Genomic DNA, 144,179 nt, shown 5'->3' with positions numbered 1-144,179 from the left:
CATCTAGCTCATTTCTTAACTTCTCTGCTGTAATTCAGTGTTTAAAAGGCAATGAATGTTCTCCCACCATGGGTACTTTTTTAATCTCTGACATTTCCTTGGAGAGATACTCTGAGTCCTTTTAAAAATAAAAACAAACGTACAAATCCAGCTTTTTCTTTGAAATGGTGTAAAGGTTTAACTGGAGAGAAATGGTTAAGTAGGATGAAAGTGGAGTAGCGTCAGACCAGTGACATGACAGCGACTGTTTGCTTGTGTTTTACCCCACTGATTCCCACCCACTCCAACCCAAATAATTGAGTTAAGGAATGTTATAAATTAACACATGCTAAGTTTTTAGTTGTTCAGCAACGAATGATTTATGCTGTTCTTCCACTGATATCATCTTATGTCACTGGAGCACTGTTTGACAAGAGGTATGTGGTTCTGGTAATCCCCAGGAAATCTGTGCGTTGTTTACCAAAACCCACTGTTTTTTAAAGCAGAAATGTGCTTTGCTAAGGGACCTGTAGCACATCAGACTAGAAAAATGCTTCTTTCGGTGGCTGAGAGGAGGAAGTGTGTGTGTGGTTATACAAGCACATGCCTTCATGGTAAGCACGTAGAGGTAATTGGCCAAGCCGTGGTGTTTCGCTTCCAGAAACGGGAGGGCAGTCAGGCCAGCTGCTTTCATGAATTTTACTAGCAGGTCTGAAGACAGAGGTTTCAGAGAAGCACCTCACTTCTTACAGCTGATGACAGGTCTTGCTGCTTACCTGTAGCAAACAAGCCTAAGAGGCAGCTCTGCTTTTCTATTCTTTCCTCTGTTGTTTCATCCAGATGGACAAAATTGTGGGCTTTAGTTTTTTCTGAACCCAATGTTGCAGGGGGTTTTTTTGCCCTGCAAACTTTCCGCTTAAACAGTTTAGTGATTAAAAATGTGTAATGATCTCTGTTAGCTCTGTGATCCACTCGTATTAATGACTTTTCTTTTGTGGTACTTGGCCCACGAGGTGAAACAAATGAAGAGCTGTATTAATTATTCATAAGCTGATGAATTTCTTTTGCTGTAACTCTGTTTCGGGTTTGTAGATCTCTTTGCATAAACTAATTGATTTTAATCATAATATTCCAAGTGGTTTGAATTAATAATTTAAATATAATTGTTTTGGGAAGTTCTTTAGCACTATTCTGGGCAGCTGACGCTTGAAAACAGAACTTGGCAATGATTTAACTTCAAAACTATGGAGTTAGTTTTCTGCAGCTGCTATCAAATGAAATTAGTGGCTCGGAGGTGCGGGATTTTCTTTGGTTGAAAGGTTAATCAAGTCCAAATCCAATTGTGCTCTAATCTAAAATTAAACACGAAAATGAATGCAGAGTAGGGACAGGGAGTTTCCTAAGCCTTTCACACCTCGGCGTGGCTGAGGAGGGGAGGGAAGGAGGAAGGAGAAGTTAGTGCCAAAGCAATCACATCTTTTATCTCAAGAACTATTTTCAGCAAGGTATGCTGATCTTATTTTCCATCCTCCCACACTTTGGATAGGAGTTTCAGGAAAACTATTCTTCGTTTGCTGGGTATGGATTTAACAGAGGTTTCAATACCAGGGGACTACCGACCTTTCAGGCAGACTAGTGGTTTGACTCACCGCAGAAAAAATTAAGGTATGTCAGTTCACATAGGAAACTCATTTACCGTGAATTGTCAGAAAAATCTCTCTGCGTTGCAGACTTTAACCACTGCGTGCAGAGGGAAATATTGTTTGTCAAATAGTGTTTTCCCGTGGATGAGGAAGGTTTTAAACGCTGCAGCGTTACAAACAAGTGGGCTTGCAGTGGCGGAGCAGTAGCGCCCTGACCTGCTTTATAACCCAGGGAGCAGGGCGTGGGATGGAAGCAGGGCAAGAGCAAATACTCCTCCAGACCGGAGCAGCATCCTCTCCACAGAGGTCCCGCACTGGCTTGCACAGGTCAGTGGCAGCACGGGCAGCTGCCGGCGCTGGCTGCAAGGGGCCGGTGATTCTCTGTCCATCTCCATCCTTTAAAACCCCTGCCGCCCTCGCAGGGAGCGGGGCCCGTCCTGTCAGCAGCGACATGGCGTGCCACGGCGAGGATGAGGCCGAGGCCGAGGCCTCCCGGTGCCACCACCACCCTGCCCGGCCTGCGCCGCGGCGGGCACCCCCAGATGGGGCACAGGGCGCTTCCCAGCCTTCCGTGGAGCCAGTTTCAGCGGCTTTAATTACATCTGCGGTTTGGATCGCTTTGCTTGGCCATTAAAATCCATTTCACAAAGAGTAGTATTGAAGCGAGCAAGGAATATTTGTGGCGGCTGTGGATTTCCTCCAGGCCTACAGGAAGAGTAAATTAGTTACTGAAAACTTGATAGTTTGTCCGGAGTGCTTAACTCTTTCCTGTCTGGAAGCTGCATTTTCACAGGCAAGTGACTTTAAAAGGAAATAATATGCTTGATGCTTTTTTTTTCCCCCCTTCTCTTTACGGTAGGGCTGTAATTGCAAAACCAGCCAGGAGTGATTTGTTTGAAGAGGAAGTGTGGGAACTTCCTTTATAAATATTGCCTTTCCCTTCGTGTGGATCCAAACACAGTTTCTTCCGCTGGTGGAAAAAAAAGTGCTTGAACTGAACAACAAGCACTTTTTCCCGTAGCTCGTGCCCTGTGTAAACATGTAAGAAAGATGTTTCATGAAAAAAACCCAAAAGAGCAGGTTGTTAGCTGGGGAAGGACTGAAGTTGGTGGGACCATCGGATCATCTGGGTGTTTGCCCAGCCATTCCCTGTCGATGCCAGCGGCTGCAAAGGCGGGCGTCCTCTCCTCGGGAGCGCCGGGCGAGTTAATGTCCCGTGGAGGGGGGGTAAAATCAGTGTTTGCAGAGCCCGCGATTACAGAACCCGCTGTGACTTGCTCTGCAAGATAGGGCAGTATCAGCCTGAGCCCAGCTCCTATCGCTGTTCGGCATGGTTTCTTTTTTTTAAAAAAACCCAACGTATGTATCTTTTCTAGTGAAGTAGAAACAATAAGCCTGCACCCTTCCCCCAGCCTAGAAATACCTTTGAATTATTTGCGAAGAGGGGTTCACCCACCAGAAGAGCAGCTACCCCCAGGGAAGCATCTGTGCTCAGCAGCAGCAGGTAGGTTAAGCTCACAGGGCAGGGAGCAAGTTTTAACCTGGCAGGCAAAGCTCTGCTGGACTGTTGCGCTTTTGGGGGGGTTAGTTTTGTTTTGTTTTAAAAAGGGCACGGTATCAGAGTGTATAGGCTCCTTGGGTGTGCAGGAGGCCAGCTGGCCTGGCTTGCTAACATAAATCGGTGCAGATGATGGGAATCAACGCAGGGGGTCTGGTTCCCAGCTCTGAAGGATTCCAGATTAGACAGCTCATGGAGAAAGCAAGGAGGGGGTGGGGGGCGATCAGGCTGATTCCCTGAGAGGCACTGAAGACGAGAAGAGCCCTTCTGCCTGATTTGAAGGAGGGCAGTGTTCTTATATTGCTGACAATTAAGCGGAGTTGCCTTGTTCCTTGGTTTTGATGGACAAATGAGACATCCCTGGTGTTTAAACTTGCATTGCTGTGATGCTTTCTGATCTGGCCAGCAAGAGGCACAGCCAGGCCACTGTTGTATTAATGAGAAGGTTCTGGGTTTTGCACATTTCTCAGAGGAGAAGACGACATTTCACTCAAGCTTCAGGCCGGGCTTTGCAGTTATTCCTTTTTGTACTTTTAGAAACAAACAAAAGAAATAAAATTTGCAGTGCAATGGGCTATCCTGGGAAATATCAGTCGCAATCAAAGGAGACATCTGAAACTTCACCAATCCTTCTGCTGGGCTGTGGGAAAGCTTGCCTGGCTCACCATGCCAGGAGTCCTCACAGCATCTCATACTCTGCTCCAGAGGAATTGGTGTCCCAGTGGGGGACAAAAAAGGAGTGGAAAGTGAACCTTGGGTGAATTTTACTTTTTAAATAAACATTTAAAACAAAGCTCTCAGCTCTCCACTCCAATTTGCTATCTCTAACTGTTCCTCCTGCACTTCCTTCCCTGTTCAGTGTCTTGCAAATGCATTTAAAGCCCTACAGTGTTCAGGATAAGCTCTCCATCCTTTTATGCTTTTTCTCTTGTTTTCCACACCATACTTTGCTGATACCTCCTTATGTCACTTACTCTCTCTCATCCGTGCCACATTCCCCATTTAACAATCTTTTCTCCTTTTTACCTTTCTACACTTAGCATTTTTTCCTCTCTTTTTTCACACTCCCACTGTCATGCCTGCTCCTTTTTCCAATAAGGCAGTCTGCATTTTGTAATTTAGGGAGTAAACTTTCAAATTCTTGCGCGAGTACTCCCACTGACTACGTGATGAAGAGACTGCAGGACTGGGCTGTAGCTTGGCAGATGTATGGGGAAAGGCAGTGAAGCCAATTTTAAAGCAGTCTTAATTACCTTAGTGGTTTGGATCGCTTTGGTTGACTATTAAAATGCATATTTCTAAGGCGAGGTGTGCAGCATTGGCATTGTATAAATAATAAAGAACTTCAAGAGCTTGATATAAAAGACTTTATAGAGGTAATATATCACTTCCAGTTGAGAGAAATGGAGGGCACTTTAAAATCAGTTTTACTAGCACCCTGTGTTTAAAAAAACCTTCTTTTTGTTTAACCTCCTGTGCAAGCCTGGGCATGTTTGAGGCTCCCAGGATCCAATTTCATGTAGTGTCCTATTTCAAAACCAGGCCAGAGCAGATTGATCGAAAATCAGTGCTCTCAGAAATAAAACTGCCTGTGGAATGCCTTCAACAACATGAAGGTGAAAGGGGGAATGTAGTATAGCAGATACTGATTTTCTTTTTTGAGGTGGGAGGCTCTGAAGCAGTGTCCTTGGATGTCGCACAATTTACCTTGATTGAACAGAAATGGTTGTAGAACAATTTTGGTGAATTTTTCTGTTCTTCAGTTAGTAGTTAACAGCCGTGTTTTGTGAAGGGGGGGTGGTTGGTGTTGCTGGGGTTGTTTTAAGCCAAAGCAGCAGCTGTAGAGTATTTTATGACGAGCACAGAGCTACCTGTAAGTCTGCACATCGCCAGAATAACACGAGATTCCTAATAATTCTTGTCAGTGAAATACTTATTGGTATTTTGAAATGACTGAGCTACCTCAGTACTTTGAAAACTGCCAGTGAATGCAAACTAGTCTAACTGATCTGTGTTTATACTGGTTTTTACAGTCAGCACAAACAGATGGCAGTCTGCTTCATTTTCTAATGTACCTCTCTCTATGCCTCTTCTCTTCCCTGGCCCTCAGAAGCCAAAGGAGAAAGAAAAAAAAAAAAGGATTATCTGAGAACTGGGAACAGAGGGAAACAGCACTGTAATTCTAGGACTTTGAAGGAATAGGAAAGTGAAGGGAAAAACGGAACTTGTGAGCTTTGGGTAATTTTGAATTTTGGGTAATTGAAAAATTTGGCTGTGCCAGTATTTTGTTGAATTCCTGGAAAACTAAGAGTAAACTTTGTTCTGCTGTGTAGTGGTGGTCTCTCTCCTGCCACCTGCGCTAGGTGATGCTTGTGACGTGGGCAATATCTTGCATTGCTGGGAGACCACCAGGTTGCACAAGTAGGCCCCTTGCATGGAGGCAGTGTGTCACGGCGGCTGGCCTTGGCCCCATTTGCTGTCAGAGCAAGGGGGGAGGCTTCAGAGAAAGATTTGGTGTCCTCACATGCTGAAAAAATGCTGTCTAAAGCCAGCCAAGACAGTAACAGTAAGCACAAAGAGTGTTTGAATTTATTGTACACTCTGCCCCTTGGACCAGAAAGGCTTACCTGTTTGGGACCTTGAGCATGGTGTGCCCTTCAAAGGTGGATGCATATAAATGTATTTTAACTAAGCATGGCTAGTTAAATACACAGGCTCATCAAAGTGGAAGTGTGAGTGGTTTCTGGCTTTGCATAAGAGCCTGTTGGTTGCTCCGGTAGCCTTTTCCTATGTGAACGCATTAACATGGCGCATGCGTGTTCAGGACAGCAATTCTGGCCTTGTGGAAACTCTCACTTCAGTGACCATAGGATTTCACCTTTGGTCTCCAAAGTAGCACATGTTTTGTAAACTACTTGATGATTAACCTTCAGCTAGAATATGAGTGGCAAGTGTTTACTTAATAGTCAGAGATTGGGTTCCTGCTTGCAGGCAGCCTTTATTACTCAGGAAGCTGTGTGAGTCAGAAATGAAAGATCTGCCTCGGCAACTTTCCGAGAAGTCCACTCTGGTCTCCTGACAGACATGGAGAAAGCAAAGTGCTTGATGAAAAGGCTAATAAGACAGCTGTTGAAAGTCTGCATGTGGTCATCTTAAGGACTGAAAAGACCCTGCTAAGCTACTAAAGAGAGGTTCTTTACTGTCTCTCCATGTTTAGGCAGAGTATATTAGAGTAAAGACATTGATGAATTTTTCACTAACTTCTGAATCTTTTTTAGCACAAAATTAAGAAGATGTTATTCCATTAGTAATGAGGATATTCACTTTAACAAATCAGACTCCTAACATGAGCAGCTGGGATGCCTCTCTAGCCAACAGTAAGAGAAAGAAACCCAGTTCCCATTGCCTTCTGGAAGAGCCTACCTTCTTCCTTTGGCTGAACGGCCTACAGAGAAACTACCAGGTTTGATGAGACACCTACACTGGCGTGTGTAAACCTCCTGTACTGTGATATAAGTTACTTCTCACAGGATTTGTTTTGAAACAATTTGCCAAATGGCATTTGAAAAGTCATGGGCATAGAATGTACTGTTTATGATTTTGAATTTATCACCTTAACTCCCTGGAACTCAAGTTGGAGATAAAAAATAAATATATGGAGATCTCTCTAATGTGTATTGGTACACCTAACATGCAGAAAAATTCTGATCTTCTCTGACTTGCATATGGTGTTGAGCTTGTCGCATAGACTAGCCAGGGTTACTGCAGGTCTGCTTAAACTAAAGACAACCTGGAGTTCATTTTTACATCTGATTTGTAAAGTTTCATTTTCACGACGAAAAAATTGTACAACCATTACTGTGCTAAAAGTCTGCCTCTCCCAATTTGCTATTTTAGCATTCACAGGTAACTAATATAGTTAAAATTACTGTGTAGCATGGCTTTAATGGTGTGAGTTTAAGACAGTGGTGTTAATTTGCAACCAAAAAACCATGAGTTACACTGGCCATCCCAAGTGTGTGCCACTAAAATTCTTTGTATTACAGCTCACTATCAGGCATCACGTTTATGCCTCATAGTTGAGGATCTTTCTAAAACAGCTTTTCCTGCAAAGGCTTAAAACTTAGGGATATGTTTTCTTGGTATCCTTACTCTTGTAAAGTTACCAAGCTAAATATGGTGTTGGAAGACGAGGAAGATAAGGTTTAAGAGTTTCTCAAATAGCTTTTGAGAAATTGGGGTTGCTTCTCTGTTGCTTTGCATTGGAATAAATCCTTATGCCAAGTGGGCAGGCAGTTGATGAGTATGGATCAGCGTTTGGTGCTGTTTCACCACCTTGCTGGTCAGAGAGGAGCCCTGTTGGCTTCTGTGAGTGAGAAGACAGGGAACAATTTTGTCCAATATCGGTTGTAAGGTTTGATAAATGACGATCTGAAGATGCTGGAAAAAGTGCTACTCACCACTCCTCCACTGATGCTTGCTTCGATTCTTGCCCTAATATGCGAGATGCTGGACCTCAACCTGTTAGCAGTTTACGGGGTAGCGTTCTTGCTGTTTGATCTTTGGGGTGAAATACTGTTCAAAGAGCATGTAGAATTTCTAGACTGGTCAGAAGGGACAGCAGAGAAAGAAGTACTTTGTGGTTAGCGTATTTTATTCTGTAGTTAAGAAATCTCTCTGGAAAAGTGTATGAAGGGATAAGGTATTTAGTCTCCTTAGACTAAAATGAAGGATATTCAGAAAGGGTAATGGAGCACAAATTGGGTTTCAGTTTTGGGTTATGCTGATCTTTTTTTATAGTGTATCTGTAAAACTCAGATTTTGGTCTGAGACTTTTAAATTTTAAGAACAGAAAACTCCAGCCATGTGTGGTTTTTTCTTTTTTCTTTTTTTTTTCTTTTCCTTAATTCCCTTTCTTTTTGCCCCGCAAACTACAGCAAGAGCAAAATGAAAGGGCTGAGTGAAAGTTGTTGTTCTTTTGAGGTATATCCGGCAATATTAAACACTTCCATTATTATTTTAATATTCTGTTAATTTTTGCATAGGGTTGGTCAAGATCTTTTCATAGTGCATAAAATTGAGGTCAAAAGGATCTAGAATTGACTGGAAACCAAAGCAAAAAAAAAAAGAGTTGAAGCAGTATCAGATTTAAGCATATTAAAGGTAGAGCTATGTTGAGCAGCTTCAAGACAATGAGGATACTAAGCCTGAGGTAGCCAAACAGAGGAGACAGAAAGGAAGTCAGTAATAAAACTCTGGAGCTCGTGTGCTAGAAGTGGAGTGGGTGTCTCTGAGGTCAAGGAGGTGGAGAGGGCAGAATGGAGATGACCAAGAGCGATGTAAGCTGGAGAGCTGCAGGTGAGGGAAGATACAGCATTGGCCAGATATCGGATTGTAGTAGTGTGATACAGAGTTAATTAGAGATGTAAATACACTGCAGTGTTTAGAGTCTTAAGCTGACATTTGATATCATCCTAAAGTTTTTAACTGTAAATTCTATATCCTGTTTCCATATGGACATCATCTCAGTGTTGTAACATAGCCTTCCCAGCACTGAAATGTGAAGATCCGTTTTCAAAATTAAGCTCAAAAAAGCAGTATGTAGTGTTATCCTACGTGCTCCATCCTATCAAGTGCACTGTGCTTGTTAGCTCAACAGCTGAATAAAAGTTCCATGGGCGTATACAAGCCTATATGAAAAGTATCTGCTCCATATGTTACATATAGCTGAAGTCTCGGGGGAATAAGATCGGTGTCTGGGAACCGGATAGTACAACTTTCTAGCCCTGACCCAGTGCCTGCCCTTTCTAACAAACAAACAAAAGCAGCCCTCAAAGAAATGTGGTTGATGATCTGTTTTTAGCTCTAGAAGCAAACAACAAAAAAAGCACTCAATATGTTCTTACTCGGACTTATGGCAGCATCAGCTTTAGGTGCCACAGGACGAGTGCCGCACTTTGTGCCTTGCAGCTTTTGGAAGCCACGATCCCCCCGGCAGCTGCAGCGCGGGGGCAGTGTGTTATCCACTTAAAAAATTCTGCACTTGGACACAGCTAATCAGCCCGAGTTTATCATCTTTTTGAAATGATGGTATCTGAGACATTCACCCTAAATACAGAGGCACAGCTGCCTGATGAGGGAGAGGGTGCTCGCAGGATGGGGAGGTTGTTTACGGTTGTCCTGCCTTTGCTGGGTTATTGACCTGTCCTGATGGTCATAACCTCATGACACGTCCGTGGTGGTCTTAATCCTTTTGTCCTAAAGGAGTATTTTGATTTGAAAGGCAGAAATTGTGTCATGTGAAAGGTGGGAAGAGTTAAGTGTGTTCAGATTAGGGTGGGACAGGATAAGAGCTACATGTAGTCTAATGACAGTAATCTCCCTGCTGTCCTCTGCGGGTTATGGAGGGGAGAGGGAGTCTCCTCCGCAAAGCAGCTCAGGGAAGGTTGATTCCTCCTCTAAAGGTGATCCATGGCAGGACCTTCTCTGTCAAGCCAGTGGAGAGAGAAGAAACAGGAAGATCAGCCTTGTTAGACTGAAGTTAGCTTGTGTGAGCATTCCCCCTACCAACTTGCCTGTTTGTGCTTATGGTTTCTGTCAGCTTTAAAGAAAAACTCCCCTATGTCATCTAATACTTTTAACTTCAGGTCAGTCTGCAAGAGCCTCCAGCTGTCAGAGGACCTGTGATAGCGATGTGTATTTTAGTTCCTTTAGTTCATGCAGTCCATTTTGACTGGCCATCTGGCCAAACCCATACCATGAAAGACCAGTTCCTCATGGTGTTCCAGCGTAAGATACTGAAAAAGAGCTGTTGTGCTATGAGCAGGAGGTAAAAGGAAAAAACAAAACCAAACAAAACCAGGAAGCCTTGTGGCAGATGGTACCACCTGTGTCCATCTAAACCTAGCCAAAGCAGCATGCCATTTAAGTGGAGAAACCTGGAAAATCTGATGACTCAGTCTGAATAAATAGGGAGACAGTGAGTGAGATTTCTGGCTCGTGTCCCAAGCCTCTTATGAAAAAGGCTTCCTATTTTATAACACAGAAATTTCAATACAGTTTGGTAGCATCATTCTCTGGCACAGCTGAATACCATCTACAGACTAAAAAGCCTGGTGTACCCACGTGAGCACTGACACATAATTAATCCGATGACTCTCTGCCAGTTCCTGGGTTATGGTTGAACCTGTTTTCCCAATAAATAAATTTGTGATGTTATTAGCAGGGGACATACCTTTATTACTGGGGGTATAACTGACTGGACACAACAGTCAGGGCTGACAGCATTCGATTCCTTTTCCAGGCTCAGCAAATACTAATTTCCACGCACTTCAGTTGTTGCATCTGCAAAGTTGAGATGTGAACCAAGTGTGCAAGACGTGCCTAAATCACCATTCAACAATGCTTGCAAAAGTGCTCTAAGGGGGAGATTCAACATGGACATGGTATAAAGGGAACTCCTCAGTGGAATGAGTCTTGTTCCTTGCTGACTACCTCCACCTCCTTCCTTCTTGGCTCTTGTATCATGATCTTTCATATCCCTTTGCACTTCCTTTCACTTCTGTATTTCCTTTTCCTTTATATGCTTAAGTTGCATCAGATCTGTTTTTCCCTTTGTCAGTAAGACATAGAAAGAAATCTGCCCTTTCCCTTGGTCCTGAAGTCTAAAATCTTTGTCTCAGTCCCAATCCAAGCCTACACTCTCCAGTTAGGCTGTGTCATGCAGCTGTGGTCGAAGTATCTCACCCAGCTATTCTCCCATGTCTCTCATCTCACGATTTTGCTGAGTATCCATGTTCATCCTCCACCCGGTGAGGGTGCAGATTCCCTCAAACAGCTTTTCCCTGGGAAGAGATGAATGTACATAGTCTTAAAGAACATGTTACCACAGCAACTAGGTATGGGGAGTGCAAACAAGAAATTAAATCCCATCGAACATTAACAAAATAAACTTGGTTTAGTACTGGGCAGCCTCAAGGAACATGAAGGGAAAATAAAAGCCCTGATGATGTTTGTGTCTTATCTCCCCGGGGAGCCAGTGTTACACAAGTCTCAAAGTCAGGTTCAGCTGAGATGAGATGGCTTTGGAAAAAAGGTGGTGAATTTTGCCAGGCGTTTGGGTCTCTCTCCCCTGGGAACTGCCATGTGGTGGTCTTTTAGTGCATGCGTCAGCATTCACTGCAAACTGAGCGGGCATCACATGCTTTGCTGAAAAGTAACTGCGAAATAACTGTGTGTAAGAAGCAGGTTGGGGCATTCAGCACTCACTACGTCTATTAGCTGAGATTTTTTTTCGAGGACAGTTGTCATCTTCACATTCGTATTGAACAATCTACATGAACATTGAACACTCTTACCACTTTTTCACATGTACAGTCATGTTAAAGAATATCAGATGGTATTTTATCGTTCCCTAGAGGGACAGACACTGTTTCTCTTCCATTCTTAAATGTTTGATTGTGGGAGGTGCCAAGTACTGCCATTGATAAGAGCGTGTTCAAGCTCTAGCTAGAGGAGCGCCAAATCATACAATACTCCATCTGTAATGCCAGGCATTCTTTCTGCTAATATATCAGTTGAGCTCTCAGTTCTTCAGTAATTAGTTGTACATCTGTGAGCAACTGTCCATCTGATTTATTATCCGAGCAGCTATTGAAATACAGAACATTGCCCCATTTAGCCTCAGGATTGAAAGTTATGGTGTGCTAAAGTTGTGTTTAAAATGTAATAAAATTGACAATATATAAACAAATTACAAGTTTATGGGACACTGTAGATGATCTTAAATCAGTATTTTAAAGTTCATAAATTTAAGGTGATTGAGCATAGCTTAATGCATATGAATATATTTTTAATTGCTGCCTTCTTTTATTTAGAAAGAAGATTAAACACTGTCCTGGAAAATAACTTGACTGTAGTGAAGAAGACTTAGTGGAAAAGTGAATGTAAGTATTTCACAGTATATGTCAATTATTTATGTTTGCAAATCATTGACAGTGGTGGTATTATAAAATATGCTAAATTGGCAGCCTAATTTACCAAAAAGACCACTTTTAGTATAATGAGAATGCTGGATCTGATCATGGTGCATGTGTGTGTGAGATATAAAATGTCTATTACGTGGTTTTCAGTATGGGTCTGTAGGCTATACATACCTAAATGCTTTTTAACAGGGCCACGTGCTACTAGTTAGTTGCATGCTTATGAACTGTTCACAGGAAAAATGTCAACATGAAGCTGTCACTAAGTGCCCTTAAAAGGAAAAAAAAAAAACACACTACCCCTGTATAAATACCCGTGGGGATCCTTAAATTCTGTAATGCAGACATATTCTCCATTTTCAGAGGAATTTAGTCTAACCTGGAATAATGCAGCTAGTATATAGTATTTTGCTGTATACTTGCCCCAAAGATGTGAGTTTATAGTAGAAGAAGATTGCACTGTGGATTGGCAATTTAATTTAGAGTGAAATACAGTGGCTGCAAGTTCCAGACTAAGTGCATCATTGCTCACTTGAGGTCACTTTTTCAAACCTGGAGTCAATAGTTCTCTAACAATAAGAGCTTTGGTTCATTTTCTAGACGCTTTTGAAACTGTTATGTTGCTGGTGAATACCCCATTATTTTTCTTAAGGTAATTGCTTTCCTTAGCTGTATTTTGTAATAATGTGAACTCCCTAACTGTGTGCATGCACATGTGTATGTGTACATATATATTTGTGTGTGAAGCAAAGCCCTAACTCTGCAAGTCATACCCCAGGAGGCATTGAGTGGTTCTGGTGTGCAGGGTAGTGATATGAACTTCTAGCTGCCACGGATTCATTCCAGTATTTTTTCATGCTACATTTTTCCCATGATCTCACCTTCCATTTCCCAGAGCCTGCCTGGTAAGTTTGGAAGCAGTCAGCTAAGCCTTTGCAAATGCTGAATAAAGTACAGAATTTGTGACTTAGATGTCAAATGCGACGGTGATCCTGTCTTAAATGTCTAATAGGATGGGACAGTTTTAATTTTAGCCTTTGGGCTTTTATAAACTTGTCTTCTAAAATTACTAACTGACCAATGGTACTGAAACAGTGAGATACTGCGGGAACGTTGCGAAATGCTGTCTGGTTTATATAGAGTTGTCTACTGATACGGGGTTGCTTGAAATGAAGATCCTCACATTTGACAACATTGTACCTGAGATTTACAGACTCACCTGTGCGTTGACTCTCTGCATTACTGGTCTCTGGCCCAGTCTGAAACCTATATAGGCTTATAAGATATAAAATCAAATCCTTAAAACCTTCCGGTGTGTATTGGACAAAACAAAACAAAGTTTGAAGGCATTTACTGGGACCAGTCACTTTAGTTGCTTCAGGGTCCTAGAAGTAGTACATCTTGAGTGACCTTGTTCAGGCCAGTGGCACTTCTTGAACAATTCCACGTGTGTGTGACGAGTTTGTACATGTAAAATTTTTTCTTCAGTTTCTTTCACATTATTCTCAGCAACTCAGTCTTCAACTGTTTCTCCTGGGAAACTGGGGAAGAGGTACTGTTATCTTCAGTTTGCATTTTTTGTGAAATAGGCGGACTATTTGGGGTTTGTAGTTTTTTAAGTGCCTGTTTGGCAGGAGAGGACCATTTGAGTATGGATTGAATTATAAAAGATATCTGCCCAGTTAAAATGTCATTTCATATGTGTATGTATGTAAAAACAAATAAAAGACATGAAGTAGACCTGTATTTCAGGAGGTTGAGTAGTAGACTATTGACAATGTGATAATTAGCTGGTCATGAAACTGGCAGAGGAATAGACACATCCTTGTGGAGAGATGGATACTAGCACTTTGTCCTTGATGTAAACATAAATGTGATCTCCAATAGATTTTTTTTTCCTGATATTTTAATTTTGTGCATGTGGAGACTGAGCTCCTAAATGGAAGCCGCCTTCTTGATCTGGCTGTTGCAGCTATCTGACATAAAAATTATAGATTTATCCTTCTAAACTTGAATAATTTTCAAAAATTAATTGGCCTCACGTTGGCTTGGATTTTTGCAGTAAAACCAAATTAACAAGTTTATGTGGAGAGGAGAAAATACCTTTCCATATCTACTTTTGGTTTTGTATCACAGAAGTGACTATGGAGACATTCTCATATAAAAAGTCAGCAGAGCACAAGAGAGGGAGCAAAGCACTTAATCGGAACCCAGAGGAGCAGTGGCTTTACCTGCAGTCACTCACGAACTGGAGGTAGAGCCCTGAAACTAAGAAATCCATCACCTCCTCTTACAATCATCCGTTTTGATGTGTAGCGCATCCAGAGCTACACATTTTTATTAAAAAAATTATTCGAAATTGAAAATTAAATCTGAAACTTGAGTTTGAATACATTATAATGGTTTGTTAGGATAGCTGGTAGGATTTTGGCTTTGGTTACCCATAAAGCCAGAAAGTGGAATAAACTTGCAGAAACTTCCTCTTCCTCATTCTCTTCCAACGAACTTCTGGACTGACATTTCATAGAGCTGAAAGCCGAAGTTGGGATGCTGGAGGAATCCAGTAAAATGTTGGTTTGCTGTGTTTCTTCAGCTGGTGAAGAGGAGAGAGGAGATGGGGAGAGCAAGGGGGTTTTTTCACCTTAAAAAAATAGGGAAAGACTTGGAAAAATGTAAAATGGACTGGAGGGGATGGTAAGCTGCTAATTGTATTGCATTATACTGATGATACATCAAAATAATCTTGAGGCAGTGACTACAAGGAGAAGGAAGGGGAGTGTGCGCTTTAGGGAATCAGGAGCAGGCACTGTCAATAAGAGCACAGGCAGGAAAGTGCGCCGGGTGGGGGGAAGAACACCCAGCCCTAATTAGATACCAAAATTAGGTTCTCGCTGCACATCTTGTAATCTGAGATCCCTGGAACAAGTTCTTAATGTAGCATTGAGTGTTTTGTTCACTGTTCTCAACAGTATTTCTTATGTAAAATGTGTGCGCTGGCACCGTGAATAGCCTGGTTCAAACACCCTTGTGAAGGGTGAGGACCACGTCATGTCATGTGCTATCACTAAGCTCTGCTTGCTGATAGGCAGGTGCTTTCTGGAGAGTCTACGGAGATGCTTTCTAGCCTTCTAGGATTATAAAGTAGTTGCTCAAAAACAGTGTCCACCCCAAAAATGTCCACCTTAGTTTCAGGATCCAGCTAGGTATTGTAAAATTAATTGTTGTTTATAAGAACTTGGCTCCTATATCGTGAATGCTATAAATAATTCTCAGCAGCATTTAGATCGCATGGTAAATAAGGCACAGAGCCACACTGGATAATGAGGAGAAAAATAAATATTGTAGAGTTGCTAGTTCATTAAGTAATGTCTATGCTGTGCATGAAATGAGGCAGGGGAACAGAGGAAAAAGTCTCCCATCATAGAGACTATTGTGAAGGATTCACATAAGGAACTTCAATTCTAGTATTTTCTAGATATGATAATCAATCAGACTTGAGTTCCCATAATCATCTCTAAGACTTATCTTTAGATCCATAGGACTTAAGTCACCAAAACATCAGGTAACATTTGTTCAGTATTTTCTGCACGTCTTGGGCAGCGGGCAAGAACGAGACGTGGGCTTTGCGAAATGTTCTCACAGAATTTCTGCTGTCATCACCCTGAGACCCTAAAGGGCGTTCAGGGGGACTACACAGGGTTTGCATCTATCTTCATGTATGTGCTTTCTGGCATCTCTTCCAGTACCTATCCCCCATCTTTTTTTCTTTCCCTTCGGCTCTGTCTTCCCTGTGTTGTGTGGCTGACAGTGAGGAAAATACTGTGGCTCCAGGAGAGATGATGTCTCTGCACTGCCAGCATGAGTAGCCTGTGACACCAGGGCAGGCTGTAACCACCAGTGGTAGCAACCACAGGAAAGCCCAGCATAATGATCTCTCTGGGGTGTGCAGAGCAGCTTATTTGGAGACTTATGCTGCTGTTTTCCCATATGCTATCAAGTACAATCTTTTATTTCCCTCTAATCTGGGTTTATATTCACTGGACCATGTAAAGGCCAAATGTCATGCCTTTGCTGCTAGATCTTTGCGACAAGAGTGCCCATGGTGAAAGTCCTGCCCTTAATATTAAGCGCGAAGTGGCTGGGAGAAAGCTGGCTCCGCAGCAAGCCTTGGCTCTCCATCTTTCTCTGGCAGCAGCCTACATGGGTGACCCATCTAACAAAAGCATCGCGCAGCTTTGGACGTATTTCATATCACTGGCTACAGATGAAACCATAATAGGGTTTTGCCCATATGTTGGCGCCTTTCCCTCTATGGAGAAATGAGGCCACGCTTTACCAGCAGATGCAGTTCTTGAATATCTGCAACACGTTATGAACTTCTCATACTTCACTTTGAGACCTGCCTTGTAAAAAATACTAGTAGGTTAGTTATAAAAAGGTGGTTTATTGGGAGGTGGAGGGGTCCTTTCTCCCTACATTCAGTAACATTTGACCTAAGCCTAGAGGTCTGGCTGCAAGACCCACGGGAACGAAACACAGCTTTTTATTTAGAGGTATCCATTCATCTTCCTTGAAACACAGATCTGCATGTCAGTCTGTCTTTCTCATATTTCTCCAAAATAATCTCCTGGGGAATACATAGGAAAACAAACAGTAGATTCTTTACCATTTTAGGAGAGGGATGGAGACAAATTCAGCTTCAAAATACTAGCTATTTTAAATACAAAACGATCCTTCCTTAATTAATACTTGGCAAAGCATTTTAAAGATCAAAGTGTCAATATTAGCTAATTCTCATGACACACCTGTCAGGTAAGTAAAAATTATATCCATTTATAGCCCAGGAAGCTGAAATACTGTCTAACATCAGCATTTTCACAGTTGCTACCTAGTTAATTTACTGAAATAACTAGTCTAATTCTCAGAGGTTCTGCATATTCTTAGTTGTCCTAAATTATACTTGGAGCTTGAGAGTATTCACACTTTTGAAACCGAGTGCAAGTATTTTGGTACAGAAATGTGGGTATGGCAGCTGAACCTGAGGCATCCACACTTAAGGCTTTTTCCAGACTTAAGCACCCCTAAAAAGTCTTGGAACTTGCATGCTGTCGATTCCCAGTGGGAAGAAAAACGGTATGTGATGGCAGTTAATTTTTCTACCTCCTGCTGTTGCTTCCATTAGAGATGCAGGTTACCTTGTTAATTCTGTCATGGCTCTTTCTGCTTTAGTTACAGCATCAGCAGAGTGGTATAATTGGGCTGGAGGACAAATTTTTTGCTGCCCTGTTGATCAACGACCAAAAAGGAGAGGGGATTTTGAACAAGGACTGTCTCCCCTTCAGTATGCAGCGCAGCTTGTTTCCAAGTGGTGTTTTAGTTGGAGCGGTGGTGGTGTTCAAGTGCCTTGCTTTGTCTGTGCAAACAGTTTTTGTAACCTGTTTGCTCCGTTCAGTGTGGCAATGCCCAGCCCTGAATACAGCACAAAACTTAAGGATGGCGTCACTCCGTCCCAGTCTGTTCTCCCTCTTGCAGAAGCAGGTGGGAACGGACAAAACCCCAGCCAAAGGCCGTCGATGGGTTGGCATTTAAAGGAGGGAAAAGCCTAGGCTACAAAAAGGGGTCTCAAGGGATTGAACAGCCTGGAACAGGCATGCACGGCTGAATTAGGAGTTGGAATTGTTTGGCTTTCAAGTTCAGAGGACTTGTTTGCTGTCTTGGCCCTGCTCAAAGTGAATAAGCGCTACTGCTAATAACAAAGCCCAAAACAGAGGAGGAGTGAAGGATTAAAACCAGAAAATGATGGCTCACCCTCCCCCCTCCCCAGTTTTAGTCCCCACTTTACCTCACCAAAGCCCTGGTGGCTTTTCACTTATAAATAATCATGTGTTTGAAATGTTAAAATGTGTAGGCAGGGAATAAAAGGATATGTGATGCTACAGCATTAAAACAGTGCAGACCTCTGCAAGGGAATTGTGAAGGAAAATTAAAACATAGTTATTTTTGGCAAGGGCTGCTGCATCCTGGGGAGCTCAAGAGAAAGCGAAGTTTACCCAAGCCTAGCAAAACCAAGTAGAAAAGCTGGGTGCAGTAAAATAGGGCTTTGCATCAGTTCTTTGTCCTACTAAAGCTGAATTGGAAGTTTTGGGGTTATCGCAATTTTGGGGGGATGCATGGAGAAGACTCACTGAGAAACATCTGTCGAAGGTTCCAGCCTAAGCTGTACTTTTCCTTCTGTAAAGGTTGGTGAATACAGCTGCTTGGTTATCACCCACATTATAACAGGTTTCTTCCTTCTCCTAATCCATGGTGGGACTGAGAGGTGAATGGACACCTGTAACACTCTCAACTCAGTGTCTCAGCCCACAGGATTTTGCAGAATAAGCAGGTTGTGGTGCCCGCTTGGGGTATTACTCTGTATTCTCACAGAAGTGAGAATATTCGCACCAGGTTTCTTCTTGTGTCTGGCAATGAAAATTGAGAATTGTCCCCGCTTAGAAAAAGAAATTAATTATGGACTTAGAGGGAACTGTTGCAAATCAGTTGTCAGCATTGATTCTGGAGTTTGAATATCACTTTTAGTGTCATTCTGGGATGCTACATTAGATTTGTCTCCATAAATCTTTCATTCCTGGCCAAAGTGAGCCCTTTCATGGGACTGCCGATGTTGGAGTCGGTGAAATCTGCCTCCTCACCCCCCTTCTTTTTAATTTTAGGCAAGTGAATGATGCCAGTGTGAACAATACCAGTGTGAACAGGCACAGATAAGGGCACTGTTCTGCTGCTTTTCTTGCTTATGATCTTGCTGCTGTCTGCTTGTTGCTACAGGGGAAGCCTCTGAATGCTATGCCTGTAGCAACTGTGCAATTATTAACAAACGAGCAATTTTAGGAGGCCCTATTCATTTCAGGTCTACTTAATTTTTGACACACACTCCAAGCCTACAGAACCCAGGGAGTTGGGCTTTGGGGGGGATCTCCTTGGGGGAGGCAGGGCAGTGCCACCCCCCTCACCTCAGCTGCCCCACAGCTCCTTTCTGCCCCGCAGGCTGGAGTCGTGGCCGCTGCTGCTCCCAGCTCACTGCACGGGGCTTTCACTCCGTGTTTTTCAGACCACAGCTTCTGCAAAAGCCCATTTGAAGCCTTCATGCTGCTGATCCCCCTGGGTTTGGTGCTGGAACAGCCTGGCTGCAGGGGCGTTACGGGTCTCTTCATAGCTAGCAGTTTGAGAACTTCTGCTCCGTTCCTGCCCTGCATCCTCTTGCTTTATGATAGCAATGATGTTGTTTAAGCAATTGTCTTAGGTGAACTGGTGTGTCACTTTGCAAAATGGAAATGCTTTGCATTAACGTGCTGATTTGTATGGAATACGCCACCTCCACTGCTCTTAACCTTTGCTGTTTTGTGCTAGCAAACATGAAAAAATGCCCTGTGCTTTCAGGGTGTTACTTCAGGGTGTTACTTTTTTAATGCTGTTTATATGAATCTGTTTATAAGCCCGGCTTGTGTTCTTGTTTTGTTTTTCTCCCTGCTTTAATGCATTTAAACGTATTAGTTGAGAAAAATCTCTATAATAATCTTTAGTTCAATTAATGTTCTATTTAATTAAAGGATTTAACAAGGATAAAAGTAAGAATTAAGTACTTGTCTCTTAATAATTTTTATAGGGCTAAATCCAAGGCAAGCCTCAACCTTATTTGATTCAGTTAATGCAATACATGAAAAAGACATTATATTTAAAAATAGCTGTTTCTTTGGACAGCTAGACAATATTCAAATGTCCTGTTACTGAAGCACTCAATTTGATCAAGCACAATGTCGTAAAGAAATGTCAAGATGTAAAAATATGTAGGTTTAGGTAGGAAATTTCTTATTGTCAGTGAGTAACCCAACGACTTTGTAAACAGAAGTCGTCCAGGGATACACAAAATACAGTCTTGTTTATCCTTGCTGGTTTTCCTTAAAATTGCATCAGTTTAATTTGTGACTAGTTAAATTAATTGTATTAAATTACATTTCCTGGGAACTTCTGAGTTTGCGAAACATTGCAACTGTTGTGTTTATACACAGCTAGTATTTTCTTTAAAATGTGTCCGGAAATTTCCAGACAACTGAAGGGACCTGCCACAGTTTTCTTCAAAGCTAGACCTATGTTTTCAAAAAGCATGGTTTTTAGAGCTTGTGGGTTTTTTTGTTTGTTTGTTTGTTTGTTTTTTAACCTGGAGGAAGAATGATGGTGCTGGTTGCACTGAGGAGGCAGAAGGTGTGCATTGCTTTGAGAGCTCTGTCTGGTTATTTTTCATATGTAAACACAGAGCTGTGTTTAACTTTATTTCTAAAAAAATTATTTTTTTCCCTTCCTGTGGAAATGATGACTTCACAAATCATGGTACCTGTTATGGGCAATGTTATGGGGATTTATACTCTGACACCCTCTTCTTACCTACCTTTCTTGAGGTGTTTTCTGCCAAGATCCTTTTACTGCATGTCAGAGAAGTCCTGAGGACACTGCAGGGGATGCTGGGGGACCCTCATGAAAAGCAGAAAGCTGGGTCACAGTTTTGACTTTGGCATCCTCTGCATCAGTTCCACATCCAAAAGTCTCCACCATAGGTTACTGGCCATTTGGCTCTTCAGGGTACTCATAGAAGGGACAAAAAGGGTCACAATGCCATTTTCATTCTAACAAGCAGAAATGTACAGTACAGCTGACAGCAGGGGTGGTGGGACAAATTCCTGAAGTCCTTTAGCACTTTTTACAGCCAGCATCTTTAGAAGACATGAGCTCTATCATTCTGTACAGGATAAACTGGACTACTTTGGTCTCTGCTCTGCAATGGCATTGATTGCCAGTGCTTCGTCAGCAGTATCCAGAAATGGAGTGACTGTAGCGAGGTCTGCTTGGTTGCAAAGCCAAGGAGATGCTGTTCAAAGGCCAGGATGGTGCTAGGAAGGGAAGGTGTGTGTGGTCAGTAACCCAGGGATGAGCTAATTCGTTGCATTCCCAGGTTTTTCATACCCTTGGGTGAATTCAAATCAGGCTGTCCATCCATATGTGAATTCCTTGGTTGATTGACTTGAAAGATACATCGGATAGCATTTGTTTATAGCAGTCCAAGCTGCAGGATATGGATTTTATCTGGCATATAAATATTTGTGGTGCTACCCTGGGTTTGCTTTGCAGGATGTGTATGCTTCCTGCTTGAGCTGTGCCACATGGGAATGTTCTACCTGTTTGCGTGATTACAGATGTTGCCTAAAGGAGCTCTATGCAAAGAAGTTATCTCTCCTAAGGGAGGTATATGTGAGCAAAGCTTTTACAGCTGGGGGCAAGCTATGCTGAGAGAAATTGTTCTTTGAAAATATGTCTTTGAAGTATATATAGGACCAGGAGGAAAAGAACAAGTAAATGACATAGATGGGGAATGGAAACAAAAAACTAAAGAAAGGAAAATGTTCCCAATACATCTATTTTGCACAACTTGAGCAAAATTGAATATGCTAATATTATTGTAACCAAATGCTCTGCCCTGAAAATAGTCGTCTTGTACAAAAGCAGGCGCTTATTTTCACAAAAGAAGAATGAGTGGAAATAACATCCTCTCCCAGCAAGCCTGTCTGTCTGTTGTCTTTGACAAGGTGCAAGGCAGCATTTCTTTCTCCAGTTGTAGGAAACCTACTGAAGGTGTTTTAGTTAAATTGTGTCAGTATGTGTTTATACAGTCACTTTATTGGGTCCCAGTCCACACTGTTGCTGAACAAGGTAGGTTGGTTCTCCCATCTCCCCTAGCTGCTTGTTTCTGCCACTTCCATGGGTGGCATAAGTATGGGTGCAACCAAACTTCAAGCCTAAGCAAGAGCTGAAAACTAACCTGGCCAGGAGCTGAAAAATGGGTAGTTCCTGCTGGACCAGCTCCATGAGTGTCTTCTCACCACCTCTTGCATGCCAGTACCAGCCCAAAGCAGAGACTTTCCTTTCAGAACAAGGGACTACTGCACTTAGAGGCAACATAGATTCTCTCTAGTGATGAACTAGGTATCAACTGTTCTGTCCAGATGTTAGGCGAAGTATAACATTTACCCAAGATCCTTCTTTGAAATGAATGGCAGGACAACCTGTGGAGAGGGGCAAGCTGCTTGCTGTCAGATTCACTAGATAAAACTGAAACTCTGACCTTGTGGGACAGTAGAGGAAAAGGAAGGTGTCTCAAGTGGGGTATTAGGTGTGCTGTGATCTTCCTCATGCGCCTGTTAAGCAGCTGACAGGAGCCTTGTCTGTGACTCCAATTGCTGAATAACTGAGGAGAGGAAAAGGAAGAGGAGGGGGGAGACACATTTAATGTTTTGCAACACATGATTTTTGAGGCAAGCCTCTCTGCAGTGATGCTTCTTGTCTTGTTCTGCCAACTCCTTTACTGAAGTTGAACTACATTTATTGTCTTTGGCATTAATCTAATACATCTAACATTCTTGAGCAAGGTAAATATCTGGCAGCCCCTGTGTACTTAATTCGTGCCCATGCTTTAAAGATTTGCAGTATTCTTGTAAAATATTGTCATACAAGTAGTGCGTGGTAGAGTGCATGCTGTTACAGTAAGGAAAGTAGAGCCTTTTAGGTAAATTCCCTAAGCAGATGCACATTACAGCATACAACTATGTTTTCTGGAAGTGATTGGAATTGCACTAGGGTCTCAGTTTTCCATTCACTGGCCCTGGAAAAGGCATAAGCATCTAAGAGACGGAAATCAGTACAAATTGATCTCATAAGTGCAAATTTTATTAAAATTTTTGTCTGCCAGTGTGTGAGCGATCTTGATAAATTGGATTACCAAACGATTTTGTTCACGACAAGTTTGCTTTCATTATGGGTGAAATATGCAAAATAATATCTAAATAAAGACTAAGTTAAGCTGTTAAATGCTGCTTCCGGGAGTAATCAGACATTTTCTGGCTTGTGCTTTGATTTGAAGGCTGTCTGTCAGCCTTCATCTTTATTCGTGGTAAATAAAACCTCTTCCCTGAAGGAATCAAGGCATAAGCGTGTAAAAACCATAATATTATGCCTACCGCAATCAGTGATTTTGTAGGGATCTCGTTGAAGTTCAAGCTCTTTCCCTGCGATTGAGCAGAAATACCAGTAAATGCTGGAAATAAATCAGTCGCTGTTAAAGGGGATCAAGAAAGCTTAAACTACAGGGAGGCTGCTCAAGGCAGGTGTCAGCACCCTTTGGGAGAGAAGGAGCTCAAGATAAAATGATAAATACCAAAGACTGTAGTTGGGTCTCTCCCTCAGCCCTTCCTTCAGCCAGCAGTTGTTGGTCCTGTGCTAGTTTGAAAACCAGGGAGGTGACAGCCTGGGGAAGCATAGAGATTTCACTAGATGAGTGGATAGCAAAGAAAGACTAACTGAGGGACCCGAGTGAGGAGAGGCACATATATTGAATAAACCCTTGTGCATCATACAAATGGATACTTTGGCAATTTACTCCATACGACCCTTTCTATGTCCATTGTCAGTGGGACTGTGAGAACGTGAATATGCTGAAGAAACCACACCTCCGTGAACATCCTCTCAGCAGGTGACCTTCCATGGTGGTGAGTGTCAGGCACTAGTCCAAAGGCAGCAGGTAAAGTGCTGCGCGCAGTCGTAAGTGACAGACTGCACACCAAATTTTGTAAGCAGAGACAGAGCAGTGGTTAGTGCTGTACCAACCCAGAAAGGTTTGATGGAATTTAAAGCAAATCTGAGTGAAAAACTCTATGCTCATTCGGGAGGAGGCAGCTTTTCATAACATGATAAAATATTTACATGAAGATCTAATAGGTAATGATGTGGAGAGGACTAACAAAGTCTGTTGTAAGAGTAATAAGAAGCCCGGGTAGGAACAAAAAGAATATCATGCATTTTGGGAAAAGAAACTACCGTATGCAAGTGGCTGAGCCTCAAGTTATGTGGGATTAACGGATCTCAGAGCTCTTTTAGGCACAAAAGGGCCTGGCGGTGTCTGATAATGAGCTCTGTCTGAAACATGCTGCCTAATGGCAAAACATTGATTGACTCTCATTTAGTATTATTTCTGGACTGTGGTGTATCTGACATGGCCCAGATTTTGAATTTTGGTATCTCTTCTTGCTGGTTTATTTCTGTGTGTATGGCCACTGTAGGACAGTGCTTTTGCAGGGTGGGAGTGAAAGCACCATACAACAGGTTTCTCAACTATATATCGAGATTGTACATCACTTGACAGAGTGTTGTTTTCACATTCGCACAAACGTAATTCTCTTTTGTTGTGAATGAAGTTAGAGAGTATAAATGCCATAAGGACCAACAGATGATGTAAAGTACTTGGTGAAAATTTAAATTGCTCAAATACTTAAGAATTGTTATATTAAGTGTTTCATGGAATAATGAAATGTGATGTTCTAAAAAGTAAATGTCAGATCTAGTGATCTGTTGCTGCTCTACAGTGTTACATTATTAAAGGCATCTCTGTCTTTTTATCTGCTTAGTTATCCCTTGTCCTCTGTCCTTACTGCACAAATCAGGATTTTTTCAGCACAGAGGCTGAGGATTTACCCTGTGCCAAATAGTGATCCACGAGCTGAGACAGGGTTAGAAATTCTTGGGTTTATTCCATAGACCATCCTGGTTTAGAGTTGGGTCTATGAAGGCTGCACTTCTTTCCTACAGACCATTCAGTTCTAAAAATAACTATTTTCTGAAATCTTCTGTATGAAAGTGTGTATGTATGCTTATTACACATAATTTCCCTGTTGCTTTTGCTTGGGTGTCATTTCTTTGTCCTGCTTTGGTTCCCTCTGAATTTTGAGCTGAGCTCTCAGGGGATGAGCGTGCTGGAGATCACCATGGCAACACTCCGAAAAATGCACACTGCAGGCGCCAGGCTTCTCCGCCGTTATCCCTATGAGACCTCTGATGATCTGTGGACTTGTGAACTTAGTCGGGAGCTGCGAGGGGGACAGAGTCAGTGGCTGAGAGCTGGGGATACTGTGCCCATTAAAAACATTTCCTATGTAAATTGAGGAACTCTGGATATTGTTCGCTGATGTGCAGTGCTAGCATCCAGCATTTTCATAGCTTACCACTGAGATTTCCCTTAGCACACTGTAAACCCTCTTTTTTTATTCCACATAATTCTAATATTAGTCTCTTACATCTTAGCTCTCCCCATTTTCACTCAAGACTACTGTGGGAGCTATTGCAAAGGCAAAGATTGTTATCCTGGTAAAAGCTTAAAGATGGTTGATGATAAAACGTGTCATAAAGATTATGATGCAGAGCTTAAAAGAGGTGAGTGCTCCTATCTCTGCTGTTCCCAAATCCTCTTTCAGGAGAAAAAGAAAACATTCAAAGAAGAGTTATTTTATAGATGAGTATTTCACGGCAATGGTTGGGAGAGAATGGGTGCTCTCCAGCAGCAGGAAATAACGGAAACTGGGTAAAAGTGTATTGCCTTCTGAGACAAGAATAAGGGGCTCTAGATTGTGTTCTGACAGGGGAAGTGTGACATTGGAGTTTTGTTTTATATTACTGAAATAAGAAGTACAGCGTCTGCCAGTATGTGGAGAGGGTTTTTTGTGGGTTTTCTTTCTTTTTTCCTCTTTTTTTTTTTTTTTTTTAAAGTACTATCCCAGCCCACCAGCTGTAAGGCTAGACCACCAGAAGGACATGGGCTTGTAACGCTCAGAGCAGTGACTAATTCAAGTGTGATCAGCAACCTTAAATAAGGTACCTCCGCTTCCAATTATTGCATGGGGAGTGCTAAGCCCATTCGTGAACAAGCAGGATACAGATCAGGAATGCCCAAAATAGTTGGCAAGGAATGCTTAGGAGAAAAATGTATTTGAAACCTTCCTTTATAGGGGTTTTCCCAGTCCCATTTGTGGATGCATAGAGGTCAATACCCATGTTAAACTTAGTTATACAGCCCAGACCCTTGCACAATCAGGTCTCCAGTGCTGTTCTTTAGGAGCAAATGGAGCAAGGCTCACTCTCTCTTCTTTTGAAATGCACTGGACCAGGAACATGATGCAGACACTGGTGCCCTTTCCTTTATATCCATTCTGAAGAAGTGTAGGATCTGGATTCATTGCATTCCTCAGCCTGAGAAAGGGGGGGGCTGAGGCATAAAAACCCACTCCCCTTCACACTGAGATAACGTGGTGGGTGTGCCCACTCCTCCTTTTCCTTGCCCTTTCTAACTTGGCAGAAAAAAGAATTCAAAGTTCCTGGCCTGGGGAGGGACCATGCACAGGGAGCAGGACATGGGCACCCACCTGCCCTGGGTGGGGAGGAGCAGCAGGGGGAAGAGGGAAGCTCAGATTCCCACTCTGAAATGAGTTACACATTTTGCATTCATCACTGGGCAAAATGCACAAGCTGGTCCTGTGCCAGGGAGCCCAGATCACCCATGCAATTCAGTGCCCTAGAAGTCAGATTTTCCTCAGTCTGTTCCTATAAACGTAGAAGCATTTCTTGTGCAGCACTGGATCAAGTTGCCCCCCTCCAGGCAAAGGCATCTGGTAGCAAAACATCAGAGCGATGGGTGCGGATGCACTCAAGAGCCTGAATTGAGATTTCCCAATTCCTAAAAAAGCATTCTCACTACAGAGCTAATGTACAGACATGGCAGCGTTATCCGCATGCTCCCGTCCTCCGCTCCCTCCAGCCAAGGGCATGCGTTTCTTCTTGAATGTAGGTGGCTCTGGCATCTAAGTGCAGAGGTCCCCACTGCTGTGTTTACGTGCTCGAAATCCTGGATTGAGCTTCTACTGGAAGTATGATAATGTTTAGTCTGAGGTTCCCAGACAGGCTTCAGCATGAGAAAAAGAGCAGAGACACTGAGTGCTGACAAGGTGAAGGTAGTTCAACTTCTGTAGAATCCAGAATTTTGGGGAATTTTGGGAAAAAAAATAGAAAACTAGTGGTATACATGGGCAGAAGTTATAAGAGCAGCACTCTGGTATGACAAATAAGCATTGGGAATGCTACTTTCATTTTTTGTCATTATAGGACTAAGAATGGCTTATTTCAACGTGTAACCATTAACATGGAATAAATTGGCCAATTTCTTTCTAAGGCCAATTAATTAAATAAACTCACACATGCCTCTTTGAAAGAAGCAATGAAATTATAAGCAATGCCACATATTTTAACCTATTTATAGAGAGTAGAACTTCAGCAGATCAAGAGGTGTTGCAGCATTCCTGTAAATGCTGACCAAAAAGTCCAGCACTCTTTAAGAGATTCAGTGAAAAGAAACGAAGCTCATGGGTTATTTTAATTTCCTGTTTGTCTATTTAAAGTTCATGCTTTAAAAACAGGACTGAAAAAGCATATTCGTGCATTTTGGAAGAATCTCATTCTCAAGATTTCATCGAGATAAGACTTTTTAAAACTTAATGTTAAAAAAGGTATTTATTGGTGGTGATGTGGTTCTAGGCAACCCCTGAACTCCAAAAGCAGTTGACAGGGATGCCATAAGTCTAAAAATGTTGTACCTGAGCCCTGTTTTTTAGCTATAATTCTAAAAGAAAAATGTGGAGGTTATGTGGGTCACCACACTGCCAGAATGCATAATGTAAACAGGATAAAATGACTGGGAGCTCATGGAATCTCAGCATGAACAAAGTTTTAAGAAGTGCTGACTTCCTACTGCAACTTCTAGCATCAGCATTAGTCGAATCCAGTGTATTTATCTTCCTTCACCATTCTCACTAAAATTAGATTGTTTACATTTTCGAGCAGGCTTATGGCACAGTTACTTACTGCTCACCACTACTGGGCAGAAACAACCTAGTAGAGAACCAGCCTGCTCCTTTCACCTCTAAAACACAATTACTAGAATAATGGTGAATAACTGATGCTTTACGGAAAAGTTTCTTCTAGATGAGAAAGTTGAGAGGCTTAGCTCGAAGAGGCTTCTGATTCCTCTCCTGTGCTGAGATGTATAGCTCTCTTGAGGTATGCAATACTCAATTCTGACAGTTCCTGAGGGCTCTGCAGAGAAAGGAGGGCAAAAAGATCTTCAGAACCTTTCCCAGAAAACCAGCTTTAGGTGCTGACCAGGATTAATACCCAATATTGTTTGTTACAAGTCTGCTTGTTCCTAAAAATGTAAATGTCTTATCCTTGAGGCTCTTGCACTAAATCATTATTTGAATGTGCCTTGACTTTGATGTGGAAAAGCAATTTCTGCCCTGTATATAAAACAGTATTTGGAAAGATACATTTTGCTGCTCATACAGTGAAAGAATTCTTCGATTCTGTCCCATTTCCCTACCTCAGCCCTGTTGTTTCTAATGATGCTTTCACCTAGCAAATCCAGGCCTTGAAGAGAATAATGCAGTAGGTAACACTTTTAATCAGTGTAGGAAATATGAAACAGCAGGGAATGAATTTCCAGCTGGTCAAACAAGAAAAAAAAGGAAAAATGTGAAAGCTGTTTTTTCATTTCTTTCTCCTTAGATTGGTCATACCCATGAGGCTTTTATGGTGCCACAGTTGCATACTTATCAATAATTGTTTCCTAATTCTGCTCCATTTCTGCACTGAAGTAGTATAAAATGTCGAGCTCCATGCAGCCAGTCAATTTTCAAGATCCCATGTGGACAACAGAAACCAGTGTGCTGTTAGTAATCTGTTAAAACGATAATTTTCCTCTTGTATCGGTGTTTAATTGGATGGAATCTCAAATCTTAATAGTACCTACATCGCTTAAATACTGTTCTTGTCGAGGTGTGACAATGGATGGGGAAAGGCTGTTTGTTTGAACAAGAAGCTTCTGTCTAATTAGTCTAACCCCTGAGTGGGGAAAAAAAGAAGTTTACCAAAATCATTTCAAGAGTCAGAATTGGATACTTACTCGTGACAGCTGTTCACTTATACTGGGGTGTTATTAAATAACGTGTAAACTGAAAAAGTGTTTGGGGAAGGCTTGCACCCACAGGCATTCAAGCAGGGATGGGGGATGTACTGTAAGCACAGGCTCAGCAGGTGGTTTTTTGAATAGCCAGGGATGGGAAAGACAGGTGGAGTATCTGCACTGTGGGTCAGGGATGTTATTAGCAATGAGGAAGCATCATTCAAAATGCACCCCAGCTTGAGTACTGCATCCAGCTCTGGGGCCCACAGTACAAGAAAGACATGGCCCTGTTAGAGCAGGTCCAGAGGAGGGCTGCGAAAATGGTCAGAGGGCTGGAACAGCTCTTCTTTGGAGAGAGGCTGAGAGACTTGGGGTTCAGCCTGGAGAAGAGAAGGCTCTGGGGAGACCTTTTTGAGGCCTTTCAATATATACAGGGGTTTATACAAAAGATGGAGAAAGACTTTTTACCAAGGCCTGTAGTGACAGGACAAGGGACAATCATTTTAAACAGAAAGAGGGTAGTTTTGGATTGGGCATAAGGAAGAAATTCGTTACAATGGGGGTGGGGAGGCACTAGAACAGGTTGCCTGAGAAGTTGTGGATGTCCCATCATTGGAAGTGTTCAAGGTCAGGTTGAATGGGGCTTTGAGCAACCTGATCTAGTGAAAGAGCCCCTGCCCATGTCAGGGGGGTTGGACTAAATGGTCTTTGAAAGTCCCTTTCAACCCAAACCATTCTATAATTCTATAATGATTCTGAAGTCCTGTCCAAATAAAGAAAATTAGAAGAGATTTTCAACTCCAGCAGGTTGAACATAAAAGTTTCAGTGCAATTAGGCACCTAAAAAAGGCTTTTGAAGAGTGACTTACCAGAGCAGGCTAAACTAATACTCAGACCTCCTTCAGACAGGCCAGGAACAAAAAGTTCAGTGTAGGGCCAACTGGTGGCTGGGATTTGAAAGGACGCTCAGAGAGGATGAGGGCCTTACAAATATTTCATTCATTCTTGCTACATCCTGTTCCCTCTGGTAGAGGTCAGGGATTTTTCACGGTGATGTCCTTTGGGTGGCTGGGATGGGGGAGTGCTGGCACAGGCTCGCTTGAGAACCTGTCTCAGTGGAAAATGACCATGCAATAGATCTCATGTTTATACAGAAAAAGATGAGTTTAAATACACAAAAAGGAAATATCTTTGAGTATCCAGCTTCACACAGAGGAGCTAAGACCTTTTTCTTCCCTCTGCTGTCACTGGGCTCTGGCATCAAGGCTTTACCATGCAGAAATGTAGTTTTTCTAGTAATTGTCATGGAGCCATTAGGAAGAGACTTATTTCTAAGTTATCTCTCGCTATTATTCACCATCCTCTTTCTTCCTACTCTGTCTTCCATTAAAAAAAATAACCCTGGCAAATAGGTCAGGGATAGTGAAAAACAATGGAAATTCTTCCATAAGAAATGGGATTTGTCAGTTCCCCAGGATAAAAGGAAAAAGATGATGTGAAAGTAGCAGCACAGTCCTAGTTCCTTATTTACCTATTCTTGGTTCAAATAAATAGGGTCCAGTAAAGATATAGGTGATTAGGGGTAAAAAGGAGCAGGTTAGAAAGCCATTTATTTCCAAACATCTTTTTGAAAGAGCAGTCTTGCCCAAGACCTCATGCTGTCGCCCACTGTGGTATGAAGGGAGCACCATACGCTTGGATGTTTCATCGATGGACGCTGTACAGTGCAAAGCTCTTGAAAGCTGCCAGTCATTAAACTTTGCTAAACAACATAAAGTTTTTTTCAAAGAATAGTACTTCTGCTTCAGTGAGCTGGCCACCATCCAGCCCTAATTACCTTCTGCCTATCTAAATTACTCTGTTTATTTAATTGGACAAGGTCATATGTCAAAAGATGTTGTTGGGTAGGGTTGGTGATGCTAGGACAATAGGTACTGTGTCACCCGACTCATTCAGGGCTGGGTGAAGCAATTCCTATGTGCAGATCGTAGTGATTTTGTGCAAATCACTCTGAAGCTTGCAAAGGACTTCATAAATCAAATAGCAGTTCCAGTAAGTTTAAACAAAGTGTTATTAATAAAAACGCTGATCCCCGTCAAGCTACCTAGACCACTGTGGGAGTTGTATATAACTCTTGTTATAGTACTCTAGAATGTATAAAAGAGAGGGGCCTGCCTTGTGTGAGAAATGAAGAAGTTTCTCCATATGCATCTACCACAGGTTTATGGCCATCCCACACTGATACAGTGCTGGAGGGGATAAGGACCATTGATTCTTCTAGACAAAGGTGGTTGTCTCTTCTAACTAGATTTTTTTTTCCTGTCACACTGCTGCTTAAATTCTAATAGAAACCTTAATAAAATGTTACATTTGTGTCATCAGTAAGATACCCAGTGCACTTTCTTGAGCTCTGTATCACTGCTGGCTGGGCAGGAGGGACAGGGGATGCGGCTGTCAGATTGAGACCCCAGTGTTTCAGGTGCCTGGTACAGTGAAATCAGCCGTCCAACACAAAGTATGGCAGGCAGACTGCTTTGTCAGCAATTCTTAAACTTATTCTCAGGATTTGACCTAGACAGGGAGGATATGAAAAAGACATTACAAGTTGGGGAACTTTTTCAAATAAGCAAACAGTGGTCCTGCTGAGCAGCTATTTTAGAGGGGGGAGATGTTTGTTTAATCACCGAATGGAGCTGGTGCATTTTTTCCGGATGCACTCAGATCAGGCAGTGGCCTCTGAAATCAGTGGTGTAGTTGCCTTGGATTTTTTTTCTTTTGTGTATGGAGGTGGGGATCCGTCCCCCTCCCCTAGTTCTTCGTGTGGCAGTAAGCATGCTTTACTGAGACTGAGCAAGGTGACCTTGCTTTGCTCTTTGAATTATAACCTCCTCAGGTTGAACGTTTGCAGTGCTTTAATACTAAACCACTGCCTCTCTTGCTGAAGGCACTGTGCAGTGAGTGGGAGTAGAGACAGTTTAAATCCATTGCCAGAGAGCAAGAGAGACTTCATTAATGTCTGGAGTATTTGAATCCCACCAGTCCCTTTAGCATCAGGGATCAATTATTTCAATGAAATAACAAATGCACCCAACACAGGCAATTCTTATCCCCATTCCACTTAGTAGGCAGTTTCCCTATAGCTGTGTCTTCTGGGTGGTTGTACTTGGGGGTTGGGGGGGCGGCATGTGCCAGAGGTTGGCCAGTTGGCCAGTTTCTCAAGAGAGTTAAAAAGTAAATTACTTCTTCTCCCCATGTTCTTGTTTCATTCTTTTCTGCAAATCTTTGTGCACTCTTAATGCTTTTATTTTTCAAAGGCTTGTCTGAATTCCCAAGTCGGTTTAATGTTACTGAATGATTTTATCAATTTAGCTGAATACTTTTATTTGACATAAGCCTAACTACATCTAAATAAATATTTATAATCAGCCTAAACAAATCTAAATGTTAAGTATTGAATTAAAAGTATTTAAGTGCCTTATTTCAAAACCTTATTTAAAAACCAAATTAGATAAATAAGTATAGGTAAAGTTGAAACCTAAACAAGTGTGCTCATTTAACTATGTACTTTTATAGCCTGCTAGATGTCACACCATAGGAAAAGCAGTGCAAGTCCATGAAAGCTGGGGCTAAAAATGTGTTGTCTTTTTTTCTCTAAAGGCAGTTTAGTGCTTTCACTAAAATCAGTGGGTGAGACTGTATGAGAATTTCTTGGCATTTTGGGGACAGGGGGTGCTTTCAAACATCAAATTAGCAGGGAGAGTAGGGTGGCTGGGCATATACTGGGCAATGGGGACTAACTTGCATGATAGTTTCCCTACTGCACAACTGTAGTTCTTTCTAAATGCACAGGAGTAGTGCTCTTGCTTACCATTTTTTAATGACCGTGTATGGTTAGACCTGAGGCCAAGAGGCCATCGCTAAAAACCCTTGTTTTGCCTGCATGGGAATCCTGCCCGCCATGTTATTGTGAAGCAAACATGGTGACAATGGAGAGCCGAGTGAGTGGCAGAGTCCTGGCTCCATCCACCTCTGCGTGAGGTAGCAGAGCGGTGGTGGTGGACTTCAGGCCTTCCCTTAGGCGCTGTGAGTAAGGACCAGCCAAAGGCTGTCCTTCATAGACACTCCAATTTGAAAGCTAAGTGGAGAGACACATTTCTGTCTGAAATGCGTATGAATTTTCTGCCTGACAATGTTTACCCAAAACTTTAAGGAAAATTTAATACTGTGGCTAATTTTAGCAATGTACTGGAGCTGTCTGGGTGCTTGTTTTGGCTTTTTGAATCTTGCCATGAGGTAAGTTCTCATTGTACGTAATGTTTTTCACCCATGTGTCACACATCCTTTGCAAAGGAGTAAAAACACAGTACCCCAGTCTTGCAGCCTGGAGACTGAAGCATTGAGGCTTCAACTTGCGCAGCTTCATGGTGGAGTAACCTTCTTCCTCGAGCCCCTTGTCCAGCGTGTTTCCATCTTTTGGCAAAAACCCTTTTCCATGCCATCTTTCTTTGAATCAATATTAGGACTTCACTTGCCAGTCATGTTAACTATATCAAATGGCAGTGTACTCAGCCTGAATGAACTCCAGCTTTTTACAGATGCTGATCCAGAACTAGTCCAGAGACAAAGCCTCGGTGAGTTGCTGTTACTTGAATTCTCAGAGCAAGCAAACACAGATTTCAGAGATACTCAAAGAATGATCTTCATCATCTCAGACATCCTCACATTTCAGTACTTCAGTAACTAATTTCTGAATGTCTCTGTAATGTCAGTTACAACTCATGCCTGCTCTTCTCTCACCAAACAAATGGAGAATAGTTAAGTTTGAATTTCCTACTGGCTTTTCTTCATGTCATCATTTAAGTCCTATAGAAAGCTAGTGAGAGAAATCTGTGCTCAGACACACATGTGCAACTCCTGCTGTTTTCAGTGGGAGATGGTGCACAGTTACTTGATAGTAGATTGTATTAACAAAATCATTTGCAAAGTATCATAGGATACACAAGACCTTTATGTCTCAGAGTGAAGCTTCCTCTGATGTGACTCCACAGGCTCTGTACATGTGCAGCAAAAACCTGTTGGAAATCTGTCTCTTGTTGAGGACTTAGTCATACTGCAATTTCCAGGTGTGCAAAGGGGATTTTTGGCCTCTGGGACTGGTTTCCAGCTTTGTTTTGGAAGGGCAAACTCTTGCACAGGGGATTTTCCAATGCTTCAAAGCCTTCCTGTGCCCAGCAGGTTCTAGCCTCACATGTTTAAGAAACCTCCATGTTTATCTTACTATCATGAGCTCGATAGTAGGCATATTTAAAGCTTGGAGACATGATGTTTCTGATGGCAGTTGTAAATGCACAAAATATTAGCATCTGAATGTCTTCAGAAATTCACATTGAAAAGACCGGGCCAAGGGGTAGGAATTTTTCATCTTGTGCTAGCACCCTGTCATGGCTACAGATTGCTGGTACATCACATCCAGGGCATGAACAGGCAAATATCTCTCTACTATGATGTGACTGATAATACTTTGCAAGCATTGTACATTTCCACTAATTGGATGCTATTACTACCTGATGTGTAGGTCATTGCTTCTAATTAATTAAGGGCGAAGAAGGTATTTAGTACTTTAAAAGATGCAGATGAAGACAGATGTCTGCGTGGGAAATTAAAATGTACCAGTTTGAGGGGTTTATATAAAACCAGATCAACTACACAAATCTGGTATCCAGACATATCCTAATAAACCTGATGAAAACTAGAGAAATTAGATCAGCTTAAAGCTAATAAAATGTGATAGAAATGTTCAAAGTTGTCTGAAAAAATGTCAGGCAGAAGGATTAGCATGAAGCATATTTTTACAAGGATTAGGGAGAATATTTTACAGGGTAAACTAGCCCATAAAATTGTTCCTTTTTACTTGAGTCTATAGAAGGACTTGCCTTGTGAGATAGGCAGCCTGAACAAAAACTCGCAGTCTTCGGCTATTGCAATAACAGTTTGTTCTTTCCTTATGCACCACACGTAAAATCAGAAGTGCTTCTGAAACAACTGAGCTATGCATTCTGGTTACTTGGAAATAAGACTATCCAAATGAATGCTTCAGAATTCATATATTAAACACTGTAATTCTGACTGTCCCTCAGTTGTTTGCAGGGCAATGCAGGTTCTGTTTTCGATGACGTCATGCTTTGCAGCATATTTCCTATTATCTGTACACATCAGCGCTATAAACTTTATGTCTTAATGTAGCCCTATAAATTTTCAGCTTATTTGCTTTCAAACAGTTAAAGAAAAGTGTTTATGCATGGTGATCATGTTTGAAGACTTCCCTAGATATATATTCTCTGTTAGAAAGTGCGCAGGCTGTGTTTGAATTTAGAGTTTATCTACTATGCAAAATTTCTAAATATGTTGAGCGGCTACTGTAAATTCAAATTTGACATATATATATACCGAAGTACCCCCTGTACAGAGCAAACATTGTAAAACATACTTGGATTAGACCTTTTAACCACATCAGTGGGTGCCATAAAAGAAACCTTTAGCCTAAGAGCTCAGAAGATGCATGACGAAAGCTGCCCAACAGAAGTCTTTGGAGGCTGCCTGAATAATTAGGGTTGTGGGATGAAACTGGTCATGCAAGAAGGAGGATTTACACTGCTCTCTATTTACCTCATATAATGTAGCTGGCCCTTATTGGCTCTGCTAACTTCTGTGTCCAAATGCACTTACCAGTGAGAAGAAAAATGTTCCCACCAGCTGCTGAGCAGCCTTGCAGTGGCCTCTCCGTCCTGCTACAAACACACAGAAGAGACTCATCTTGTTACAACTAGAATTCAACCATGCCCTGCAGCAGCAGAGGGTACAACACTGGGGAGCAGGTGGCCTCAGTCTTGGCACCAGGACCATACCTGTCCTTTTATGTCACGTCTGTGGGAAGACAGTAGTTTCAGTCAAGAACACTTTTCCGTTTGTTAGCATTGGCTGTTTCACGGGGCATACTTTTGCATTTATTCAAACATCAACAACATGGGGTCTCCATAGGCAGGACCGTGTGTGAGGCAAATGCTGTGCCCAACTTGTCCTGCGGCTCCTCTGGTAAGAAAGTAGTAAGAGTTTGCATGGCTTTACTCGTGGTTTTGCATCTTTTGGTGTGTGTTTTTTCATTGGGATGCCTTGGCAGCACTTACTTGAGCAATAGGTTAAAGACGCACTGTGCTGCCAGAAGTGTGAAAAATGCCGCTCCTTTATCTGAGTGTGGTTAGCCCAGCTCATCAATCAAGGACAGAGAGGGTTTAGAGTTACCAACTTTTAGGAAGAGTCAACTCTGAGTGTTAGGAAACCAAAACCAGATGCTTTATTTATAGCACAAACAGTGCTTCCCCCCACCCTTTTTTTTTCTTTAAAGATACGTTTCTGAGTCTTGCAGTTGTTTTAGGTTAAAATACAATTTGAGAACGGTTTGATTGCAAAATCAGCAGGCAGATAAATAGATGCCCCAAGCCGTGGGTTGTAGTAGTGGAAGGGCTGGTCTGCTTGTCTGTTGCTGTTTACTTCCATGCATCTCAAATTGCAACCTCTGGTCTTTAGGAGCATGACTTGTGGTTCTTGAAAGCCTTTGAGGATACAGGAGAAAATTGTAAATCTGGGACCAGTAATTATAGGGACAAATTCTGGGACTTACGCCTATGGTTTTTTTCAGGGCAGAAAGGAGATGACCATACCATACTTACATGTGCACTTACTGGACAGCAGCATTTCCAAGTAAAAATGGCACTCTGCATAGAGGGGCCCTGTTCAATACTTAAAGGGGTTGTATAAGAAAGATGGCGAGAGGCTTTTTACCAGGGCCTGTTGTGCAGTGGTTTTAAACTGAAAGAGGGTAGGTTTAGATCGGACATAAGAAAGAAATTCTTTACGATGAGGGTGGTGAGGCACTGGAACAGGTTGCCCAGAGCAGCTGTGGCTGCCCCATCACTGGAAGTGTTCAAGGCCAGGTTGGATGGGGCTTTGAGCAACCTGGTCTAGTGGAAGATGTCCCAGCCCATGGCAGGGGGGTGGGACTAGATGAAGGTCCCTTCCAACCCAAACCATTCTATGATTCTCTGCAAGTTAATGCATCACCTAAATCCTGTTAGAGCCCTCAACACAGGCCATAGATAGTTCCCGGCCTAGTTGGTAGGTTCAGCTGGAGTGGGCCTGAGCCCACCTACGCAACTGGCTGGTTTTATTCACATCTGTCCCACATGTGTTTAGAGGCGCTCTGCGGAGATTGTAGCATTGTGTTCAGCATGGTTGAGGACTTGTAATTTTAAAGGAAGGTCCTCTGTTTTGAAGGGATTAGGCAGGGACTAGTGTGAAATGGATGGTAATGTATCTTCATCATGCATTGTATTGTGCTACTTTCTTGAAATAAAGTGCTCCTGGAGATGAAATCGTATTGGACAGTTCTGAAGCTAGGAAAACACATTTTATGACTGTGTTATGCATCCATAAAAGAGGATTTTATAATGCTTTTGCCGACAGGCCCTTAAATAGATGGGCACAGGTAGATGCTGCTGTCAGGTCCGTGCAAATTACTGGTTAACTGGCTATATAAATTTGGAGTGAAATGTAACGAATAGAAACATAGAAGTGCACACAGTGTCTGCCCAGGCAGATTGGATCGGCGCAAGCCAGCGCTGCTCTATTAGAGCCAGGGATGCTCCATTCATTTAGATGAACCTCACATGTTTATTTTAATAAATAAATAAATAAATAAATAAATAAATAAAACAGGAACAGGTAAACACAAGTCAAAATGCTGTAATTCTGTTTTGTCTTTTCTCGCCTGTGGCAGCCAAAAGCCACAATGGATAAATGAATAAGTGCAATCAAATGCGACTTGGTAACACACAGCCTGTTCTAGATTTGTTTGCGTCTCCGGTGCTTAACCCTTTATACTGTGTATGGTATTTTGTTTTAGCACGTTCAGTTTCCAGCAAGCCCTCTTTCTTGTGGATTCTATTTCACTCATCTCCCCACTACCTTAAAAGCCTTTCCAAGTATTTACCACGTGCCCTTTCTTGCTACGCTTCTCTTCTGCTTCTCTAAGCTGTTTCTGCCCCGTTGTCATGTGTCTCCCCATCTTCTGGCTCCCTTCTCAGCTGCAGGAGTTACCTGTCTGTGAGCAGAAGCAGCCCCTGCAGTTTGTTGTTTCTGCTGTGCTGCTTCACCTGCTCCATGTACTGCTACCTCTTCTTGGCTCCCTGTGGCAGGCGCCGTCTCTTCCGTGCTTATGTTCCCTCCTCCTCAAGCTGGAGTGAACATTGAGTATGTAAAATCAGCATGTGCCATGAAGTTAAGTATGTCTCGCTGTATTTTTCTTTCCTCTGAAAAAGCAGGAGGAAACAAAAGATGAGGAAAAAGCAGTCAAGAAACAAAAGAGGTGTTTCCACATAAGGTTTGAAAAGAGATAGGAAGTTAATGAGGTAGTGAGTATGTCTGAGCTTCCCTGTCAAGGTCTGAAAATCACCTGAGGGTCTTGTTCTTTTTTTTTTCCTCCCTTTTTTTTTCTTCTACCTCCTGCTTTGTCATCAGAGACTTTCCACAAGAGTATTCAAGCTGTAGTAGCAGCAGCTGTAGGAGAGGAAAACTTGGAGGCTGTGCCTGAGAAGAAAAGAAAAGAAGGTGGGGGGAGGAGGAGCTGTAAGAAGATGTGAAAAGATGTGTAAGGGAGGAAAAAAAAAAAGACTTTTTAAAAACTGTCATGAACATTAATTTGAAGGGCAGAGAGAAAAAACACGACACTAATCTCCGAGCAATCAAAATGAGCAACACCACCATGGACATAAAAATGGTGCAAATGAAAGTTTAAAGAATTTCAAGAAAGACGAACCAGACAAACCCCTGCGATTTATCTCCAGCAGCAGAAGCCAGGAAAATTCTCCATTCCTCAGCTATGTGTTTCTTGGCTCACGACATTCAATAAACTTTCTGTTTCAAGAATTTTCCCCATCCTCCTCTGCCTCTCTCTCTTTGTGGCTCGCATTATCAGCTGCCTCAGTACGATATATATCGTAGTACTCCATTTAGTGCGGTTGACAGCTTCACATTTTCATAGAGCTTCTGTCCCACCTCTCAGAAGTTCTGGATAAATCGCTGGCACAGACAGATAACTACATTACAATGAAGAACACAGGAATCCGTTAAACCCAAATGGGAAAGCACAATCAGGAGAAATGGAAGAATAAGAAGACAGCATGATGATGAGACAGGGAGTCACACAGCAAATACCACCAAGTGAGAGGTAGAATTAAAGGAAAAGGATTTTGTTGCATGGGGCTTTATGAATTACTCGCCATATTTGCATTTCAATGATTTACGGGTTAAAATTGATTTATCCCACCGATTCATGGGGTAAATTTAATACAGCCTTATCATTGCGGCTTATACATGATTCCTCTATTAAGTCCTGTAGCATTATAATGTAACAGGATGAAAAAAATTATGGCTCTGCTTTGTGCCAAAATGCTGCTTAGCTTTGCAAGTCTGTGTGCCATCCTGCACAGCCATATGGCACTGAGGAAATCCCTGGCTGTTTCCAGTTCTTTGGCTGCGCTCAAGTCAGCAAGGGCTATGTGCAGGTTCAAGCTGCTGCCGAAGCGGGTCGGTGTTGCCGCAAAAGGCTGCGGCTGTGTCAGACATCCGGAGTGTGGTTTGGTGCCTCTTTTTCTAGGAGGAAGGCAAGATGGATCACCTGCCTGTGACCTCTCTAGTCTCATTTGTGCAATTGGTAGGGAAAGGAAAGCTTCATGCATGCTGGAAATGTCGTCCTTTTGATTTGATTGTTTTGTGTGTGTGTGATTAATGCTTAATTATGAGGAAGAACTGGTTCTGGCAAGGAAGGAGCCGTAATAGTTTGTGTTTGTTTCCACATGGTCATGCTCAGATTCCCCCACACTGGAAAAAAACCCGCCTCCTTTCTTGTTTCTTCCAGGGGAAGTCCGAAACTAGTCCTTGAAGATGACCTTAGCACTGAAAACAAGCAATTCGTTGTTGTAGTGTGGAGCTGGTGACACAGAGTCCTTTTACTATCAGTATAAATGCATTTTTTTCCTTGTGCCGTAATACCCTTATTAGTGCAGGGAAAGCCAGCTAATTAAAGCTACCCTAACTCCCTGGGTTTTTCTTCCCATGCTCCAGGCTCACTCTCATTTCTGCTGGTCCCTCAGATAAAAGAAAACAAGAAAGTTTTCCAGAGTTGCAGAAGGGGTAAAAGAACTCAGGGCTTGCACAGAGCTGGTGGACGGGCATGGCGTGGTCCTTGGCTTCTGCCAGGCTTCTGTGGCCACCTTGCACAGTGGTTGCTGCAGGGAGCTGTCTCCCCTCAAAGCTCGGGCAGCTCAAACACTGCAGAAGGTATTTACACTTAGGGCCAAATTACATTTGGCTGTTTGCAGGATCAGGGAGCATAAAAGTGTCTCTAAGTGACTTTGGGAGTGTCTGGAGGGGCCTATGGTCCTGTGCTGACTGCAGACTGATGCAGCTAGGTGTTGGTCCATATGGCATCACTGGGCTTAGTGTTCAATGAGGTTTGGAGAAAAAAAAAAAGAAAACTAAATTTTTGTTAGTTGGGAGACCTCATGGTTTTAACAAAAACCATGCGGGTCAAAGAGGGGATTCTGTGGGTTCAGATTCCTGCCGAGTCAGCTGCTTGCTATTAAACACGTCACTCGGTTGCTTTTCTTGCAGATCAACTACATCTTTGTAACACTGAGAAAGCGAGGCCTCATTAAAATGGGCGCTTCATTTCTACTGAGAGAACGCAAAAAAGATCGAGGGATGAATGTAGAAGCCCAAACTGAAAGGGAGGTGTGGTCCAGGAGGGCAGGAACGCAGGCCTTCTCATGCAGCGTTTCCTTTCCATGTGTGTGCTGCCTGCATCAGTGGGGCTGGATTGTGTATATGCAACCATCTTATTTGAGATGATAATATGAACGCTTGTCTCCATAATAAAAATTACAATAATAAAAATTAGGATTTGAAGAGACCTTTCTGGCATAAGCTACCTGTGTCTCAGACTGGTTTATACTCCGTAATTGCTGGTAGCTAATGCTGTGGAATGAGGTCTTTCCACAGCAGCTATTTTCACTGACTTTTTTTAAGCTACTTGGCACTCTTGAAGATACTTTCGCTTAAGAGAATTTTTGTTTTGATTCCTAAAAGCAGCAAAAAACCCACCCTTAGACTATGGTAGAATCCATGGTATAAAAGATTTTCAAAATCAAAACGCTGCCAGGTCTGGCTGTAATAAACCAGGGGATTCATTAGACTTCAGCTTTGTGTAGCACGGCTCTGCTTCTAAGAGTGCATATAAATCTGCAAAGCGCTACTCTTCTTTTTTGTTTACCTGCTGATGTTGCAGAAACAGCACTTTATTGGAAATTCTTGAGTGCAATCGCAAAATACGTAAGTATGCATTTTCTGAGTCTCATTACCTATTGTTAATGCTCTTTTGAGCAACTCCTACTTTAAAAATTAAGACTCATCTTGCCCTCTCTTGCTCTGAATTTGGATTTGGATCCAAATATTAAATACTTTGGAGTTCAGGTGTGCACAGATGAAAGGTTTTGATTCAGACTACTAATAGTGTTATTAATTTAGCTTGAAGCTAATGCTATAATTATTAATGTGAACTCTGAATTTGCTAGCTGTTTGCCTCACTTAAACTTTAGACTCAACCCTGCTGATTTTGCACCAAGTTCGTGAGAGTTCTTGGAGTGGGGATGCTGGGATGCTGGTGGATACAGGCCCTACTGTGAAAAGCAGTTGTGCTCTTCAGCTGTTAATTCAATTGCAATGCCTGGAGAAACCTTTTCCACGTTAGGACAGGAAAACATTTCTGTTTGGGTTGCTGGCCCATTTGTGTGTGGCAATACTGTTCTACTGGAGCTGCCAGAGATGCTGGAGCTGGATGAGATCCCCTGTTTAATCCGCTCCCTACCCCCTTGGAGACTGTGAGACGTGAGGAAGGTTTGGTGATCTTGGTGGTACAGATCCTCAAAACTCATCTTCTGCCTTTGTGGAAAGCTTGATGGGGATGACCTTGTAAGTAAAGGTCAAGAAAAGTCCTTAAAATTATCGTTGGGTGGCCTTGTTCATGCAACACTGCTTTATCCTTTCAAACGCAGCCCTTTGCCCTTGAGCTCCCAGCTAACCAGGCTGTGTGATGCCTCAGTGTCCACTTAGGTTAATGGGCTCTCTCAGGGAGTGAGTTATCCGAGCTCTTTTTGCTGCTGATACCTCAGATCTGAAAGATGAGAGTCTCCACAGTGATGTAAGGATCTTGCCTATGCCCCTTTCCCAGGGGAACTGTCCAGTGCATGCTGTCCTCTCCCAGCCGCCACTGGCCTCTGCTGATGCTGCAGGCACAAGAGATAGATTTACTCCTCTTTGGGCCCTGGAGTACAGCTCGTTCTTGACATCTGAAACCATAGTATAGGTGTACTGGGTCTGCACAGCAAGGTTTTGGTAGCAGGGGGGGGCTATAGGGGTGTATTTTGTGAGAAGCTGCTAGAAGCTTCCCCCATGTCCAATAAAGCCAATGCCAGCCGGCTCCAAGAGGGACCTGCTGCTGGCCAAGGCTGAGCCCATCAGTAATGGTGGTAGCGCCTCTGGGATAACATATTTAAGAAGGGAGAAAAACAACTGCACAACAGCAGCCGGGAGAGAGGAGTGAGCATATGTGAGAGAAACAACTCTGCAGACACCAAGGTCAGTGAAGAAGGAGGGGGAGGAGGTGCTCCAGGCGCCGGAGTGGAGATTCCCCTGCAGCCCGTGGTGAAGACCATGGTGAGGCAGGCTGTCCCCCTGCAGCCCATGGAGGTCCACGGTGGAGCAGATATACATCAGGCAGCCCATGGAGATCCACGGTGGAGCAGATATCCATCTGCAGCCCATGGAGGACCCCATGATGGAGCAGATGGATGCCCAAAGGAGGCTGTGACCCCATGGAAAGCCACACTGGAGCAGGCTCCTGGCAGGACCTGTGGACCCGTGGAGAGAGGAGCAGGTTTGCTGGCAGGACTTGTGACCCTGTGGGGGACCCACGCTGGAGCAGTCTGTTCCTGAAGGACTACACCCCATGGAAAGGATCCATGCTGGAGCAGTTCGTGAAGAACTGCAGCCCGTGGGAAGGACCCACGTTAGAGAAGTTCATGGAGAACTGTCTTCCTTGGGAGGGACCCCACGCTGGAGCAGGGGAAGAGTGTGAGGAGTCCTCCCTCAGAGGAGGAAGGAGTGTCAGAGACAACGTGTGAAGAACTGACTGCAACCCCCATTCCCCATCCCCCTGCACCGCTCGGGGGGAGGATGTAGAGAATTGGGAGTAAAGTTGAGCCCGGGAAGAAGGGAGGGGTGGGGAGAAGGTATTTTTAAAATTTGGTTTTATTTCTCATTACCCTACTTAGATTTGATTGGCAATAAATTAAAAAAATTTCCCCAAGTTGAGTCTGTTTTGCCCATGATGGTAATTGGTGAGCGATCTCTCCCTATCCTTATCTCAATCCACGAGTCTTTCATCATATTTTTCTCCCCCTGTCCAGCTGAGGAGGGGGAAGTGATAGACTGACTTTGGTAGGCACCTGGCATCCAGCCAGGGTCAACCCACTACAGCTCATTCTTGCCAGATGAAACCATGGTATACGAAATCCTGGTTTTCGGTAACCTGAGGTTTTGGTTCCATGTGTCTTCCATTTGTTTTACCCAGGGATTGCAGAAAAACACCTGCAGAATGCACCAAGACTGAGGGCATAACATTCATTATTTCCTTGGCAAATCCATAATTTCCAACCAGTCCTTGTAAAAGAAGATCCGTATCAATATAACTATTACACTTATTAAAAAAAGAAACCTTGTGTTACTGAAAATTACTCAAAAAAATTTAAGAAAAACAATTGATAATTTGCCTTGTGAAAGTAAGCAAAACTATTGTCTTCCACATCAGAACGAGAATCTGTGTTATAAGTATTTGCCCATTTTTGGCCACTTTTCCAGCAGTTTGACCAGATGGGATGGTTTGTCCCATACAAAGACGCCCTATATCTTAGCAAACTGTGTTTTGAGGAGCAGTGAAAAAGAAGGAAAATTACTCCTTTTATGTTTGAGCAGTACAGGCTATCACAACTTCTAATGAAATGGATATTGGTTTTTCATTCTCTGCAAAGAGACCTCCCGCAGTTCACTGACCCACAGGTCCTATTTGCTACCAGCAAACCATCACAACTAAAGGGATGGACACCCATCACAGTGATCACTCTTCTCAGTGCTTCTACTAAACCAATTGTGGACCTATGTCATAGTCCACAAAAGAAGTGGCTCTCTCTCCAAAGCCTTTCCAGCGTGTTGCCGTGCTCTTAGGTAATAGGTTTGAATCCTGCAGAGTGCTTTTCCAGGTGATTTCTTCTCTGAACCAGTGAGCTCCATCATTCATTGGTTTTAGGAAACAGTAATAGAAGTTGTAGCTGTGGAGGAGAGTGCTCATGTTTACCCAGAGTTCTCACTGAAAAACTGCTCATCCCCTGCCTCACACACATTTTCCAGTTTCTGTTCTGAATTCCTTTGAATTTAAAAATGAAAGCTGAATTCTTTTTGACTTGTGGAAAACCTATTGGAAGCTAAAAGCAAAGTTACTCAAAATGAGGGAGAAATTTCTTTTCATTCCTCTTTCCCCAAATATCTATGCCATTTGGGTGCATTCTTTGGATTTTTACCTTTTTTATGTTGCAATTTTGGGGTCTTTTTACTATTTTTATTCCAATTTTAGGGTCTTTTGGATCTTTTGGGGTCTCCCTGATTAGAGGAAGGTTTGCAGGTAGAACCATAGTTCTCTGCATCGCTTACTGTTGAAGCCTATCAGTATCTGCCTCTCTTGGCAGAAGCATTTGTCTCTAGACTCAGAATTTCAGGTAACAAAACTTTGGATGAGATGAGGTAACAGAGTTTAATTCAGTATATCTGTAAGGTTAGTGAAGAACAACTCTGCAAAAACACTACAGAAGCTAAACTGGTAAGATTATTCTTTCGGTGAAGATTTTCTTGTCCATCATTTTTGGGAGTCACAGAATCAGAGAATGATAGGGGTTGGAAGGGACCTCTGGAGATCATCTAGTCCAACCCCCCTGCCAGAGCAGGTTCACCTAGAGCAGATTGCACAGGAATGCATCCAGGTGAGTTTTGAATATCTCCAGAGAAGGACACTCCACACCCTCTCTGGGCAGCTTGTTCCAGTGCTCTGCCACCCTCAAAGTAAAGAAGTTCCTCCTCATATTTAGATGGAACTTCCTATGACCAAGTTTGTGCCTGTTACCTCTTGTCCTGTCACTGGGCACCACTGAAACAAGACTGGCCCCATCCTCCTGGCACCCACCCCTTCAGTATTTATAAGCATTAATAAGACCTCAGTCTTCTCTTCTCCAGACTAAAAAGACCCAAGTCCCTCAGCCTTTCCCCATAAGAAAGATGTTCCAGTCCCCTAATCATCTTTGTAGCCCTTGTAACACTTGGTTTAGTTCTCAGTTATTCCGATTTCAGGCAAAATTTGGTATTCTTTCACTTCAGCTGAAATTAATGTAAGAAATTAAGTAACATAAAGCTAAAGTTATATTGAAGTTTAAAGAGAAGTGACTGGGGATGGCTGAAAAGTTGAAGGTTCCCATATACAGGTACAGCAGAGGATTGTGCAGTGAAGGAGGAAAACACCTGCCACATCCATGTCAGCATGTTGCTAGTGCTAATTCTTAAGGGTATTTATAATAGTGTGAAGTCAATTTGAAACTCATTTTGTGCTTGTAGCTCATAGGTGCTCTTTTTTTCTGCATGCCTTTTGAAGACTTGACTGTTACTTAAGGTTATTGGTCTTGCTTGAGTAGAAAGACAAAGTTATGGGTACTTAAATTAAAATTGATCTAGCAATGGGGCAGAGCACTGGTAGCTGTGTCACTTTCAACATGTGTCACTATGGCAGTGCCCCTGTATGAAGTGTTCTCCTGGGTGCTCTGCGTTTCCTGCACATAACTTCTAGAGTTTCATATTTCTTGTAAGCGACAAGATGCTTTTTTTTGGTGGGTTTCTTTTAAAGAGCTTGGTTGCTGCCATCCCGCTTTCCTTGTCACCTGTTGAGTCTCTGAGAGACTGGGGAGGGGCTGTATGTTATCCACACTTTCTTTATAATTAACACGCACCTTTTTATAATAATTTTTTTCTGCTTTGGGAGTGTGTTTATTATGACTGCCATCCTTCTAGGATACTCATCAAAGTCACGTTCAGTTGTCTGTAAGGTATATGAATCAGAAGACGAGTGTGTTTTAAAGGGGGGAAAGGGATAGGGAAGGCAATGATGAAAAAGGGAGGAATCCAAAAAGGAAATGACTGCAATTCAGGTAATCTTGATGGGGGAGTGATAAAGATGATTCTAATGATATCGCAGAGGGCAGGGAGCAAGAGGCAGGATGGAGACAAGACTTTGAAAGAGAGAAAAAAATTATGTTGTCAACTGCTCTGTTGGGCTTCCTTTATCCTGAGTCTGCCAAGGGCTTAAAACGAAGTGCAAACTGAGGTCAGAGGGTGTATGTGAGCTCTCAGGACGAGGGCATGACTTTGAGTAAGCCACACAGGCCCACGTGTAATTAAAGTATGTGATTAAGCCATTGGAAATACATTTGCTGTGCTGAACATCTCAGATCCCATGCTTCAGCCCGGGCTTTTTATTCATTTTCTCTTGTATTTCCATGACTTGTTCATTTAAAACGGAAGTTTTTCACAGCACGAAACTGTTCCTTGATATATTTCCATAGCACCTAACTCAGTAGGGCATCTGTGTTAATAGCAGCCCTGTAGGTCCTACCACATCAGCTGGCCATAGCAGGATTTCTCCAGCTGCTACTTCCTGATTAAGTTAAGATCAGGTGAGAATGAGCTGAGGTTGTAGTGCATCTCATTTCATTTTGTTTGCTTTTTTCTTTCCTTAAGCCTGGTATTTGAGAATTACATGGGAATTTAGTTCTGGATCTTTTCCATAGCATATTTAGTTTTTATTTGCTGTATGCTTTGAAGGGGAAGGGAGCGGGAAATGAAAGCAATAGGTACAGAGAATGAAGAACTTGTTAACCTTGCATGGAGGTCTGAGATAATCTGATGGTGTTTGGCATGAGACCAGGGTGGCAGGGAGTAAATGCCAAAAAAAAAAAAAAAAAGGCAGAATGAATGGAGAATGCGTGTAGTTCTGAATAATTTAAGTAAAAAATTTGATGAGTAAACAAGGCAGCAAATAGTAGGGAGGAAGCATTACCCGTTTTTGTACAGAGAGATTAATTTCTCCTGTAAGAGTCTGGTTTAAAGGTACAAAATGTACTTTTCCCTAAATCCTGTCTCTGGCATGAACCAGCAAGGCTCTTTGTTCTGCCCATGGGACAAAGGCAGGTGTACTGCAAGTGCAGCCTCTGTGTCATTAAGCTGGGTGCCACAAATGGACAAAACATTTTTTTAAGCCAGTGAAATAAATGGACATGGAGGTGAACCGAGTACAGAAATTAAGGTACAATAAATTACTTTCCATTCATTTGAGGCATGTTTTATAAGTAGAGCTATTTATGTCTCTTTTTGACTGAGAGCAGAGATGATAATAATCTGACAATAATTACCTTGTGGGAAAAACAGGAGCAAATGAATCTGAATTCTTCAGCGTTTGATCCTTATGCAATAGATAGTAGAATGATAAAACTTTTATGAAACAACATCACAGTAGTATGTCAAGCTGTTTTTTTTATTTCATTGCAGATAACTGTAAGGGAAAATATTTGAAACTAGATGACATGCATTATGACATACCATTTAGCGACAGAGATGTAAGCTCGGATCAAAATTTGTTTGGAAAATTGAGGTCCTTAGGAGCAGGAAGAAAATAGGAGTTTCTGACAAATAATATCAGAATTTTTCTGGGTTCGTTAGAGCAGGTCTAAGGTTGTTGTAGAGAGGTCCAACACTTCATTACATTGCAAGGCATGTGCTGAAGTCCGTGTGTCTGAAGAATGGGTTACAGTTCTTAGCCTTTTCTTGGTCACTGTCATATGAGGTCAGCCTATCATTAGACATCAAGCTTGTGCTGTTGGTAATGTACTGTCTCTTCTTTGACCTCATTTTACAGTTAGCTACTCAGTTTGGTACAGGATAAGAGCTTTAGCAAAACAAGGTTGAAGTTAGCCTTTTATTTTGTCTTTAATATTATCCTGAGTTACATTTAGTAGGTTTTTGGTTTTTTTGAAGTTGGAATCACTCTGCTTTTAGAAAAGCTGTTCTCACCATTACATACATGTTTTCTCCACAGAGGAGCAAAATGCCGTCAATGCTGGAGGGCAGGAGTTGTCTTTCTGCATTGCTGGCCATGTTGGGGTGGTTTGGGGAGCTGGCAGATGGCTTGTGCTCACAAGAGTCCTTCCCTCCCTGCTCAAACTTTTGCAGCCTGGTTGTTGATGTTTAACCTTAGTTATCCAGTATAAATGATGATTCAGGCAATTCTCTTTCACGTCCCACCAGAGTCTATTGCTGCTGCCAGAACAGAATTTATAGCTGACACAGGAGCATGGTTCCTTTATTTTTTTTTTTATTTTTATTTTCTTTTTTCAGTTCCTCGTTTTGGCTTTCTATGCTATTTTCTTCCTCCTACAAGGCTTTCTCCTGTTAGATTACTTTGTTAAATGTTTCTCTTTTCTGGGTTTTTATTTTTTCCTTTCTATTCACAGTCCCAGATATTTCCAGATTTAACTTGAGATTCCTTGTAAGTTTACAGGTTCTTTCCTCATCAGACTATGGAGTCACATGGCTAACTTTGAAAATGAAAATACCATGGATCATATTTTTTTTTCAGTACTTCCTCCAAACAGTACTCATCTTTTCCCCCTAACATCAGTGTGTCCAAGCATGCCACCTTCTGTTTTCTGCTCTCAGAACTAAACACTTGCAAAAAACATTGACAAAATGTTTTGTGCTTAGGAAGCCAGTTGGGACTTGCCTCCTCATTTAACTCTTCAGGTTAAAATTAGAGCCCTTCTTAATAAGTTTCAGAAGGTCTTTGTCTAATTCTGAACAACCAGATGATCCACTTGGGAAGTAAAAATTCTGGAAAAAAAGACCAGTAACAGAATCTTAATCCCGTAAAACTCTAAGTGATGTTCTTAAGACAGATTTGAAACTATTAAGTTGCAGTGCTCAAGTGAATTGAAGTGTTGGACTGTAATGCATACCAGCAGTCAAAGGCAATGTTTCATATTAAGGGCTCTACCATCTTCTAGCTTTACATTGATGAAGGATTAGTGTAACGCCTTCTTGATGAGCATCAACAGCTAGATCCAGACTTACTTGTAGTCATTGGAAAGTTTTTTTCCTTTCTGAGGAAAGCCTTACAACACCAAAAGTCTCAAACACTTTTATGTAAATTCTCCTCCTCTATTAAGGAGGACCCACCCGAAACACTGGGATCCTCCAACTTCTTTTTAAAATCTCAACAATAAATAATTCACACGATATGAAGTTGTCTGGAGAAGCACTACCACTTCTTGGCACTCTATGTTGTTTCAAATTGTCTGTTGTTCTCACTGTGCTTTAGCACAGGGTTGATTATCTAACTGGTTATATGATAATCATTTAGACATAAGACCTTTTTTAATCCTTCCCCAACATATTAAATTGCTAGGCAATTAACGGGATTTGAGGCTTTCCATAATCTTCATGAAGTCTACACAGGCATAAGGATAAGTGTATTTGTGTCTGAAATCATGAAAGAAGAAAACGTTCATGTTGCTGAATTTTGTGTAAATTTTGTTTTTCAATACATCTCATGTTCTTCTTTTTTTTCCCTTTTTAGGTATTACATAGAAATGGCTTTATGGATCTGGACACTGAGCATTTTGAGCTCGTTTTGCGTCACCTTATCTGGAAATGAGGAACTGAATTTTTTTCAGAGTGCTACAGAGCTAAATCATCTAACAGTGGATAATGACACTGGGATAATCTATTTGGGAGTGGTAAATGCTCTGTATCAGCTTAGAAAAAACCTGAGTATAATGGGGTCTGTAGAAACAGGTCCAAGAAAGGACAACAAAAAGTGCACACCTCCCATTGATGAAAATCAATGTAAAGAGGCAGTACTGACTGACAATTATAACAAATTATTGTTGCTGAACAAGGCAGATAAAACAATTGTGGTGTGTGGAAGCCTTTTTAAGGGAATCTGTGCCATCAGAGATCTAGGAAACATTAGCAAAGAGAATTATTATGTAGACAGTAGCGGAGAAAAGTCCTTTGTAGCAAGCAACGATGAGAATGTATCAACTGTGGGATTGATCACTTCCTTGAATAATGACCGAGTGCTGTTTGTTGGGAAAGGGAATGGACCAAATGATAATGGGATAATAATCAGCACTCGGCAGCTCTACGAAAGGGATGGAAAAGACATTTTTGAAATGTATACAGACTCGGCAGCTGTTAAGTCAGCTTATCACTCGTCAAGCACACAACAATTTGTGGCAGTCTTTGAGGATAAAAATTATGTTTATTTTATTTTTAATCAGCAAGAGAAACAGCCTGTCAATAACCGCACACTGATTGCGCGTCTGTGCAAAGATGATGCCCATTATTATTCCTACTTTGAAATGGACTTGGGTTGCAAAGATGATGATGGTGCCTATGACCACTGTCATTCTGCTCACGTCACTACCCCAGGAGAAGAGCTGGCTGAAAGCATGGCTCAACAGAGACAAACCACGGATGCTCTCTCAGATGACAAAGTTCTTCTAGCACTCTACAGCAAAGTAAACAAAGATAACGGCTCTCTAAAATCTGCCATGTGTGTGTTTTCCTTGCGACACATCAATGAAAAGATGGAAAAAAACCGGAATGATTGCTACACTAAAAAGAATACCAGCTCATTTTACAAACTTTTTGCAGCAGAGAACCCGTGTGCATCACATGGACTGGTAATATCAGTATCAGTTTCAGAATCTGTGTTAGAATTAGTGGAAAATACACAACTGCATGTTTTGGGATGGCTTTGAGCTGAACTATAGTGAGATCAGATGATTGAAATCTCAATAGCTGGATTCATTATAGAAATGGAATGTGGTTGGGAGGGTTGCAGAACAGGTCAAGCAAGAAGTGGCAAGATAATCATAATATTGAGTGTTTTAAAAAAGATTTGATGTCTTCTGAAAGATTAATATTGGTTCTATAAATGCATTTCTTTTAAAGGGTTCCTTCTGGTATGGAAATAACTGAGTCAAATGCAGTGCTTTGTTATGCCCATAATCAGCTTCCGGATGATCACTATAGACAATTCTGGTCTCAGCCAACGTATCTATAATGTTTTTAAATGGTATTAAGAATCTTGTAGGTGATATCTGGAGTTCAGTGTTGTTTCTCACTTGGATCTGAATTTTCAGATAACTGGAAATACGTGCATTTCTTATATTCTGGTGGTGTTCATATTTTGCTTTGGCTCAAAATACTTCCCTAGCATGATGGCCGTCTTCATTTGCTTTTTATGGCTTGTCATTACCTTGGCTAGAAGGTTTTTGGAAGGTGCTGTTAACACCCCTCCAGATACTGTTCTTCAATTTATGAATGATTCTCTGGGAAGCAGTTTTCAGCATCTGTGTTGACTTTATGATGTTTCTGCCCACACCACTCAATCTATTCCCAAGCCCTACTTGTGCATGCCATTCATTACTGCAGCCAATCCTAAACTGGGTTGAGGAATTGAATCGTCTTAAAAATATCTCAGCCAGCTTTTAGGAGAATGTCTTAATTCCCCAACCTGAGAAAGTTACACACTTGCATAAGCAGCTGTTTGAGCATAGCTTGAGAAGTGGTGTGCTACAGTCCAGGGGTAGGAGTGAACAGCTGAAGAGATGGGGCATGGCAGTATCTTATGGTGGTATTGACCCAGAACCCTTCATCTCATGAAACCACAGCCCTCTCCTGCACAGTAGGTCGCTAGCACTGGTAAGAAGCCAAAAAACCACTTTTTGCTTCCAAACACCGGTGTTACTCACTGCAGTACCCTGCATCTGAGGTGAGCATCAAACATAGAAATCCTGAATGTGAGTAGAGCAGCCCTGGCTTCCAGCAAAAAGGAGGTGGGGATTTCAGATCAGAAGGACAGTCTCGTTACCAAATGTAGCAGAAAAGGCAAGGTGTGAAGGAACTTCCTTCTGGTGGCACTCCCTGCAGCTCAGGATTAAAGCATAGTGAAGAGGGAATGTGTTGAAGTTCATGAGACAGTTGCCAGTAGATTGCTTTTGTATGGATAGCAACAAATTAAGAGACAAAATGTCATTAAAAAAACAGTCTTCAACACAAAATTGGTCAGCCCAATCTATATGACTTGTTCATTTTAATTAAACAAACTGGTTACTTTTTAAACTCTGCTCCTATAATGAAACAGAAACAAAAAAATTTCTCTCCCCATGTCTCCTGGAAAGTGAAAGCATTAAAGCAGTTTGTAATTATCAGGCTGCTTTCTGATTGCTGCCTGTCGGCTGGGGGAAAATGGCCAGACAATCCATTTCTCTCTTTCTACTCTTCTGTGTCTGAGGGGTATTACACTGTCTGGTAATAGGGTTGCACTTCATTCTTAGCTAGGAATTAGTGATCTGAATGTTTAACATCGCTCTGTATTGCTATTCCTTATTAGAATGCAAGCAAAAATTTCCCCTGTGGCTCTGAACACTTGCCGTACCTTTTGGGAAGCAAGAATGGTGTTATAGAGAAGCCAGTACTGCAAAAAGAAGGAATGAATCTCACGGCCGTCACTGTGGCTGTGGAGAATGGGCATACCGTGGCCTTTCTGGGAACGTCGGATGGCAAAATTCTAAAGGTAACAAACTGGACTTAAAAGACTGGAAGGTGTTTAAAAGGTCGTGAACTGTAGTGATAACATATTTCTGCTCTAAAAGTAAATGGGATTTATAAGATCGCATGCCAGGAGCAAATTCTCTTGGAACTTGGTATTTTTAATTTCAAAGAAGAACCACATTATTTCTGATGTACCTCAGCTATCCGATACAGAGATTGAATTAGCATCGCCTGAATTACACTTTTCCCGAAGGATTAGATACCTACTGAGAGCCCTATATAAACAGCCTTAGATAATCTAACAGCTGCTCTAGCCTTACCTCTATTCAAGCCCATACTAGTTTAAGAGCAACTTCTCATTTTGTAATCATTCTGACCATTCAGTGAATAGAGATGGCAATGCAAAGCCCAAGCTGGAGCTCTGCTAAATTCTGACTGTGTGGTGTGGGGCTCAAGTGTTCACGTGTTTGTGGTGTTAAAATATTAAGACTGTAACCCCAAACACTGTCTTTTGCTTGAAGGGGAGTGGTGCCCATGTGTCACTACGTGGTTTGAAATTTGAAGCTGAAGCTGTTGGTTACCATAAGGGAAGACAACAAATTTGAACACCTTCAAGTGCAAAGGCTCTGAGTTGAGAATTTTGATATTACAGCGCTAAAATAAATCATTATTTACAAAAAAACCCAATACAAATATTAGCTATTGTGAGCAGTGAGCAATTTCTTTTCGTGACTTTTATACTTTGCTTGCTGGTTTTGATGCCACATACTTCAAATTGAAATGTTTTCCTTAATGACAATTTGTGAACTTGAGTAAACACAGGATTTTCATTAATCACAGAATCATAGAATCATTTAGGTTGGAAAAGACCTTTAAGATCATCAAGTCCAACTGTTAACCTGCCAAGTCCACCACTAAACCATGTCCCCAAGTGCCACATCTACACATCTTTTAAACACCTCCAGGGATGGTGACTCAACCACTTCCCTGTGCAGCCTGTTCCAGTGCTTGATAACCCTTTCAGTGAAGAAATTTTTCCTACTATCCAGTCAAAACCTCCCCTGGTGCAACTTGAGGCCGTTTCCTCTTGTCCTATCACTTGCTACTTGGGAAGAGAGACCAACACCCACCTCACTACAACCTCCTTTCAGGTAGTTGTAGACAGCGATAAGGTCTCCCCTCAGCCTCCTTTTCTCCAGGTTAAACAACCCCAGTTCCCTCAGCCACTCCTCACAGGACTTGTGCTCTAGGCCCTTCACCACAACCCTTTGGGCTCGGCCATCCAGCCAGGGTTTTACCCAGCAAAGAGTGCGCCTGTCCAAGCCATGAGCAACCAGTTTCTCCACAGCAGGAGAATGCTGTGGGAAACGGTCTCAAAGGCTTTACTAAAGTCTAGGAAGACTATATCCACAGCCTTTCCCTCATCCACTAAGCAGGTCATCTTGTCATAGAAGGAAATCAGATTAGTCAAGCAGGACCTGCCTTTCACAAACCCCTGCTGACTGGGCCTGATCCCCTGGGTGTCCTGTACATGCCTCACGATGACACTCAAGATAATTGCTCCATAACCTTCCCTGGCACCGAGGTCAGGCTGACAGGCCTGTAGTTCCCCGGATCCTCCTTCCAGCCCTTCTTGTAGATGGGCATCACATTTGCTAACCTCCAGTCAGCTGGGACCTCCCCGGTTAGCCAGGACTGCTGATAAATGATTGAAAGTGGTTTGGTGAGCATTTCCACCACCTCCCTCCATACCCTTGGGTGGATTCCATCTGGTCCCATAGACTTGTGGGTGTTTAAGTGGTGTAGCAGGTCTCTAACCATTTCCGCTTGGATTGTGGGGGCTTCATTCTGCTCCCCATCCCTATCAACCATCACAGGGGGCTGGGTACCTGGAGAACAACTGGTCTTACTATTAAAGACTGAGGCAAAGAAGACACTGAGTACCTCAGCATTTTCCTCATCCTTTGTCACTGTGTTTCCCCCCACATCCAGTAAAGGATGGAGATTCTCCTTAGCCTTCCTTTTGTTGCTAATGTATTTATAGAAAAACATTTTATTGTCTTCTACAGCAATAGGCAGATATAATGATATTTGGGAAAAAAAAGCAACATTAACCACCTTTCTTTCATCCATGACATAGGTGTTCCTGTCATCCACTGCAACTGAGTACAGCTCTCTTAGTATTGAACTAAACAAACCCATAAAGAATGACCTGGTCCTTGACCAAACCCAAGAAAATCTGTATGTGATGACCACAAACAAGGTAATGTATCCTGTTTGCGTTAAGGACCAGGTCCGCTTTCACTTTCTCTGCAACTTTACCTGAGATTTGTACATTTCTCAGTTGTTCCTGGAAGTCACCCCATTTGGTGGGGCCCCGCTCTGTATGTATGAAGACCTTTCTCAAGCCCAAGCTGATGGACTTGATTGTTGTGACTTGGAGAACTGTTAAATCCTTGATGCTTAGCAATTGGGAATGGGAAGTGAGTTCACCTCTAAAGCTGTCTTATGGCGTTTGTGAGAAGGATGAAGTTGAGATGTTTGGCACTAGCACGCCACGGGGTCAGGCAGCCCTAGCGCTCAGTGTGGTGTCCATGGGGTACCAGTGGATGCTCTAGATGCCATCGGTCCTTTTCAAAACTACTTCAGGTTTTAGGATGCTGGTGGCTGACATAATAGCATTTAGACATCTGTAAGGCCACCAGTTTTCATGGGTCTTGCTGTCAAAAACTAAGAAGCAATGGAGAGAATTACAACTTTGGGAAGCACTTTTGTTCGAGCTTCTGCTAGAACTGAGCAAGCACAGCAGAAAAGGTCAGACTTTGCTACAAAAGGCACAGGCAGTCTTCTAGGTTCCTCTTCTCTGTGCTGGCAGCCGAGGCACAATGGAGGTTTGTAAAGAAAGAAAGTAAAAAAAGTAAGTAGGAGATGAGAGGGATGCCAGATTTCTCCTTCACCTCCAGCTGTAACCCTCTTCTGATGCTTCTCTGTGGTGGCTGGAGCTGCTAGCCTCAAACGCATGGTTCAGCAGCTCTCCAGGATAGGGTGGGTGACAGGCTGCGACCATCTGCAGCACTGACAGTGACACGGAATGGGACGTGGGAAACACTCTAGCAGCAGTAACACGGGGAGAATGAGGGGGACCGTGAAAGGACAGTATTTGGGGAAAACAGTGCGAGAAGAATGTTCTTTGTCTGTTTTATAAAAGGATTAATATAAATTCTTGCTGCAGGAATGTTATATTCTAGCTGAAGGTTTTCAGGCTAGAAGCCAAATTGGAAAAAGTGCCAGATAAGCGACTGATAAAGCATTTAATAATATGACAGTGTGTGAAAGAGATTACTTCATTTTTTTTGGAGTAGTTGATACTTCTCATTTGGCTTCTGTTCAGATCTGGAACAGAACTCCAAACTTCAACGTTGTCCACAAAAGCCTGGGTGGCCTGGCACCCTGTTTGACAAGCTGGCACGTTGCTCAAAAGCCCTGAGGTCCCCACCAGGCTATGGTGTGAGCTGCTGAGCAGCGTAAGGGGTGGCACCAACCTTGAAGGAAGACAAGTATTCTGGTGACAGTCTGCTTGAACTGGTAGAATTTAGGAAGGCCACAGACGAATTTTTCAGAGAAAATTTGCAAAAAAAAAATTCCATCACTACAAAATGTTTAAATTTAGAAAGTGGCAAATTTCTGCCAAAGAAAGGATTTCAGCTTAATCTTTTCCAAGTAGCTTTCATAGACACTGCGGTTTCTGAATAATGTGAATAATAGTTTTCTTTTACAAAACCTGTTAAGCTTAAATATGAATAACTAAAGTTGGGAGCTCTGTAATAGCATTACATTACTGTCATCTCCAGGAGTTAATTACAATGAGCAGTCCCACCCACTTTTAGAAGCAGATAGACAGGAGGAGAATGGAGGCCTTCGGAGCTGGGAGAAATGAAGTGACGTAAGCGAGGGGAGAAGAATAAATGCTGAAACGTGCACTTCTGGGTTAAGCACGGCTGGGAGTTGTGGGAATAGAGATCTCAGAACCCTGCCCTGGGAGTTAAAATGGTTTAGAGTTATTTAAAATAAGGTAAACAATAAACAGCAGGCTAGCTCCGCTGATAGGCACGCTTAATGCTAAGCTACCTGGCAGATGCAGCTTGCTTCAGCATTTGGAAATTAATTGCTTAGACTCTGTAAGCACTTGAGCAAAGTGAAAGTGATGATGCGGTGGGTGGTAACTTGAAGAAGCCTTTAAAAAGAAAGCAGACTGAAAGAAATACAGGGAAGAATGATACAGAGGTTAAGAGCCATAGTGAGAAATAAGCTCTTGCTTTCCTGTTTCACTTCTCCTCCCCTTCTCCTCCCAGCTTCTGCTGCTGTGTCAATAGCAGTGGGTGGCTTGGAGCAAATGCTTTCAAAAGTCAACTCGATCCTCCCTGCTCTGCTCCCAGAGCTTGGGCAGAGAGCAGGAGAAACCCCTTGCAGCTTCTTGGGGAACTTGGAAAGGAGTGTACCACCCCTGCCGTGCACACACTGGTTCATTGCAAGTGAACGTCACTGGTAGGATCCCAGATTCCTTATGGTACGTACCATGTTGGAAGGAAAGCAGAAGCCTGTGGTAGTCACTTACCATGATCACTAGCTTGTTTGCTTGTTTTAGCTTTTAGCACTCTGTTTGATTAAGAGTGCCAATTAGAAAATCTCTAAAATTAGTTTCTCTGCATTTTGAAGCTGGCTGTAAACGGAGCTGCTATTTTTTTTAAATCCATTAAGTTTACATAAAACTTGCAGAGACAGCAATCTCTAGGGCTTGTTTCTGCCTGCCAGAATTATGAAATAAATACTTTGTCATAAAAAAACCATTCACTGGATATTAAATTACTCATGGGTACCAGTTAGTGAAACAGAGTGCCAGTAACTCAGCTCCAGTTAGGTAAGAATCTGTGGAAGAAGAAGGGAGTGGAAAGAGGGCTGAAAAGGTAAACCTCTGTATTAATAAATGCAAGAGAACTACCCAATATTGACATTTTCCTTAACTGCGTCAAACTGAACTCTCCGAATGTGAAAGAAAAGGCCAAACTCAGATTTTCAAAGTATCTTTGTAATTGCCAGTTGTTTTAAATGAGCGGATAAGGTAGAAAAAAGAAAGCTTACATCTCAGAATTACTGTTGCTAGACTTCTTGCGCTCTTTAAAAGTAAAACATCGTCATTGACAAGACTGTATGTCTCGTTCTCCTCTTGCATCATTTCAGCAGTGTAACTAAAAGGGATGGTTGGGTGCTGGCTCCTTTTTCTGTGCACCAAAAAAAGACAAAATGGTTTATTCTCAGCAGCAAAGGAAATCAAAACCAGAAGCTGCATATTTACTGGGAGACTGAGACATGAGAACTGATGATGCTCTTTTCCCTGCTGCTTCCTGTCATAATTATTTCCATTTTCTTTCTTGAATGTATTGCATGGTGGAGGGTTATGCATGGAGAAGTGCAGTAACCCGAAGGGCCCTGGCTCTCTCATGCTTGCAGACTTTCTGAAATGCCTTCTGGCTAAAAGTGCCACTGACTCAGATCTCTGTGCTAGTGATATGGAGCGGAGGATATTCTGTTTAAAAAAATGATCTAGCCCGTACCAAGTCAGCCTTTTGAATATATCTGTCCTCCAGTAGCTGTTTCTTGAATTCAGAGAGTTGCAGTTTCTGTCCCATGGTGGCTGCTGTAATGCGGAATTCCAGAAGTAACGTAACTGGAGGAACTGAAAGCTCAATTTTTGTAAGACTTGCTCATGATTCTGGATTATAACAATGTCCTACATTACTTTGGAGAGAGATTAGAGAATATTGGAGTGAAAAAAAAGCAGGAAAAGTGTGTGAATTTGGACTTTGTTAAGGAGAAAATAACCAGACCCTGGTTTTGTATGGATTTTCTTAAAATAAAGCTGAGCTCTGATCATACTAATACAGGGTCAAGTATTCTGCTGCCACAGGTAACAGTGCTGTACAACCCTGTCCACAAACATTTCCATCTCCTTGTGCCTTCTTCAGATCCCTTACGGTTTGCCTTGCTTTCGGTTCTCCAGGTGCATCAGCTACCTGTGCAGGACTGCCACAAATATTCAGACTGTGAGAAGTGTACTCAAGCGAGGGATCCGTACTGTGGCTGGTGCGTGAGAGAGGGCAGGTGAGTACTGCCAGTGTTTTCTCAGGTGCAGGCAGTGGAATAGCTCAAATTTTGACACGTGCCGTGGGTTACTGCTCGGCATAGTGATCCAGCTTTTTGTACTCAACCTTATGCTCTTGATAGTGATTTAATTTTATCACACAGTCATCGATATCAATCTTCTATGCACACAAATAATTCCCTGTTGACTTCTGCAGATTTGATTAGTTTGGGAAAATATATACTTTTCTGATGGTACTGAAAATCAGTATGTATCTTCTAACTGCATTTTTTATCACTATCTGAACTGTACAGTCAAATATCCTCCCAGAAATTAAAAGAAAATTTAAAATTCAGAAAATATACCATACAATTTAAGTAGAGCAGGAAAGTGTAAAAAAGAGCATAAAAGAAAAAACTGTTCATGTCTCAAATAAAGTATATAGCTCAAATGCTGTTTTTATATAAACGTCATGTATCAAGAAGTGTAGCTGCACTGAACCCTCACCTAACTGTAGGAGAGCAGAAACTGGCATTTGGCTGACTATCTGCAGAGGTTAACTGAATTATTATTCAAACACATGTAAACTAGGACAGCACTGAACAGCTCTGGAATGTCTCTTCTTTGCACTCTTCATTGATTGGAGTGTCGAGAGGGAAGAGCAGTTCTGCAGCTCTCTTTTTGACTACTAAGTTAATTAACCCCTTGGCATGAGCGGTTGGGAATTCATGATTCTAAGTGCTTGCTGTTGGAACAAAGGGGCTATTTAATTATAGTATGCAGATTAATTTCAGGCTTCTAGCTTCCTGTCTGAAAATGTGAACTATCACATTAAGTTACCTGTCAGCCTGATGTGTAAGATAATATGGAGCACTGCAGAGAAACTTATGTGGTGCGTGCAGGTTTATGTAATATACTGTAACTCTTCCAGCCTGGGTTTTGGTTGCTGTGGATGAAACCTGGGGATTTGGAATATATGCCTCAAACTCCTCCTGGGCTGCTGGGAGTTGAAGGCCGTGTCATATATCATACAAAAGGCAATTTTCCCTAGATTTCCCTTCAGGTCTCTGGTATGACCACTGACCTCAATATCTCAAAATATTAATGGTCTCTGAGAACAGGCAAACATGAATTTTTGCATTTGCTAGTATTTTTTTCCAATGGGGAAAAAAAAGGTGCTAAATTTCTAATGTTTTTCTCATCTGCACCAAATTTTGTCTCATGAACACACTTAACTGTGTGTTTAGAGGATATGTTATATGACTGTAGACTCTGCATGTAAATGATATCTTTAAGGGTAGGGTTAACAGAACTATGCAGTAACTGCACTGTGTTAAAGCCCCTGACGAGTTAATAGTCTTCTGCTAGAGCAGCCGGAGATCCTACAGTGTTTTCTCCTAAACGTTGCACAGAATGGAAAGAATATGGATGAGTCTGTCCCCACACACACACTTACAGCAAGCTTTTGTAGCTACATAGGCAGCTTTTGCACTGCAGCATCTCTTCTTCCTCTCCTTCCTGTACGTGAGCTGGGAAAATCACGTCACTGTATTTTTGGTGATGTTGCACAACCCCTGTTGTCTTACCGTAATGGTAACGGTGGCCTGGCAGAGAGAGGTCTTAAATAGTGGCAGGAGTTAATGAAAACATTCATTACAAAAGTAACATTCCTAGCACTACAGTTTCCCAGGAGCTCTCCACAAACCTGTGTGCCCCCAGCAATACTTCTGTATTGCATTTTACTTTCATGAGTGGGGTGTCTTATTACTGACAACACATAGGTGTCTGCCACTTGACCTGCAGAAAAACTAGACTGTGCCCACTCATTCGGGGCTTTGTAATATATTACAATGAAGATTAATCAGCCTGGTTTCAGATGACCAGGCAATGGCTCTGTTCCCTGATGGCTCCTGTGCTAAATATTACTGCCTCTGTATGGGTTTGGGTTGTCTAATCCAAGGTGGTGTCCAAAATATTATAGGTATATGTTTCCCCACTTGCTTTTGACATCTCAAACCATCAATACTTATTCCTCCACTTATTCCATTAAAAGTTCTCTATTAGCAACCTGAATAGTCAATATTAAAGCAAATTCCCAGTCATCTTGTGTTGTAATTTTAGGCTCTAATCCTGAAATTGTTGCCTAGTTCAGAGAAAGCAGAGCCCCGCTATAATATTGCTTTGCCTTGGTTTCTGTTCCTGTTTTGTCAGGTGCACAAAGAAGGCAGACTGTGGAACAGCTGATAAGGAGAACCACTGGCTGTGGAGTCCAAGTGGCACGTGCATGACTATCATTAGTGCAGACCCTCTAAATATGAGTCGCAGAGCCCCTGCTAAGGTATGACAAGAAAATTCCCTACATGTTCTTAAAGCACTTTGATGTGACTACCAGGAAGATGAATATCGGCATTTCTTTATGCATGGTGGAGACTAGGAATGGGATAGTGTTTTGAGTATCTCAGTCTCTGGTGTTTCTCACAGTGCTCTTTCTTGCCTGCTGTTTTTGCAGGTTGCAGTTCATGTTTCTTCTAAGTGCTCTTTTTGACCTTCTCTGTAAACCAAAATGATGCACTAATATGGATGATAAGGCACTTACACTTATCTGAATACTATGAAAGTGTTGCACAATGTTGTATAACCCATAAAAAGTAATTGATAGGGGAGATTTCATGCTGCTCTTCCAGCTTACTGAGCACAAACTTAAGTAAGCAGCAAAGCTGTAAACTGTTGCTTTAAAATCAGCAGTGGATTTGCCTACACAGCAAAGTCTGTCTGGGTACATGGAGAAGGTAAATTCAGCATGCAAAACGACTCTGTGACAACAAAACTGAGTGTTCGAAGTGTGACCAGGGTTTCATAGCTTGCTCTAACTCCAAATGGAGCATGCCAGTGCAGACTGAGGGTTTCCTGGGGGTCCTCAGCAAGTAAAATCAGTAAAATGGCTTTTAATCCCTCTTAATCGGAAAGAAAGAGACTTTCATTCAAGTCACTTTAATTCTATTCCTAAATGATGTAAACAGCATTGTGTTGAATAAAAATGTTAGTAGAGTGTAACTAGTCCAGTTAAAATCCACACCTTCTCTTAGTTCAGATCTTGTCAACTTGTGTTGACAAGTCTCTGGTGTCTCATATTGGCATCTGAGGCCAAAATACCTAAAACCCCAAACCAAACCCAACTTCAAATGAGCGTTTACATGCTGCCTGTAACACCACTAATGCCACTGTCTCCTCGTGATTCCTTTACTCACCAAAAAACATTGCAGCTCATAACATAATGGACCAGTTTCAGTGAGAAAGGGATGATTGTCATTTCTACTGGCAATGCAAAATGGAAAAAGTTAAACTGTGTAATTAACACACCTGAAGCATTAAATCAAGGACAGCATCCAAAATTTAATTTCATTTTTTTCCTCTTTCCTTGCTAAGTTTTCCCATTTTGTTTTGCTTTTAGTTTCTCACATGCAGTCTGTATTGATAATTTCCTTGAGGAGGTTAAGATCTCACCATCACTCAGAAATCCTTTTTCAGCAGTGGGTTTCTTGCCATGTACATTGAGTCATGAGGAAGCCAATTCTCTGTTCAGCCCTTTCAAACTCCAGCTTTTCCAGCCCATCCAGCCTTGGTTTCATTATTCACTAGTAACACCTCAGGTTAATGTAATTTTAATTAAGTTTTTCTATTTACTGTTGCTAAACTTGATGCTGAGGACAAGAATAAAAGGCTTTGGGTGTGTCTGTACAGACATTTTTGTTCTGATCTAATGCATTAACAGGACAAGAGGTTTTCTTACCAGTTTAATTCAACATAGACCCAGCCTAGAAAAATTGGTAGAAGTATAAGAAGAAAAGGTTAGCAGATGGGAAGAAATAAAAATTCAAAAGCAGAACCATCTTCTGTGATACTAGTCAAAATATCACCGCTGGCCAAAAAAAAAGAGCAGTTGAAATTCTCTGGCCATAAATCTTACAGGGTCTTGGTTCATTTCTTTCAAGTATTTTACCCTTTTAAAATTTTGTTTCCAGGTGGAACTGACTGTAAGTCCATTGCCAACTTTGACTGAGAGTGACCAAGTTTTGTGTACATTTGGTGAAACAACCCATTACGCTCAATTAAAAGAAGGGGTTATTATCTGTGATCCACCCGATATAATTCCTCCAACACCAAAAGGTCAAGGTAAAGAAATATTGCTACACTCCATGTATAATAAAAGGAAAGAACATAGCCTGCTGATTCTAATGTGATGTTCTTATATGAGCTGCATACAAGTTTTTTTTCCTCTTCCAGTCCCTTTCCCCAAATAGTCTATTGCTGAACTTTGTCCATTTAAACATTTTGAAAAAAAAAAAGGTTTGCTCAAACTTTTTCCATTGTTGTATTTACAAGCTGTAGCATTCCCAGTGTTTCTACCAGGAACCTGAAACAGGAGCTTTGGCAGAAGCATAGACACGGAGCCAGAGAGGTGCTATTCTGTGTCCCAAACAAACAAAACCCAGCTACTCTAATCTTACCCTAATCACTCTGAGTTTTGGGACCAGAAGAAGTGCATATGTGCTTCAGATGTGAAGCTTTTCATCTCTGATGTCTTGGATTTGCTCTAGTCAGCTGTAGTTCAGTGGCTTGTGTTCTGGTCCATGTCACAAGGCTGTCCTTTCTCTCATAAAGCTTTCTGCCTCTTCTACTATGTGCCCTCCAGCTTCTGCAATAGTAAGTCCAGTGGAAAAATATGTGATCGTATAATTAAAGACTGTATCATTGTTCTGAACCACTGATTATACGCTTAAGGTCTGTTGCCAACCATAATTCTTGTGCTATTTCCTAGATAGTGCTTTATTCATGCTTTAAGTTCATACGTCTTGATGCATAAACACATGGAATAAAATGAGTTATACAGCACTGTTTATTATGTATCCAGTTTAAAAAACAAAAAGAAAAAAAAACCAAAAAAATGGGTGCTTTTGCAGCTTGCAGAGGTACCCCTGAGGATAACCCTTTTATATGTATCACAACAGCCATGAACTGTCAGAGCAGTACTTGGAAGCACTTTTCAAGATAAGTTTCAATTCTCTTAAGGCTGAAACAGATTCAAAATCCAGTTTTAGCTGCAGGAAGAGTAATGATACTAAAATCTCACTCTTAAGTTTTAAACTAGCTGGGGTGTGTCACAGTATCAGATTATGCTAAGTGTTAAAGCAGCACTCTTATTTAGGGCCAATTCACATTCCCTAAATATTTTGTAAAGCAGGACATAAACCAACTGGGTTGATAAACATGACATCTTGATATCTTCCAGCATAAAATGTGAGACTAGAAGCCTGTCAGGGATGGCATTAGAGTAACCAAGTCACCTAGAAATTATATGCCTCTCTTGAGTTTGTTGCACAGGGATCCATCTGAAAGGATGTTCAAAAGTAATATAAAGACGCTCAGAAGCTTGGCAGACACTTCAGCAGAAGGCAGACAGTTATGAACACAGGCAGTGCTTCCTGGCAGCATGTGACAAAAAGTCCTGAGCCATCCACTTTCTGTTAAGAAACGCTATTGAGTTTGGAAAAGTCTGGGTTACTTCAGTTGTGGTTGGTTCCAAAGGGAATATTTCTAGAGACAAATGTCCAAAGGGACATTTCTAGAGAGGAAGGATGCTTTTTCGCAGTCCCATTGTTAGGAAATCCCCTGGCATTCCTACCAGTCTGAAATATTCAAGGGGACCCAGTGCAGGCAAAGGTGACTTCCAGCCAAGCAGCTTCTTCAAAGAACCTGTTCAAGGAAAGCAGAGTCTGAAATTGCCCAATAGCTTGTGAAATAGCTTGTTACAAGGGCTTAATGATTTCTGCAAAAGGTATTTCAAACAGCTTCGCTGAGGAAAGCACCCGTTTCTGAAGATTAATTTTCCACTCTTAGTTCAGTAATGATCCAGACGAGAAGTACATTTGTGGAGAAATCATGTACGGTAAACTGAAGATCACAAGTGCCTGTGGTAACTTAGCGTTGCAGCCACTGTTGGGCATTAACCACAAAGATCACTTCCTTTAATTCACATGACGATGACAGTTTTAATCCACAAATGAAACAAGTAAATTTACATGCAGACATATTCATATTTAAGAAAATGTTGTATTTAAAATGACTGTTGTTGTGCCAGTTTTCATGTGTTCAATTACTTCCTTATTCAGTTTTCCTTATTCTTCTAGACTGTTTAAAATTCTAGCATGATGATAGCACCACTGAGAAACACTTCCATAAACAAAGCTGTTCTGTCATTTTGCTTTTTCCGTTTATCCCATCTCCACTTTTCTTCTGAAAACCACATGCTGAAAAATTTGCAAAGCTTAAAAAGACAAAAGAGAGCTTATAGATCTGAAGTATAACACGTCATGAGATCCAGAGTGTCAACAGTATAGTTAAATATTTGCGTATGTCCTGTAAAATAATAGAACTATTATCATTGTATCATTCAGCTCAAGAGCTAAAGAATTCAGCAACCACTTAGGTAATTTTTTTTTCTTTTTCTGATAGATCATGTTTCGGTTCCACTTCAGTTAACCTTTGGAAAGAACAAGATATTTTTTGCATCACATACTTACCCTTTTTATGACTGTGAAGAAGCAATGAATCTTTTTGAAAATCAGCCGTAAGTATTTCAGCTTCTTAACTTAGGTGTTTAGATCCTGTAGCATGGTGTTACAGTTAACTGGCAGCTGAGTTACTCAATCACTTTGTAATTAAGCCTTTGGCACTCTCAAAATTTGCCAGTGTCCAAATCCTTTTTCATAAAAAATGGTTGAGTTTTAAAATGGTTGAAGGGCACCAGGTGAGCCAGTAATATAAAACACATGGAATAGGAATATTCATGGCACGTATAATTAAAGGCCAGTTCATTGGGTTGCCATTTCTGTAGTTGCTAATGTATCTATATGTGAGCTCTGTGGACATCTGCTTACCTACTTGTTCCCTCAAATGATAGATTGGTGCTTTGGGTTGCGCTGCGTTCAGATGGGACAGTGAAAGCTGACTCTTCCCCCATCATCTGCCCTGCTCAAGATGTTGCTGCCTCAGGGCAGGCACAGCCAACCCAAACCCCACTTTGTTCCATCTTATGTATGGAGGTTGATCAAGATCATTTCCAGTCCTCTCAGACTTGATCTCAAAGTTTGTGCGAGATGCTGTGGATTTCTGATCCTTGCTCAAACATTTAAGGGAGAAAATAGCTTTTTGGGGTTCTTGAACTGTTCTTACTATGAAGTTTTCAGCTTAATATAGTAAGGACACTGTAACAGATTGATCTACCCTCCATGAATAAAGATGGAATTTCATTTACTTTTTTTGTCAATGGGGGAAGAAGCCTGACAGTTTGTCATGACTATCATGTTATATTTGTAGATGCTATTCCTGTGCAAGCAATAGATGGAATTGCCAGTGGGACTGGAAGAGACATATCTGTGAAGAGTCCTCTTCAATACTGGATGTGATTAAACAAAATATGGTACTGTTTAAAAATAAGATTATTAGGTTTTTATTAGAACACTTCAATATTTTCTTTGCTTTTTCCCTCGTATCAGTTTGTTGAATTAGGGATTTTAAAATTGTTCTAAAGTTAACGCCAGAAGTGTAAGATTTTTTTTTAGTGACAGTGCGGGGGTGGGAATTTAAGGGTGTGATTGAGGAGGGGCAGTGAGACTGAATAACTCCTGAAAGGATATTTTTGTTCCCTTTACTATTTTGCTTCAATGGGAGGAACAAGATTTCAAGGCTGGGAAAGATAATCACCCACAGCTTTGACATATGCTGCAGTCATTTTTAGCATGTCTAATTTGAAAGGGTGTAATCAAATCTGTCACTGTATTTTAAGCATGAAGTTCTTCAGAACAATCATTCCATTGTCCGAAGGCCATCAGAGCTTGTTGTGATAAGACTTTTTATTTGGAATAACGTATAAAATGTTTCTCTCCCCAGGAAGAAGAATGCCCGCAGTTTCTAAACCCTAACCCTCCAATAATACCTATGGAGTACCAAACAACAGTGTATTTTGAGGGAAGACATCTAGCTTATTATCGGGTAAGCAGATTAATTCAAAGCTAGCTGTCATTTGAATTCCACTTAAACTGCAACCACACCCCTAAACTAAAGCATTAGTTTGTGTTCCTTGGAGATCCTGCTCGTAATTGTTTTTAAAGAAGGAAAAGAGCTACAAATTCAAGTTTGATATAATATTGGTTACTGTGGTAGAGTCATCACCAAGACAGAATCAGAGCTGGACAAAATATTTTAACTACTAGATGTGGTTTTTTTTTTTTTAAAGAATGTAAGTTGGACCTACTGAAACACTTAACAATTATTTTTCTTCTAATGAAATGAGAGGAGATTTATAAATTGTGAATGTTTCATATCTTTTTTCTAATTAAATACTCACATTTTTTTATTCTAGAGTGACATCACTCAGTGTGCTTAATTCAGTTTTCACTTTTCAAAGAAAAAAGTGCACTCAGAAATTAAATGTTTCTTAGTTTGGATAAAACAATCTTTTGCTTTTTTTGTGTGTGTGAGTGACCATCAAACCAGAAGATCAGGTATTTTCTCAGCTGTAGCAAAGGCTTCTCTTTCTCAGTACTTGCTTCCAGAAAGTAAATTACAAAGCTTCTAATAAGCCAGAGTTTGACTCCAAGCTTTCAATTGTTTTATAACCTAGACAATGCATAAAATGTTAGTGTTAGTTTGATAAAAATGAAGCTTAAAAACTGCTTCTTAGTTCTTAGTTTTGTTCTTAGTTTCTGTTGTTTGTTTCTGTGTTGTCTTTGTGTAAATGTGAATTGATGATAGATAAGCTGGAGATTGCATCGATTGCTTTAACTACCAAACATCTATCAAGGGAAAGAAGGCTCTTGTTTTTTGAGTTGTTTTTTTTCCTTTGCCAAATTGAAGTACTGTATAGCTTACAAAGTCCTTCTATCACTTCTGGTACGCCTGCCAAGGGATGGAAAAGGGTAAACAGGTCTGGAGAGTAACAATGTAAGAAGGGTATTCAGAGAAGGGTAAAAAGCAACCTGTAAGCACTCCAATGATATGAAGACCATGCTGTGTATCACTACGCTATATATTTATCAAGACCATGCTATACAAACATATGTTCAGAAATAAAAATTTTTGCTTGGAGATCTTAAAATACGTGTAAACAAAGAAAAGCAATTTGGTGAATTTGATCTGTTCTCCAAGATGCCAGGACTGGTCCCTGGTAGGATGTCTGGCTGTGTGCAAGCTGAGGGACACAAGACTTGACCTAAAGGCCACAGCTCTCTTTGCTAAAAATGGAGAAGTATTCCAGAGAATTTACTCACATTTCTTTTGTTCAGCATTGTGAAGAGCTGTTTTTCTGCAGAAGAGGAAAAATCTTTCCCTGCTCCCTTGATATAAGTGGAAGAGCCCATTCTCTCTCAAGAAGAAATTCAGGGCAGATGCATAATCTAGATGTGCTGAATTTGACTTCTAGAGGACCCTTTTCCTCCAAGGAGGAAAAACAGCAGCAGGAGCCTATTCTGTGAATAACCACTTTAATCTTTCTGAACTACTAGTGCAGAAAGGGAACAAAAATGCTTCTGCTCTTTTTTTTTTTCCTGTGAGGTATCAGTTACATTTAACCAAGGCAGACACATCCTGTGGCTTGAATGCTTTGTCATGGGTAGCAGTGTTTAACAGTTTGCCTACAGACCAGACCTAGTATGCATTTATTTAACTTGGAACTGGGAAGGCTTACATGGAATTCAAGTCTCTGTAAGAAGTAAGGTGAATGCATAGGCCCTAGGCTGGAAAGATGCTGGAGAGCAATGAGCATCAAATGATGTCAGAATAATTTTTCTTAGGTGAGAGCCATGTGGGAACATCATCTCTGTCATGGGAGCAGACCCATATATCCTGGTACAGAGGTGCATTTTTAAGCCAAAGTAATAATGCCTTCAGTGCCAGGACTTGAATAGGCACACAGAGTGACTACAGCTGTATACACAGATCTCTAAGTATATGTGAAAACAGACAAATAAGGCATGAAATAGTTGTAATTGTATAGGCACTCATGCCTGTGGGGTCGTGCTATCTGAAGCAATAACTTTGGTTACTGAAAGGTCATTTGAGTAAGGGCATAACTTACACTCAGCCTTTGGTAAACATCTCATAGAGGGCAGGGTGGCTCAGGAGAAACCATGGATGGATATTTTGTAAGGGTTGGCCTGCAGCCCGAAGTCAAAAGAGCATGTGGCTTCTCATGTGGAACGATTTTGCCACAGGATATTCTGGGCATTACAGTGTGTTTGGAGGTAGCAGTCATGCAGCTTTGAGCACATTTAAGGTTGATTAGAACATTGGTATATATCCATTTTCCTCCTATTTTCCTTGCCTAAATTCTTGCTTAGAAAAAGTTGATCAGCAAGAATGAATGTTCTGTTGTCACTTTGAACTACTAGCTCTATTATCTTGGTTTAATCTGTGCTTTGCTTTAAAGGGTGATGCACAGCCTACCTAATCATGGGTGACTAAGTGCACTAGCCAATATCATGCATAGAAGCATCTCTGTTTCTAGGTAGAGATAAGCAGTGAAGGTTTGGGCTTACCCAGTGAGTAGGAGATGGGGACAGCTTCTAAAACTGCTATTGCAGAACTGAGGGTGGAAGAGTAAGCTCACACTTTTTGTATGCGCCTCTTAACTTGTGAACACTTACAGTACAATGAATAAATCTCCTTGGGAGGGCTTCTGCTGGAGGGAAATAGACTAAAGGAGGAGAAGCTGTTGGCTGTTTTTCTGCCTCTCCTTCCTCTGAAAGAATTTCAGTAGGAAGGAGAAGCAAATCCAAGCTGTCATCGTTCTCTTGGCAATAGCCTCATCCAGGACAAGTGGGCGAGGGGAAAGTTTCATACTCATCACTAATACTGCATGCAACTTCAGAGAGCCATTCTTCAGCTGAGTCCTTGAAAGACTGGCACAGTAGAAGAGACAGATATACCAGCATCGAGATAAGCTTATTAGCCCTCCCAAGATTTTCATTAAAAGTAATTTCCCATTTGGATTTGTCTTTGTCATGTGTGTCTGATGTGTAACCCGCTTCCCAGTGTTTGCTACATGTCTCCTCTTGCACCCAGACTGCTGAATGTGACCTTCAGCTCGAGATTGGTATAGCAACTCCTGATGTCAGTTTGCTCCCGGTGGCAGCTGTCACGCACACCGAAGCTCCCCTCCTCTCCCAGCACCTTCTGTTAAGTGTGTGGGAAAGCCTTACACAGCAGCAGCAGAATTTGAATACTTTTGAAAAATACATTGAAATATAGAGTAGGGAAAGCAAGGCAGCATTCCTCAAAAAAGAGATTTGTAAGGTGCTTTAAAACTTGGAGTATGTAGATGTTTTCTGTAAAGCAGAATGGGCTGTAAAACTTTCAGAAAAGGCTTTTCAGAGCTCAGTCAGTAGCTTATTTTCTATATGCAGCTTCTGAGAAGGAAGAAGTAAATGGTCTGTTCCCCTCTATAACATAAACCTCCCAGAGACTGCAGTCAGGCCCTTTACCTGGTTAAAGCATGTGCTCCTCCTCAGCCCCAAACCTTGGTGGGCTATTGTGTCTGCTACCCAAACTGTCACAGTGACGATGCAACAGGAAAGGTTTCCACTGCACTAATTAGATAAACCTAGTGGCCCGTGAGTTACCAGTGATTCCAGCATTGAAGAATTAGCTACAAATAAATAGGATAAGATCCTCATACACAAGGCTTAGGTGACAGCAGAAGACAACTCACTAAGCCTTGGAGCAGGAAAGAAGAATCAAGTAACCATTATATTTTTTGCCATGTATTCCAAGACTTGGGCAGTTCTGGACAAAACTAGGGACTAGTTCTTTACATCCACAGATGGCATCAAAGTGAAGTTCTCATGAAGTTCAACAAAGCCAAGTTCAAGGTCATGCACCTGGGTCGGGGCAATCCCCAATATCATTACAGGTTGGGGGATGAACGAATTGAGAGTAGCCCTGAGGAGAAGGACTTGGGGATATTGGTGGATGAAAAATTAGATACTAGCCAGCAATGTGCGCTCACAGCCCAGAAAACCAACCGTATCCTGGGCTGCATAAAAAGAAGCGTGGCCAGCAGGTCAAGGGAGGTGATTCTCCCCCTCTACTCTGCTCTCGTGAGACCCCACCTGAAGTCCTGCATCCAGCTCTGGGGTCCTCAGTACAGGAAAGACATGGACCTGTTGGAGCGGGTCCAGAGGAGGGCCACAAAAATGGTCGGAGGGCTGGAACACCTCTCCTATGAGGAAAGGGTGAGATAGTTGGGGTTGTTCAGCCTGGAGAAGGGAATGCTCTGGCGAGACCTTTTTGCAGCCTTTCAATATGTAAAGGGGGCTTATAAGAAAGAAGGAGAGAGACTTTTTATCAAGGTTTGTAGTGACAGGGCAAGGGGTGGCGGTTTTAAACTGAAAGACGGTGTGTTTAGATTGGATATAAGGAAGAAATTCTTTAAGATGAGGGTGGTGAGACACTGGAACAGGTTGCCCAGAGAAGTTGTGGCTGCTCCATCATTGGAAGTGTTCAAGGTCGGGTTGGATGGGGCTTTGAGCAACCTAATCTAATGAAAGATGTCCCTGCCCATGTCAGAGGGGTTGGACTAGATGATCTTTAAAGGTCCCTTCCAACCCAAGGTATTCTGTGATTCTAAAAAGGTGAAGGCGGTCTTGTCCCCCAATGGGCTCTGATTTCTTAAGTCTTTACCAACAATACTGCCTGAAAATATCCTTGCTACTTATTTCTTTCTCTGGTTCTTCTGGCAAAGCAGTTTGCACCCCTGTGCTGTGGGGCAGAGCAGGAGAATGACTGAGCACAAAAACAGTGTCGTGGGGTGATGTGTTTGGATTTTAGCCAGCTCAGTTCCTCGATTGAATCACAGAACAACCAAGCTGAGAGTTTTGCCCGTGCAGCACGGGTCAGTATGTGGTGCAGCCTAAAGGCAGCAGTGAATGGATTTAGGGCCTAGGGAGAAGAGACAGGGAAGAAGGTGTCTAGGAGGCAGGAACATCCTTAAGCTGGTGCTGCCATCAAAGACTGTCCTGTGAAAACACAGCTGGAGTCATGGTGAGGCAGGAGAAACAAAGCCAGCAAGGTCTGAGAGATATTCATTCCAGTTTCCCATGTAATTCTTGCATTCCTGCTCTGCCCAGGATCCCTACGGAGAAAACCTTAAAGGGCAGAACTCACACAGCTCTGTTAATAACACATCGGATGTGTGAAGCCATTCAGTATTCACATCTCTTGGCTTTTTCTTATTGTTCCCTGAAATGGAGTGCTAGATATGTTCTTGCTTTATTTGTACTGCTCTAGTGCTTCCACCTTTAATGAATGTTGAAAGGGTGCAGCAAAGCAGGAGACTGTGCTGGCTGAGTGTTTCACTAGCTTTGTTTTCAGGAGATGACTTTAACTGGTTAGCCTTCTCCATTTGGTCTTACTACTTCGAGTGCTGAACAGGATATTACATGGTGATATTTTATTATGCTTGGTGATGCTGTAAAAATTTTAAGCTGAACTTTTCTCTTCCATAGGATAAAAAATTTGTAGTTGGAAACAGCCAATTTGAATTCGAAGCTCTTGTTGATGAATCAGATGAAGGAAAATTTTCATTCATGAGTAAAGAGGTAAATGCAAAAATATGATTCACCTACCAAATATATTCAGTTTTTATAGTTCCAATGTCCACGTGTGTCCAGAAATATAGGGGTAATATTCATTTCCCTCAGAGAAGAAAGTCACCTCTGAAGGAGATTCTCCCTTGGCAGTAGCAGTCAAATGCAGCAGCTTTGGCTCAGAGCTCCTGGGGTCTCCCCTCAAAGCCCTCGATCTTGCTCCTTGATTTCTCTGTCTATGCAATCCATGGATTCATTGAACTGTCCCTGGAGGAATTCAGGAGCATTCCTCTTTTATTCTTCACTTTTTATGCAATCAGGTGAAATCATTGAGGATAAAAGATGAGAATTTCAGAGCTCTCCCTCTCCGATTCATTATCTTTCCCATTTTACTTCTGTAAAAATGGGAATGGTAACAGTATGTTGTTGTTTGGCCATTTACTAGCTATGCATCTTTCACTCTGGTTTATTTTACAGAGAAAGGAAATAATATTCAAAAAACCAAGCTCAAAGTTATGCTGACTTTAACCTTTATGTCTTATAAGCTTACTAACAGAGTAGTTTTGAGAACTAATTAGCATTTATGCAGCATTTGAGCCTAGCGCAAAGCATTTGCTTTATAAAGCCGTTGTATTTTTCTTTGCTCTTTTTCTTTCCCACCGGTTGTTACTGCTGCTGTCTTTCAACCTAAACAGAAGCTCATGTCTTGGAGCATGTGAACCTTGTGCTTTGGCTATAACGAGGGGGTTGCACTGCAAAAGATGCAAGAGATTTCCCCTCCATGTGGTGCGAGTCTGCCGTGTCCACAGAAGTAATGGGGCCAGATGGTGTGGGAAGGGAGAACTCAGCAGGGTCAGCAGCTATACTTACTGAATCTGAACAGTACCTTTGCTACTTGGATACTTACAACCAAATGTAAATTAAATTAATGAAAAGCGGGTATTCAGATATTGCTGTCCCTTGATACTTGACAATTCTGATTGTGAAGGATTAGGTTCATTAAAACATTTTTCTATAAATGTATTTGGCCAAGATGAAGGAAAGACCATAAGGTTTCGGATAGTTTCTAAAACCTTCACAGCTCTGATTATTGAGAATCATAGAAAATGCATGAAATTAACCTTGCCAAAAGAAGGTATAAATACCTATTGTGTCATCTTTTCCAGTTCTCCTACAGTGCAAATGAAACCCTACAACTTAACTTATCCATAAGAACAGATAAGGTCAAGATTGACAGCAAATTGATGGGTAAGTATGAAATACGGGATTAAAGGGGGGTTAATTACAGTAAACATAAATCTATTCCTTCATAATTTGGAGTCATGTGAATAAGAATGTTACCTTTGTAGGTTTTACTGGTTTGGGTGAAACAATTAAATCTGACAGATCGAAAGTTATTAATATTAAACTCGTGAATTAAATATCAGTGTTGTGTGTATTAAAGGCTGTTTTAAATATGCTACCATTATTTTCAAGTTCGCTTTTGCTCTGAAGAGCAATCTTAATAGCGAAGCTTCACAGTTCAAACGTACTTAAGTAGTTTGATTTGTGTTTTTTCAATGGCCATTTCCCCTTTCCCAATGAACTTGCCCCCTCCAATAGCAGCAACAGGATCCTTCTCACTGCTGCTCGTATGGACTTCGCCTGAAATCTCAACTTTCAGCTGCGTCTCAGCTCAGACAGGTTCTGCAGTCTTTACATCTGCTGGCTATCAGCAATACACAGAAACATTCAGTGTGCTTTCAGCTGATTACTTTATTCATTTATTTCTATGGCAACAAAAAGTATATTGTTTTATAGTACAAAGACTTGGTCTCTGATATAAATTGCTTATTTCTTTATTTTTATTTCTTTCAATGTACAACGATGAAGCAATTAGGTCAGTGAGCCTAGTCCTGAGCTGAGGTGAGGAAGCTCCAGTGAAGCAGTATCTGGGAGCTGGGACATACCTTACACTCCTTTGGACTGAAGTTTGAGGCATAATCTTGCAAAAACTGTGAGGCAACACACTTGTTACTTGTGTGATGAGTCAACGTCAGGAAGACTAATACTGTCCCCAAGTAATTTCCCCTGCAGATTACATCTTCAGACCATATTCTTTCCATCTGTACAATATTTAAATTTATTCCCCTTCTTACTGGCAGCATAGAACTACGTTTTTAGAAGGTTTTCCCTATGGCTCTGTGTGCAGTGTTGAAAGCACTTAAAAGAGGACCTGGCATGAATGTTACAGGGAGGTCATATTGCAACCTCACACTGTCTTAATTTCCATTCAAAGGCTGTGGTGTTTAAAACTGCAGAATTTTGACCAAATATTCCCAACATTTTTTTCCCAGGCTGGGAAAAACATAGGAAAAAAGTAGCTAAATTATTAAAGAAATGTTATCATTCACATTGAAATATAGAACCCTTGCAAGAAGAGAATTGAAAAACAAATGTCTCTTTTTATAATAAAAGGGATTTTTTTAATCCAAATTCTCTCCTGCTTTTAAATTTCCTTGCCATATAAAATCTGGACCATAGTGTTTTTTATGCACCTTGAAAAGAATTGGCTTTGGGTATATGGTTGCTGCTGAGAAGCACCTTTGAACCTGCCAGTGAAAGAACCCTTTCTTTGTATAACACTTAGTGAATACTAAGTTGCGATACCATTTTTACATCTCAAGCCATCAGGGGTTCTGAACAGTATGAAATCCAATATATCCCTTTTATCCTTTGTCCTTTTTATCAATGATCTCACAGCTGGTATCTCAAGGTGATGGATAAGAGTCTGAATCTAATGAGTGGCTTGCTGCTGGTACATTTAATGAGCTGATCAGTGAACAGGGGGAGTGTTTAATGCTTTAAGGCTGTAGCTTTCTCCGTTGCGTTTATGCAACTGGATGTGAGAGACGTCAAGATGTTGCAGCGCTGGCATTGTTTACTGAGGGATGGGATGAAAATCCCTGTCCAGCAGATGCAGGATAACAAAGTAATTCAGTAAGCGTATTCCCATGCTGTATCAGGTGGCCACATGGCAGTGTGGGTGGGAAATGCAGGGTTTAGGAAGGCAAGGGGAAGATTTGTTTAACAATATTACCTGCTCAAGTCCCTGTGCGATAGCAGCCTTTCAGAGTGCTGGATTAAGAAAGCAATCTGGTTCCTGCGAAAGCAATTTACAGCGTAGACACAAGGAAACTTTTCCTTGCCACTGCCCACACTGTCTCTTCTGCTTATAAAAGCAAACAACAACGTACCAGGGATGTCAGTCTAGTGCTTTTCCCCAGCATTACGTTCACATCCAGCATACAGAGTGAATAGTTAAGACACAAACTGTTGAAAACATTGCTTGGGTTATATTTGTTGCTCAGTGACTTCTGTATTGATGTGCTCAGTACATGAAGCAAATGATGCTACTCCTGCTTTGTGCTCGTTGATTCCTTGAGAATTCAAGATACGGGTTGAATCAAATGGAGGCTTATTCTCATCGATTCATTCTTATAAATGCCAAAGTCCCTCGGGTTTGCAGACACATCCAATGATGTCTCGACAGAGTTTGTCCTGGTGAAGCTACTTGAAATCAAGTCTATATGCTGATTAGATGTAAGAAGGGTTAAAACCAGCCTTCGTCATTGCATTAACTCCTCAGTGTAAGGGAAAGAATAAAAACATGTTATTCTACTAAAGACTAGCTGTGAAACTGAATGCCGAGGTTTTTAAATATGCATCATTTAGAGAAAACCTGCCCTTATGAGGCTGTATGCTCTCATGCAAGTGACAGAGAGACTGTAGCCAAGTTTTGGGCATCTGTAATATTGTTCATGACTGGCAGGGGAATAAGGGCACTGCTGAAAAATAATGGAAAACTAGCATTCTCATTTTACTTTTTCATTTCAGTAGGAATCTGACATGGTAGCCTCTTGGAATTAGATTTTAAAAGCTACTGCTGCTGCTGTTATCTAGGAAGATATCAAGTGCATTGAAATGTTAGTGACTGGAGGGTGCTTTTGCTGGTGTCCTTCCTAGAGTCCTGCTCCTTTGAGAATAAAAGCTTTCTTTAAATAGACATTTTTTATGGCCTTTGCCATATACAGTCTCAAAGGGATTTATCCTAGTCTGTCTTGCCCACATCTGATCACCTCTGTTTACTTCGCTTTGCTTCCTGCATCCTTAAGGATGAAACTCCTTTGAAAAAAACCCAATGTCACGAAGGGTACCATTTCTTGAGACTTAATGAGAACATAAAACAGCTTATCACTACTGGAAAGGGGAGGTGTTGAGTGTTTGTCTTGTACTCCCCACTCCCATCTGTGAGCACATTTAACTCTTGAAAGAGCACAGGAGGAAACCTGGATAGTTTTCTGCCGTTCTGGCAGAAAAAGTTGATTTACAACAAGACTCAACAAGTGCCAGAACCTCAGTGACAGAGGGTGAGGCTGTGTGGCCAGAAAAAAAGAGCAGCCAAAAATAGAGAGAAGCAGGGATGAAGGGAAGGAGCAGAAAAGGAGGGAGCAAGAAGTTCCCCCCTTTACAACAGGCAGCTCACCTTCCCAGGGAAGCACAGCACTCACACGTTGAGTAATCTGTGCAGCTTGCATGCTTCCCCTAGTGAAACATGTGGCACCTTTTCAGTCTGATTTTTTCTGGGCTAGCTCTCAAGTGCATCTCCAAATGTTTTCTTGCAAGCTCCAGCTTTCCTTATGGTGCTGAACCACCCAGCTATGTCTCAAGACTTTTCATCTATTTGGGAAAATTAATTTTGTTCAGGGATTGTGCATCGTGCTAGAGATTGATGGGGGCCAAAGCAAGCTTAGTGTCTGGGACAGTTGCTGCATGGTTCATCAGTAAGAGAGGCATGACTGTCAGACCTGATTTCTTGGCTCAGAAAAACTAGAATTAAACCCCGCTGCAGAAGGAATAAGGCAGTTCAAGACAAAAGGGAAAACAAAAGCAAGAAAATAGAGATGAATGGGGAAATGAAGAGGTATTAACTTGAACAAAGGATAGCACTTCATTAAGTGTTAACTTTCTATTTTGTTCAGGCTTTAGCTATGATTTTGGAAAGGCACAACTGTCCTGGAAACAGCCAACAAAGGCCACTCTCTTCCTTTAAATACACGACTGGCAGAGGTCCCATGCCAGCTGATGTCTGTCCCTACCGATACCCATGCAGAGTTTATACCCTCCCACGTCTGACTCCTGGTGCACCAGGAGGACCTGTTTGTTTGAACTAGTCTTTGAACAGTTGTATAGGAAGGTTCATTGAGGATAGTTAAAGAAAGGACTTTGTACTTAAATGTTTTGACAATGCCTGAGTGACAAAAATGCATTTGGGTTCTACTTGATAGTTTATTTATACTCTGCACATGGATAGATTTCAGGTTTTTCCATACAGGGAAAAATACAGTTTTCTTTCAGCATCGTTCAGGGGTTAAGTACAGAGCATGCATATTCTTCACATGACTCAACTGAGCACCAGGCAGGCTTTGTACATAGCATTAGTTCTCCTTCCTATAACACACAGAATATCCTTAAAACAGAGGAAAATGTCTTAGTGCATTTACCGTTCATATTTCAGTGACTCTGTACAACTGCTCTTATGGACGAAGCGACTGCAGCTTATGCCTCGCAGCCCATCGCGACTATAAGTGTGTCTGGTGTGAAGAAGATGGCAAGCCCAGCAAGTGCATTTATGAAAAACTCTGTCATGCTCCTCCCACCGACACGTGTCCTCATCCAGAAATCACTCGCGTAAGATTTCTTTTTTCTCTCCCTACCAGTGTATTATTTTTCAAGAGAAAGCATCCAAGCAAGCTCATACAGAAAGGCAGTTTTTTTCGTAGGGTGTTAAGTAAGCCTCTGAAATAGCTGCAAGGAAATAATGCCAGTAGTGATGTGTGTGAGAGATTTGTAAAGACTCAAAATAAGAGACTGAATGGAGTCTTTGAGGCTCCTTGTTTTTCAAGCCTTGTCCTCACTGTGCCAGAAGCCAGGCTAGCAGTGTACATTTAAACGTAGCACTTGATTCTTGGGAATTAGCATGGATTTTTTTCCTTCCTGAAGTCTTTTCTACCTGAAATAAATCTATAAGAGAGGTTCACTGCTCCTGGAACTACAAGCATTTAGCAGGCTCATTAACAGGCTTCAAACTAGATTTTTAAATAGTATTTAATAAGGGAGCGTGTTGTTTCTGCGTCACAATGTGTTTTCCAGCTGTCAGTGATATTTTCCAGTCCACACCAGAATCAAACCCAAGGCTGTAGAAGTTGTATGTAAGAAGTCAGAGAGGCCAAATGTGCACCCCTTACTCTGCGGTTGGAGCATTCACCCAGGGCAAGGGAAGAGTGTTGTCCACCTTGGTGGACCAGTAGCCAAAGCAAGAAGTGACAAATCCTTGTCCTTTTCAGCACCAAGTGAAATGTTGTTTTTCTGGGCATAACTGTCAAGAATAGAGTGATACATACTGCCACTCGGCAAATCTAAATTGCTGCGATAGTGGTATCAGTACTTTGAAACTCAGACACTTTGTTTGATGAGAACATATCCCAAGCTATTACAAAACGTGGTAACTGTATGACAGAGGTTGAGAGGGATGTTTCACTCACTAGGAGCTGTTTAATTCTGAAACCTGTGGCTCAAACTGGTAGAGATGCTGAATCTCCTGAGGCTGCACAGTTAGAGATGCAGTGTGGGTACAGGCAGACCAGCAGCACGCTGGATGAGGTTGGCCATATGGTATTTCTAAGAAGAAATGGCAGGTAAACAGTTGAGGTCTGCCAAGGAAGGCAAATACCCTGAAATCTTGATGGAAAGTGGGGAGAATACTTGTGTGATAGCTGTGCCCAGGTAAAGATGATTTGAGTGGGAAGGAAAAGGAAAATTAAGAAAAGGAAAAGGAAAATTAAGAAAAAGAAAAGTGTTTTCACCTGGGATACTGTTTGTACGTGATTAGGGAGTAAATACTGAATACTAAAATACTATTTTTTTCAAAGCTTTTGTTAGCTTCAGATTTGTACAAAATATTTGGAAACATCTACACAAACCATTGAGTCATTTTTCAGCTAGTTTACTTATGGGTTGAGTGCAAAGGGATGGCCAGCGGGCAGAAGTTTTAGGAAGTTGAACGAGTGGGAAAACAGAGCAAGTGATTCTGGAGCTGGGCTGGGCAGCAGGCAGCAGCAGCCATGTCTCTGTGCTAAGACTTGCTCAGATCTAAGAAACTCTGATTTTGATGGAGCAGACATTAAAGTCCAGACCTTCAGAAGCTGTATTTGTTTGGCTTCCAATTACTGCATTTGGGACTGTGCAACCTCCCACTTCTTGGTGATAAACTTGCAGCCCTCCAAAGCTGAAGACCTGAAAAGGTCTTGCTGGAGGTGCTCCAAATATTACACAGGAGAGCAGGTTAGTCTCCCAACAAATATTCAGAATTCAAGTGCCTGTTCAAGCCGTATTTCAACCCGAGAAGTCCACTGCAAGTGCAGGATTTTTTCAGTCCTCATTTTAATTGCAAATTATTTAATAAGCATCAGCCCATGTTCTGCAGCATCCTACCATTTGGTGCAGTAATGAAGATCAGGGGACTAGAGGAACTTTTGAAGACACTATGTGGGGCAGCACTGTGCACTAGGAAGGTGCACTGTTCTGATGTGAATGTGAAGGGAGAAAATCATGGCAAAAAAATGCTGGAAAAGCTCCGTGAAATGATTGTGAGAGGAGTCCGATCCATTTGCCTTTCAAAATCACAGTGCTTTAGTGGAGGAAGCAAACTTAAAACAGAGTAAACACCAGGCAAGAGTTTTGTACATAACAGTCTGCCACAGGAGACACGAAATCTGCAGCTGATGAATACTGGTTTTGAGCTAGCAAATGATTAATGAACATTAAAAAGTTACATAGCATGTTTTTGTGGGGGTCCTACAAGAAACATCTTTTGCATTTCAAATACGGGTAACTCAAAATAGCTTTAAATAATATGGAAGAGCAATCTGGTCACTGCAGTATTTAATTTTTTTTATTTATTTATTTTTATTTTTTTTACTTTCCCTCATGCAAAAACAGATTGAGCCAAAAACTGGACCACTAAGTGGTGGAATTCTTTTGACCATAATGGGATCTAATTTGGGAATAAAAGCAGAAGATGTAAAAAATATAACGGTGGCAGACAAGGAATGTCTTTTCAAAGAGGAATTCTACTCTGTTTCCACAAGGTAATTGCTTGATATTTTTCACAAGATTTTAGAAGAAAAAAGGAACTTCTGTGCATTTTCAGGAGGAGATGATCTTCCTGTGGTTACAAAAGATTATCAATAGAAGAAAGAACTAGAGCAAATATACCTGCAATATTTCATAGTACTATGTCTGAGTCTTTATTTAAAATTATTATAGACTGTAATACAGCAACGAATTTACAATAGCGTACTACTGTTTGAAAAGCTTTCATAAACTATTACTGCAGATATCTCAAGACTATCTGTTTTTAAATTAAAGGCATTGTAAGTGTGGATCTAGTCATTAAAATCTTTGCTAAATCTGAACCACAGTGCAGCCAATCATACAAGATTTATGGGAAAGTAGGCAAAGCAAGAGGAAGCTTAGATCTTCTTGTTTTAGTCCAGCCACAAAGTTTCTTTCCTGGGGGCGGGGAGGGAGCCTGGAGTTTTGGTTTAGGTTTAGATGAATAAGTTTCATCACAGAGGGAGCAAGTCCATGGATGTTGAATTGCCTAAGCAAGTCGGTAGATGTTTTGCGGATTACTTGTCACACTCTTAAGCAGTGCCAAAAATTAAAACAAAGTGCCTAAATTCTTCTAGGTGTTTACTACAGATTATATCAAGCATCTAATTTCAAGAAGGAAATACTCTTTTGATACTAGCTAATAAAAAGCATAGCATGAAAGTTCAGTAGTAATATTAAGAGTAATGACATATTTTAAGCAGTGTGATTTTTCTTTCATTCACTTTTGATATTTAAAGCTACAATTAAAACCTTGGCTTTTTTTCCCTCCAGTTAATTTAAAGTGTAATATAGTAACATTTTGCTATTTCTGTGGCGTGTTTTGAAAGGGATTTTGAAGATACGGAAGTGATTTTTTAGCTTTTGAAAAATGTTTAGCTTTACTCAGTTTGTGGATCAGGCATTTGGAAGCTTCCCAGGCCCCTAGGACTTAAGAATGTATATATGGCTGTATATCTCTTACTGCTTCCCAAATCCATCGCCATCACTCATGCATTTACATGTGCATCACCATCCACAAAATTCCTAACTGTTTCACAGTCATCTTTTCCCATTCCCTATTTTCAGTGTTTGCAAAAGCTGCACTGAATTGCAGCGTAGCCTTACAAGAATTTCCCCAGCCTCTTGGCTTTTTCTAAAGCTTTTTGATATTTTTAAATACATGGAAAGGAGCCAGAACTGAGATGACTGGTTCCTTGTATCATAGCAACATTACTGGTTTCCTAAGCTCTGCCAGTGTGGTAATGGGTGAGAACAAATGCAACTTGCATAATGTCATTTATCAACAAATTAGGGGATTTTGAAGCATGTTCTCCACTACGGAAGCCTTGAAAAAGAAGTTATTCAAAATCTCCAAATAGGTATCTGTAATTTTCTGTCTTTATCTTGGTCTTTTCTTTTTTTTTTATTATTACCTTTTTTAATCTAATGTAATAAATACATTTTTTAAAAAGTGCCTAGTCTTGCTCCCCTATTCTTCTGTGGTAAAAAGCTAGTCATTTTTAGGAGACAGTTGCTCCCACAGGCAGGAGAGCAGTGAAATTTAAGGCACTTAAGGCTGCTTTCTGGCTCTGCGGTGATTTAATTGTTGGCCTTTGAGAAGTTCTGTTCTCATTCTTTGTAGTTTTCCATTTGTAACGTGGGGGAAGGGAGACAATGCCAATGGTGGAGAGGAACTTTCCTCAATTAAAATCTCTGCTAACCACACTACGGCATTTCCCTCACACACTCATCCCCGGCCCTGGCCCCCGACTGCTTTCCCTAGCTTGACATATGGTAGAAATTCCTCCAAAGGCACCGTTTCCTGTTTCTGCCTGACAAGAAGATACAACTTCCAAGAATACAGTAGAGACATGATGAGGAACAGACTCAAGCAGCCGTACACATGCCAGGACATGCAAGAATTTAGAGAATTTTGTCCATCTGCCAGTACCCAGGCAGAAAAGTCTGGAGTGATCTGCAGAGGGACTTGACAATCCTTTTATTATAAGTCCCGATTTAAGTACGTTATACGCAGTAATTTGGGATTGTTGTTTTTTTTTTTCTATTTGAAAATTTTTTTTAATCACTCGTGCACTGCTTAAGGAAGAATAGCATTAATCCCAGAGGGAAAGAGTGAAGGAAATGAGCAGTGATCCTCAGGGTGTGTCCTATATGAAACTGCCTGTGCAGGCTGCAAACATTGTATACCTCCTTATCTAACTGTATTATCAGCTCTCCATTAAGCATTTGTCCCAGTTTTCAAGCGTGTCGAATCCTTACTGCATTTTCATGCTTATATTCTGTGGATCACCTGTTTGAAATAAAAATTTAAACATCTGTGCTATCACTCAGCAGCAGTGTTAGTTAAGGCAGTGTTTTCTCACCCAGTGTTCCTTGACCTCTGATTTTGCGTGGGTTATCTCTGTTTTCAGAGAACAGTAATTCTAAAGGGATTTTGATTGTAGGTGTGAAAATACACTAGTTTAAAGGTGAAAGCAGGATGCACAACACAAGTATGAGCAGCTAAAACACACAAAGTTGTAAGATAGCTGACGATCTGATTCTTACATCAAGGCGGGGTGGGGGGTCCTTTGTTTTTTTTAACATCAGCAGGTCCAGTGAAAACCTTGTGTAGGGTTGAAGAGGTTCATCTCTGACTTCTGGGCTGAATTTGCCTTCTGTACAAGGCACTTCTACTAACTGACTGCTAAGTAGTTGCTGTGTACAGTGCTCAGGTTTCAGTTTTACCTACCCTTAGATAGGAGATTAAACTATTCTTGGGTGTTTTTGCTGGGAATGTGAGGCAGCGTTCAAGTACATTGTGTAGGATAAAGTGAAGTTAGTGCTTTTGCTGCCAGTGTGTGTGGTAGCTCACATACATTGCATTGGTATTGCAGCTGTTACTTCTAACAGATAAATTTACATTCTTTCTTGCTAGGATTGTATGTCAAGTTGGACCAATGAATGAACCAAAACAAGGTCAAATTGAAGTTAACATCAACGGAAAATTAGGTAAATCATCAAGTGAAGTGCTGTTTACATACCAGGTAAGTGCATTTTTTTCAGAGACCTGTTTTATACCTTGTGCATGACTTAAGTTAGAAATTTACCTGTTAAGCACAGAGTTGCTTTTGTTTGCCTTACAAACTTTATTTCACCAATAGCACTGGCATTCAAGTATGTTAGAAAACACTTACCTCGAGCATTTCTTTATACAAAGGGTGTACCAAAAATCTATTCTGATCAACAGATCCAGAGTCTCAAAATAGGATGATGTTGTCTGCAATTCAAGTTAAAAAGATGCGGTAGAAAAGAAACTGAAATAAACTTATTTAATAGTGACACGATATCTCTTAAGCGTCACTATTGAATATAAAAAAATCAGCACTGCAAAACATTAGGTATTCTTTAGATGCACAGTTGGTGCACTATTTTAATCACTGTGTTTAGTCTAGCCAATGTTCTTAATTACAAGAATGGGTGCAGAGCAGCTGAAGAATAAGTAATGAAGGTAAATTAATTTTTTAATAATTTATTTAATTCAAAAATATGGCATGCAGAGCCACAGACAGTGTCATGTGTGTTCATATTACACATATGCTTTGTTTTCAGTGTCACTATGAAGGAGAATTTTGTTTGTGTCTTAATTGCTTTACCCTAAATGTGTCCCTAGGTTACAGCTGGCCTAGCCTGTGGTTTTAGCAGCAAGTAGCTTTATCCGTATCTACGAGGTCTTCAAAATCTGCAAGAGCCTGGGATAGCTGAGAGGTTTAAATAATCTCTGTCCTCATATTGATACTTAAAATTACACCTATAAATTGTAAATCTATAAAACATAAAGAGTTGGTTAGGCTTTTATCTTCTCCCTTATTTAGACTTCTGTCTCATTAATTCTTGATATCCTGTGAGAAGGAAAGGAGTCAGCAGTAAGAGGTGGAATAAGTCAAGAATGGCATTCACCTGAGAAGAGGATGTTCTTGTTTTCGCAAAACAGGCTAGAAGTGTTTTTTCCATAATTTCCAAGCAAATACCTCCTCTTCTAATGATATCTCTGCAAAAACACTCTTTCTGCTTGAAAATGTCCTCTATTCCTTTGTGGAAATGTGGGTTATAATTAAGTCTTTCTTCGCTGATCTCATTTGTCTTATCCAGAGAAGAACATAATCTCCCTTGTTTATGTGTTTGTGGTCTCTAGGACAGAGGCTATGACAGTAAACCCTACATGAGATGAGATTTTGACATGAACCCATGGTGTGGGTTATGTTTTACACCAGTTCTCCTATGCTTCTCCTCTGTGTAAAGATTCTCCCATGGTTTGCATGAAAACCACATGAAGAAGTTATGGAGTGTGTTGAAATGTAATCTGAAGCCCCCATGTAGGCTTTGAAGCCTGTCTGTGAACTTGTTCTGGTGTGATTCCCTGCTCAGCCCATCTGGGAGGCGAGATAAGCAGCCACCACTTTTGGCTACTTAAGGGAAAGATTCTTGATCACCCATCGGTGAGGTGCTAGGAGAAGCCACTGTGCACAGGCGTCATCCAGGTGGAGGTTTTCCTGCAAGCCCAAGACTACCTTTGGGCCAGTCTCTGCCTGCATTGAGGTTACTGAAATATCAGATACCTAAGCTAACCGCCGATAAAGAGCATTTTTGTTTACTGCAAAAATCTTTCCAAGGGGACTCTATTTACAAAAAGCAATAGCAAGTAATACTGTTCATGCCTTAAAACTGGTGAAATTGGTTTCTAGTTTCATTTCTCTTTGTTCCACGAGAAAATGACGCCAACTGTGGACTGCAGTAGGATTAAAGTCAGTACAGGGGCATCGCATTCACGCACACATCTACAAGTGTGGCACAAGCACTTTTGGCATGAGAACAGACGATGGGAGCAGACAATCATGTCAGTTGATGTTGTCTTAAAAGCTACAATCTTGTTTCGCTGCTGTTTTCAGGCAGTTCTTTGGTGACTTCTTTCAGCAGACATGCGAAATCTGTGCTTTGTTTAAAACCTTGTATTCAGTATATACAAAGGAAAGAAAATACTCTTCTTTCCAAGAGCCTTCCTAAAATAAATTTTCTATTATGTATTTCCCCCTTTCTTTGGCACATTGTGTGGCTAACCTCCTGCTGGTAATTATCACTGTTTTTAGTGTGTGCTCAGATCACCCGAAGCACAATGGCTTCAGCTTTAGCAGTGACCGCTCTAACTGCGGTGTGAGATGGCACAGGGCAGAAGTGCACAAGCAGCGCACAAGGAGACAATGCAGCCGCTCAGCCCGGTTTGTCTATGTACACCGGAGGTGTCACCATACTCCCCACAGTCTCAGCCTCATACATGTGACTAGTATCTACCACGAAAAGCACGTAGTCAGATATCAAGTAGATCGAATATAAGGGAGACTTTTTTTGTGATGAGGGTGATGAGACACCGGAGCAGGTTGCCCAGAGAAGTTGTGGCTGCCCCATCCCTGGAAGTGTTCAAGGTCAGGTTAGGTGGGGATTTGAGCAACCTGATCTAGTGAAAGATGTCCCTGCCCATGGCAAGGGTCTTGGACTAGATGATTTTTAAAGGTCCCTTCCAACCCAAACCATTCTATGATTCTGTAAGTACTACTACATTTGGCTCTTGTTAATACCCTGCCTAAACAATGAGATGCATTTTTAAAGCTGGATTGATGAGGAACAATAGTCAGCACAACTTGGGGCTCAGACTTGTGCTTCTGCCGCATCTGCCAGCACAGTGCATTTCTGAGCCGAGGAACACATGAGACCTCCATTAAATGGGTCAAAAATCCAGTTACAAGGGAAGCCATGGTTTCAATTTAAAATTCTTTCTGAACTAAAATGCCCTGGTCCACAAGAGTCTGTGGCTATGCAGTAAACACCTCATCTATATTTGCTGCATAACAGGGGAAGGAAGCTCTATTTCTTCTTACCTATCACAATTTCTCTATCCAACCTGAGTGCTGTTCAAATCCAGCCAGTCCAGTGAAATTAAATTCTGGTAACGCAGTCCTCCTCTACTGACATTTCTGTTGTTTCACTATAAGCAGGATCAGGCAATAACCATCCTCCTATTTAGTGAAATAGAAATGAAGTGATGCTAAACTTTAATATCCAGCTATGCGGTACATCTGGAGCACTGACAGCTTGGCTGGTCTCTAAGCAGGTGGAGCAGTAACACGGCTAAAGGCCAGTCCTGCTTTTTCATTTGTTGTTAACTTTACCTGATTTGCTTGTTACTATGACAGTGAGAAGCAGTATCAAAGGAAGGAGTTAAGCTTTTCCTAGGTATATGGCCCAGAATTGCTGATCCCATACAAGTGTGATTCCTTTCTCAGAATACCTCGTCTTCAGTCTTGTGCCTCCAGAATGAGAGCTTGCAGCTGGTTTTGGGATCTCCAGCATCTGCTTGCAAGAGCAATTCTCTGAGTTTTAGGCTGAGCAGGTTAAAAAGACTATATGGTTTCGGAAAGCTCAAATGAATGTAAGATGGTGAAATTAGAGGTAGAACTTTGCAAAAGTGTGATACATTTCTGAGGTGCTGAAATTAGTTTAGGGACTGGCTTGGAAATAATGACTTTTAGTAAATCAAGTCTATTTACCTAAACAAGATGAGATTAATAACCACAAAGAGGAAGAAGGGGGATCAATTAAGAGTCTGATCTGAAAATGAACGTGAACATGGCTGTTCACCATACTGGAAGTTTGAACGTGAACCTGAGCAGCACAGTTGCATTTAACAAGGTGCACTCCTCCACCTTAATCTACTCCCAACTTGGCAGTTTCCTCTCACCTCCATCCACCCTCTGCTTTCCTTCTTGATGTCTGAAGCAATTGCCTTGGGACCTCTCACCAGTGCAGTGCCATTAGTGCCACAAGGCTTTTGTGGAGGGTTTTAGCTCACTCCTTGATCTTTCTCCTTGAGTCTTTACCTCAACACATGCATTTTACACTGTAGTTGCGGGTTTTGGGTGGGGTTTTGCAGGGGGGTATTAACATGCTTTTTGCCATTACGATTGATGCTGATAAACCACACATCCGCAGCAGTCTGGAATGGCTTCCAGAGGATCTTATTTTATTCTTGAGTCCTGGAGCGCATCTTGTTTGTGTGTCAGCCTGCACAGGGGCTGGGAGAATTCGTGAGTAGCTGAGAGTTTTAGCGAAGTTGGTCTTTCCTCATGTGGATATTATTAGACTTAATTCTCTATCATCTGAGCTATGCACTTAAATACATGTCCCACCATCCAGTGCTTGTGGTTCTGCTTGAAAGCTGCCAGTGAACATTGGCAGTATGATAATGCAGACTTTCCAGTCACGCATGCTTCCATTTCTCCATCAAACCTGTCAGCAAGGCTCTGCGGTCTTTTGAGAAAATCATGTGGTGTCTGCCTCACGATAAAAAGATGCTGCCTGCGGTCCAAAAAATTAGTTGTTTAAAATACCAACCCTTTGCATAAGCATCCCATGCACAGCAGACAGCGCACAATGTGCATTGCCAGGCAAATGCTCTGCCTGGGCACCTGCAGTGGCTGGAAGTGTTTGATCAGCTCACATGGTGTGAGGTTTGGGCAAAGCAGCCCCAGAAAGGCAGGAATCAGCTCACTTCTCTGCTGTTGCAGAAATAACCCAAGAACTGAAGTCTGGCTTGTGTTGTGGATGCTGTGATGAGGCGAGCTGGTGGGTCAGGTCAGGCACTGCGGTGAACACCAGGCTGCCAAGAGTGCGCAATGGAAATTCTCTGGCTGAATATCCTGTGAGTGGGTGGCTTGTCTGAAGAAACAAGAAGCAGGCTCCCTTGAGTCTGAGAAAGGAGGGAAGTGGAGGGGGAAAGAGCAGTTCCTAATGACTTGCGTGTCCCGTTCAGAAGCTCAGTTTAGCTCCTGCTGTTACCTTTATAGTCCATGAAATGACATTTTGACCTCCAAGAAGGTGGCCGGTGTCTACAGCACTTCGTGGGCTATGCCTTTAATGCTTTTAATTTTTGTGTGCATTATGTGCAAGGGTGGGCAGAATAATTTGGGTTTCGGTGTGGAGCAGATAATTTTGGTAACAAATTTGTTCTACAGACCTGCTTCAAGAGCCAGGACTTATTGCAGCTGGGACCAGGACAGGGAAGGGGAAAGGTTACTTGTGGAGGAAAGGATGGATGAGATAAATGCAGAGCAATAATGTGCTCTGTACATTTGTGAAAATCTTATCCACATGTGTGTGCACTGTCATCAGGTCCTTGACAGCATCCCTGTGCTCTGCTTGTGTGGAAGCACAAGAGCCCATTCCTACTTGCAAAGATGTGCATTTGCATCAAAGGCAAACCCCCAACCGGAGGTCACTACCTACAGGCGGTGGCAGAAGGGAGCTTAGGTGGCTTTGCCATTTGCTGCCCATCATGTCCGTTTGAACACATCCATCTGTTGCTGGCTTCCCCTTGTGCTACAGCTGGCATCTCTCATAGCATCACGGGGATATACTCTGCCACCATCCTCTTTTCTCTCCCCAGTTGTCTCTCTGCTCGTGGTCTGGCACGGCTGTGTTTTCTCCAGCATCCCCCTCTGAAGCATAGACTTCATGCCAAGGTTTCTTTGCATCTCCATTAGGCTCCCCTCCTCTGTTGACTTCCAACTGTTCCTGAATTTCTGGCCCTTCTTATGATCCACCAGTAGCTTCCTTGGTGGCTGGTTGTTTTGCTCTTTGATTTTTCCGCATTAGTGAAGGATAAAGGGTAACCACTTTTATCTCGGTGGTGTAGTTCTTGGGCTAGAAACTGCCTGCCACAGATGAGTATTACAGTAGATAGTATCCCTATTTACAGAGTCATGCCCAGGAATATAAAAAGTTGAGGATGTGCTTGGTGACAGGCAAGTGGAAAAGCAGAGTGCACTCCTTTTGTTCTTGAATACTGTTCAAGGGACCAGAAGTACGTTGGCTGGACATGACAGTGTAAACCAGGAAAGCTGCATAGCAAACAAACCGAGTGAAAAAGAAAATTAATCAGCCTGGCAGATCAGATCCCAAATGCAAGCTAGGTGAGTGAAAAAGAGGCTGGGGGAATGGTTCTCTTTTGCATCTGCATACCTTTAATGGGAAAATTACAAAGAAGCTGGATAAAAAAAGGCCAATAGCAGTAATCCCAGTGTTAGCCAGGTAAAAGCTGTGCTTTGATTTGACACCAGCAGACCACAGAGATCTAAAATGCTGAGAGCTCTCTGAAGGCATTTTCAGCCTGTAAAAGGTATATTTTACTAAAACTGTAATCAGAAACCTGAAGAAGTAAGAGATCACCTTCCTAACTGTGCAAAAAGACTAACTGCAAGCATAAAATATTGAAGATTAAAAAGTTCATTCTAGATTAATAAACAGGATGGAAAAATGTAAGAGCTGAAATGCGAATGCTCAGAGGGTCTACGGTAGCTATGTAAGAGCAGCAGTCATGTACCTTGCTAATAAGAAAGTTCACATCTAAATGTGATTATAAGTGAGAAAGACATGGAGATAATTTACCCTCTAGCACACAGAAAGCATGAAACTACAATGCAAAATATATCAGCATTTCTGTGAACAGATTTGTAAGTACGAGGCAAATGATACAAACAGAGCAAGCAAAGGAAAGACTTCTGGCTGGGATGGAGAAAACAGGACACTGGAAAATGGCCTGGGTGTGAAGTCATATACAGACTTGGGCCCGTGCAAGCTGGTTTGCCAGTACTTTTCTTTTTCCCGGTACCTCTGTGCTGATGAAGCACAGAATGCCTCGGAGGACATACTGTTGCAAGACTATGACATTACTGTGAGACAAAACCAAAAAATACAGTTTGTGAAGCTCAGGTTAGTCCCTGATGCAAAGATAAGGCAGTGGCACACAGGAATGTGAATGCCACGTAGGGGAATTCATTGGTATTACAAAGAGAATAAATGAATTTGCTACCAAACAAACTAGCACTATGTTACATACCATAAGCAATGTACAAGGACTCAGAAATTGCCATTGTCTCATTGCATTTTCAAATTGGAGCAGATAACCACTGCTTTCAGGTAAACCCTATCAATGGGATGGGCACCAACCGTAGTCACAAAACAGAAGAGGTAACCTGTTATCCTTCCAGCTAAGCTGCCTAATGGGTATCAAAGCGCTGGGAAAGCTGCTTCTCAGTTTAGGAGTACTAACCCAGCAGCCTGGTACAACATGAAAAAGTTGGGTTGCAGGTGGACTTTGAGATGTCTAGCTCAACATTGTTACACCTAAGTAGGATTTAAGGAAGGTTTGTATGTGAGATATGTAAAATGCTCAAATTTCCCATGACTCACAAGCTACAATCTGCTCAGACCTACAAGCAAGAAATCCTGTCAAGATCAAATTATTTCTTCAGGATAAACCATGCAGTAGGGAGCAAGTGACACCTGTTGACAAGTTGTACTATATGATCGTTGTAGGTCCCTTGAACTGAACTATTCTATTGTATTGTATTCTGAATAGCGTAGCTGTGGATGTGCGTATGTTTTACCAAAACTGCAAATCCACTTCCTGCAAACACAGGGCATGATCGTGAGACCGTAAGGCGGTGGGGAGTCCCGGCAGTGGGAATTCCCCCTGCTGGGAGATGACTTACCAGACTCGGCAAGAAACAGGCCACTGAACAACTGACAGACGTTGGAACAGGCTTTTTTAAACTACACTGTCAAAAAACCCACATAACTAGGTAACCTGTTATTGCAGAAAATAGTTATGCTCAAACATTAAACTACCTGGAAGACATGAATAATATTTTCCCGGTGACAAAAGGAGGAGTATAGACCTGAAAGAACATTCCTCCATTTCAGTCAAAATAAGAAAAAGACTGAAATACGTATGAATTATGACTTTCTACACTTTAAGGAATTATAAAACAAGGGTTAAATTAGTGTTTGGAGGGTTGTTTAAATTTTACTGTGTTCATGAGAAATGAAGTATTGCCAAGTCCTCAGAAGGGCTGACGTTTTCCAGAAGAATTATTACAAGACTGCTGCAAATTCCATATAGGACACATAATCAAATGTTCTGCTTAACATCATAATTGCACTGAGCACTGCAGTGTGATGTTATAATGGTGCACTGCGCTGTGATGTTATAGAAAGTGTGACTTCCCCCAGGCACCTTCTGACTGAGCCAGCAAAGATCCTGAGGTGCAGAAGGCTGAAAATGAAAGTGGGATATTTATTATGACCACAGGCATACTTCTGATTCAGAGACTGAAATGAGAAAAGGGCAGAAACAAGGAGAGAAGAAATCCTTCAGGGGATTTGGAAAAGGTGGCATCACTGATCTCGCAGCACTTGAGGTCCTAGGTTTATCAGTGGTGTTTGTAATGGTTGAACATTCAGTATTGTTCGGGGTTGAGTCTAAATTCAAGGGGGTTGCCTCTTGGTAAAGGCAGCATTTTTACTACCCCTCAAACAAGGTTTGCAGTGAAGGATTTACCCTTTGCCCCTTGTTTTCCTCTGCAAGAAGGAATCTCATGCAGGGCTGCGGTAAGCAACGTAGAACTGTGGCTTAGGTGCAGCTTTGCTAGACTGCGTAAGATAAGACTGTAAGATAAGGCTAGACCTGGCAGCTTCCAAGGGTCTGCACCTCTCTGTCCCACTGGCAAGTGCCACGTCAGCCGCGGGAAGGGGCTACCTTCTCCTTAGGTAACACGATTCTTCTTGAAGGCGTGTACCACCACTGATGGTACTTTTTCACATTATCTTGGCATTCAGCAAAATATCACTCTCCTGCTGATCCTATCTACCTAATTGGATTTTTGAAAAATGCTTTCTGGTTGAGCATTTGGATGACCCAAATTTTTTTTTCTTTATTGGTACTCTTAAGAAGACCGCCAGGTGGGCCGATGTAGCTTTGCTCTTTGAGCCACCCATAAATATTTGAGAAGAACACTAAAACTTGCTCATAGCGCATTGTTTTTGCAACAAAATGGTTATAAAAGTTGTTTAAATTAGTGATAATTTGTTTTAACTACTTATTTTTTCTGGCAGGTCCTTAAGAGGAAGGGAAAGGGGGGAAATGTAAAACAGAAAATAGCAAGTTAAAATTAATCAAATCATTTTCCTGACAAGTTTACAGTAACAAAGTATTACTATGTGATGCTTTGTCTTAGCAGTCATGCTGAAGAATTCCTCTGCACACAGAGCACGGTTCAGCTTCTCCTCATTAGATCATCTTTATGAGGCGTCCACGTTATTTGGTCTCTGGAGAGCTCTTGGTATTTGCAAAATTACTTTAAATGCGTTAAATATGAATACATTGAATTAAGCTGTTTTAAAATAGTCCTTTGAGGAACTGCTGCAAGATCAGCGATTAAAGAGAAGATAAGGGTTAAACATAACTATTCCACCTCCTCCTTGGCTGCTACCTGTGTTAGCTCCCAGAGTGGCTTCGGTTTTCCATTCAGCCTGAAGTGCAGCTGAGATGTGCCTACACCGTGGTGCTGCTGTGCTGTGGATAGGGTGAGGTGTGGGTGGCATCTTCTCCCGTCCGGCGTAGCTGGGCTTTAACTTCCAGCAGAGTTGGAGTCTTGCTAAGAAGAAAAACAGTTTCTGGGGAAAACGGAACAGATACTTGTTTTGCTTCCTCCTTGCGGCTGTGTTATTCAGACATAACTTTGCGATTTGGTTACCTATACATCCCTATTCCTGGCAAATGTAGGCCACCACTAAAAGTTCCCCCACAGAAAATGGTGCTGGATGGTTCTGCTTCAAGTTCAAGGCTCACTCAATATTTACTGGTTGTTAGCAACAGAGCCAGCTGACACCCTGCCAAAGTTACCCATCAGATAACCCAGCAGAGCTTTAACAGGGCAATTATTTCACATTTTTGCAGGAAGAAAGGAATATGGCTGTCTAGCAGAAGTTCTTAGGAAGTTTACTTTCATTTTTTATGCTGAGGTTACAGAGAACAGTAGTGTGTGATGCTTCGGAAACCTTTTCTTGTTCCTTTCCTTCCTAAGTCTCTGCTTAAAGGCTTGGCTTTAAGTGGTTTCTTGTTCCTTTCCTTCCTAAGTCTGTCCTTAGAGGCTGGGTATGGGAAAAGGCTATGAGTTTTAAATAGTTTTTCTGAGGTTCAGGGATGACAAATTTGTCCATACTGATTCTTTAGTGTTCTTGGGGCACACTTTCACCTGAAAGCTATCTCAGGCATGTTATGCAGATAATCATTGCTGTGGATTTTTACTGCGGATGATACAGAGGTTCAGCATGCTTAACAGTTTAGACCAATTAAGATTTAATTTGAAGTTACTAAAAGGTATGGCTTTCTGTCCATGTGGCAAGGTTACATGAAGTATTTGATACATTTTCATAAACTATTTATTGACTGTGTATTTTTTACACAATTTTTATCGTAATTTTTTTGCAACAAATTGTGTTACAAAAAAGCACAAATTAGTTTTTCTGTGAAGTGCATGTCTAGACTTGTGTTAATTTGAACTTCAAGTGTGATTTTTAAAAACAACCCCCTCAAACTTTTTATTTAACCTGGCATGACTTATTTCAGTTTAGCTCAAATCAGCAAGCAATTATTAAATCCAAAAAGGAGTATGCACAGAGAGGGTTGTATAGACCTAAGTGAGCAAGTTTTAGTCAACTCTGTTATATTGAATCAAGGCTCCTTTTTGCTTAAAAAATGCTTTAAAATGACTTTGAGTCACTTCCCTACATAAAATCTTGTAACCCAAGTGATGTATTAAATTAAAACGAAAGCAAAAGTTAGCGCCTGAGAGCAGTCATATGCTGCAGCGACGTACATCTTGAGGAGTGAAGGGTTTACAAACAGATTTCTCTCAGGGAAGAAAAGCAATTGACACCTAATTAGTGTTAAAGCATATTCCTAAAGCTCAATGACTTGAGAGCAAATTACAGTTGTCATTGTGGATTTGTGAAGTGTGCTGAACGATGATGCATTCCTTTGGAGGGAGGTTGCTCAGACATGAAAGTATAAAACAAGCACAGCAAGTACGAGTTCTCTGTGTTTCTATAATATCTGTGCTTCAATAAAACAAATTTGTAAAGTAACCATGAGGTCAACTGGATGCATTTTTACAGATTCCTACTGCTTGTTAAAAACCTGTCGATGGCTCACTGAGCTTTGAACCGAACTGCGGTACATCAGTCCCTCTCCTCCCTGCCATTCGTGGGCCCTCGGTTTTGTAGCTGTAAGCTGTCACAGATGGCAGTCTGTGCCTGAGCAAAACGACACGGGGGAAAGTTTTTTGCTGCATGACTAGTAAGGTGTGGGCTTGTTGCTCTCTGTTTCTGAGCAGGGCTTTTCCTCCTTAGAGTGGGAGATCAGTGCGGTGAGATGGCGATCAGGGAAACTTTCATCAGCAAGGGAAGTTTTCAAACTTCTTTGCTCTTCCTTTATTTGCATAAACTTCATATGGAATAGCCCCAAGCCTGGACTTTATTATCAGTCAACCATTTTAGCAAGATTATGCAAGAGGAGGAGGAGAGCAGATGTCATTTACAAATATACATGAGGTTGGGAAATAAGCTTATTACTTATTTGGCTCATTTAAGGAAAGCTTGTATTTGAATATGGATGAAGAAGCACAGCTATACATCAGAAAAGGCATTACCTACTCATAGCCTCCCTAAGCTGTTGATCTGGTGTGCTTTAGCAAATGCAGGGTCCCTCGTAGCAATGCCCCTGCCACACGCTTGGAGACCTGGCATCCTTTCTTTGGTGGTGCACGTGGCAGCCGGCTGCGTGGGACCACCCTGCTACCTGCATGCACAACAGCTCTCGCCCTGGTGCGAGGGCTGCTGCAGCCGCCATCCCAGCAGCCCGTGCCCCGCAGGCACGGCCAGGCCGTGGAGTCAGCAAGCAACACTCGCCTGGAGCCGGCTGGTAACCCACCTCATGCAGCGTGCGTGGCTTCGGTCATCCTCTTGATTCAGCAGCTTCAGTGTTGTCCTGAATAAGGATGTTTTTCTCAACTGGAAGCAGGGACTACTTAGAGATGAAGTAATTAAATAGCACTGTTCATGAAAAGCCCTCACTGTTAATTTACGGTATTTGTCATAGCTCGCGGAATACAATCATGGAAACAAAGACTGAATTGAGAACAAAGGGAGGGAACTTATTTGAGAAATATAAATTGCCAACAAATTTCATAAAAATGTCAAGCATGTCTGCTTGTTTCAATTGATTTTAGGCATCCTCTCCAAGGTTCTAGGTACATAGGGAAAAGTTTAGCACTTTCTGATTTTCCTTCTTTGCAAGCTCATTGCTCAAGGAAAGGATAACAATTATACTGCAATTAAGAGCCTTAAGAGACAAATGGAATCTGAATATTCTTTCTGTTTGGTACCGGTTTTTGAAACCTTGCTCTGTCTCTCATGTCGCTGACGCAGAATGTAGGAAAAGGTAAGGAAAGGTGAAGGTAGACTCATCCATAAGGAAGAGAGAAGTCTTAAAATAAGTATGAAAGCAGGAAATCCAACAGGAAGCTCTCACAAACTTAATGGCAGCTAACTCTACATATTGGAAATAGGGAATTTAAATTCATATAAAGCCTTGCAAAATATAGTATGGAAAAAAAATAAGTACATTCACATCACCTGTTACTTTTTCCTTCAGCATAAATAATGGAAGATTTTCTTTTAGAAGAATTGTCTATTATTATTTTAATTTTATCATTTTTCAGGTAGTAATATTAAACTTCTATTAGCTATTGTACCAATTAATACTGGTGTAAATTTTATTTTAATTTTTGTAATTAGTTTGACCATCTTCTTTTTGCAGGAACCTCATCCTTCTGGAATAAGACCTGAAAGTGGTCCACAAGCAGGTGGAACCACACTTACCATCACTGGTACAAACCTGGCCACTGGTTCCAAGAAGGATGTTCAAGTTTCAGTCGGTAGCCAGCCTTGCAATGTGTACGTACCCTGAGTAATTAACAATACAGAGCTGTATCCTAATGAAGCACCAACCTTTTCTGGCCTTTAGAAATTACACAAGTCCATTGTCTATCTCTTCGTGACTCATCCCATGCAATGGAGCTCTGCACGTAATGTCCAGAGGGTCCAGCTGGAAGAGGCAGCTGTAAAAACAAACAAAGTGGGAGAACTCAGATATCCAAAGAATTTTCCAGTTTTGGCTTTTTCTGCTTGTCTGGCTGCTCCAAACCCACCCAGGCTTTCACTCAGCATCTCCTCAATGGTTCCATATAAAATCTTAATCTTCTAGTGCCCCTTGGTTTGTTCCTCTCACTTCTTTTTCCTTTTATTAATTGCTGCCCTTCTTTCCCCCAAAAAAGTGAAATTACATGAAGTGTGCTGACATTGCATTGTTCTTGTGTTTGTACGCTATTCCTTTTCATATCCTGTATCTTTTTTAAAGATCCTAAGTGATCTGGAGAAAGAGTTGTAACTACTCAGTGCCTAGCAAAAATAGAGCCCTTTTCTTGTTGCTTCTGGGGTACTACCGTAAAGAGTACGAATCACCATAATGTTAGTAACTGAAGACGTTTCCTCTTCTTTTTCTTCTCCAATCTAGCACTGTATTTGGAGAAGAGATCGTTTGTATTACAGGACCTAATAGCAAGGTTGAAGCTGTCAAAGTCAAAATGGACTATGGGGGCATGGCAATTAGTGTACCAGGGCTGTTTTCCTACAGTGAGAACCCTACTGTCACCAAGTTCCTGCCAGTAAATAGCTTCAGCAGGTAACGAAATATTTGTCATAACTTCATTTACGATTGGGTTAAAATATGTGTAATATGTAATAAACCTATTACATATAGAACTTTTTGAAATAAAGCTCCTGTACTCTAGCCACGCATGCATTTCGATACGTAGAGTTTATGAACTTTCTTAACCACAGCTGATGTTTGAAAGTATTCTGTCTACCTCCAAACTTTAATCCCCACTTTAAAGGTAAATCCTGAAACCAGAAAAGGTAATGAGCTTCTTTTAAATGAAGATGTTTCAAGGAAAGAGGTTTGAAGCATTTCGGCATGATGTCAGACAACATGACCTTTGTGTTACTCACAAATCCTTATCCTGTCTAAAGGAGAGATCATCATCTGAAAATGATATAAAAGGTTTCCAACAGTTCTTCTGTTCAGCTTTTAACAAGTAAGCTGGAAAAAGAGGAAAGTTACGGCTTGTCATCTCTTTATCCCATGAGGAAAAAAAGTATCTCTTTAGAAAATCTAGATCAGGGTTCAGTGAGGCTTTTAAAACGTATGCTCTCTCCTATGGTGGTACTCACTAACACCTCATCTGGTAGCTGCTCCTTCTGGAAAAAAGCTCACCTAGTACTAATTGTGAAACCAAATAAGCATATGCCATTCTTATATTAATAGCAAAATGGCAAATCATCTGTGTAAATGCACTCGTAGTATACCTCTGGTTTTGAGAGTCATTTTGTGACCAATACAGGGACAAACTTGTGACCTTGACTGATGTTGGTCTCTGCTGTTCCCTAATGCTCTGGTCTTTCTGCCTAGAGGGGTACAGCTGGCAGAGAGAGATCATGATGTTTCCACTTTCTTGCAGTAAAAAGAAGTGTAAGATCACGACCTTACAAATAGGACATTAAAAATAATATTGGCTGTGACTTCTCGTGGAGAAGTTGATACCTGCCTCCTTGAATATTGAGTAGTGACTTATGTAAAATAGGATTTATTTTTAATATTTGCTTTTGATTTTGGTTTGGGTGGTTTGGGGCCTGAAGGGTTTTTTTGGTAGATCAATAGTGATTTGACCCAGGGAATTTAAAAGACTTCTTTTTTAACTCTGTATAAACTGAAGCTTACTTTAATGGACTGCTTTGAGTATTGCTATCCCTCTAAATCCATGTTACTTCGATGACTTCAGTTCCCACTGGCAACTTGCATGCATTCTTCTTCTTATGTGAATGCATTATTTTTTAAACAATGTGTTGCAAATGAAAGGGAATAAAAAGCCAAGTCCCTACAGACCTGTGGAAAATACACTCTCACCTTTGTCTCTCTGTGTGTGGTAGGTGGAGTGATTTTAACAAAAACACTGGAGAAGTAAACCACGCAAAGATTGGCATCAATGAACAGCCACAAATACTGACAAAGCAATTTGTACTATTTTATTCTGCTGTTTTAAAATTACTTTGAAGTTGACATTGCTGCTTTTAAATGCTGTGGACGTTGATAGCTTTAACAGAAGTCCTTTGTGTAGGATATCTAATTGTCACCTAGGCATTAGGTAGCTGTTTTCAGTGGAAGCAGTAGCAGTGCAGGATAAAGCAGTCTATAGCTGTGGTAGTTTGCCAATGACTTGACTTCTTTTTTAATTCTGCCTTTCAGTGGAGGGAGAAATATTACAGTAACTGGAACCGGGTTTGAGCTCATCCAGAGTTTCTCGTTGGTGATATATGCAGAACGTCCAGAAGCAGGGAAACTGAATCTCAAAAGGGTAATTTTCTCTCTTTCCCCCCAAAAGCATCACACTGGATGCATAACATATAATCTGTTCAAAAAAATGCATTTAAGTTTGCCCACTGGATGTCACTGGGCTTGGAGTGGAATAAGGTTTGAACAGATTTCTGGGTCTTTTTAGGGTTTCTGTGGAAGAAGAGCCTACTCCTACCATCTTGACTTACCTTCACTTGTACCTTGCAATCTTCTGCTTGAAAATTATTTTTGTTCAATATGAATAAGGATAGAAGAATTAAGCTTTGAGTGGTAAAGTGGATGTATTTCAGAATTTGAAAGTGTTTATTTTTTCTTTATCTTTCTCCTTCTTCTCGCCCTGCAAGCTTCAGAGATTTGCCTGATACAGGACCCAAATCCAGACAATGCTGAGTACTCAGCTTTGCACAGTCAGTGCCTTTTACTTTCTCACACCTCAATGAACCGAGTCTTCTTTTCTTTCTTGCTTCATGCATATTCCACCTATAGCATGTTTGCAAAAAGTTGTGGAAAATGTTAAAAAAAATAACCTAACCCATCTTGCATCTCATGTTAAGAAGAACTGACATTACCGATAGTCTCAATTTCCCACTCTTCTAATGAAGATCACAATTTAATGCAATGATTGAGAACTTAAAAGAGACCTTCCAGTAAGAACATTATATGACTTTTTCTAAGGCTGGCTCTTCAATTTAAGACTGTCTTGTGAGCCAATATTAAAAATAATTATTATCATGTAGAGTTGGTAATGTGCATGTTTTGTATTATATGCATGATTCAACTTTTAGAGTATTCCAAAGCCAACTGGATTTGGGTCCATCAGAACCCTATCCTTAAAGAATTTTAAGAGGAAAACTGCCTATGTTTCTTAGGCCATAAACTGCAAAATGTAATTATCTTGGTAACCTTAACTCTCAGGACAATTTTAAAGTCTTTTTAGCATTCTTGACAGTGTTTATCAACATTTCTTACCTCTCCTTCTTACATATGCTCAGCATCTTCTCAGCACATTAGCATCAGTCAGCATTACGTACAGCACGCTGTCTTGGTTAAGACTAGAAACTCTTTTCTAATCTTTTGGTTTGCTTCCACTTATATAGCAATATCAGAAATGTCGGGGAGAAGCTATGAAATTGAATTTCTCAAAGTGAGAAGCTGAGATGGTAATGGAAGAAATGTTGAGGGTTCCTATTAGTGTTGTTGGCTGTGGTTGGTGTTACTCAATGATCGAAGGAGTTTCTAGAACAAAAACATTTGTGTAATTGGGGATGGAGGACAGGTTAACTGAGTTGTTGAGTAGTTGATTGACAAATGGTAAATTTTATTCAGAAATTTCACTTAGCAAATTTACTGAATTTCAGCAAGGTATTTTACAAAGGCAGTGGAAAAGAAGCTACCTGAGCTACTTAACAGTACAGAATACGATTAAAGCTGCCATGTTAACCTCTTAATCTTAGAGCAAATTAATAATATTAGCCCAGTGTGGTCCAGAGCCACAGAATTTGGAGGCAATGGAAACTGATCTGTAGCCTAAGCTTTTTCTGTGGGCAGCTGCTAGGATATAATGGATCAACAATTTATTCCCATCAGCAAATTTGTTTCATTTTCTTTTCAGAAAGTACCTCATACTATGTTATTTCTGCTGTATGGAGAAGATATAGATCCAGTGATTTTATTTCTACAGTCTGAAGTTATCAACAGTTATGTACAGAAACCAGTCAAACTCCAAAATGTTCATGTTCTTCTTGTCTTGTTTCTTGCAGTTTGATGGAAAGCTTGTTACAAGGCTCAATGAAACCACAGTGGTTTTTTCTTCCCCGCCAATACTGGAGGACCCAGAAAACTATAATATTACCACTATTATTCTAATGGATCATTATAATTTGGTTGTAAAAAATGAGAGCCACTCCTTTGCCTATGTTGCAGACCCAACCTTTGAAAACTTCACAGACGGCATCAAAAAACAAGTTAACAAACTTATTAATGCAAAGGTAAACTTCTCAAGAGGTGGTGGTTGTCATTTTGTCCTTGAAGCATGTATGGAATTTTTCCTTCCTTTCTCGAACCTTTAACAGCTGTTTGGTACCATATCCAAAATGGTTGGTAAAGTCCCTTGCCTCTGCTAGATGATGAACATTGTCAGCTCCCCTTTCCTCCCCGCTCCCCTTTGCAAAGTTGCCATCTTTTTAGCCATACTTTGGGTTTCCCAGGGATGCCCGCTCCTGCTGAGCCTGGCATTCAGAAATGCTCTCTGCCATAGAGCTCCCAAGGACTGGAGAGGACATCCCTTCTCGCACGAGGAAGGAAAGGAGAGGAATTGCATAATTCCCAATGACTCTGCTCTTCTGTACACTGCAGTGTGAATCACATCTGCTGCTCAAAATAATCTGAATGGAAATCTGCAGCTCAGGACTTCTTGTCTCCCAAGACTTTGCAATGATGACTTAGCCTTGTATTTTCTGTCTAGGGCAGTAACCTGAACAAAGCCATGACAATAGACGAGGCCCAGGCTTTTGTGGGTGATGAGCCTTGCAACATAAAAACATTAACTGAAACGGACTTATATTGTGAGCCACCAGAAGTACAGCCTCAACCAAAGAAACGGCAGAAGAGAGATACCATCAATAACCTTCCTGAATTCATTGTAGGTTACCTTTTCAATAGAATTTGATACCATGTGTAAGTGACACTGATACAGTGGTTCTTAACTGAAGTAATTTGTTCTCCAAAGTTGTTGTGGTACCGTGAAGAAACTCCTTGCAGTTCTTTCTTCCTCCAGCTTCTGCCTGCTATCTAGAAGACATCACAAGTAAAAAGCAGTGCCAAGCTGCCAAATGCCTTCTACCTTCATTACATAGGAATGCAAAATTGTAGCTAGACAGGCTGGGGATTTTTCTTCCTCTGTTAAGCAAAGTAAAATTACTTCATGGAATAAAGTGCTAGTGACATAAATTCAGTATAAAATATTCAGAAATGTTTCCTTTGTTTGGCAGTTTGAGCTAGAAATTCACTTAGTGAGAATTACTAAGAATTTAGAGTATAACTGAGACATGAACCACCATCCATTTGCACTTTTTGAGACAAATGTCTGTGCTTATCTAATTAGGTGAAATTTGGACTCCGAGAATGGATCCTTGGAAGGGTGGAATATGATACACGTGTGAGTGACATCCCACTGAATCTTATTTTGCCAATGGTACTTATTCCTATGATAGCAATCATCATCATTTCTATCATCTGTTACAGGTAAGTTCCTTTAATTAGCTGGTTTTGCTGTCCTAAAGCTTTCAAGGTACTACCTGATTGTTTTCAGCTCAGTCTCTGTTCATCATGTTTTTTATGAGCTGGAGAGTTAAGAAAGGCAGTTACAGCTGGAAGTATGTATTAGCACCAATTTATTCCTCTCACACACACCAAATTCCTTGGTGTCAGTCAGCCCAGTCCGTCCTTTATACATAAGCACAACAATTGGTCCCAGGCTTGCCAAGTGCACAATTGCTGGCCGAGTTGCACACATACATTCTTGAAAAGGCAGTTAAAGTGCCACTTGTGAAGGAGATAACTTATTCTGCATACATATCCATCAGCATTTACGCTGCTTCAGTCAGCATTGTAGGTCTGAGCTGGATGGATTTGGCTAAGGGGTCATTTTGGCCTTTCCAGCTAAGTGTTACCCACCCACAAATTTCATGATTAATGGTGAAATTCATGCTTCACAAAGGGTCAGAACAATGTCTGTATTTTACTTAAGACCTTCTTAGCCCAATTTTAAAGTTAGTAATGAGGGCCTTGTACTGGCGCTCAGGAAGGGGCGGATTTCACTCTTATTGCCAAAGCAATGCTGAAGTATGTGCTGTACAGCACTGATGTTCTCATGGACCTCCTGCAGCCTTCTCGGTTCAGTCCCAGACACACTCCTGGCTGGCTTAGAGCCACTGCAGGACATGTTGCAAGCAATCTTTGTTCAACACATATAAATTGACTTTCTGTACATAATACGTGATTGCAAGCATTTCTAGCTACTGCTTACTCGATTTTAAATCTCTGGCCCCAGTGTGCTTTGAAGCAGCAGGCCCATGATGGTTCAACAGAATGAAGACTTGGTCCACTGTTGCTTTTCTCCTCCTCCATTCTCTTTCTGCTGCCAGCGTTTAAAAAGAAATCAAAATCAGGAGAATGTCCTCCAGTCCTTTGGCTTCCCACTCAGAGCTGTTGCAAATTATTTACTTTTGCAGTTTGTAACTTTTTAAAAATCTTATCTCTTTTCCATAAAGACGCAAGAGCCAACAAGCAGAACGAGAGTATGAAAAAATTAAATCACAACTTGAAGGCCTGGAGGAGAGTGTCAGAGACCGGTGCAAGAAGGAATTCACAGGTATGACAGATATTTGCACTCCTACAGGTCCTCTTGAGCAATGAGAAGGTGGACTGGAGGAATGGTGCTAGCTTGCTAAAACTGTCTTCTGGGAACAAAAAATTAGTAGATCGTAGTAGTTTTGATTACTGACATGACATACAGCAGAGATTTTGTTATTATATATGAAAGCCATAAACAAAATAAAATAGGGAGCTGAGGTTATTAAAGGAAATGGATAGTTTTAGACTAAAGGAAGCACAGAGCTAGCAACTGGGAAATAGAAACTAGTTGAGATTGGGGTTACTTATAGCCATTAATGTGAGTGGCCATTGATATGGAGGAAAGAATGTTTTATAGTGACTAACTGTGCGCTTAGTATTTAGCACAATGGCTGTATGTGCCAAGTATGCACATTAAAAACTGTTTTCAGAGCTGCAAAATTTATTTGCAGCAATCAGTATACAAAGGGATAATTTGGCAAGCTCGCAGGAAAGAAATAGCATTTTGCCCTGTTTATCGTGGGAAAACCTTAAGCTTGATTTGAGGAGCTAGCTAATTGTTCTCTGTAAATGTAGAGGCATCATCCCAGGGAAGGCAGCAGGAAGTGTGAAGGCTCAGCATTTCTACACGTTGGAACTACTCATTGCAACACTTAAATTAGGCATCTGAGTGCAAACATTGCAAATATTGGCCTAAATGATTACCATGAAATGTTACCTCATTATCTGAATTATGCTTGCTGTTGGGTCATGTTGAAATAATCTCTACTAAAAAAAAACCCACTTTTTTTTCTAAAGAGAAATAGATTATTTCATATTGACAGTGGCTAAAAAGCAGGACTGAATTAAACAGCAACTTCAGGTTAGAGTTTGAAATTAATTTCAGAATCTCAAAGATTTCAGCCATGCTGGAAGCCTCTCCCAGCCTTGTTTTTCTGGCATTTCTGGGACAGGATGTTCTTTTCTTGTACCAGCTTGCTTTCTCTGGAAAACCAACTCCTTCCAGGTTCTGGACACAAATCAGAAGCAAATGTTTGAATCAAGAACTATTCCCAAATGGGCTTCATCTCAAACTGCATTTTGAACTGTGAGAGGATTGATCAAGGTTAACGGCCCTCCCTCTCACCACCTCTCCCATGGAACTTCATACCCGTTTCTGAAAGAAGGTGCCTTTCTCTTGCTGACACTCTTAGTAGGGGGCTACAGACTCCTGCTGCATGTTGGGTTGAAGGTTTCCTCTCTGCTCCACCAAGCACAAACACTGGGGAAGTAGAATGCACATCCAAGGAGTAATCCAGTTCCTAAACTGCATCCACCTTGGCTGACAGTAAAATGAAACACTGAAGTCAAAACACATTCTGGATCCATACTGTGAAACTGTAATGTCAACAGCATGAAGTGCAGATAGTCTGAAATACATAGGACCAAAGATAGCCAAGGAAAGCGACATCAGGGAGGAAGCACAAATACCACAAAGCTGGAAACCACAAGATGCTTTCTCCCTCAGCTTTGCTGAATGCTATAAAACAAAGAGGTAAATGAGTAAGAGCAAAAAAATTGCTGAGACAGTAGGTCACTATATTAATTAACATGGTATTCTAGTCAATCAGCAATACTGGGTAATTGGAAAGCCTTCAGCTAGAATAGCTGCTCCAAAGGATGATTCCCTAATTGTTGTCCCTTTTAAGAACTTCAGAGCTTTTGAGTCCCACAGAAATGTTTCCATCAATTTCAGTGAACTATTTAACCTTCTTCCTTCCTGCCATCCCCTTCCTTCCAATTAAATTAGCGTGCTTTACACTTTAAACCTTTCTTTCCTTGATTGCTGTGTGTTTTTTAAAAGAACTTTTATTACTACCTAGACTCACAGGGAATAGAAAGTGCATTGGAAAAAAAACCCAAGAAAACAATATTGCGGTGTCTTTTTTTGGCTCTGTGCTACAATCCTACATTTGTATATATGAACTCACCCAGATGCCTGTTAATGCCCTTTTTTGGATAGGCAGCAACAAGGAAACCATCTGTGCTAAAAGCAGTTAACCTGTCACCATAGGATTAGCTGTGGTCGTAGTTAACAGGATAATTGGTAAAAATAGCAAGAGAAAATGTGAGACGAAATAGAGTTTTTGGTGTTGAGTTGCTTTTTCTCCATTACAAGGCACCCAAAGAGATCATGTTGCCTAAAAAGGATGCAGTCTTTTTTTAAATGAACCTTTAAACTGTATTGCATATTCCAGATCTAATGATAGAGATGGAGGATCAGACAAATGATATCAATGAAGCTGGAATTCCAGTACTGGACTACAAAACCTACACGGACAGAGTGTTCTTCTTGCCCTCCAAAGACGGAGAGAAAGACGTGATGATTACGGGGAAGCTGGATATCCCTGAGGCCAGGCGGCAGACTGTGGAGCAGGCTTTGAACCAGTTCTCCAACCTCCTCAATAGCAAATCATTTCTCATTAATGTGAGTACTGAAGTAGATTCACCTTGTCTCTCAGCTAGGCATACCTGTGTGTGCAAGACTGTTGGTTTGCAAGCACAACTGAACAAAAATTATTAAAAATAAGTGATTTTCATATGGTTCTGGTTCCACAGTAACCGCTGCAGATATGTGGCATCACAGCCAGAGCTTCCTGGTGAGGCGGAGAGGCAAGATCATGTTTCTGTGCCAGGTCACGTAGTATGGAGTTAGTCAACATTGCAGTGGCTGTAGGAAAACGGGTATTACCCAATCTGGCACAGAAACCGCTCTTACAAGTTTGTTTTAGCCTTTTAAGAAATGTGATTGGAGAATGCTTATTCCATCCTGGTTCACCTGCGGGCGGCCGTCTGCTGGATCTCTGTCCCCGAGAGGCAGAGCCTCCTCAAGTGGCCTATTCATCAAGACTGATGAGTGCTCACAGCAGCTCAGAAGAGACTTCTAATTGCTCGCTCTCAAAAACTGAGGCTGATTGTCAGACACCTAAATATAGATTTAGGCTTCTAACTTCTCCTTTTTTAAATGAGGCTCCAGTGCTGAGCTAGTTAATGGTAGCATTACAGTTTATGGCAGATGAGAGCGCATTCCCAGGTGTACTTAGATTAGTGTCTTTGTAATTTGATATGAAAGGACTGGGAATCTGAGGGAGAGGGGAGTTGATTTTCTCTTTTAAAAAATTGTCACAGAACACCTTTTTTCAGTTCATTAAAGCATCCTTTTTAGATAAGGCTTCAGTTAAAGTATATAAGCATTTCTTGGGTTGGTCCAGTACACTGTGTGTGTATCTAAAAACAAATTATAGGCAACATTTTCTTATAAGTAGTTTTTTCAAACTTCTGAAAACTTTTCCATTCTGTGCTTAGGAGATTAATATTAAAATAATATTGCTTGCCTTCATAGTGCAGACAAGTGTTGAGGTTCTTCAGAAACCTGTCATCTGACTTGATTTTACATTTGTTTTCTGTTTCAGTTTATTCACACGCTGGAAAACCAAAGGGAGTTCTCTGCTCGAGCTAAAGTGTATTTTGCATCTTTACTGACAGTTGCTTTACATGGAAAACTAGAATACTATACTGACATCATGAGGACGCTGTTCTTAGAACTGATGGAGCAGTATGTTGTGGCCAAAAACCCAAAGCTGATGCTAAGAAGGTTTGAATTATTGTCATATTTTTCCATAGTTCTCTGGTTTTCTGTAAATGTATTTCTTTTGCAATGTGATTGTATTAAAGAGCCAACAATCCTTGAAAGTCAGAAATAGCCTGGCCCAAGCATATTAAGAAGACAAGCTCACCAGGAATAGCTGTGGAAGGCACAGGTGGGACTGCTGGCAACAGATTTCCTTATTGAAATACTGTAGTGTAGAATCTGCATCGAGATTACTGAAACATCTACCTTACTTCAAAATACAATACTGAACGTTTCATTTACTTTTTAATCTAATTTTATTCCAAATTATCTAGCATTTATACCACACATTATCTCTGTAATGAGCACATATAATCAAGTGGCATTGTGCATTCAGTGAGGGCTTGCTTGAGTGTTTTTAACCCTGTTGTTATCCCAAATAAATTACAAAAGACCTTGGTCTGTGTATGTTGTAGCTTTGTAATCTGTAGGTTCTTTCCCAGTAACTGCACAACTGGGTTAATTTTTTAGCTCTTACAGCGTAGACCCAATCTAAGATTTTGCATAAAGAACATGTGCTTGTCAGTAATGAGCTGAAGGTACCCGGGAATGATGAGCAATACAAAGCACTTATCCTAAAGCAAGTACATGCTCTCAAGACTCTATAGGGAAATCATTGCATTAGGAGAGTGCATGCGGTTAAGCATGTAAAAACGTTATATTTCAAGCAAGCAATGTTTTTCTTTAAAACTTTGTCATTAAGTACCCTTACCATACTCGGGGTTGTTGTTTTGGTTTTTTTTTTTCAGATCTGAAACGGTTGTTGAGAGAATGTTGTCTAACTGGATGTCTATTTGTTTATATCAGTACCTCAAGGTAAGAGTTGAAGTCTGTTGCCTGTGGGGTTTTTTTATCAATAATACTTAAACATGCTGCATTGAGTATATCTTTTGGGTTTGCTTTATTTCATTTCCTTTCCTTTAAATAGGACAATGCCGGGGAGCCTCTTTATAAATTGTTCAAGGCTATCAAACACCAGGTAGAAAAAGGCCCAGTGGATGCTGTACTAAAGAAAGCCAAATATACGTTGAATGACACAGGCTTACTGGGAGATGATGTAGAGTATACACAGTTGGTAAGCAGAGCATGATTAATATATTATAAAATCATTTTTTCTTTTAAAATCAAGTCCTGTAGTATTAAGTCTGTACATACTTTTCTGGACTACTGTGATCTGCATAGAAATTCTGGTCATGGGCAGGACTGTCGATAGTTTGACCAAAGCAAGTCTCCAAGCAGGAAAATAGAATTACAAAGTATCTTCTAAGCATTAAATCCAAGTCCTGCCACTGTGGAATCCATTTCAGTAAATCCCTTTCATAATTTTCAAAGTCTGTCTGCACAGTGGTTGGGGTGTTTGGCTCCTTCCCTTTTCCCATCTAAATTAACTGGCAATTGATTTTTGCAGAATTCTTGCACTAACGTTATGCTTGAACTTCAAGTTGTCTTTCTCCTTTGTGATTGCTGCTTGTCAGCATAACAAACATCATTTTAGAGATCATTTTATTACTATACCAGGATGAGCTTCTCTGCAGTCCTGTGAGATGGCACTGCAATCTCCAAACACGTCATGAACCTGTTTCTGCACTTGTTCCTGTGTGAGTCAAACTCTCCTAAACATGCCCAACTGGCATTGAAAGGCGTTTATGTACACCTGAGGAAATAATTCCCTACAATGATGAGGGGAAGGTGCCTCTACAGGCATTTCTGGAGACCCGTGCTAGATGCTTCAAGTGCGATGAAGTGGACGTCCCTGCCCCAGGAATTCCCCATCTGAGCTCCACCACCCCCTGAATCTGATCACCCCCTGAATCATGGTCCAGTTCTCTTCTGTTACGAATTCTGCTTTGACTTAATTCTGTTCACTGCCACAGATTTTCACCACTTTTTCAACCAGACTCCAGCACATGGATTCACTGTCTTTTTAAAAAACTGAAGCAGCCCACTCTTTAGCTGTTTAGGGAGTGTAAATTCTGGTTTTACTCTTTCTGACAGTCCTGCTGGTTTTCTTCAGGATGCAGTGTAATGAATATAAAAGATGCACAGACCGTCCTTCAAAGACCAACACAGGATTTTCTTCTCCCTCTTTGATTTCTCTTTTATTGACATGTTAGGAGCCATTTGTGGTTGTCTCCAACTGAGAAAGATGCAGTGACATATCTGCAGTGTGGAAAGAGAAACTTAATAAAAAGCTTTATTAAGTCCTCATAAAAAAAATCACCATTTTGTGTATTCTGAAGGGATGCTGATAGGACAGCTGATGAGAGGAGATTGCTGTAGGACTTTCACTCACAGAATCACTAGACTGTGACCTAGACTGGCTGGAGAAAAAGGGTGTGCTGGGCAAGAAGAAATATTTTAAGTTCAATTGATATTTTGGGGATTAGTTGAGTTGTCATCTTCATATCTGAGCTGAAAGTGCCACTCATAGAAACCATGCTGACTGGCAATGCTGGTTATATTTTCTCTTGTGTATGGAGAACAAAATTTACTTGCAGTGAACATCATGTAAGACTTAATGGCAATAACTCTTTATTCAGTCTGTTTCTTTTCACAAAAAAGCCAATGCATGCAATTAAGCTAACTGAATGCAGTGTGAAAGCAGAAAATTTGTGTATGCAATCAGATGTGGGCACAACAAGCATACTAGCTAGATATTAAACATTATAACATTGTACAGTACCAGTATTTGGTCCAGATTTACAGATTTCCCATCAAACAAAGATTTTATGTCTGTGCGTGCATGGAAGATTATGAGATACATGTGTATATACATGTATGATGAAAGATTATGAAGGGGGTTACTATTACTATAAATTATTGGGATCCTTGGCATGATGATGACATTGTTGTGGTAATGGTGAACAGTTAGGGAGCCTTTGTGCACCAGGGTAGGTTAAAGCATGAGTTAATTAGTTCACTTCTGCATGAAAGTGAGGCACGGTGGGAAAGTACGGTGTAGAGCAGTTGTCTGCTCTCTAATTGTTCTTATTTAAAAGATGAACCTGTTTTGCATCGCTGGTTACACTGACATGCTGCATACTGAACCAGCAGCAAAATCATGTCTAATTACCATAGAGCTAATAGCAAAAGGAAGGTGAAATCTCGTGATTAGTTTGAGAGTTCTGTCAAGGGACAGTGCAATCATGTTTAATTTGACTGCCGTATGGCGTAGCTTTTCTTCACTGTTTAAAAATACCAGCCATGCAAGTTTATTTCTGAGGTTTGAGATGATAAATTCAGGCACTATGGTTGCCAGGACTGTATGTATCTGAGAGCTGCGATGCTTCAGATGTGCCTGGCCTCCAAAGCTACCTGACTGGCAAAAGGTCCACGAGGGCTCTGACCTGTTGTACTGATTCAGCTAGTGAAAGAACGAGGCTTTTCATAACATCTATTTGGTTTTGGTGGTTTTTTTCCTTCTGGGGAGGTTTCCTGGCCATCGTTTTCTCATCTGCTTTTGTCTGTATTAAAACTGACACTTATATAGTGACGCTACTTTAAAAAAAATCACTCTAGATTTAGCAAATTACAGGCTTTCAAGAAATTCTCTTTAATATTAACCACAACCATGTCAATACTATCAGAAAACAGTAATATTTGAGAACTGGCGTAAACTACTTAGGTATATTTCCTGGAGCTATTAGAGTTACTGTGACAACAGTAAGCAGTAAATGAAGTCTTTGAACACCAAAAATTATATAAATGGTTTTTATATATACATATATATGTGTGTGTGTGCGTGTATTTATATATATCTAATGAATATGTGGTCACAGGAGGTAGAGTCATGGGTGCTGAACAAGTCATTGCCCAATAGCTGAGCCATGTTAAATCACCATATGTACAGACCTAGTCTGCTCGACTTGAGAAGTAAAACCACAACCATGAAGACAGCATAAAGGATGGCAAAAGCACAATATTCTAGGAGTTCAGCAAAGTGTGGCTCAAATAGTTATTGGGAACTCATTAAGTTTGGGCTCTGCTTTACTTGTGTTTTTCTATGTTCCAGGTTATCGGGCTATATGAGAAGCATGTAACTAGTCAGTGGTCTAGCTACTTTGTTTTTGTGCGTCCTTCTTTAATAAATTCCTGAGACTCAATTATAGTAGCATATTAGACATGAGTAAATCTATTCTGTATCTTTTCTGTTTTGTCATAGTGGGAGGAATTAGCGGGAATTTACGATAGCTGGTTGGCTGCACAACAGTAAAGGATCCCACAAATAATCCATACTCCCATTGCAAATATGTGCTGCTGTGCAATAATCATTGCACAGTGAATTTTAGATATTCTTTGCATTTAAATCACCCAGAAAAACAGATTCAGCGGTAATTCAGCACTGATTTGTCTTAATAACCATGTACGTTCTTTTTTTTACAGACAGTTAATGTATATGTACAAGATGGAGGAACTGATTCCATACCTGTGAAAGTGCTGAACTGTGATACTATATCACAAGTAAAGGAAAAGATAATAGACCAAGTCTATCGAAATCTGCCGTGTTCTCAGTGGCCAAAAGCTGAGAGTGTAGTTCTTGGTAGGTAGCTACTTTTGATAATATACTGAGCAGGTGAAACATATTGTGTGATTTTGTATTTCCCCCAAAAATGTCTATAAAAGCAATTTATTGCTTTTTTTAAAAAAAAAAAAATTATTCATGTTCAGCTGCATGCAAAAATACAGCATTTTGCAGCAATCATAATATGCATTAAAAATTAATGCTTTCTTACAGAGTTCTTTTTCCTGACTCTTAAAGTTTTGGTGTACTGTCATTAATGTGCAAAGAGCCTGTTAATGACTGTTAGCACAAATGTATTCATGTCTGACAGAGTCAGTATCTCAGGCACTAATTAATGTGATAATGACAGCATGGACAATTAACTGATGGAGAAGTAATGATGCAATTTCAGAAACCGGTACTGATTTTGACTTGCCTTTATGATGGTTATTCAAAAGAATTATAACTTACAGGAGCTGCACCTTTAGGAGATGAGCCACGCAGCCTCTGAAAATCGTCCTCCTTGAAGGCTTTCAAAATTGCTGTTCTCTTCCTGAGAAAAAAAAAATTATGTAACTTAAAAGGACTAATAATCTCATAATAAACGCTCCAACTAATAGTTTTGCAATATCTTCATTACTGCCTTAATCTTAAAGTAGAGGATGCAATTCTTGCTCTTCAGAAAATCCTAGTAAATTACCTAAAACTGCCTTTTCTATTCCATACAAAGTCCTACTCCTCTATTTTGTACTGGTAGCAATTCTTATTATATATATTTGTAGTATTCTATGCAAAGGAATTTAACTTTCTGTGGAAAATAATCAGAAGTCATGTACATGGTTAGTTCATGCAAACTCCTATAATAAAGGCCAAACTATTAAGCAATAAAAAACACACATCGTGGCATGTGCCAAATTACTTCTTTTCATGTTCCACAATGCATCAGTAGGTCTCTAAACTGAAACATTCTCGGAGTAGTTACTTTTGCACATGATTAAAAACTGTTTTTTCTCATTTTAATTATCCCTTAGAGTGGCGTCCAGGTTCTACAGCACAGATCCTCTCAGACTTGGATTTAACATCCCAAAGAGATGGCAGATGGAAACGTATCAACACACTAATGCATTATAATGTAAGGAGGTGTTTCAGAGCACTAGTTCGCATCTGTTAACTGTTCTCTAGTAATAAATAAAATCTTTATTTGTTTTTAGAGAAACTTCTGTGCCACATAAAGAAAAAAAAAACAAGCTAGTTTTGTGTCTAGGCGGTAAAAGCTTGGGAGCGTGAAAGGCTAGATCTAGACATATTGCCTAAACATCTTACCAAAAACACATCACCTAAATGCCAGCACTTAGGTTTCCTCATCTTTGCAGTGTCCAAATCCAAATTCCCCTTTGAACATTCAAAAGCTCCTTTTGCTAGGTCTCATATTCATCTCTTCTTTTCTCTACTACTTCCTACCCCTGAGAATTATCTTTGTCCTTGCTCTGCTGCTAAATAGATTTTGGGCTGGCCTGGTTTGTTCAACGCCCAGTCAGGAGAGCAGATGTTGACATTTTTGTACTGTCTAGTTTACGTTTCATACTGTGCACTCCACCAAGCACTTGCAATCCACTTATCTTTCCTTTGTATGCTGTTTATTACTTTCTAACAACAGATATCCTGGTTAGGAAAGATCGAAGTTAGTTAGTTTTCCCTCAGAAAACAGGCAGGTTCGATTCTTCATGATAAACCCCATTTTTGTGCAAAGGGCGCCCACACCAGATTGAGGAAGCACTGAAGTCTTGGAGATGCTTTTAGCATTTTCAGTAATCTCAGAGGAGGTGTTGATGGGATCTCTTATTAAAAGAGGGGGAGGGAGTCTGTTCTGAATTGCAGAGCCAGTTGCCCAAGAAGCCTTTGAAGGGCAGAATTAATCATAGGTCTAGATGCCCTGCAAAAGATTACAGAAACCGCAGTTTAGGTGTTAAGAAAGAGGTTCAGTGGTGCATACTTCTTTCGAATAACATCCCTGTGTTTGTATTTTCAAAGGTCCGAGATGGTGCCACGCTCATCTTATCAAAAATGGGAATTTCCCAGCAGCCAGAGGATAATCAGCAAGATGTCCCAGGGGAAAGTAAGTATCTTGTGGCTTTACTACCTCCCAAAATGACTAGAAGTCAAAACCCACACAGAGAAGAGTGACACTGCTGTCTTGATCTTGTTTATTGAGCATGTCTGTGGAGCTAGATATTCCCCACCAGACTATATAGGGCTTATTTGTTGTGTGTTACCCACTGCACACTTGCAATGGTTTTCTTTGTCGTCATTATAAAAGCCTTAAATAATGGGGCTTTAACTGTAACTGCTGTGAGTCCATGCCCCAGCCTAATAGAAAGCACTCTTAGCAAACATTTCCTTACGTATTTTGTTTCTTAATCCCACTACATCTGTAGTCAGACCATATGTTTCATCTTCCCAAAGCTTTATCTCTTTTTCTCCTTCCTTCTTCCTCTTCTTACTTGCCTCTCCAAATTTCTTCCACTTCTTATTAGACTGAGAATTGAATGCAGTGTTCTAGAGGAACTGCAGTAGAGACCAGCTTCCCCTCTCTGTGACATAATGGATCTGATCTAATTTTTCTTATTGCATTTCTTACAACTATGTTGCCTTGAAAACTCATCTCTGTACATTTATATTTTGTGTCTCCCTCCCTTTGAGTGATGTTTCACTAGCTTGTTTTTTTCAGGGTTTGTTGGTTGACTTTGTTCATTCCATACATGTTACCTCTTTAGAGGAAGCGTTGTCTACAATTCCTTTGTTCTTTTGGAGGTTTGCAATCTACTGTAAGTTAGTGTCAGGAATTTCCTTATAATGATTCCTCTCTTTCACATCACTAAAGCAGCTGTTGTGTAATTCTTATATTGCTGTCTGCTACAGTATGCTGGACTTCTCAACACAAAAGACAACCTGTTAGCTTGCAACCCATCTTTTAAAGCTTTTACTTCTACATGTTAGTATTCTGTCTAGACCAATTTCCTTTGTTTCAAAACCTCTCGAGACACAATATCCATTACAGCCTAAAATGCACTCAGATTTTTATGGAAATATTTACTTGTAAATTCATGTTCTTTGTCACATGTGTTTCCTTTGCATTTCAGACGTTCAGGTTCTCTTTTTTTTATCCTTATATTCAGTTATTTTACATGAGGTAGAAGGTAGATTTATGGAACGATAATTGTTGAGATCATTCTTCCTTCTATGAACTCATTTGATATGGTTTTCTGTCTAGCACTGATTGCAAAAGCCATTGCTTCACGTAATAGTTTCATTCCTTTAAACAGATTTACTGATCTTAGGTTTAATAGGTTTTAAGGGCTGGGGAGTCAAACAGATTGGAAATAATATGCCAGAAATGTACATTTTTCAAGAAGATGGGTCTCAGCTGATAGCTCTGACATATATCGCTATTTAACAAAAATGTGCAGACTTCCATTTCATTTGTGTTGAGTGTTGGCCAGGAAATTAGGACAGGCAGAATTACTTGCTGTTTACTTTTTACTCTGTCCTCCTGGATGCTTTCTGTTGAGACTTTTTCCAGCATCCTTGAAGGGTCTTCTAATGGTCGTGGCTACACCTCTGCTGCTATCCTCTAACCCCTTTACTGAAAGTGCCTGCCATAGTTGGCCAAGTGCTGACTACTATGTCACAGCAGGTGCCAGCCCAGCATGTTAACTTAAAAAGCCATCCTGTTTAATGTAGAAGGCAGTGAGGTGCAGCCAGGTGAGGAGCTGATTCCTAATCCCCGTTCAGTTTGGTTGCACTGATTGCTGAGATAACTGCTGAGGCAGTAGTCGCCTCCACTCTGAAGAAGCGGAGTGGACCATGAATGGAGCCTGGTGGTGTCCTTAGCTTGCTTTGCTTTCTTAACACAGAGTTCTGTTCAGTCTCCTGTTCCAGGCTCCCAATCTTCATCCTCCCCACCTTGCTACCCTTGTGGCAGGCAGCAGAAGACCAGACCATATGGTTTTCTTTTTTTGTTGTTGGTTTTTTTTTTCTTTCTTCCTTCTCTACAATTATATCTTTAGCTATGATTAAGTATGATGAAGCTCTTCAAATATACATGATCTGTACTCCAAGATGAACTCCTTAGTTATATGTGTGGCGTACTAAATCGTAAAGGCAAAGCAGGCTTCCAGGGACAGTGGTGTCACACGAGGGCTCTTGTACAGGAGAGAAAAATCGTCAGAGACAATTCAGATCCCAAAGTATGGAGTGAAGACAACTTCCACCATGTTTCTTCTCCGCACTCTGTCTTGCGCCATGGTCATGTACAAATTTGGGAAGACAGTGTTTCATGCCAGGCTAGCCCATTTTCTTTAGTGCCGAATGGTCCTCAGAGCTATCTGGTCCCAACTTGTTCTTTTGGAAAGCTATGAAATGTTACAAAGGTAGTGCAAAGCGAGAACCTGCAGTGACAGTGATTTGTGAGACGCTACATGTATAAAAGGGAGAGGATCAGAGGCTTCCCCTCCCACACATACACATTTATATGACACAGGGATTTACAGGGTTGGAATAAATAGAAATCCTATCCCAGCTCTATGAATGACGCTTGTGACGAAGTGGTTTTCCTTTTATTCAGAGTCTCTCATTAACTTGCACCTTTTGCATTGAGAAGTGTCAGCTGAAGCCATTGACTGTCTGCCAAAGTACTAGGCTTTGCACAGAACGAAAATGTAAAACCATGTTCAGAGATGTTGCTCTAAAACCTGGCATTGCTTCCATGCTGCTTTTGATTCAGAGCTTCTAACAGGAAGACACTAGAAGCTGGAGGTTGTGACAAATTAAATGCAGCATCTTTTGCTTCTGGAGATAATAAATGCAATTACTAATTTGTATCAAGATGGAGAATGGTTTCAATGATTTCATGCTAGTATTTCTGTACTGAACTATAAGCCAAAACAACACGCTCTATTTTTCTGGGTTTTTTCTCTGGGTTTTTTTTTTTTCCCCCTTTTTTAATTCTGAATAAAAATAGACGGAGGGTTGCAGATCAGAAATACTGATTAGCAGATCCGTGTAGGGCAGCCCTTCCTTCACCTTCATGGAGCGGTGTATTCACATGGTGGGAGGAGACGAAGGAAGCTAATTTGCTGTGGGCCACGCAAGGGGAAAGGGGCTGCATGGCCTGTCACCATCTCACTTGCCTCCATCATGTTTACATAATGGTTCATACCACTATAGTCAGCACAGTCAATATTTGGCATTAATACACACACCCTGCCCCAGTATTATTTGCCCGAGGGGCAAGACAAAGAGTTCGGGGGGAAGCATTTGACCCAGTGGGTACAGTCTTCTTCCCACTTACAGCTTGACACATAATGTGGCTACCGCAATAAAAAAGGAGGTGTTTTCCCCTGTCTTGTCTTTTCTTCACCTCCTACTTTTCCATTGGGGAAAACACTATCTCACAGAAATGTTATTTTCTCATAGCAACCATACTGCTGAAATGTTTTGTCGCCCCATGTTCCGAATTTCTCTTCCTCTTTCTTCCTGCTATTTTTAGCAATGAAGTGGGATCTTTGTGTTGCAGAAGTTCATCTGGTTGAGCTGTAGTCTCTTAATCCCTACTTTCCTATGAAATAACTACTATTTCACTAGTAGCTAATTCTGTTGGTGCTAAACAAACATGGGCCAAATTAAGCTGCACATAAAGGCCAGTAATCTCAGTGGAAACCCCTTTGGTTTTTCTTTTCTCTCCAAAGTTAAACTGGGCCATAGACCATCAGGAGGGCAAAGAGAGGATAAATACCTTTGAATCCAAGGAGGAAGCAGAAGTGTACCAAGCGACTGACATAAGGCTGGAAAATAGTTTTCTGCTCTAACTGCATGATTTGATCTCTTAATTTACAAAAGTAAATAACAGGCATTGCAAAAGAAATTCCAGACTTCAGGCCCAGCGGCGGTACTTACTGTACTGGCAGATGATTGCTACGAATGGTATCGATTGTGAAATCGCAGCTGCCTCAAAATAAAGTGATAGCTTTTATTTCTTGCTTGCTTCATTGACATGAACTTCCAAGTCAAATTAAGGACTCTCAAAGGACAACATGATTTAATGTGGGATTTTTTTTTCCCCTACCTGGTTAAAAAGAAGTAAAGGCCCCAGAAGACTGCATAGCTAATGCTTTTCATGAGGATATATAAAGCAGATTCAAGCAGAAGTGTTGACTTGGCCAGATTACACATAAATGTTATTTTCCCCTGTGATGTAAAATATTGAATGTACATGCAAGCCGGTAAATTTAATTTAGCTGTCGAGGAACTTAATTAATAAACTACTATGGCCAAAAATTTGAAAGGACAAAATTCATGCAATTCGAAACTGATATTTTCTGCTGTTACTTGGATTCAGTTACATTAGATACATATATTAAAGCATAAAACTTAGCAGTAATTGCAAAATCATTTGTGCAATAGGGCTGAATCACAATTTTTATGGGAAAAATAACTTTCACATTTTTAAGACATCAACGATTTTAAATGCACTGAGTCAGTAACTTCCACTGGAAAAGCACCATTGATTTTAGAGACTATGCCAAGTAGATATAAAAATTCAGAAATTAAAGGAAGAGCAAGAAAACCAGGAGATTTGAAACTTAAGTTTGTGACACAGACTCTTTTTTCAAGGGATATTAATTGCAAGTTAAAACAATTGTATCATCTTTTTTATAACTGTTTGTAACAAAAGATTCTCAAGCATAGAGTTTGTCTGAGCATTCATGTTGGTGCTGAAATGCAAGACTGCCTTTATTCCATTGTATGATCATTGAACTAAGCTCAGGGACCAGATGCGTGACCAAGCCACAGATAGCATAGCGAGGCACTGTAATCAGATGAGCTGTCATTAGCATCCAGGTGCTTACTCCTGTTCCTGCTATATGGTAATAGACTTGATGTGAGTCTCTTTCTCTGGTTTAAGCTGTTAATAGTGACAAACAAATTTTAAAAAATCTTATTTTACTGGATTATGAATTTGCTGCAGTCATTACCTCTGCTGGAGTTCACGTCCTCCCAGCAAAGGGATGCATTTTTCCTCCTTTCAGCTACAAAGTCAAGTGGTGCTAGTCAAATGCTGATAAAGGCAGGTTGAACTCAGCAGTTAGGATAAAAATGTAAGTTGTAATGGTGATACCTAGAGAAAAGGTTGAGATCATAAATTATTAAATTTCCCCTGCCAAATTCACCAGAGCTGCTACAACAATATCTTGCCTTGTACCTGGAGTAGGCTACGATTGCTCTTTCTGTGGTGGCTGTTGGGCCAGACCTAACTGAGTTTCTGTAACTTGATCATGTCTCCAAGAATTCACAAAGGGTAGAGTACTTCAGTGTGTGGACCTCAAAAAATACACATACTGTGCTTATGTGACCGAACAGGAGTTTCCTTATTGTATTATTCCTTCCTCTCCCTTTGCTCTTGACAAAAGCAAGCTTTTTCAGCTTCTGTATTATTGAACATCTAGTATTTGAGTTGTATGTGTTGGACAGGAACAGAGCAATCTAGATCCTCTTGGCAAGAGGACAGGTATGTTAAGGCTAGGGAACAAAGATCTTGCATGTACTTATGTATATGATTATGTTCATGTTGCTGTTTTGGGTGTGGGGCATTTTTTGTAATTATTGCGATTACTGTTTCTAGGGCATGCACTCCTGGAAGATGAAAATAAGGTTTGGCATCTAGTCCGGCCAGTAGATGAAATAGATGAAGGTAAATCGAAGCGGGGCAGTGTGAAGGAAAAAGAGAGGACCAAAGCTATTACAGAAATCTACCTGACCAGACTTCTTTCTGTGAAGGTAGGGCTCAGATGTGCCATGGTTACACCTTATTTCTATAGATTTTGAGGTACAACTGAAAAAAATTATGCAACTATTAGTCATGCATTTGGCTACAATTTTGAATATGTGTCATGTACATCAAGGTGGTTTCAGGGCTTCAAGTGATTAATATGCCCTGAGGAACATGACTGGGAAAGAAAGTATAACTCCTGATCAAAGCTGAGAATCATGATTATATGTTTGTTAAATAAGGATTTTTCTTGCAAGATAAAGATGGATATTCTCTGTGCCACCTGTTTGGATAATATTTTGTTGGGTTTTCTTTTGAACCAAATGCTTTAAAAACTGCTACAGAGCCTTATATTTCCCTCTTCTTCTGTGTGACCAATGCTGCAGTATAACCTAGAAAAATAAAAAAGTTTTTAAATAATCATAGTCCTTTTAGAGTATTTTTAGTGCTTATACTGCAGAATGGATCACAAGCAAAATAATTTTGCAAAGCATTCCTCCTTGCAGAAGGAATTTAGAATAATGGGTTTAATGACCCTAAAGTCAGGCTCCTCGTGTAAATGAGGGTGGTCTGGCTCCAGTTAAGGCTGTTTGTCCACATGTGAAAGTGGATGTGAAGGCAAGTCTGAGGATAGATGACATAGATTCAGGACAGAGACCACCAAGATGCTTACATTCCTCTCCTCTGTTAATAACTCCTTTGCAGTCACCGCTTTTCTATTCCCAATAGCCAGTTTATAGATTATTACCAGTCTGGAGCTCTACTAACTCGAACAGAGCTGGTGAGGTGTTACGGCTGGGACCACAGCTACCCCTACAACCCACGGACTGTCGATGTGTCCTTGCTGACAGCAGAGTGGCTTAGGGCTCCTTTCCGTCTCGGTCCCTGCCCTGTTCAGAGGCTAGCAGCTGGAGTGGCAGTGAGAGAGAGGATGCAACTCTTCAAATGTGTCCGTAGGTCCGAACTGCATGTGGCCTCAGTGGGGTCATCTCTAAAACAAGGGGACAGTCTCTGAGGTCACAGTCTCTAAAGTCCAGGCAGATGCAGGAATCCAACCAAGCACACAGCCCTCCTGGGACACTTCACTCCTTGGGCTCGGTGGAGCTCATGGAGCTGGGCCAGACTGGGTGTCTGATGACAAGACCCAAGTGCTTGCCCTTAAATAAGAAGTCAAATGCTCACTGGTACTTTTTCCTCTCAGTCTCTTTCTAAAAATTGCATGGTGCTCTGGAGTCAGAGAAACTGGAGGTGGGAAGCTGCAAAACCATTAAAAAATGGCTAACAATTATTTTATGTGCACAATGACCCTGAAGTGTAAATGTATTGTATACTTAGCAACCAGTTTCTGCTGCTTCTGTCAAGCAGAAAGCACACTTTCTGTACAAACCATAGAATAGTTGGTAAAGTTGCAACCTTTCAGACTAGAACACAAAATTGTTCTCCAAAAGGTCTTTACTGTGTTGGCAGTTTGCAAGGTCACTGCACTAAGAAGTTGCTTGGTTTTTGTCACCTGGTACCTTTAGCACTCAGGATGAAGGCCATCAGTGACTGCTACTGGATTATGGGCTGTTAGTGTCAATAGGAATAAAAGATTCTAGGATGGTACCGAGTTCAGCCTGTAACACAAATGTAATAGATTTTTTTAAATTTTGCTTTTAGGGGACACTTCAGCAGTTTGTAGATAACTTCTTTCATAGCGTGCTCAACTCGAACCATGTGGTGCCACCAGCTGTGAAATACTTCTTTGACTTTCTTGATGAGCAAGCAGAAAAACATGACATCAAGGATGAAGATACCATTCACATCTGGAAAACAAACAGGTGTGGTATGAACTGAGTAATATTTGTATTGCAGAGAAATGAGAGTGTAATTCCCAGATATGTGCTGGCACTCTTACCACAAATCAAAGTACATTTCATTTATAATTCTCAGAATCATTTTAATTGAGATAATACGTTTATATGATCAGAAGGATTCCTTGTAAGCCTAGAAGCTGCAAAAATGAAACCAGCCTACCTATGGGGTTGTCATTGGCAGATTTGCCACTTTTTGTCTTTCCTCAGAGAAGAGGAAAGCAAGAGGCAAATGGGACTAGTTTCATCTGTCACAGCACAAAATCTAATAAAACACTACTCAGGTAGTTTCTCTAACCACGCAGATACGTTCTCTTGCTATTTTGGGGCACTTGAGACTCTCCTCATATGAGTTTTTCTGTGAGAGATAAAAAGGCTTGGTTTTCAGACATGGAAACCAGACAACAGATAGCTTGTGTAAATGTTGAAATATAAAATTAAGCTTCACTGTTCTGAGGAGATCAAAATGCAAAACCCGTACTTAATTTCATGTGATTTTCTTGTTGTAGAACATTTATTGTGTAAAAAGTATTATTTATCTTTTTCCTTGCTTTGCAGCCTGCCTCTTAGATTCTGGGTAAACATACTGAAAAATCCCCATTTCATCTTTGATGTTCATGTTCACGAAGTAGTGGATGCTTCCTTGTCAGTCATTGCACAGACTTTCATGGATGCTTGCACAAGAACAGAGCACAAATTAAGCAGAGTAAGTGATTTGCATTCTACATCCTGACTACGCTCACGCCTGACAAGACAAAGGGCATCCTCATAGACAATACCCATTCTCTGAGTAGATACAGCCTTGATAGTTTCTTTTTAGTTTTATAATGAAGTTAGCATTTCACCACTTAACAGGTTGGTGAACATGTCAGTGTTACTGTGTCTGCCAATTGATATTTCTAAAAAGGAGAAAATAGCAACCGCTTTTATAAAAAGCGGGTTTAAGAACTGATTATTTCATGTCCACCAATAATTTAGTATCTTCTTGCATTAATATATTTGTAAAATTCAACAGTAATGCTGTGTGTAAACTTCATCCTTTTAGGGCAAATAATCTCACCAATGTTAATAAGCATCCAAATGTTAGTATCTGTAGAGCTCAAGTGCATATGAATATAAAAGCTTGATCTTAAGTTCTTTACTTTCTTTTGCTTCCTAGAGATGTTCATAAATCAACCAAGTTTCTCTCTATTATAAATTTTTCAGGATTCTCCGAGTAATAAATTACTTTACGCGAAAGAAATCTCTAACTATAAGAAAATGGTGGAAGAGTAAGTATAAACTCCTTTCATGCTTATTCGGAGTTGTTAGGGCTTTAAGCCTGTGTAAGAGGAAAAGCGAATGCTGAGGTAGTCAAAGTCAACTGTCAAATGTTAAAAGTTTTATACCTGAATGTTAAAACATTTCCTTGGTGGTGGCATTGGCGGGGTTGAAAAGGAGTGCCGTTATGTCCCCGTGTGTGTTCGTGTCTGTGCAGACAGATGGATAGATTTATTCAGGAGAAAATACGATGCTGTTTTCTGCGGTGGTTGTTTTTACCCATATGATATGTCTAACCAGCGCTGCACTTCCGTAACTCAGTAGAGATCAAATCCTGAAAACATTTTCACAAACACATTTTTTTCTATTCCATCTCTGACTTTATTCATTTACTAATTGGCAATTCTGTGAATACCATAGAAAATCTGCTGCAGGACAAAACTCTTGCTAGCTGATGACTTCAAAAGTTTGAAGACCTAAAATAATCATCGGCTGCAATTATAAATAGATTTCTTTCCTGTGGTATGGCCCTGTACCATCAGGTACCATTTGCCTCTGTTGTGAAGGTACTAATAATGACTGTCGGAAGGCAGAATTACTAAAGGAATCATTGGTCTGTTGTGGTAGAGCACCTCCTGCATTATTAGGAAGTATGTTTAAAATAATTGCAAAATTGAAAGACAGAATTACCAGAAAACCACAGTGTATTTCACCTAATTGAAAGTCTGTTTTCATCTGTTGCAGTTACTACAAAGGTATTCGTCAGATGGTGCCAGTTAGTGACCAAGACATGAATACCCATCTAGCAGAGATTTCTAGGGTAAGAATAAATTCCATTTTTTTGTCCTGAAATTGGAGCCAAGTATAGCACTGTTTTTCTTTGTCTTCTCTTTCTAACTCAACAAGTGGGGTTTTTGTATGTGCAAACATCAAATGAGTTATTTCATAAATCTCTGACATACTCCTGTTTAGTGTAGTCCTGCCTTTTAGCCCTTTGAAATGTCGATGATTGAATGGAACCAAGAACGGTTATCATCACTAATCTATCTGAGTAATGTAGGTGCCAGAGCAAAGTGTTCAGATTTTTTTACATCCACTGTGGAAAAAGGATAGCACTCTTGAATTGTGTGTTCACTCCACAGCATATAGAGGATTTTTATCATTGATCATGCTGATAAGAAGTAATGACTGAATTCAGAGTGCTACCACAGCAAAAATTAGATTCCAGAAATGAAAGTGGAGGCACGTACATTAAGTATAGCCTATTTTAGAGCTGTGTATACGAGGGCAATACTTCCGCTTTATACTACCTGTGAGAAGCTCAACGTGTGCTCGCTCAGTGGCACTTTTTCTTTTTGCATTACAGGTTATTGGGGGTTACCTCTCATGGAGAAGAGCAGAGGGGGGTGGTTGCTAGCTGGGGACTCTGTTTGGAGACTGGTGGAGCAAAGACACTACAAAACCTGCTTCAGTCTTAAAAGAGCCTGTCCGCTCTACAGCTCAGCTTAGCTAGAGCAGGCTTGTGCCTTCAAAGCACTCAATTTAACTTGGAGAACCAGGAGTGGCCCTCACCAGTCTTAAAAGATGTTGTTTAGCTTGAGCAAAGAGACAGGGTACTTACTGGCTGGTTTGCTCATTTGCTTAATTTAGTTGAAGAGTTCTAGCGTAAGGAGGATGTTTGGGGAATTTTTTGAGGTTTGTTTATTTCAGTGCCCTTAGGACGTAACATTTTGCAGATCAACATCCTCATGAAAGCATTTCTATTTTCAGTCATTCACTACGAAACTCATCTGCAGTGACATTTCATTTTCCAGTTCACTTTATTTATTATACAAATTGAGATGTATATAAAGTTAAAACATTTGGTGATTAAAAGTAAATTCAACAGGATGTTTTAACATCAGCAGAATATGTTGATCCTTTCTATTTACTTTATAAATCATGATAAAAATGAATATGGAAGGAATGATCGAACATTGCAAATTTTGACTAGCTCTAGAAGTGACTTTTACAGAGCAAGGAAAGATGAACGTTTCTCTGCTGCTTTATGCCTTGGGTAATCATTTATGCCAGTAGCAATATTTTGCAATTCTTCATTTTCTTAACTAACTAACTTGAAAGACTAAAGGCATAGCTAGAGACTTGAATCCTATACATTTGAATGAAAAACATCTGTTCAGACAGGTAGAGCACATTCACTAAATAAGTTAAATGTTGGGGGGGAGGGAGGAAGAGGTAACGGAAGGGTTATTTCCTGCTTCATTTGAAGTCCTTTTTCTTTCTGCCTCTGTCTCTCCCCTTTCCATCTTCATGATTCAGATGGCTTTTTCCAAACGTACACATGCTCGTGATCTTGATGAGTTAAAACTTTGCTGTAGTGAGGTGTGAATAATTTCAAAGAGTTAAAAAGAGACAGAGAAAGGATTTCAAATAGCCATGACAGTGACAGAACCAATGCTTAATATCTCAACAATACGTAGATTGTACTGAGTTTATACATTTAGTTATACATACCCAAGTTGTTAACAGATGTTTGAGCTGTAGTCTGTGGATTGACGTTCAGAGTTCAAAATATTTTCCACCTCCAGTGTTAGAGTTGTGGGCAGGCTGGAAAAACACCAGCAGGAAAGTCTTGATCTAAAAATCACCAAACAAATGTTTTCTCACCCCTTTTTTCTGCCCCAACTGTCATATAACAAAAGTTACAGGATGCAGAGCTTGCATTTGGAAATCTTGTATATTGTGTCCAACAGTTGTGCATGTGCATAACTTTCAGCTGTCTGTGATCATGTTTTGACAAGTTTGCTGCCCGCTTATGTTGTTTAACAGGCACATACCGATTCCTTAAATACGCTTGTGGCTCTACACCAACTCTACCAGTATACTAACAAATACTATGATGAGGTAAGTTGCGGCTTTTGTTTTCATTTTTTAATATCAATGGTAAAAAGTTATAAAGGCTAACATCAGTCTAAAGAAACAACTTCTGGAATTCCCTGGATAATCAGGTAAAAGCAATGCTGAACAGAAGGCTCTAACTTTGCAGTTGTACACCTTGTTTGGCAATTACATTGGTCAAGGGTGTGTTGTTATAAATGAACACTTTCATTATGGACTATGTGGTTTTGGTAGTGATAGTTTAACAAGATCTGAAAGAGAAATAGATTTTAAAATCATTTCTCTTCAGCTCTACCGTCCTAATTGCTAAGAATTAGGAATGTCACCAAGCAAAATGTAGTTGTCAGAGCTATATCAGGTTTCAAGCCAGTGGTTTTTTTATTAGGAACAATCCATTAAAATCTTTTTGCTTGTAGGAAAGGGACCATGCCTTTTTTGTTAGTTAAGATGCACTTAAAATTTCCATGCATGCTACTGTCCCTGTTTTGCCATGCCAAATGAAGTGCCTGCCCAAGGTAAACCAAAGTAGAGTAACTGTTGAATATAGCCTGATTCAAAAGGAGGCTCACAGACTCAGTCCAAAACGTTTCTTAGGTTTTTCACGCCCTGTGGAAAGGGGGACAAAGAATATCCCAGTGTAGCTGGGCTATGGGTATGGCTCTCCAAACTTAATCTGAAAACAAAAAGAGAGAAGGAAACTTTTATTCAAAGGTTTCCATGGAAATGAATGCCTCCAGAAAACTCTCAGAATTAAATCAAAGCAAGTAAGAACAAATGCTGAATCAAAAAGGAGTACAGCACATGTGAGCTCTCTTCGGTTTGTCTTGCACCTCAGCACAGTTTGTGTTTTCACTTATATTTAGCACTAAAGGCAGTGAGCGTCATCCTCAGCTTCACTGCAGTTGCTTTATACAGGAGCAGCCAGCCTGTCACAGCTTTTAAACAGATGTAAGCAGGGAAAATGAAATCACCCTGAGAAGTCTTGCAAGGAGGGTCAGTAGGGGAAGCGGCCAGAAGAATGCAGGCCAACCCGATGGCATTGGTTTCCTCACCCCTCATCCCCAGCGCTAACCAAGCTGGCCTTCAGTGCCTTCCCAAATGTGTCCATGGCCTGACCTCTTGCAGAAACACTCAGACACCCTGAATGACAGATGAACTGTAAAGCCCTGATTCTTCCACACCCCTGTGTCCCTGCTTCCACTCGTGGTTTCACGTTTGGTGGCAGGCGCAGGTGGAGTCACCAGTCTGTGGGACTTCATCAGTGGCAGGCCAGCAAACCCCAGTGGGTAGCTGCAGCTCTTTCTTTCATGTCCATCACTGTATAACAAGGTGCATCTGATGAAAAGGCTGCTAATTCAGAGTTATGGAGATAATCTGTCAAGAACCATTCAGTAAAATTAATCGAGCTTATTTATTTTCCATGAAAATGTTTTAATTTGCATAAATTGGAACATTTTGCAGCTGCCCTTGTCTTTATTACTGACGCAGTGGTTCCCAGCATGCGCTGTACCTTCTGCATCTCTGCAGGGCTTGACAATGACTAAGTGGGTACATTCTAATTGTCCACATTTATATGAAGGATATATTCACCAGCAGAGATAATAATGAATTATTTAGTCTAGATTTGAGGAGTTACAGCTAGATGTAATTGTTTAAATTAAGGGAACAATATCAAATTAAATTAGGCCCAATTTAAATACTGTAATAAGTGTTTATTAACTCTGTCTTGTAAAAATGTTTTCACGCTTTAAAAACAAATCCATTAAAAAAATTATTTCTAAACAAATTCACTCCAGTGTTTGAAACTCAGATGCTATACCAGCCCTTCAAAGTGAAATTATTGCCTAGATTGATACTGACTGCATTAATCTCCATTGTCAATGATCTGCAAGAAGTAGCAAGAACCACAGGTAGTGACAGGCAAACTCTGTTTCTCCAGTTCTTGTACTTGCAAGTTTATACAGTATTTAAACAGAGCTAAAGGTTTCTGCTTGATTACAGTGTCTGACTTTTATTAATAAAGCCAGTTCTAGAAAAGGAATGGTTTTGCCGTGTAACACATTCTTCTAATGGAGAAATCTAATAGTTGGTGGAAAAGTTTCCCTAAAGGATGGTGGAAATGAAAACCTGTCGAAACCTTTGAAATTTGATCTTGAGAAGCCCTAAAAAACTCTATTTGGAGAAAAGCCTTCTCATAACAGTTGACCTTTTCTAGCTCTCGTTTTCAAATCCCTTGAGTCTTAGAGTCTTACCTTCCTATATATATATATTCTGTACAGCAGAGGCTGCATGCAGGATGCTGAGGGGCTCCTCTGACGAGCTCTTTACTTCCTGAGCTACGTGGTGCTGGGCCAGTCTCGACATTTCTTGGCAAGAGCCAAAGGGGAGCTGCCGGCAGTTCCCTGACGCTGTGGCCAGACTGTTTTCTTCATTGTATTGCCTATAGACACAAGAGACCTTGCGTTGCCCTACCTAATGCCTGTGCGTGGACCACCCAGGAGCTTCTCATAACCAAAGCTCGTGGGGATGGGGCTTAATTACTGCTGGTAAATAACCCTTGTAGAGTGCGCTGTAAGTAAAAGCACTGTTTCTTAAATATCTATAAAGATGTTTTTCCCCCTGCCTGCTCCATCTTGGAATGTAGTATTTCACAAGATAAAATACTACCTATTAATTTGCTTGGATCCCAGCATAATGGGAAACATTACAGCAACTTAGATAAAGTAATGGAGATGATAATTTTGATTGACTTTGGGGGCTACTAGATGGACTTTATCTTTGGTACAGAGTGAATGCAAAAAGACTCTTTACAACCAAAGTAGTATCAAACACTTGGTCCAGGAATTATGTCGTATATTTTAAGTTAAATGATTCTAAACATTCTGTGTTTATGTCTTCCAGATTATAAATGCACTTGAAGAGGATCCAGCTGCACAAAAAATGCAGCTTGCCTTCCGTTTGCAGCAAATAGCAGCTGCGTTAGAGAATAAAGTGACTGACCTTTGACTCAAAAGCCGCAATAAAGAAATCTGATCTGAAGATGTTCAAATTCATTCTTCCTGTTAAGGAAATAGTGTTCTATTTTTTAATGTGTAATTACAACTTTAAATGAAAGATTTCGTGTTTTTTTGATAGCAGAGGTGTAATGTAAAAAATTTTTACTGTAAATTATGCTTCTAATTAAAAGCTGTGTTGTGTGTAAATGAATCTTCTGTGGGAAAGAGAGTCCTTTGGTTGGGGGCAGGGTGGGGGGTGGAAGAAGGAAAACCTATAGTTCGTTTAATTTAGTAGAATCTGAAACATCAGCATTTAGGATTCATTATGCAAGTAAATTCAATACTATAGCATCCTTTCTACATTAAGCAATATTTGTACTAGGAAAACAATAACATGCTCAGAGACACACGCAATATCCCCTTTTATTTTGATATAACTGGAAATTGACTTCCATATAGCTCTAAAACTTGTGTCTGTGCTCATAAGGAACATCCCGAACAACGTGTCTGATTTCTCTGCAAGATCTGAGAATGGGATTTGCTACCACACACGGTTCTTAATTTAATTCTTTATGTCCATGGTGATGCACAGTACCCACCACAGCTGGCTGCAACGGAAGTAAGAGTAATGTCAATGTAGGAGGGTTCTACCTGATAAAGTCTCATTCAGTTCAGAAATCACTGCAAAGAAGGAATTTGTCCTTAAAACTTTACAACTGTTTGTTATTATTGTGAGTTTTATGATATATGCTAATGTGCCTTACTTGTACTAATTCTGTGAATCTGATGAATGGTTTTGTAAAAAGAAGCAGATCAGAAAAAGAAATATTTATGTGCTATTGAATGACTTTTGTGTGAAAAACATGACCAGCAGAATGCTTGTAATTAGCTGCTTGCCGAGAGTGTGCTGTTTAACATGATTTGATTATGTATAATATCTTATTTTAGAATGGTTCTGATGATTGTTTTTTTGAATCTTGGAACTGTCCTAGGGATACCATCACTTGTTTTTATTGTATTTGTGATGTAAGATACTACTATCATATTGGAAAAATCATATACCCATCTGTTGAAAACCACTCAGTCAGTTTTGAGCCTTGGAATGCTGCATTTGATTGAATACACACCATGACCCATAGCAAAGACAATTGAAATAACTTGTCAGAAAGTGTGTGTTTACAATATAGGTAAGCTCCATACAAATCAAAAAGTTAGGTACGTCTTCTTAAATTGCTGTATTGCACATCAGAAAACTTTATTCCGCTTTGTCTTGCGAGTTTTTGGCAGTAAAGTAGCATTTTAATGAAGCGCTGCCATCTGTACTCCTTCGTTCATTGTCCTGCCAAGCGCCCGGACTCTGCTGGTTCTCAGCAACCTAATGCAGTGTCTGCTGCCCGCTCTTCCTGCCCGGTAGGTTGTCATACAGTGACTGTTACCGTTTGTTGATATTTTTTTTCTCCCCTTTTTGAAAATTTCCTAGTATTTGTCAGTGGGCCTTTCCTTCAGTTCCCCAAAATAAAAAGCCTCACCAGAACTGGTTTCCTGCACAATAGGCTGGGAGGGGTTTTTTTGGTTTGTTTTGTATTCGACTTCTTGCATTTGTGTATAATCATTCCTGAATCTGCCTGGGCTGTAAGTTATTTTACACTGTTTAGGACTGAGGTACATGACTTCTACTTAAAGGTGCTTTGCCAGCTACTCCTTCATCAACAAAGGCATCCTAATTTCATGGCTAATCTGTTTCTTTGTCATTATTTGTAAATCCTGTTAATTGTAAATCAAATACAATGTTGTTTTTTTCCACCAAGTGTCACGGGATCTTTACTGAAATTGCTGGGTGGGTGTTGAAAGGGGTTTGTAATGCTTCCTCCAGGGGTGATAGAGCAGCAGCGTCCGACAGTCTGCGGTTGGTAATGGAGGAGCACAGCACATCCTGCAGATGGTATGCCTGACATCATGCCCTTTTTGAGCATTTGCTCTGAAAAGTGAGACTACTCCTGAGAAGAGGGGATGTAGTACAACAACCCATAGTGAGGTCTTCTTGCCTGATGAAAATCCATCTTGGGACCTGAAAGCCAGTTAAAATATAGGCTCAGCAGCATCTCTCCAGAGAGATCAGAAAGCCCTGCTTGCTCAAGTAGGGCTTTCAGGGGGAACATGTCTCCCACCATCAGTGACTTTATGCAGAGCAGCTGCAGGCAATTGTAAGCTGCCGTGGGCTGTGGCAATGCTGGAGCAGGATCTTTCTCACCTGTTAGGCAAGCGTGTGTGTCTGCCGGCGTGTGTGAGTTTGTGATGGGTCTGTTGGTCACTCTTTGGTGCCCTTTTTTTACATCCTGGGAAATTTGCAGGCTTTCGGCGCTGCAGTGCCATCTGCCAGGGAACACAGAGGCAGATAACCGTGAGCAGCTGCAGCTACAAAGGAGACTTAATGCCAGTTCTTCGGTTTCTCTAAGTCTCCTCTCCTGAAAGCACAGAGTTGCAATTTGAATTGAAGAACTGAGCTGGTTTATTTTATTCTTTCCCCTATTGGCTAAGCTCCTCCAGTGCTTGTTTTTCCACTCCGGTGCTCTGTTTTGTCCAGGCCTAGGTTTTGGCTTCGGTTTTCCCTACGTTTTAGCAATCTGATTCTCAAAGGCTTCATGCTCCTCCTTTGGTTTCTGCTGCTCCTGCCATCTGGTTCATCTGCAAGATAAAAGAAAAAAGCTCACTGGAGGTCTCGCTCCTTTTCATCCCTTCTGCAACCCCTCTAAGGGGCACTTCTTTGAGCACAAGAACCTTCTCTCTGCATAATAGGAGCCACCCTACTCCATAGCGGCAGCTGTGAACAAAACTCCCTTGCTTGGACATCTCCCAGCCATAGTTCAGAGGTGGGTGCAGGCTGTCGACCACCACCAGCAGGTCTGAATCCCATTGCTGATTTCAGCCTCTCTTTGCGTGTCTCCTCACCAGGAAACAAGCAAGTAGAGATCTCAGGTGATGGGACAAGGTCCCTGCCCCTGCTTGCCTAATACGGAGTAACTCAGCCAGCTGAACAGGAGTTTGGCTTTTTGTCTTTGGTCAGGAATTCACTCTCTTTTCCTTAGTGCCAGGTTTCCCTCTGACACCTTAGTAGATCTTTTTGCCACTCTCTATATGCTATAGATTTATAAGCAAGTGGTTATGGGCAGAGGGGACCTCGGCTGGCTTGCGTATGTGAGGCATAGTGCTTCCTCAAGATGGTTTCTCAGATCAGTGTTAAGCCATACTTGAGCCTCCCCCTTCTGCAGGCTGCTGTGTTGGACATGTATTTCTCAGCCTACTCAGTCTGAGCTGTGTTTACACGCTCTCTTTAAAGCCGGCCTTTCTGGCAGCCTTTTGATGACCAACAGAGCCATCGCTATAAACAAAAACATACAGAGAATTCAGAAACTCAAACTGGAATTCATAAATGCACAAATTCCCAAACTGTCGTAATATGGGAGGATTTTTAGCCAGCTGCATAAAGACTTGAAATGGGTCTGAGCTTGAAATTCAGCTGTCCTGGACTTACTAGCACTGATGAGATTTTGTGGCCAGTCCTTTACTGTTCCATGTTCTCAAGCCTTGTTAGTAACACAACCATTTTCAACCATAGTATGCCCTGGCAGTATGCACCTGCATGGCCTAAAAAAATCTCTGAATGTGATCAGGAAACCCCCCTTTCACATGCCTCCTATGGCTGCAACATTTCAATTTACCCTGACAAATTAAGGTTTTAGTCAGATTTCCCATTTGCAGCTAAGCACATGGTGTAACAGTTCTCTGAGGACTTCCTCTCTAAAGAATTTGATCTTGAGCAAAGATTGCCTTCTCTTAAGACTTCTTCTAAGTCTGTTGTCTTCTCTTAGAAAAAGCTTATGGGGGAAGTTGTTTGGGGTTTTTTTTCTTCCTCTGTCTAGAGGTAACCTGTCAGAGCAGTGAGACAGCCAACTTCAGAAGTTGCCATTTTTTTACCAACCGCTGGCTCGAGTCCTGTGCTATTCTGCTTCACACTCAGAGGGGTTGAAATTTGGTGCTTTGAGTCACTAGAGTTGTTGCACTGGAAATCTCAGCACTGTGGTCCTTTTGACTTGCTTTTATCCCTCATTCCCAGCTCAAAGCAGTCAAGCTCAGTGCCTGAAGCTTTCCAGGTTTTCCATTACACAAGCTCCTCTCTTCTTAGAGCTCTGCTTTGCAGATCTGCCTGGAGCATGGGATTCCCTGGAGAATGAATGACTGCAGCACACAAGCTAAAATGATAGGTAATTCTGTTTTCTCAGGCTCTGTGCTTTCCTAGTCTGTGTTTCTGTCTTTCTTATTTTGAGAAACCCTCCTTCAGTTGATGAATGATGAATTTGAAAGGTAGAATTGTAAACTAGAGTTGGTCTTTCAGCCTTCCTCTTTTGTTAGCCTTTGTCTTGATGGGGCCTAAAACTGATGGTGGCAGTCTTGGTGTTTGACAATCCCTGCAGAAGACAAGGAAAAGAGACTTTCCAGACCCACAGTTATCAGGAAGTTTTAAGGGTTTTGTTTTCTTCAAATCATATCCCCTTATGGCTCAGTGGCAAGGAGCATTTCTCCATTCATTAGAGAAGAAAGTGGCTTCTCCTATGCAGGCTTGTAATAACCATCCGTGCTATGTAAGATCACTGCCATTGTACCAGTCATTCAGGGCTGACTTTTGTCCTGCCAGTGCATACTGCTTGCTGCTGCATGTCCTTCCTGAAGAGGACAAATCCTACTATCATTCATAGCCAGGCAATCAAAAGCTATTATTTCATTTACCCATGTATTCCTGTTTCTTTGCTGCTTTTCAGATAATTGCCATTTGAACCAGAAGAGAGTTTGAGTGCTTTCCTTCTTCTTTTAAGCTTCTAAAGCACCTATGTGTCTTAACAGATTGAACACTTCAGAAAGAAACTATTTCTTCAGTGGGACAGAGGACAATAGCTCTCGTAGAGCTGTATATGGCTCGTCTTAAAAGGAAATAAAAATCCCACCATGAACCACACACTGTGTTTTTGAAATCCTTTATGCAGCGCTCTAATTCTGAACAATGTTTTTGGCTTATTTAATTTTCCTCAAAATTGAATGTTGAACAAAACTCGCTTTTTTTTCTTTTAATCTACTGTAATAAGAAAGGAGTGAAATGAAAAATGAATTCCTTTGATACCCTTAATCTTTCCTCTCCTGTGGCTATGCTCCTATTCAGTAAGAGATCATACTTGCTAGTTGCAGAGCCTGGATGCCAATCCATAGGATATAAAACAAACCAAAATCCATGTTTCCTGCAGCTGCATCTGGGTCCGTGGTAATGCTCACAATTGTAAAACTGCCTCCAGAATATTATGTGGAATTTTATTATTGTGGGTCTGGCTGGTTTCCTTGTCCTCCTTCATGCGATCCTTCTTCAGGTGGGTTTTCACCTTGTGTTTCCGTGGCACTTGCTGGACCACAGTGCTACATTCCTCTGAAAGCCCAAGGAAGGAAACAATTGCTGTCTGGCTTAGTCATGCACTTTTCATCCCCAAAGTGCCCCGCAGGCACTCAGGTCCTCCCTGGCTCAGCTCACTAGAAAATTATAGAAGTGGATTTTTTATGCTAGAGCAGACAGCCTTACTGAAATATAAAACACTTCCATCTGTCTAAACTAAGTTGTGTTTGTTTTGTTAATAAAAACCCACTGGTTATGTACAATACTATTCATATCTGATGTAAGAATGGCCCTCTGAGTTGATCTAAGCTCCACCCCCTACCCTAGACTGGTGGCTGCGCTACGCTAGCCTCAAACTAGAAAGCAACATAGATGTTAACATTATTTAGCCTTTAGATGAGGCTAAATACCCACATCTCATTTGCTTGATGTGGGTGTTTAGCCTCATTGCTGCTTTGAGTGGACTAAAGTTTGTCTTGTGAGGCTGCTATATGGTTATGATATCCAGAATGTCGCATAATGAGGCCTTAAAGTCCAGCCAAGGGAACAGAAAGACCACCATCAGTTTCAGCAGCAGCAGGTCTAGCATCCTTCCTTCCGCTCAGCCGTCAATATATATTCAACCCTTTATTTTGCCTTGCTTGTGCACTTGAAGCATTTGCAATCCTCTATTTGTATTCTGGCACATTACTGCTCAAGATGAGATCATCCATCTGGGTTTTGTGCTATTTTGGAGCTACAGGTTTGGTATTTAATAGGGTCATACCCTGGTGCACTTACTCCTCTTACAACAATATTCAATAAAGAGCTCTGTCGAGTTATGTTTTTGCTCGCTGTGTGTGAAGATTCATATGCTGATTGCTTTGACCTGGCTATCTATAGTAAGAGCCTGTTAACTGCCTAAGTGGTATTACAGCTTTTGATTTAGGTTATGGTCATGATTTTATCCTTCTTTCCAGTGAAAGGAAGATTAGAAATGGTTTGTTTGCCATTTAACTGGAAAATGTTAATAGTTTAGCTGCATCTCTGAGAGAAACGAGGGGAAAGGGGACGTGACATCCTTCCCCTGTGAGGTGGTTTTGGACTATTCTGTTCTGAAGTTAATCAAGACAGTGATGACAAAGACCATTTCAGCACTGCTGTAACTCACAGACTTAAGTTTCTTTGTGGTTAATCATTCATGTGAATTAGCAGGGCAAGTTTTTTAATACAGAACTTGAATTTAATTTCAATCTGTGCTGTCCATCATTGTCTCTCTCTATCGGGTTTTTGAGATGACAGCATACACAATGTTTCTAAGATTAGATTCTGGCTTTAAATATTTAGAGTCTGAATCACATCTATTTGTACTTCATTTCAAGGTTGAAGTAATGTGGCAGGACACACATTCTGCAGTAGTTAAAACTCACAAATCAAAGGAGTGTTGAATTATTCATTTTAAACTTTTAAGCAATTTCTCTTTGTGGGCCTGCACTCATGTGCTGCTTGGGGTAAGCTGCGGGATTGCCAGCTGGGCTGCGAGGCTTTGCCCTGCACGCAGTCCCCTGGCACTGGCCTGCCAGTCATGGCCATTGCTCCGCTTGCTGGGCCAGCTAAAGTTTGCACGTTGTTTGTGCTAATTGCTGATGTGGTTATCTGGGGAATTGATTGAACCTAACAAATTCCAGGCTGGGCTTTGGTTAGCTCCTATTTAACTCAAACTGCTCTCTGACGGGTGATTTCAGAGTCTCATCAGAAGATTTGCTCCACTACTGATGACCAACTGGCATGTCTGCAGCGAAAAACTTTCTGTTAACCGTCTGCTGGGAAAGGATGCTAGTTCTAACCTCTCTCCAGCAAGTCACAAACGCAAGGACAGATGAGTTCACTGCAAGGCCTGAGCCATAGGGCCAGGGAGAGGATCAGATTGCTGAGCTTTGCCAAGCTTTGAGGGAGGAGATGGCTGCCTCCACAGGCATGTAGCCCTCAAGGCCAGAAGGAGCTTCTCTGAGAGTTGGCTGCTGCAAGAGTAACCCCCCAGGACTGCTCTCCCCAGTTGGGACCACTGTGGATGCACCATTTGTCACCTTGCTGACATGCAGGAAGCCAAAAGGCAGGCTAACTCTGAGGTGGGACAGTTTTCAGATGGCAAACTGGGAACATGCCTCCAAGATCTCCATCCTCTTTCCATTGCCAAGGATCTGAGCCTGACACAAACTGCATCAGGGCATGGTGTGGGCAGCATTGCTGAACCAAGTCTGCTCCAGCATTGGAACAGCAAAACTGCATCTGTATGTCTGGCCACGTGCACAGCACAACAAGCAGACCTTGGTCAAGCATGATCTGGCTGTCTATGACATCCAGTGCTGCGGCAGCAGAGCTGGCACCAAGAGTCACTGTCATGTCCAGGCACCCCTCATAGTGCTCTCAGCTCCTGGGTATGGGTCTAGAGACACAAGTGGCTTACAGGGCTAATTGTTAGGAGCACCTAAATTAAACATAGCTTATTGAAATCCTAGTTCGGAGTATAGAAAGTCAGAACAATGCTAAGAGGAATAAAGAAATTTCAAAGGTCAGAATCAACTAACTCGGAACTCTTGAGGTACAAAGAGAAGCTAAATCTAAAAAGCATCTTAGAAACATAACCCAGTTCACACCTACTCTTTGCAGTTACCAGCAGCTCTGAGAAACACTGGTCTGTATGTCAATAGCTGTATTAGAAAGTCTGTGGTGCATAAATGGATCATCTGTGAAGTATCTGCACTTTTACAGCTCTGACCATTGTGGTGCTCCTGCAGAAATGTTGAACAGGCACATGTTAAAATTTTAAGGAAATACAAGTTTCCTGCCCTCTTTTTCTTTTTCCTCAGAGCTATGAAACCTTCTTAGCTTCACTGACAAATGGCTGCACCACAGGGGTAAGTCACGTTCACAGCTCCACAAGAGCTGAATTTCATAGTTATTTTTTCCCAAACTTCACAGTGACTCTCCTTCTCTGTTTATAAGTTTCTCCACAGATGGTGCTGTAGATAGATAGATCTGTTATTCTAGCAGTGTATAGTCAGGCTCTGTTATGGGCTATCTATATGCACAAAAGAAATTACATATGTAGTTCTTGATAACAAACCCAGATACTGTAAATTCTCAGTGGCACTTCTACCTGATTCTTTTTGTTTGTTTTTTGTTTGTTTTAATGAGGATTTTTTTTTACTAAAGGAGATTCCTTGACTAAGGAAATTTTAGCCTTACAAGCTTGCATATTTTATTTTTGCAAATGGGGTTGAATTCTGTTCTCATTCGAACTAGTGGGTGTTTTCCTTGGATCTAAGGTCCAAGAATGTGAGACAATGCAGTTTTAGATGCTATTCATTAAGCTAAAAACCTTTTTGATTTGGTGGTAAACTGAGCTTTTTTTTTTTAAAGTTCACTTAAAACATTTCACATAACTAGCAACACAACCTTTTTCACCTCCATTTATTGTTCAAAAAGGGAAAAAAACAAATTCTGTTGTGTGAATGTGGACATCATGATATTCGAGAATGATCTGGCTTGTGTCTATCTGTCTGTCATATCACCCATGTGTGTAACAAGAAAATAAATGGGCCCAAATTGCTAAGGGGTAAAGAATCACAGCATCACTAAGGTTGGAAAAGACCTGTAAGATCATCAAGTCCAACCATCAACTAACACCACCATGCCCAAGAAGCTGGTGAATGGATCAGATCGGGTCCATCTGCATTATCTTTTCAACATGGTCTTATGTATTAACATAGCTGGAGCATTGACCTGGCTATTACCATGCTGCAAATGTTGCCCCTGGTCACCCTGGATCCACTGAAGCATCTGGGAGGACCCTAGTGATTTGAATGGACTCTGGATCTCTCCTGCAATCTCCAGGTGATTAACTCTAAAATCAATTATATCTGCTCTAAAATCAATACAATTAGTGCTTAACATGATCAGCATGAGAGAGGAAACTCGAGGTTAATGCAGGTGCCTAAGGCAGGGAGAGAAGGGAACCAAGCAGATCATACATCAGGTTGATACCATTGTCCTAGTGCCTGCCCTGCAAATGGAGGGTTGGCATGCCCTGGGTCTGGCCATTAGACGTTATGATCACTGTGTGGAGTCATTCCTGTCTTCATCCAAAAATCTTTAAATGTTTTACAAACACTAACTAAGTCCTATGAGGTGGCATCCTGTTTCTGTTGATGCAATAAAAAAAAATACCAAAACCCACTCGCCTAAGGTTAGAGAACAAGTTAATGGCACAGCTGGGACTAAAACTTAAGATTCCAGATCCTTGGCCCCCAACTCTAACCTGCTGGCAGTGCACCATGAACAGAAAAATGAAAGTTAATCCAGCTAAATTGCTATTTCCAAGCTGACAATTTTCCATGGCTTTGTAGAGAAAAAAATTCAGATGCAAGGCTGGGACAAGAAAAACCTGGCTGGCAAGGGTGATCTGTGTTCAAAATCTATCATTCAAAGAAAAACTCCTTCCTGCGCTTAAATATATATAGCTATTTGTTGAAAAGAAGTTTGACCAAGTTGCAGTCTGCAAACTGCGGACATTCAGCATCTAGGAAGGGGATATGTGAGGCTGGGTTTTTAGTGTTTCCCAGCATATAGTCTGACCCATCCTATAAACTTGGGCAGAATATAACTCTACCAGCCCTGTAACAAGTTTGAGAGTGTAACTTTGGCAGCATCTGCAATTGCCTAAAGTTCCCTCATAGACGTGGATGTGCACGTGTAGGTGATGCGTGTACTCCCAGGGGATGGCCAGCTGGGCATGGTCACCTGTGGCGCAGAGCTCAGTGCCTCCTGAGGACAAGGGCAGCTCATCTCTGGCTGCATCTGCAGCCCCACTGCAGTACCCAGTGCCATGGCTGCCCTGTTCTCCTCACTAAGGTGATGTTTAACCAGACTGGGTGTCCCTGCCTGAACCACGGGAGTCACACCTCTAATTCCTGCAGTATGGCTTGTTCTGCCTACCTCACTAAGCATACAGCGGTGCATAAACGGATCCTTACAAGCTTGGGTCCTGCCCGTGCCCTGGCTGTGAGCAAAACCCTGTGTGACACACGGTGCCATCTCAGGAAAAGAGCAAAGGGCTACAATGTCCCCCTCTCCCAGTCCCACTTACAGGGTTCAGGCGTAAAGGGCTGGTGTCAGAGGGAGGCGACGAGCTCCAGCCTGCATTGCCCTGACAAAATTCATCGCCGCACACCAGTCAGGCCTGAGCACTGCCGTGCTCCAGGACATGGTGGCAGGGGAACCTGTGCTCCCTCTCCCACACGGTCCCTGTCCCACAAGTCACCTGAGTGCACCAGGATAGAGATGCCCAGGCAGCAAGGGCAGCCTTACCCCGGCTCACAGCACCAGCAAACTGACTTTTCTCAAGCTGGGCTAAATATTTCCATAGTGCAAAACTGGTTGTGATTTGATAAAATGTTTCCATGCACACATGATGAGAGGAATGAGTTGTCCCGGTGAAGCTGACTGGTCCTTCTGGTTTTTGCTTTGGGGATTTTTTTGGGAGGAGAAAGCATTTGGTTGAGCTGAATGAAATATGTTAGAAAAAAAGCAATACAACAGATACAAAGAATTATATGGCATTTTAAAGATTTTCCCCCTTTAAATAATCTAAAAGGTCATTTAACATGGGCAAGGAATTTTGATTTTACAGATACATAAATATATATGTAACTATGTATGTGAGCAGGGAGTGTTGTATAACTATATTTAATGTGGCGTGACTTTAATAAAACTTTCCTGTGGAAAACTCTCAGGGATTTTTAATCCAAGCAGCTAACCATAAAGTTTTCCCTATAACAGTAAATTATGACAATTTTGCCCAAGGCTTTAACATCCCTGAGTTTTGCTCTCTGCTTTGAATTAGATTGTGATGATCAATATTAATAGTCCCTGATCAGATGTGGTCACTGCAAAACCAAGATGAAAATCCCTTTTGCCTCTGAATTTTACTGCAGATATGAACATTTATCAACACTTATTCAAGACATAAATGAGAAAGAGAACAGCTGTATCAAGAAAGAGCTTAGTTAAAATTTAACCTCCATGCCATTTTCCAGAAGCAAATGTAGACTTAGTGTTATTGCAGGGAAGATGGTAAAATCTATGAATATTTGTGATGAACATAAACCCTGTCCACTCCTAACTGTTCTGGAGAGTAAGAAAGCATCATTTTTTTCTCTTTGTGTGATCATAGCTTTTTTACACTAGCTCTCAGACATACTCACATGACAGCCTTGTTTAGAATATAAAAATTTCCTAAACGTCTATTTACAAATAACAACAATATCACAGAATCACAGAATCACTACGGTTGGAAAAGACCTGTAAGATCATCAAGTCCAACCATCAACTAACACCACCATGCCCATTAAACCATGTCCCACAATGCCTCGTCCACACGTTCCTTGAACACCTCCAGTGAGGGTGACTCCACCACTTCCCTGGGCAGCTTATTCCAGTGTTTCACCACTCTCTCAGTAAAGATATTTTTCCTGATATCCAGCCTGAACCTCCCGTGGCGCAACTTGAGGCCATTTCCTCTTGTCCTGTTGCTAGTCACTTGGGAGAAGAGACCAACACCCACCTCTCTACAACGTCCTTTCAGGACGTTGCATTGGTACAGATGCACTTTAGTTGGGCTATTGATCCTGTCAGCTTTTTGGAGGGAGAAGCCCTAATTCCTATGTGACTATTCTCAAGCACTTCCCTGGTTTCTAGCACATCAACAACCCCTACATCTTTGCTGTCACATGGGTCCCCATCCCCTACCTCCACTGAGACAGCAGTCCAAAGGTCCTTGCCAGCACGCCGCCCCTCAAACACTGGCATGCCCCCCCCAGGCTTATCTCCAGCGAGCCTGGTGTTACCCCTTTCCCCCTTCAAATCTAGTTTAAAGCTCTTTCAATGACCCCTGCTAACTCCTGCACCAGGATCCTTCTCCCCCTCAGAGACAGAAAACACAAAATATCCTGAGGCTTAGGATGCAGTCTGATGAGGTAGTGACAAGCCTGGTCTCCAGCTCAGAGGAGCAGAATGGTTTCACTTGTTGCCCTGCCCTTTGGTTTCTCATGTTGCCTTCTCAGCCAGCAGAAGAGGGAGGGCTTTTGCCATGGACTGCCACACTAAAGCATACCCAGAAACCAAGAAGCCTGCAGGCACTCTTGTGTCCATTTCTTCCTCCCAGTGTTTGCATTTGAAAGCAATAATAAGTGAGCACAAGTTCCTGCACTATCTTATACCCTAAAATCACTAGGTTCTGTTTCAGGAATTTTATTCTGAGGTTAATCACTTCATCAGCTCCATTTGCAGATCATTACCATGATTTCTAGCAAAACTTTGGGCCCTTTCACTGAAAGTTTGGAGGTGAGTTTTTCTAGCATTATTTATTGTGACTTCTCCCTTGTTGCCTCAACAGCTTCTCTCCTATAACACCCCTCATCTTTTCGTCCCCCTCACCCACTTACTCTTATACAAAGTCTATTTACCTCCTACACCCTTATTACTTTATGCCTCTTGGACCTACTAGTCACCACTCATTTCATAAGATCATGGGATAATTCAGGTTGGAAAGGACTTCAGGAAAGGATTATCCCTCTCTACTTAGAAATTGTTGGACCTTATCTAGGGTACTGTGCCCAGTCTGTCTGTCCAATCAGTGCAGGAAAGACATCTATTAACTGAAATATGTTCAGTGTAGAGGCATGGCAACAGTTGGGTGCTGGAGCACTTGCCCTGGGAGGGGAGGCTGAGGGAGATGGGCTTGTCCAGCCTGCCTTCAGGCAGACCCAACAGCAGCCTCCCACTACCTAAGGCGAGGTCATCAGGAACACAGAGATAGGCTCTTCATAGTGGAGCATGGCAGGAGGACAAAAGGCAACAGGCATGGACAAACACCCATTTCATGAACTCCCAGGATGAGCCTGTGGCCAGAGGAACACATGTCATTTTGTTTGCATGGCATTCCCTGGCCTGCACTACTTAGAAAATCAAAATATTTCTTTTTAAGTCTACAAATCTATACATATTAATGTAAAAATATCTGTTACTGACATGGTACATCAGTCATCTGAAATCCTCCCCTCACAGCCAGTAACAGCATCAAAGACTTTATTTCCGCTATTATTAGGTATGTTGTTTACAACAGCACAAAAGACCACAGAGAGAGTTAAAAAGATATTTGCCATCTCTCATTAGCAATGTCAACACTGTCTCTTGGGTAAAAGGATCTTTGGTTAAAAGGTAAAATCTTCCATATGGAAGGTTTGAAAGTCTCTCTGAGTTTTTGTTCCTTAAAGTCATTGGTGTATGATGCCTGTGTTGGGGCGGAGGTTTGTCTGTATATCAGTTTCTTTTACTGGAGGCAGGATCTGTTTCGTGAGTTCTCTGTTTTCCTCTTTTGCAAAGGGGCAGTTACAAGTCATTCACTCTATGTTGTTTATAATTTTCTGTTCTTTCAGAATCATTTTCAAAACACTTTGATTTTCTTTTCAGCTGTGAAAGAATAACTCAAGACCAAACATGTTATTCTTTGAAATTAACTCACTCACTAAAGCTGGTTTCCTTATAAATTTTACTGAAGTGGATGATTAAGAACTCTTCTCTACAAATGCTTCATCCAATATAGCTGTAATTGAGACTACAGTCTGATTATTTAAATGGATGAACATTTTTATTAACTGCAAAAATCACTTCTGGCATGTTCTATATTTAATACTTAATGAGACTTTGAAATCACAATAGTGGTTTCACACACAGTTAGGGAGGTTAACTCCAAAGGCTGGTTCCTTCAGTCTTCAAAGTTGACTCTGGCCTTCATGTTCCTCTAGGGCACCAGTTAAACCTAAAGGACAAGCTTTACCAAGAACCTGAACTTGGAGTTAGATTCCATATACTCCCTATTTTCACACCCTGCGCAAAGCAGATGCAGGGTTATTTGGTCCTAGTGGATTTCTGATATCCTTTAAAGAGCAAAAAGCCCACCTTGAATGGCAGTCATCCACACACATCTGCAAGTGGATGATGGAAAAAAAGGAATATAACAAATAAAGAAATAAAATGAAGACTGATAAAATAATAAAGAATACATAAAGTTAAATGCTTCTGTAGATATATGTTCTGTATACCAAAGTCAATGAAAATGAGGTTCTAAAAAGTCTTCTTCCCCAGCCAGCACGAGGCAAAAGCACAGCATTCTTGAAAAGCTCCTAACCCACAAAGTTGCCCCCCAGCAATGGGCAAGCTTCAGCCTCATAGCTAGACAGAAGAAACAGGTTAGAGGGATCCAGAATGACACCCCCAGGGAACCCTGTGAGGAACAGCCCGCTTGGGAGATATACATGGGAAATGGTGCAGCTGTGGGATTCATGTTCCTTCAGGGCTTTTGAAGCTCAGGAGGTTTTAGATATAGCCGGTGATAAGTTCCACTAAGAGACATTTTGCTTCTGTATTTCTCTAGCAGAAGTTTGAATTGAAGACATGTGGTAGGTGCTGGGTCTTCTCCAACAAACTCATATTGTCTAATAAGTTACGCTGCAACTAGTTGTGACATCTTCTCCTTTCTCTGAGGCCTGGTAAAATAGGTATTCAGTTACCTACTACTCTAAATTGTTACAAAGGACCCCTAGGATGAGCACCTATGTGGCCTAGGATCTGAAGACAGGTTACTCATTTGAGTAAAGCCAGATGTCCCTACGGAGATGAATCATTAGATGGCACTAGTTTGAACCTGCGTACAGCATGGCACCATGCCCAACCCACCCTGTGCTACTTCTCAGAGCTACTTTCTCATTACTAGTCCAAGCTAGTTATGCCACTTTCAGCGCTGGGCTTGCTGTGTCAACAGACTGTGAAATACAGTCTAGCCAAAGCCATGTGTGCTATTGTACAAAGTGGGTATGCCCAGAAGCACTTTCATTGTTTGCCTCCAGACTGTGGTACCTTAGAGGATGGCAGGCAATTGTGGTTTGAATGTCTTATGTTAAAGAACAGTCAAAAAGAAAGAAAATCGCCTGACTGGATTGAGAATAATTTTTGCTGTGTGT

General features: G+C 41.2%; 1 protein-coding gene across 1 annotated transcript; it reads left to right on the top strand.

The window, feature by feature from the left end:
• The first annotated feature begins 49,943 nt into the window (after window positions 1-49,943).
• PLXNB2 (plexin B2) lies at window positions 49,944-130,479 on the top strand. Its single transcript, XM_009818002.2, has 35 exons — window positions 49,944-51,047; window positions 52,763-52,945; window positions 55,064-55,186; window positions 58,982-59,082; window positions 61,274-61,400; window positions 63,085-63,235; window positions 65,576-65,690; window positions 66,440-66,542; window positions 67,013-67,114; window positions 72,625-72,717; window positions 73,872-73,953; window positions 78,263-78,435; window positions 80,746-80,894; window positions 83,840-83,948; window positions 96,674-96,810; window positions 97,430-97,597; window positions 99,218-99,326; window positions 101,086-101,313; window positions 101,790-101,966; window positions 102,429-102,568; window positions 103,597-103,697; window positions 105,916-106,145; window positions 107,131-107,312; window positions 108,098-108,164; window positions 108,277-108,423; window positions 111,732-111,888; window positions 112,881-112,981; window positions 113,881-113,965; window positions 119,531-119,685; window positions 121,337-121,497; window positions 122,089-122,236; window positions 122,737-122,801; window positions 123,535-123,610; window positions 125,620-125,694; window positions 128,590-130,479. Exons 1-35 carry the CDS (start codon window positions 49,950-49,952, stop codon window positions 128,692-128,694), a joined length of 5,523 nt encoding a protein of 1,840 aa, XP_009816304.2. The 5' UTR covers window positions 49,944-49,949; the 3' UTR covers window positions 128,695-130,479.
• Window positions 130,480-144,179: the final 13,700 nt, after the last annotated feature.

This window comes from Gavia stellata, chromosome 4 (assembly GCF_030936135.1).
Source record: "Gavia stellata isolate bGavSte3 chromosome 4, bGavSte3.hap2, whole genome shotgun sequence".
Classification (NCBI taxonomy): Eukaryota; Metazoa; Chordata; class Aves; order Gaviiformes; family Gaviidae; genus Gavia; species Gavia stellata.
The sequence above is the reverse complement of the archived record's forward strand: the minus strand, read 5'-3'. Positions and strand labels throughout refer to the sequence as shown.

Coding starts and splice junctions, on each gene's coding strand:
- PLXNB2 (XM_009818002.2), top strand. CDS start 49,950: ATGGCTTTATGGATCTGGACACTGAGCATTTTGAGCTCGTTTTGCGTC. Junction 52,946..55,063: donor CGGATGGCAAAATTCTAAAG/GTAACAAACTGG, acceptor TCCATGACATAG/GTGTTCCTGTCATCCACTGC. Junction 72,718..73,871: donor TTTCATTCATGAGTAAAGAG/GTAAATGCAAAA, acceptor CATCTTTTCCAG/TTCTCCTACAGTGCAAATGA.